The following is a 143,730-nucleotide window of genomic DNA, read 5'->3' on the forward strand; positions in this document are numbered from 1 at the left end:
GTGTGCACATTGCATTTCAAGGAGTGAAAGGTTTCACAAGGAAAACAACAGACCGCACACCAAGTAAAGCAAGAGTAAGGTGCAACACAAAGTCTATTTTCTGCTTTAAATTCCGTTTACTGCTTATCAATGTATGATAGCCTTCATGATTACTAAACTCAGTTACTGCCCAAACTGTTGCTCTGATACAATTCCTCCATTCTCTCCAGCAAGAGACAACATCTCCTTGTGCTCTCCCGCGGTGGTACCCTGCTGAGCACCCTAGTCCCGTGCAGCCCTTTCTCTGCCCACTTTAGGCCCTGCAGACTATCAGTCATAGCAACTCCTACGAATTACAGCAATGATGATAGTTGATCGTTATCAGCGTACTGCAACGCAGTCGCTGGATTCAGTACAAGTAATGCCCGCTAGGCCCCTGCCAAAGACGATGCCGAAAGCCCGGCGGTGCTGCCGGCAGCTCACGTCAGGCCGTGCCGGTGGGATAACGCGGGCTCTTTGGGCAGTTCTCGGGAGCGGCCACCCCGGGACACCGCCCCGTCTCTCGCACTACAGCTCCCAGCGTGCACCTCACCCCCGCCCCGGGCCCTCCAGCGCTCGGGTGCCGCAGAGCCTGCCGGGACTTGTAGTCCGCAGGGCCGGGCGGGCGCTCGGCTTGCGCGGCTCCCGCCTGCCGGGCCGGGGCCAGCCGGGCCGGGGCCAGCCGTGCTCCCTCGGCGGCAGCGGGGCCGGGCAGGTTGGCGTCCAAGCCGACACAGCCCGTGCCGCGTCCGGCTCCGCTCGCCGCCTCCCCGCCCGCCTCCCGTCAGGGGCTCCCCGCTCCTCCCCGCCCAGGAGGCGGGAGCCCGCCGCACAGCGGGAAGCGAGCGGGGCAGAGCGGCCGCGCTGCCCGGCGGAGCACCATGTTGGAGTCCATCCGTGTCACCGGTGAGTACCGCCCCGGCCGCTCCCGCGCGGCCCCCTGAGGCGGGGCGGGGCGGGAGGGGCCGCGGCCGCGGCCGGGGCGTTACCGGCGCGGCGAGGGGCTTGCGGCGGCCGGAGGAGGGGCGAGAGGGGGCTGCTTCCCCCGCGACCCCTCAGGCGCTGCCGACAGCTGCTCCTTCCCGGGACAAAGTCACCCGCGAGGGGGTTCCGTGCGCCTACCCGCTCCGTGGGGACGAGGCGAAGGTGCTTCGCACCTCCTTGTTCTGAGGAGAGACGGCGAAGCAGAGGGGATGACCACGGCCGCGGGTGTGTGCCAGGGAGCCCTGTCCCTTCCCCAGCGTCGGGCGGGCACCCGCCTGCCTTTCAGGGGAGCGAGGGCAGAAGATGCAAGTAGGGATGCTAATAAAACTAATTATATACAGTGTCTTTCACTCCTCGCCGTGTTTTCAGAGAGGCTGACAAGTCTTTGTAGTATGCATGCATAAAAGCCTGTGTTATGCCTATATAACAGGAACGTGGAAAAGTGTTTTGGTACCACACAAAACGACTATCTTCAGTGCTGTGTCTATGTGGTGTGTAGGAAACCCCACAATACAGTTACTGCCGCTGCAAACCACATTTTTCACTCAGATGCTTTCCGTGTTTAAGTCTGGCATGTCACGTCTCATTAACTTCAGCTGCCTCAAGCCAATGTTACTTTATCATGAGGAAGTCTTATCTAGAAAGTACACGGTGGAGACGTCCTGGTATGTCCCCTTGTGCAATCGTGTTACAACCATAACGAAGATTCTTAACAGCTACTCTTTCTCTGTGTAATTTATATGCCGTTCCATCTGTGCATGCAGTAGGGTGTTACTCCTGGTAGTGGGAGTAGAAATAAAGTTCAAGGAATCTGACAGAGCATCCCTCAAGATGTACAACAGCAACTGTAACCTTAAAGGGCTGAGATTTCCTAAAAGGAGAGATAGTCATTTGGGGTCCATACCCCTCTGCCAAATATTCCTGAACATACCCGTGCTGCAGCAAAGCGAGCTTCGATGGGAGTCTCATCCTCTGCAGATCTGTCTGTAAATCAGTGCGCTGTGATTATATCCTGTTAAATCAATGGGAGTTTGGTACTTGATTTCATTAGGGCCAAGTCTTCCCCTTTACTGATTATCACTGTGCTCATCTAATGTAATTTGCAGAACCTTAATTTGGAGTCAGTTACATAATACCATATTTCAGTGTCGAAACTTGCATGCAAGAAACTACTTGCAAGTCAGTTCATATTTGTTTTTTTTTTTTTTAAGGTAGAAAGACTGTATCTTAAATGTCATTGCAGTTTTTAAGAAGAAAAACCAAACTGCACAGTCAAAAATCATGCCAATGAGTCCTGTGCATGCTGGATGTGTCAGAGGTATTTACAAACACTGGCAGTTAATGAATCACACGTACCAATTGGCTCATAGTTGAATCTTGGTTTTGGAGCTCAGAATTAAAGTTGAATGATAGATAAAACTGTTATAAGAGGAAAGTAAATAGGTGAGTATTTCAGGGGGGCAAAATAAAGTCTTTGGTTCAATGTCAAAGTTCCCAACATGATACAGGCTGTAGTTAATAACCAACAGGCCATGAAAATAGAAAATAGCTTGGCCCTAGTCTTTTTACAGGAACTCACTGACTAATTCTACAGCTAAAGCACTTTCAGCATATATGGACAGAGCTTCCAGTGCTGCCAAGTTCAAGTTGCCTGACACGTACTGCTTAACACTTGAGTGTTTCTAAACCTTAAAGGTGTTTATAGTGGTGAGGAAATATACTCCAGCACTCTGGTCAGATTCTGTTGCCCCACAAACATAAGCCTGCTGTGTTTGAGAGGCAGTGGACCGTTACAGATTCATACACAACACTCTCTGTTGCCTGTTTTTTTGCAGAATGTTCTTTCTACAGCCCTCTGCACTCACAAAATACAATACAGGTGGTTGTTAATCTATTCATATTATCTGCACACTGAAGAGAAATACTTATTTGTGATCTACATTTGCAAAGTGTTTCAAAGGAGGAAACTCCCTTGTCACCTCCCTATATTCTCTTCTCTCACTTTCAAACTTCACTGTTTTCTTACTGCTTGTAGACACATCAGATAATTTATTTGCATTTCTATACATTTGAAAATTCAAGTCAAACTAGTGGAAATGGTGTCTGATTTTGAACAAAAAGAAATTCAAGTGTATTCTAACACAATAATGGTGAACTGAGGACTGAAAAAGCAGTGGCTCAGACTTTTACATTGCTAGGACAGGAAGAAAAAAGACCTTTGCTGAACATCTGACAAATCATACCTGCAGTCTGGAAAGCATTTGTCTGTTGTACACATATATGTTCTGAAGGACAGCTGCTTGCACAAAAGCTCTCTACTTTTTCAGAGCATGGCTAGTTGAACAGGGAGATCTGTGCCCACAAATATCTATTTTTAACCTCATTGTACCTGTGGAGCAGCTATTTAAGCAGCTGCTTGGATTGTAGCTGCCCAGTAGCCTCGAGGAAGGGTTTTTTTTAGATTAATGTTTACAGATAGGTGAAGGGTGGGTGTCAGGAGGATGGAGCCAGGCTGTTTTCAATGATGGCCAATGATAGGACAAGGGGCAATGGGTACAAGTTGGAACATGAGAGGCTCCAAAGAAACATAAGGAAAAACTTCACTGTTCAGGTGATGGAGCACTGGAAGGGGCTGCCCAGATGCGTTGTGGAGTCTCCTTCTCTGGAGACATCCCAAACCCACCTAGACAAGTTCCTGTGTGACCTACTCTAGGTGGTCCTGCTCTGGCAGGGAGCTGGACTGGATGATCTTTCAAGGTCCCTTCCAAGGTCCCTTTCAAGGTCCCTTACGATTCTGTGATTCTATGATTTACAGCTGTGAGTTCATCACAACAACTGTTACAAATGAAATAAAGGTACCAAAGAAGAAACTTTAAAACTGACTGTTTTTCACCACGATTCTGATGTCTCAAATATTACTTTCCTGTTTATTTTATAAAATAAATGATGCTCACAGAACCAATCCAAAAATTTAGAACAACTGCAGCATTATCTAATATAATCTTTCAGATCTGCTGGATTATCTGTTGATTCTACGTTTCCAGCAGAAACATGCACCAAACAGTATCCTTCTTTAGTTGGAGGGAAAATAAGGACAGCCACGCTTAGTTTGGCAGCTGAAAAATCACTTTGCTACGAGATGGCACTTATAAAGTAACTACAGAATTGGCAACAGCTATTTTTGCTATCAGCAATGGGCACATGAAACCTGCCAGTGAGTGTTCAGCCCTCGACTAACATTTGTGACACTTGGAGGTTCAGAAATCATCCAGATATAAATTATTATTCCACTGTGCTACTTAGCTCTGAAAGCTTAACATCATGAGGCTTTGGTATTGGATCAATGCAAAAACTTGGGAGGGGGTTGAGGTCATTTTGAGTTAATTTGAATTGTCTCTCTGTTTTGTTTTCCTTTTCTGTTTATCACTTCTTAGATACAGGGTGTGGTATTAACTCTGAGAACTGAGCAGCAGGGAAGGTGGTTACCACTGCTAGTGTTAGGTTATTCTCTCCTCTGCATCCTAAGAAGTAGCCACGTAATTCCAGCTTCATTTTTGTCTACGCAAGCAAAGTCACACACTCAGAAATTTAATGTTTCTGTGTTCAGGTGTTCCGGAAACTTTGCTTTTCATTGACTCTTCTTAAAAGTAAGGATTCTCCTACTTTAATGCTCGGCACAGGCCTCAAATGAATCTCAGATACTTGCCAAGAAATGTGTTGAGAGCGGTTGTCCTATTCTATTGTCCAAAAAAGGGGTCTCATTTTGTGCTAGTTGTTTTGATAGTTTTCCTTGTGATGGGCACTTAGGTTTCCCACCACGACAGCTCATGTAAAGCAAGGTAAGCGGTGTAGGCAGGTTGTCATGGATGTGCTGAGAATGATCTGACAGAATTCAAACAGGAACGCCAGGGTGTATATTCCTGCACCAGGCCTAGAAAGAGGTTTCACAAACTTACTGTGAAACAGAACTGAGCTTGCAGGAGACAGGCATGCTTTAGTGGATAAGAATAATCTAATGTCTCTGTCTCTCTCCTTCCCATGGAAGAAACATCCAGGTTGCTGATTTCCCATGGTATGTTCATGCAAATAGGACCTCTATGGTTTTTGCTTGTTGGAACAGCATCTTCATGGGAAATGAGGACCAAGGATTTGACGTGGAATCAGCAGAGGCCCGACAGCATGATATACGTTGTCATGGTGCTTATGTTGGGAGCAAAACCTACTTTTACAGCAAAAAGAAAGCTGAAATTGAACTAGTATCATTTCCCCCCACCCCCCTTGCAGGCATTTAATGCTCTCTTGATAATGTTCCGTTCAGAGTATAATTACTGCATGTAAAGTAATTACAGCTGAGCTATGTATAACTGTGGGCTGAAGCTCAAATCCCTTCTGCAGGATTTAATCAAGCTCTGGCCATATCCCTTGTCCTGTGAGTCCTTTCATTTCAGATGCAGAAGTAGGAAGCGTTTCCCTGTGGCAGGATTTATTTCTGCCCTTACTTTTGGCTCACTTAATGTTCTAGGATGAACTGTCTGGGGAGAGAAAGGGATGGTTAGAACCAGTGAAGAGAGGTCAGTTCTCTCTAACAAGCTAGCACAGATGTTAAATACACTTAATCCTCAATGACTTTTCCATGCAGCTGCTCTGCACCAGAGACCTGTGTCCCCTGAAGGCTAAGGGGTCAGAGCAAGAAAGGAGGGTTCATCAAAGGAACCTTATACTTACATTCATTTACAGTGTTTCTTGAAGCCAACTGTTCTTGTAGGGCAAAAAAAGTGATATAAATGCACAATTCTCCCCTGGGTCTTGAAGTCAGGATTAACTTGATGTGAATGGGATGAAGCTGGAACACAAAAAGTTCCACTTAAATATAAGAAAAAACTCTTTCACTGTTGAGGTGAGGGAGCCCTGGCACAGGCTGCCCAGAGGGGTTGTGGAGGCTCCTTCCTTGGAGGTCTTCAACACCTGCCTGGACATGTTCCTATGTGACTTGATCTAGGTGAACCTGCTTCTGCAGGGGAGTTGGATGAACTGCTGAAGAGCAGCTCTACAGAGATAGACCTGGGAGTCCTGATTGATAATAAGCTAACCATGAGCCAGCAATGTGCCCTCGTGGCCAAGAAGGCCAATGGCATCCTGGGTTGCATCGAGAAGTGTGTGGCCAGCAGGTCAAGGGAGGTTCTTCTCTCTCTCTACTCTGCTCTGGTGAGGCCTCATCTGGAGTCCTGTGTCCAGTTCTGGGCTCCTCAGCTCAAGAGGGACAGGGAACTGCTGGACAGAGTCCAGCGCAGGGCCACCAAGATGATCAGGGGACTGGAACAGCTTTCATATGAGGAAAGGCTGCGGGAACTGGGGCTGTTTAGTCTGGAGAAGAGGAGACTGAGGGGGGATCTTATTAACATTTACAAATATCTAAAGGGTGGGTGTCAGGAGGTCGGGACATCCCTTTTTTCTATAGTAGCTAGCAACAGGACAAGGGGTAATGGGATGAAGCTGGAACACAAAAAGTTCCACTTAAATATAAGAAAAAACTCTTTCACTGTTGAGGTGAGGGAGCCCTGGCACAGGCTGCCCAGGGAGGGTGTGGAGGCTCCTTCCTTGGAGGTCTTCAAGACCCGCCTGGACACGTTCCTATGTGACTTGATCTAGGTGACCCTGCTTCTGCAGGGGGGTTGGACTAGATGATCTCTGAAGATCCCTTCCAACCCCTACCATTCTGTGATTCTATGATCTCTGAAGGTCCCTTCCAACCTCTACCATTCTATGAGTCTGTGATTGCAGTTGAGTCCCAAGTTTCATTTTTGTTTCAGTTTTGAGTCCTTGAGATTAGTATTGCTTTGTGAAACAACCAAATTTTAACTCAGCTTTTTCTTCTCCACCCCCATCCAGAAAAACTTCACTGGCCTAAGACAGAGCTTTCCAAGAAGTCAGTCCTGAGTCCGGAAGAGCATAAGCTGAACGCCAGCAATGAGAACAACCCCCAGCACCCACCTTCTGGGATCCTTAAGGACATTTTCACCACTGGAACCAGTAGCTACAATGTCCTTCTGCAAAGCAAAGAGGAGAAAAAACACCACTCCCAAAAGCAGTCGTCAGCTCACCACAAGAAGCACAGAAGAACCGCCAAGTGCTCCGTCAGCCTGCGAGGCCCCGAGCCCCGCAGGCTCCAGGCGCCGCTGCCTCTGCTCAGCAGCGGGTGGTACTGCTCCAGCAGACAGCCGCCGCTGCTGCTCACCGCGCCACTGCCTGCCAGCAGGAAGCTCACCAACAGCGGCTCGGCTGCGGGGAGCGGCGCGGGACTGCCGCCTCGACCCAGGAGCAGAACTAAGAGGCATTTTAATCTACCAAAGCCTAAGCCGTCCCAGTCCTCAAAAATCCACGGGAGAGAAGGCGATGCCTCCAGCCGCAAGCTCTGTTTATTGACTGCCATCAAACCTTCCAATGTGGAGAAAGAGAAGATGAAATTCTTCCAGTCGGATTTCACATACAACCCTCAGTTTGAATACGCAAACCCTGCTCTGCCAAACGTGTTAGCTAAGCACAGCCACGCCTCTGACAGATTTCTTAAGCAGGTATAGTTACTTTTTTACCTCCTTTTGTGCTATTTTTTCCTTCACCCATGTCGTGGTTTAGGCCCAGCAGGGGACAAAAGACCACAATCGGCCTCAGGTACCGAAGAGGCTGAGAATTGCCAAAGGGCAGGGAGAGCTTAATTGCCTTAAAGTGCAGGACAAAACAGACCAGGCCGCTCGGCTTGGGGAAGAAAACAGAAAATAATGCAACATCAACTAAAACATAACCTTAAACCCCAAAACATAACCAAAATAAAACAACCCAGTGTAGTACAACAACGAAGAGTCCGACCAGCCCTTTCAGAACACCTTCTTGCCACACCTCCCCTCTTCCCGGGCTCAGAGCCCTGATCCCAGGGTTTTTACCTCCTCCCCCCCTGAACGGCCCAGGGACACAGGGAGTGAGTGTTTCAGTTAGTCTGTTCCCGATAGCTTCTGCTGTTTGTCCCTCCTCAGGACAGTTGTGCTCCGCACCCGTCCTCCCTGCAAGTCCATGGGGTACCTCACACACACAGCAGCTCCTCTGTGCCTCTCGTGTGGGGCTGCTCTGGGCCCGCAGGCTCCAGCACGGCCTGTGCCATGGCCGTCTCCCCACACAGTCCCTCGCCCGTCTGGGCTCACTCACATGGAGCTGCTGGTAACTCTCGGTCCTGCCATGGCCCTGCATGGGTTGCAGGGGTACAGCTGCATTCTCGCCATGGCTTGCAGAGGGGTCTCTGGTCTATTGCTTCTCCTTCCTTCCTCCTTCTCTGACTGTAGGGTCCGTGTGGTCGCCTCTCTCTTGTATCACTCTTACACCTCCTGCCAGTACTTCAAATTCCCGTCCCTAAATAGTGATGGCAGAGGCGCCCATTGGCCCAGCTGGGCTGGAGGTGGGTGTGAACCCAGGAGCCGGGGGAAGAGTCCACAAACTCTTTACCAGGTCTTCACTGTAACCCGCTCCCCCTGTTACCAAGCAAAAGCTGCTCCTTGCTAAACCAGGACAACCCATCAAGGTGGTATTTGGCTTTGTTTGTAGAGAGGTGTTTCTCCTTTTCAACCTCCCCTACTGTTTAAAAAGTGCAAAGGTGAGAATACACAGTGGAAAAGAAAGATCTTTGGATTTAACAATGAAAGCCTTCCTAGTACTTACAGAATTCTATAGGATGAAGGCACAGTTCCTTATAAATGGGTTTACATGAAACAGAATTTAAGGCAAGACAGCTCTTTAGGCAATGAAACAGAGTCCAATACAGGAAAAATACAATGCCTAAATAGGCTTTAATAGGGGAAAAACACCAGTGTAGAAATCCTGCCAACCCTCTTGGTGACACAGGGACTGGGAGGGGATAGCAATTATTTGAGATCATGGTTATTAGATAAGTGTATGTTGATGTTCCTTGTTTTAATCAACTTTGCTAGGATATTTGCATATACATTAGGCTCAATCAAGCAGCAAACAAATTCCAGAGGGTGGTAAAATTTTAAAAGACCTTCCTTCCTTCCTATATGCAGACATACCAGTAACACAGCTGCAGACATTCCCATCCTGTGTGACTATCCTGGCTTCCTACCTGTCTGAGAGTTACCAAAGAACAACAAAAATCCTGCTTTCGAGTTTGACCTGAGTGACAAAACACAGTGTTTTTCTGTATAGTAAGAGAACCGGTCCTCTTCCCACTTTTGCTGTTTTAAAAGTGGTTTATTAAGGATCTTATTTAAGGTTGACAAGGTTTTCTACATAGAGCATCTCCTGGTTCAAGTGATACTCAACTTGGAAGAGAACCTGTCATTCCATAAGTTTCTTTTCTTTGTTAAAACTCCTCCAGATTCCTAGTAAAAAGGACAGATGAATTAAAGTACTGTGGATTCTAATAACTGACCTTTGACTCATGAAAGAGACTGACTTTTTGGGCTTTGTCCAAACCCAAGAACACGTGTAGGTTTATAACCCATTGAGTCATTCTATTGTAAGGCTTGGTCTGCAGATTTTAAAATCTCAGTAGGCAAGTTTTCATTAAGATTTTATATTCTTTATGAGGACAGCTGTTCTGTTCTTAAAATCAGCTTCCATACTTCTAAACAACCAACAGAGTGACACCAAAGAAAACCACTCCTTGACTAGTGCATTTTCAAAGCTTTCCTTTGATTTTTCTATAGCAATATTAGCAACTTAATCATAGATTACAGCAAGTCAGCATTAACTGATTTGCCAAACTGAATTTAATACAAATTGCACCTTTCAGTATGAGATGGCAGAGCCTTAGAAATGATTTTATGCATTATGATTTATGGAACAGGCCTATCATTGATTTACCCTTCTGATACAAAAAAAATCACCCACTCCTAAATAATCACTATTTAAATAATGAATGATTCCTCAATGTTATGCTGATATGTGACTCTACCTTTTTTCCTTTACCTGCAAAGCACGAGAAAACAAAGGCTTTATAACTACTTTAGAAAAAGCAGTGATGGATTTGATACTCAATGAAGTATGATATTAGTGAAACTAAACAAGGAGAATGTAAATTGTTTCATTAGGATTTTGCTTAAGTTACATAGCAAGTTTTTTAAGTTTTCTTAGCAAGAAAAGCATTTCTTCCAAGTTCACCTCCTGAAAATACTTGAACAACAGCATCTTACGCTTCCTAGAAATGACCAGCAATGTGCCCTTGTGGCCAAGAAGGCCAATGGCATCCTGGGGTATGTTATCAGGGGGGTGGGCAGTAGGTTGAGAGAGGTTCTCCTCCTCCTCTACTCTGCCCCCGTGAGACTGCACCTGGACTGTTGTGTCCAGTTCTGGGCCCCTCAGTTCAAGAAGTACAGGGAGCTGCTGGAGAGAGTTCAGCACAGGGCCACATTGATGGAGTGGAGCATCTTCCTCATGACAAAAGGCTGAGGGAGCTGGGGCTCTTCAGCTTGGAGGAGACAGAGGAGTGACCTCATTAATGTTTACAGATAGGTAAAGGGTGGGTGTCAGGAGGATGGAGCCAGGCTGTTCTCAGTGATGGTCAACGACAGGACAAGGGGCAACAGGTATAAGCTGGAACAGAAGAGTTCCTGTGTGACCTACTTTAGGAGGTCTTGCTCTGGCAGGGGGTTTAGACTGAATGATCTTTTGAGGTTCCTTCCAACCCTTAACATTCTGTGATGCTGTGACCCAAAAAGCAGCTTTAACACAGCTCCAAGCCCAGCAGGTGGCACACTCTCTTTTTTAATCTACAACCAGCACCAGAAACGTTCATCTCCACACAAATTTGAATTTCCCTCCGTGCAAATTTGCTCTCCAGAAAAAGCAACGTTAATCAAAGTTGAATGTTAATCAAATCAGCAAATACTGGGTGAGCATTTACTTTTCCACTGTGCTATTTTTTTTACTTCTCAGAGGAAACACAGAGGTAGCTTATGGGAAGTTCAGGAAGCATGGCTTCAGTTGCAACTGAAGTACTCACAGCTTCAAGATTCAGGTCTGTGAAAAACAGAGCGCTGTGTGTAGCCATCCTTTTTCCTGCTACAAGGATACAGTCAGTTTAGGGGTTTGAAACATTTTTGGCTTTCATTTGTTGCTGCTCTTATTTTAGGAAGCTTTGCTTTCTGTGAACAGAAATGGAATGACTCCTGATTCATTCATTCTGTAAAAGGTGCTTAGAGCAACTTAACATTTACTTGCTCTTCTGTGACTAGTATCTCTCTGAAACCACCTTTTTACTCATAGAGCTCACCAAGTTTATAGAAAGCTTTTAGGATACTTTGGTGAAATGGGCTCAAAACCTGACATTTCACAATTGTAAAGGATTTTTAATCACTTCAAAAATACTTTTACCCACAGCTGTGCATAGCCTGCTAGGACATTAAACAGACTGTATTTTCTTATTGCTCTTTCTGCTTTTGTGCATGTCTGTGGAATTGGTTAATTGCTGGAAGATGAATCACGCTCTTCCCAGTTTGTTTCTTCATCTAAAGGCAAAAAGCACTATGGATTTGTAAACCCCTAGCACAGCAGAGCTGCAGTGGGGAACACCAGCTTGGGAGCACCAACTTCTCCCCCAGGCCTCTGGTCAGATGAAAGATTTAAAGTCTTGGGCACAGCCCAGCACTTTTATTGACTGACACTTCACAGACTAAACATTTTTGAGTTAGCAATACATTCAAAAATTGTGTTTTATTGCCTCTCTTCTCATATTTTGTTCTGTTTCTTTGTTTCCCTCTTTCTACTTTATCTTCTTTTCTTCATAGCAAGGTTCACACAGTATGTGCCTTCAGAGAACTTGAGAATAAAAAAATGGAGTGGAGACTTGCAGGCAGGAAACCTATTTTTATAGACATATATATATATATTTATAAAAGGAGTTATCCCTCTTGTGAAAGGGTTGTACCTCTTTTTCCCTCACTGTGCTCAAAAATTACAGCAGTTTTGAGTTAATTAATAAATCAGTTGTGCCACATTGCACAAGTGTTTGTATTAGAATCATAGAATCATCATAGAATGGTAGGGGTTGGAAGGGACCTTTAGAGATCATCTAATCCAACCCCCCTGCAGAAGCAGGTTCACCTAGATCAGGTTGCATAGCAACATGTCCAGGCAGGTCTTGAAGACCTCCAAGGAAGGAGCCTCCACAACCCCTCTGGGCAGCCTGTGCCAGGGCTCCCTCACCTCAACAGGGAAATAGTTTTGTCTTACGTTTAAGTTGAACTTTGTGTTCCAGCTTCATTCCATCACCCCTAGTCCTGTTACTAGCTACACACCTATTACACACCTTTTAAGTCATTATTACAAGTAGCCTACAATTAGCTGATTTGTCAGATGTTGGAAAAACAGGTGGAACTGGAAGGCTAAAAAACATGACATTTAACACTGAGTAATCCTTTCCAATGCCCAACAGCTTAGATATGTTGAAGATGCAAGACTGTGTCATTGGCTGGGAAGAACACTTGTAAAACTCCTCATTCTTCACTAGTAACAAATTCCATCCTAAACTTACAGGTAAAGTGTGTTCCTTCATACATAACACAAAACATATCAGGCCAGCCAAGTTGCATAAGTTCTCAGTACCCTACACAAACTACCCTCTTCCACTTAGAGAAGACTGTAGATCCCTTCTGGTATCACTACAATAGGAGCATAGGTTTATTTCAGGACATGGCCTGATGCAAAAACCAAGTAAGTATTAAGTTTTAATTCCTTACAAAGTATTTGAAAAGTTTTTCATTACAAATATTTCTGCTTGCTGTAAAGGACTTAAACATACTCATTATCACACTGAGAACAAGGATGCAAAAGAAAAGCCACTCTAAACATTGAATAAAGCCCAAAATACTCCAGCCTGAGTAGTCTAACCTCCACAATATGCTCTTACCCCTGTTCCTTCTTTCCACTTGACCCAAGAAAGGAGGGCAGCCACCATTTTATAACTACTGATTAGACTGAGAAGTTCCATCTGGTATATCTTAGTGTTACCTAAAGATGCACCTGGGAAGGTGCACCTGCAACCCTTTTGTATCAGAGCTGCTTCTGAATATAGGACTATTGCACTCTTAGATCACTGAGCCCACTTTCAAACATGGTTGCCTCAAGCAATTAATGATGATGTCTTATCAGCACGTATAACTGCACTAACTCTCAAGTAACTAAGCTGTGTTGCTGCACACGGGTCACTTGGGATTCAGAGACTTACTTGGCTGTTAATAATTTGTTTTAAAAAGCTGACACTGCCACCACCTAAAGCCATCAATTAAACAGCACCTTGTCTTGCTCTTGTTATCACTTCTGTGTCATTAGTTTCTTGAGCATCAGCAGCATTTTCTGTGCAAGGGACTCTCATGGGACTGCTGCTTCTTTAGCCACTCTTCAGTAGCAATAAGAGGGATTAAACCAGACCTTTTAAATAGTAATGAAAAGAACAGGAAGTACTGCTCCTAACCAGTAACAAGATGCACCCACACAGTCCTTCTTTTCTTACATTTTTTTAACCTATGGCTGAAGAGTTTACAGTTTGGCCTTAGGAACTGTGGCAATACCAGTACCTTGCTTTCTGCTGGCCCACAGGCTGGAAAATCAGCTCACAGTTGGATGCTGGAATGGGCAAGAGCTGGCACGCTGGTCTGGATTTCCCCCTTTCCCAGCAAGTTCTTACAACACTTGACTTTGAGTCAGGTCTCCTCAGAGACAGGTGCAGAACCCCAAGTGATGGGCTCCCTGTTGCATTCAGTGCCAGGGATCAAAAAAACATCCCCAACCTTTCCCACCCAGCTGGAGCGGTTGTGGCAAGGAGTGTCCAAAGCAGCAGCACCCCTGGGAACGTGGTTCATCTCAGTGCTGGGGTGATCTCCCCAGAGATTTGTGTGCTGCTGGCAACATATATATGTGTGTGTGGGTGTGGGTGGGTGTGTGGTAGTGGTGCACCCTTGTTAGTAATAAGCGAATATGTGTTCAGCAATGAGAAGGCCCAAGCTTAATAACTTTCTCAATATGCATGTGTTCAGACTTGCAACATCTGTTCGGAGGTGTCTGAATTGCCAGGATATAAGTAACTTGGCTTGGCACATAAGGTAGAGGAAGCACCCTTCATTGTCCTACCCTTCTGTATCTCACACTTCCCTATGAAGCTGTAAACTATGCACCAGGTTGATGTGGGAGAGGCCAGAGTGGGTCTGTGCTTTTTCAGGGGATATATCTCTGAAATTTGCTATTAGAGAATCCCAGAATGATGAGGGTTGGATGGGATCTCTAGAGCTCATCCAGCCCAACCCCCTGCCAAAGCACGTTCTCCTCCATCAGGTCACTCAGAAACGCATCCAGGCAGGTTTGGAAACCTCCAGAGGAGACTCCACACCCTCCTGGGCAGCCTGTGCCAGGCTCCCTCACCTCAACACCAAACAAGTTTCTCCTCATGTTCAAGTGGAACTTCATGTGTTCCAGCAGCAAATTGATGTAGCCTTGTTCCCACTTCTGCTGGGGACCTTTGGCTGTGGCCACATGTGACCTGAGAGTGATGCTGGTTCACCTAAGGCAAAACTGTGCCTGGGGGCCTACCAACCATCCAGCCCAATGGATGGACCCCTCCCAGCACTTAAGCCAAGTTCCTGGTCTTGTTTGACTTAGTAGTAGAGAGATATAGCCTCAGTGCTGGATACTTTCTGCAAGGTGTCATAAAAATCCTTCAAAAAGAAAGGACCAAAGCCTGGTGGCTTTTGAAAACAACATCCATCCCTGCATCAGTCCCTGCAGTAAATCGCTTTTAGGGAATTTTAAGCCAAACCTTTCTGCCCACAGAATCTACCATGTTTTAAATCACATCACTGAAAAGTTTTGAGGGGAACTGCCATTCTGTACAACCATATATTTGAACATCCAAAGACCTGTCTCAGAAAGTGAGGGTTCAGGGAACATGGCGTAGCGTAGCTGCTCCAGGGATTGGGGTTCTCTGGCAAGGAAGAGATGGAGAGAAAGGGAAGAGGTTCAGGAGATTAAACATGGTGATGCTGGGCAGTAAGTCTCTTTCATAGAATCATAGAAGCACAGAATCATTATGGATGGAAAAGGCTTTTAAGATCACTGAATCCAACCCCTCACCTCACAGAGCCAGGCCCAGCACTAAACTAACCCACATCCCTCAGCACCTCACCTCTGCATCTTTTGAATATCTCCAGGGATGGTGACTCCACCACCTCCCTGAGCAGCTCATTCCAATGCTTAACAACCTTCTCCATGAAACAGTTCTTCCTAATGTCCAATCTAAACCTCCCCTGGTGCAACTTGAGCCCATTTCCTCATGTTCTGTCATTCGCTACTATAGAGACCCACCCCCACCTCACTACAACTGCACGTTCAAAGGAACTCAAGCATCCAGAAATTTAAGTGGGTACTTAATAAGACTTAATTGTAATTTAATACCAACAAGTTGTGAAGACAAAATTTCATGCCAGAAGATTAATTCAGAGATGATTGCATTTAGGGTGAGCAAATAAAGTTAATTAATTGTTCAGAGAAACCAGATACAGCAAAAAAAACTAGTCGGTAATGTAAGTATCTAAGGATCTGGCTCCTTGCTTATTATCATGAATTCCTCAGGGTGTTGGCTGAGAATAAACTTCCTGGGGCAGGGGACTGGAATTTTTGAAGCTGCTGCTCTACCCAAGGATTTAGTGTAAGGCAGGAAAACGCCTCAGCATATGCAGACACTGAAAAGCTGATAAAGCAGCCAATGTTTCTAGAAGTTAAAAATTCACATGCAATTTTAAAAGAAGGTGGGGAAAAAATCCTTTGGGAAGATACACAAGCTATTAAACAAGAACTACATTTTGATTTATTCTTTACATCTAGCCCAGAATCCTAAATTTTGCCAGAAGTAATTGCCATCAGTCTCCAGACACATTAGGCCTGGCACGAAGGGTTCATGTATATTCCTTCCTTTAATACTTAGGCTCTAACCTTGCTTCGTTTCTCTGAGGTCATTTTTAAATGACAAGTCATGTCAGAGCTTGATTGTTCACAAGATAAAAGAGTATTATTTACTGACATAGAAAGACCTCTCTAATCTCTTTTTGTACCCTTTTAGGCCCTGCCACACCCAGGCATTTGTACAAGGCGTTTGTACAACACCTAATGTATGGGGAAGGTACCAAAATGCCATTTATCTCGTAGGTCACTGTTACAGATGTGTTGTTGTCCCCACTCTTATTTCTAAGCAGTAAGTTAATGGGAGTAACAGCAAATATAACAGCAGTGGGTCAGCCAAAGGATGCCAGAGCTACCCACTTGGCACCTGGTGAGGGTGCATCCTCTATTTTTAGTCTTGAGAGACATGACTTGTTTTCAAGTTGCAGAAGGACGTTGCAGTGTTCACTGCAGCAGCCCCATCACCTCTCGCCTTGAGGAGCAGTAGCATTTGTTTTCTCTGCAAACCCTCAAGATAAAGGTCTGTGAGGTTCTCCTGGGGGTAGTGGGGTTGCCTGAGACACTCCATGGAGCTGTGCTGCTGGGTGAGCTCACTGCAGTGTTGTAACAGATAGAGGCAAAGCGGTGATGCAGGTGGTGGCACAACATTCCTCTTTTTACAACACCTCTCTTCAGCCATCCTGGCGCCTGATCTTGTACAGAAAACTTGAAAAAGAAGAGATAACGTGTTCCTCCTTGCTGCTTTTCTTCATACCATCTGCTTCTTATCCTACCTTCAGTAAGGGCAGGGGCACAGCTGCCTAAATGGGAACAAGCCAAATGTCCCCTCAATGGGTCCAGTGCAAGTCCCCTGACAAGCCTGAAATTAGTGTGGTGGTAGTGAGCTTTGGCCACACAGGAGGCAGTGAGAGGAGACAGGGCTCCAGGAACAGCACTGGGTGGCTTTATGGTGCTCCCATTTCTAACAGAGTCATTCTCATGAGGCCACACACACTGATTTGTGGCCACGTTCTGTGAGAAAACTCCACGGAGAAGGAACTGGGAGTCCTGATGGACAACAAATTAAACATGAGCCAGCAATGTGCCCTCATGGCCAAGAAGGCCAATGGCATCCTGGGATGCATCAAGAAGAGTGTGGCCAGCAGGTCAAGGGAGGTTCTTCTCCCCCTCTACTCTGCCCTGTTAAGGCCTCATCTGGAGTCCTGTGTCCAGTTCTGGGCTCCCCAGCTCAAAAGGGACAGGGAAGTGCTGGAGAGAGTCCAGCACAGGGCCACCAAGATGATCAGGGGACTGGAGCATCTTCCTTGTGAGGAAAGGCTGTTGGAACTGGGACTGTTCAGCTTGGAGAAGGCTGAAGGAGGATCTTATCAACACTTAAAAAATACCTAAAGGGGTGATATCAAGAGATTGGGGCCAGTCTGTTTTCTGTGGTGCCCAGTGACAGGACAAGGGGTAACAGGCACAAGCTGGAACTCAAAAAGTTCCACTGGAACATGAGGAGAAACTTCTTTGGTGAGGTGAGGGAGCCCTGGCACAGGCTGCCCAGGGAGAGTGTGGAGACTTCTTCTCTGGAGGTTTCTTAACCCTCCTCAACGTGTTCCCGTGTGACCTGATGGAGGTGAACCTACTTTAGCAGGGAGTTGGACTCTAAGAGGTCCCTTCCATCCCCCACCATTGTAGGATTCTGTGCTTCTGTCTCACGCTGATATATTTGGGTCTAAGATGAGTTGATGCTTTTTTCAGTACTTTGACATTAACATTTGTCTGAAGATGGTATAAAGTGATTACACAGTGTGTCATCCTCTAGCTAAGGACTGCAGCTAGATAATGACTCTCAATGAATTGAAGAAAAATAGAGAGATTGAGAGGGAGAGAAGGAATAGACATTCCAGAGGGAGAGAAAGAATACACGTGCCGGTCTGACTGCTTTCATGTTTGCTCTGCTTTTGTGTTTTGTAGTCCATCAACATTATGGAGAGGACATTGCAGAAATATGGAAGCTACGAGAAGTTTGAGCAGGCCACTGGAGGCAGCTTGCTGACCAAAAGCCGCATCTGGAACCACGTCAGGAAGTACATGGTGAAAGAAGGCTGCCTGGGGGAGGTAAGGCATGCACTGGATCAGGGAAGAAACACTTCTGTAGGTCTTAGAAATGGCCTGTGGGACCATAGGGAAGGCTTTTCCTCCATACAAGAATATTCCTTACATCATCTTTTTCTCATGGCTGTGCCCAATTTAATTTGTGAACAATTGAAAGGATGCAAATCCCTTGTGAATGTTTCAGCTCCCTCTCCGAGCCGGTTTCCTGAGTCATAGATGCCTGCTCTTGAAATTCACCTCTTTTGGGAGTACCCAAGAACGACACCCTTCCTTCCCTCCTTTTTTCAGCTCCTTGGATACTAGCACATTTCCATTTATTCATCAGTTCTGCCATCCCTTCTCTTGTATCATATTATTTACACCAAATGAAAGAGCTAAGAAAAGGCCAAGAAAAATAAGCAAGCAGCCCAAGAGACTGATTTATAAGCAACACAAATGAAAGTGACTTGAGTGAATAAAATTGTCAGAAAGAGGTTGGCCTGCTCACTTGGTTTGAGTGCTGGTTTTTCCTTTCTTTGACCATCTCATTTTTGAGAGCCCTGTGCAAAAGGCTATTATTTCCTACATTTTAAAGTCTGAGTTGCATAGGATTTGCCTGTAAGGAAATTGAATGCATAAAAGGTGAATTATTCTAAATAAAAGCAATCCAAGACTTGGATGAGATCCTTTGCAATGAGAAAGAGTCTGGAATGGGAGATCAAGAGACAAAAATCAGTTTCCCAGACATTAGGTTTAATTAGTAAACAATGTTTTAAGGAGAAATGGTTAAACTCATCACAGCTTTCTGTGGGACTACCATTTGACACCAGGCTCTGCCTGTGTTTCTGAGAGTGAGGTTATAAGACTACAATTTAAAGCAGGAAGATAAAAAGAAGTATTTTTGGTCTTTGCTGTGATTTAACTCCCTTTGCATTCATTTTTGTCTCTGTCTTCACGGAAGTGGGATTCTATGCCCTCATTAAACATCCCATATCCTTCTGAATTAAATGCTTTACCTTTTCTGCAAAACTAGGGTTAGTACATCACGCTTAGAGTGGTCTAAAATAGGTTGAAAGGGTGTTAATAAGGCTATGTGGTACCCAGGCTTTAAACCTCAATCCTTTGGCGTTCAGCAGTCTTGTCTGCATCTTAAATATTTGAGTTTTATGGGACTGATTGTTTGCTGTTGAACTTGAAGCTGAATGGTGGGGTTTGAGTACAGGGAAGTGTCATGTTAACGCTTTTGATCCCTGGGCCCTTTTGTGGTATATATAAAAAGTGATGTCTCGTATAGGTCCTCTCCCTTATACCCTTCTGTGCAGTCCTGTTTCTTTAGGCATTACATGAAGAATGAAAGGAGTTTAGTTTTCATCTAACAGAGTTCCCCTTCTCCCTCCCAGTCACTGGTTTTAAAAGTCTTTTTCAACTCCAATAACAAGATATATCAATGTGCATGAACTTCTGTCTCTGGCAGTTTTTGTTTTGATTACCAATTTGCCAAACAGAAAACAGGGAAACAAAACATTACATTCTTCTATAAACCAAACCAAACCAAACCAGACCAGACCAAGCCAGACCAAGCCAAACCAGTACCACATATTGGCATTGGTTTCAAGATATTTCGAGCCTGCATCATGGGTCAGGAAACAGATACACAATGCTTCCCCCTTTCATTCATGTGGCTTTAGAATGCCAACTAAAAGGTTTCAGGCAGTTGGGTAGATAGGTACCTAGTTGCTTTATGTGTCCTCACCTAGTACTTTTCAGTTCTCAGTAACACAAAATTAGCCACAGTTCAATAATTGGAATTTTCTCTAATTTACTGTGTACATTGTTCCTGCCCCCTGAATCTAGGCAGTGTTACTGGATTATGTTTGTCCACTGAGGTTTTGTCAGCCCCACAGCTGAGCTGCCAGCATAGCTCAGTGGGGTCAGAAGTGGCTCTCACTGGTGATTGCTGGGAAGAGTTGTGAAGGGCAAAGGACCAGAGAGCAACGAAGTAATGGAAGGGCTAAAGGAAAAAGCAGGAAGAGGAATGAGAAGAGAGCTCTTTGCTACCTGAACTCTCTCATCTTCAGATTGTGGTCCATCTCACGGAGGACCTGCTATCTCGAGCCTCCATGACGGTGGTGAACGGCCGCCCCACTCTCACTATCAACGTCTCCACGGCACGGGAGCACTGGCTGGAAGGGATGCTGAGACATGAGATTGGTATGAGCATGCCATCAGTTCTTGGGGCACAGGGGAGTACCTGTGCGAGTTCTTTCTCATGTTGCAGTGCTGGGCCAGGCACTGTAAGTATATGGAAGAAGGGAATGTCCCTGCCTAAAGAACCTGTGCTATAGGTGTGGGGTTGCCTTGATTTGGCATTACACAGGGCTGGCCCAGCACCATGGGAAATTTCTACAAACTTTTCAGGGAATCTGTTTTAATTGAGCACATCAAGGCTGGATAAACTGGTCTAGTGCCTGAATTTCAATGAAAAATAAGCCCTGCAGTTGCTTTGAGCCACTGCTGTAAGGTGACATAGCCTCTTCCAAGGCTGCAGTAGGGCTGTTTCAGAGAGACCCCACAAATGTTGCCCTTCAGGAGCCAACATTTCACAGAATCAAAGAGTCATTTCATTTGGAAAAGACCATTTCTGCCACCTTACTTTGATTCTCCTTCCTCCTGTTCACTACAACAAGGCAGGGGGTAATGGGAAGAAGCTGGAACACAAAAAGTTCCACTTAAACACAAGGAAAAACTTGTTGGGTGTTGAGATGAGGGAGCCCTGGCACAGGCTGCCCAGGGAGGGTGTGGAGGCTCCTTCTCTGGAGGTTTCCAAACTCTCCTGGACACATTCCTGCGTGACCTGATCAGGGGAACCTGCTTTAGCAGGGGGGTTGGACTGGATGAGCTCTAGAGGTCCCTTCCAGCTCCCACCATTCTGTGATGCTGTGATACAACGCCTAACCTACCGTAGGGACATTCCATGTGTAAGACACCGAGGGAAATTCTTTTCCATGTGTTTGGCAACACAAGTCCTGCTGACATTCCTGTCCCTTAGGCATTTGGGGAGTCCCACTTGCATCAGTGGGTGAATAAATGCAACTTGTATCTACTTCTGAAAAAATCCTCTGTTGCTTACAAGGCTAAAGATGTCACTTTTCCCAGTGCCCAGTCCTACCAGTTCAGAGTTCTGAAACAGGCAGCTCCTTCCTTATTTGACCTTTTTTTTCCCCCTCATAGTCATTAGATGCTACTGTTCCAAGTCCTGTCTCCCTATCTTTTTCCAGGAACTCATTACTTTCGGGGCTTTAACAACAGCAGCCAGCCTTGGTGCAACTGGAACGGGCGCAGGAAACACGGGCTAAAACCCATCAACCCTACAGAAGAGGGGCTGGCGAGCATCCACAGTGTCCTGTTCCGCAAAGACCCTTTCCTTTGGAGAGCTGCCCTCCTCTACTACACGGTGTATCAGGCCAGCCAGATGTCCTTCAGTCAGCTTTTCCAGGACCTGGGCAGATTTGTCAAGGACCCCAACACCAGGTGGGATTACTGCGTACGAGCCAAGAGAGGCTGGACTGACACGTCACAGCCAGGTGGGTTCCCCGTGTGGTTTCTCTCTCTCTCTCCTTGTCACACGGCCAAAAAAAGGGGGAAGAAGTGGGACCCTGCACTTTCTGGATTTCAGCTATTGAAAACAAGGCTGGAAGTGCACATCTGTGAGAGCTTCAAACTGAACCAGTGTTGTAGTGGTGCAAGCAATATTCATTCAAAGATGTAGAGAATCTAGGTAATGCACATGCAGAGACATACACAGGCAACACAGTACAACCCACAGAGCTGACACAAAGCCACCCTTCCTTTGCTGGCTACTTCCTTACATGCTGCTTGTGCCCGTGTGATCACCCAGGGCCCAATTGTTTCACTTGCAGCACATGTTTCTGATAATTGGCAAGAGCTTGCCAGCTGCATGAACTTGTCCCTACCATCTTTCTTCAGGCTGGCTGGTCCAAGCCACATTTGTGCCTACAAACCAGTAATGGGGTTTGGGGTTTTTTTTTGGGTTGAAAGTGGTAATGTAAATGTCAAAACAGTGAAAATGTCCCTGCTCACAGTTTGACCACCTTTCATGTTTCTTACAAGCGATGTAACATTGCTGTGAGTATCTGCAGGCACCATCTCTGTCTGATTTCTCTCTCTGGCTGATGGGTTTAGCCTTCTAGTAAGTTTTTAGGAAGGTTTATCAAAGTGGGGGATATAAATATCTGGGGGGGGGGGGTTGTTAAACTAAAATTGTTCTGCTCATAATGGTTCCTTAGAATATGCCTTGAACAAACCCTGACAGAGTGCAGTGGCTCTCAATTCCTTTCAGGCTGTTTCAATAAGGACCAGGTGTACTTGGATGGCATCCTCCGAATCCTGAGATACAGGGAGTCCATTGATTTCCACCTCCTGACAGCCCTTGGGAAGGTGAGTGGGCTCATTTGTTATCAAAAGGTAGAGTTTTCTCACTTGAGCAAGCCTGCCTGCACAGAGCTGTAAGTCACCACACTCCTGTTTGCTTTGACCTCAAAATCCCTCTTCTGTACAGCACCTTGTATTACACCAGGGCAAGCCACAAACATTTTGAGGCCCTGAAAATTCCTACCAGCTTTTCCTCATTCCTCACTCAGCAGATGAAGATTTTCTTACCCTGTTTCTCAGGCTTTTCCTTCCTTCTCTGCCTTTACAGGGCACTGCCTGACCTGCAGCCCAGCTGACTGCCGTGGGCAAGCCAGGTGCTAGATAATGTGGTGGGCAGAGGAGGAAACAAAATTAACCATTCCATGCTGATGCATCCCCTCCTGCCACAAAGAGGCTTTCATCTCAAACTTCTGATGTTCTTCCAAAAAATCAGGTGCCCCCCCTCCTCCCCCAGAACACACAGCACTTCTGTGTTCACAGAACCTGTTTTCATAGAATCACAGAATCTCAAGGGCTGGAAGGGACCTCGAAAGATCATCCAGTGCAACCCCCTGCCAGAGCAGGACCACCTAGAGTAGGGCACACAGGAAATTATCCAGGTGGGTTTGGAATGTCCCCTGAGAAGGAGACTCCACAACCCATCTGGGCACTACCTCCCTGGACAGCCTGGGACAGTGTCTGTCAACCCTCTCAGGGAAAAAGTTCTTCCTCATCTCCACTCAAAACGCCCTCTGGTGCAACTGGAGCCCATTTCCTCTTGTCCCATTGGTCATTACTGGGGAGAAGAGGCTGACCCCCACCTCACTACAACCTCATCAGGTAGTTGCAGAGAGTGATCGTGTCTCCCCTCTTTCCAGCCCCTCTGCCCCAAGCCTGTAGCATTGCATTTTGAAACATTTCAGGAAAGAATGGGATGTGGAAAGCACCACAAAAGATTCACTTACTGATGGCAAGTATGAAGGAGAAACAGAATGCAGCAGGCATTGGGTGCAGGTCAGCACAGCATCACCCCCAGGGGCTGAGAAAGCAAAAGCAGCAAAATGCCACCTACTGTTGTGTTTCCCAAGAACCTGAACAGATTACAAAGAGCCTAAGTAAGCCTATTTCAGCCTGAGCCTGTTTTACCTAGTACAAGGATTTGAATTCCATGTGGTCAGGAAGACAAGCTGTTGCCCCAGGAGGATGAGATCATGGGTTTGATCTCTGGATGTCAGTTTTTTAGGACTGGGGAAATACAGCCCATCCAAACCATACCTCGGGTCACAGCTACTTGTTTTTCAGTTGCAGCAGTAACAGAAACCTCTGTCCATAAAAAAAAAGAGTAGGAAAAGGTCATTTTCTTCCCTCTGTTTGGGAGGAAACGAGGCAGAACCTCAAGCTGGGCCCAGGGGGAGGGTCAGTATTTAACCTCATTTGGTGCTCTGTCCAATTGCCTCTACAGAGCAGGTTTAGCAAGCTGGGTGACCCCATCCTGTTTCAGACAGCCCTTCCCTGCCCCTTACACTCTCCTGGGTCACTCCTGCTCACTTTAATCCCTCCCAAACAGCAACTCTCCCCCGTGGAGAGGGCAGCCTGTTTCCAGGTACCCATGACACAGTGCCTGGTGCCCAGCTCCCGAGAGGCAGCGCGGGGCTGAGAGGTCGGCAGGAGCAGGCTGTGCCACAGAGCCACCTGGCACAGGCCTGCTGTGAGGAAATGGCCTGTGCCAGCTGGGCAGCACAGGCAGGCTCCTGGGTTTGGCCAGCACACACACCCCTGGCTGCAGGGGGCTCAGAATACACAGCTTGGAGGCAAAGTGGCAGCCACCTGAAGTTCCTCGTGCTGGCCAGCTGCCTGATGAGTCCTGCTCTGTGCTTGCAGCTCCTGAAGCTATGCACAGACAAAGCATTCTTCCTTTCTGGACCATCACTCATAGCTCCTTCAGCTGTCAGGAGCTCAAGACTTGAAGTCCTAGCTTGTAGAATCATATGACTATGCCTGGAGAAAAATCTCAGCTTTCATGAGAAAAAGAAAGGTCGTAGGGCCTGTAGGAGTGTCACACCTTTACCCAGAGGCTCTGGTGCCAAACCCAGTCTCCACCCTGCTGCTGAATGGGGAAAGAAAGAAAACAAAACTGGGATGCTTAAGGGTTGCCCTCTCTGTAGTTAGTTCCTAGAGGTGCATTTCAATTTAGCTTTGCATAAGCACGTTTGGTAGCAAACCTGAAAACATCAGAGATCAGGTGAGCTGGTGCCATGCCTCCCCCAAAGCCATGCCTCCCACCAAAAAGCTGGGCCTTCCCCACAATCCCTTTCTAGTTTCTCAGTCTTTGGCACAGCAGGTTTTTCCTCTCAATCTTTCCACCTCTTGCAGAGAGGGACCTGAGAGTGTTGGGTGACAGCATCTGAACATGAGCCAGCAGTGTGCCCAGGTGGTCAGGAAGGCCAATGGCATCCTGGCCTGGATCAGGAATAGCATTGTCAGCAGGAGCTGGGAGGTGATCATTGCCCTGTACTTGGCTTTGGTGAGGCCACACCTTGAGTACTGTGTCCAGTTTTGGGCCCCTCTCTACAAGGACATGGAGGTGCTGGAGAGGATCCATAGGTACCTACCAAGCTGGTAAAGGATTTGGAGCACGTCTCATACAAGGAACAACTGAGGGATCTGGGGCTGCTTAGCCTAGAGAAAAGAAGGCTCAAGGGAGATCTTCTCGCTCTCTACAGCTACCTGAAAGGAAGTTGTAGTGAGCTGGGGGTTGGTCTGCTCTCCCTAGTAACAAGCAATAGAACAAGAGGAAACAGCCTCAAGTTGCACCAAGGAAGGTTCAGGCTGGATGTGAGGAGGAATTTCTTTCCTGCCAGGGTTGTCAGGCATTGGAACAGCTGCCCAGGGAGGTGCTGGAGTCACTGGCCCTGGAGGGGTTTGAGATGGGTGGATGTTGCCCTGAGGGAAATGGTCTAGTGGTTGACAGGGCTGGGACAAAGGCTGCACTCCTTGAGCTTAAAGGTCTCTTCCAGCTGAAACGATTCTGTGATTCTATGATTCTCTTTGAGAAGAGACCCCAAGAGTCACGTGTGCTCCATCCTTTCCTCCTGTTCCTGCAGCTGCTGTAGGCCCTTCTCCCTTGGGTTCCTGCAAGTCCCTTCAGTGCCTGACTCAAAAGCAGCAGCAGGAAGCACAGAGGCATTTGCTAAGATGACAATTTCTTGCTGTTTTCCGCCGAGGCAACGCAATTACTGGGGTTTTCAGGGGATTCTTACAAGCTTTTAAATCAGCCTGCTCCAGAATCTTTTCTCACCTAAAAGAGGGAGTTTAGAGGAGCAGCAGAGAAGCAGCAGGACCATAGGGCACGATGAACCCCTGTCCTCCTCCCTTACAGATCTCGTACGAGGACGTGGAGCGCCTGAAGGGATTCGCCGTGGTGGAGAACGTGAGGGTCCCACACTTCCTGCAGGATCACGCTCGCTACATGGAGCACTTGCAGAAGATCATGGAAGTCAATGAGCTGACTGACCAGGAGCTCCAGGATCTCATAAATTAACAGTTACCAGCCCTCTAGTCACTTCCTCTGGCAGGGTGCAGAGCTGGACTGGCCAGAGCTTGCAAAGATGGACATGAGAGGGGTGAGGTGGGAGGGAAGGGTGGCCCAGAGGCTACAGAATTTGGAAGAAAAGCCCCTTTATGTTCCTTTTCCCTTTGTGATGGTGTATAGTGCTCTTTTTTTAAAGGGTTTGTGTAAAATTTGGCTTGTGAATTCCTTTGCAGGGGTCTGTCCCCTCATCTACCCTGTTTTATATGCTAGGTACAGTGCTTGGCATCCTCTTCTGTAACATCCTGCCTCCTCCCACCCGGCTTCAGAGGCACAGGAAAGGAGAAGAGGGAGGAATTCCCACTATCTTTTGTGCTGTCTTGCCTTCTCCCACCTGAGTTTAGAGCCAGAGGAAAGGAGAAAGAAAGAGGAATCCCTCCTCCCTCAGTTCACTCGTGTTTGTCGTGTATCTGGTCAGAGCTTTCAGGGTCGGCAGCCCCAGCACTGCTGTGGGTGCTGCTGCGTCACCACCTGGGAAACAACAGACATTGACAACCCCTGTGCACAGAAGCAGGTCTTTGTGCCACAGGATCAAAGCTTTGTAATGCCACACAAAGCTTTGGGTTTGGTTTATGCTGGGAGATAACAGCATTTAAAACAGAGACACAAAATTAGGTATTGCTGTTCTCATGACTGTAAGGAGGTAGCAAAGTTATCCCCCTGTATCCCTTCAAAAGGTGCCACTGTTCCCCATCTGTCCAGTACATCTCTCAGGAGGCTGAGTTCTGCTCACAGAGGCTCCAGATAACTTTTTGGGCAGTACCTCCATGCTACAGCCACCTTGAGCTTGCTGAGCTCATTGAGGAAACAAGATGTGAGCGAGGGGAAGAGACTAACAGGTGCCCTGTTCCGTGTTCTGGCAGAAGTGCTGCACCCCTCTGAAGCAACCTGACCTCTGTGTTATCTGCTGGTGCTTTGGCCAGGACCGTGAAGAGAAAGCAGCTCCCTGCAAAGCAGTGGTAAGTGGGCAGCTTCAGTGGACCACCAGGACTTACTACATCAGCTACATCCTCTGATTCCAGAGCGTTACAGAGGCAAATGGAGCTTTGCACCTACAAGCATCCTGACAAAGAGGTTTGTCTTGTTCTAGTAGTTGGCATTTCACCAGAGCTCCTCCGAACTCCTGGGAAGGAGCTCTGGTAGGAGAGGCTGGGCAGGAGCCCTGGACAGGGCTGCTGCCATTTCTTCCCTTTCTTCCTTGGCCCACTGGCATTGGGTCAGATGAGCAGCTGGTCCCTTACAAGGACCCAAGCCCCAGCAGCCCTTCCCTCCCTGCTTACCCTCTTCCTTAATGAACCAGATGGAACAACCCTCCCAGCCTGTTTCACACCCAGGATGTTACCAGCCCTGACAGCAAAGTCTTGAGGAGACATTTTCTGATCCCTAGGAAAACCCAAGAGGAAAAGCTCTCAGTTGGAGAAGGTGGCTGGAAGTTCCTTTGGACAATCCCATGGAAGCAGCTGCCTTTCACATGGCATCAGGGCTGCGTTTGCAGCGGCTGCCAGAAAGAAAATGCATTGAAAGAGCATAAATGTGCTAAACTGAGAGGTTTTTTTTCCAAGGCAGACACCAAGAACTGCTCTCAGCAGCCTTTATTTTGTACTGTCAGTGTTGTTGATGAGCTGAAAGCCTTTCAGCCTCTGTGTGCTGAAATAAAAGCCCTCTTTTCCCCTTTGGTGTAGTTTGCTCACTGGTGACTTTACCTGCCCGGGTCACACACTCACGTGCTCCAGGCTGTGGCTCCTTGGCCTGAAGCAGCCAGGAAGCCACACACAGCTGAGGTCGAGCCAAAGAGCTGGAGCAAATCAAGCAGAGACTTTGAGCCACTCCGTTGGAAGAACCCGTCTCACTTTGCAGACCCAGGGCAAGTCCTCTAGGAGAGGGACAGTTTTGAACTGATTGGCTTTTCCTTACCGAAGGGCTCGCTGCCTTCCTTCAGTGACTTTTAGCAAGTCAAATCCTCCTCCTTCTCCCCCGGCTCTAATACCTTAGACTGCTGTGTGTACATAACGTGTCTGTGACGGGTGGCTTTGCCACACACCAGCACGGCTCCAGCCCTTCCTCCCACAGCCAGCTTGGCTCTGTCACTACACTGTGGCCTGAGATCCCAGGCCCTTTTGCTTTCCTGGGAGACCTGCAGACTGTTTTCCTCAAAGCACCAGGTGCCACTGAGCTGTCCTTCGTTAGTGTAGCAGCAGGTTTGCCCTGTGCGAGGCTGAAGTTGGCAGCAGCCACTGTTGATGCTGTAGAGAGAGAGGGAGCTGTCACCTTCTGGTTTTGGTACCAGATTTGTCCTTCCTCCCTTGTCAGGGTGTTTCCAGTTGTGAAGTGGAGCTTTTGTAAATTCTCCCAATTCCTTTGTGCCCCCACTGTGAAGAGGCTGGTACCAAGTGGAGCTCACATCACCACACGGTTCCTTGGTGCTGGGGACGTGGCCCTGACCTTCCCCAGCAGCTGCCTCAGCCGCTTTGCTGTGTCTCCATGTCTCACCACTCCTGCATTGTTCCTCTACAGAAACTCAGTCAATGCTGGGAAAGTCTGCTCCTTTCAGCAAACTCATTTCAAAAGCCATTTTATATGACTTTTACAAATAAAGACGAATGACAGATGGACAGAGGTGGGGGACTGAGGTCATAGAATTGTAACAGCTGGAAAAGGCCTTTAATATCAAGTCCAACCCCTCACCTCACACTGCCAAGGCCACCACTAGCCCATGTCCCTTAGCACCTCATCTGTGTCTTTTGACTATCTCCAGGGATGGGGACTCTACCACCTCCCTGGGCAGCCCATTCCAATGCTTAACAACCCTCTCAGTGAAAAAGTTCTTCCTCATCTCCAACCTAAACCTCCCCTGGTGCAACTTGAGCCCATTTCCTCCTGTCCTATCATTCATTACTAGGGAGAAGAAAATGACCCCCACCTCACTAGAACCTCCTGTCAGGTAGTTGCAGAGAGTGCTCATGTCTCCTCTCGGTCTCCTCCAGGCTAAACACCCTCAGCTCCCTCAGCTACTCCCCATCAGACTTGTGCTCCAGACCCTTCGTTGCCTGTCTCTGGACACACTCCAGCACCTCAATGTCCCCCTTGTAGTGAGGGGCCCAGAACTGGACACAGCACTTGAGGTGTGGCCTCACCAGTACCAAATACAGAGGGACAATGACTGCCACCAGGGTGCCCAGGTGGCCAAGAATGCCATCCTGGCTTGTACCAGAAACAGTGTGACCAGCAGTGATGGAAGGGACCTCAAGTCCAACCTCCTGCTAAAGCAGGTTCCCCTCCATCAGGTCACACAGGAACGTGTCCAGGCAGGTCTTGAAAACCTCCAGAGAAGGAGCCTCCACACCCTCCCTGGGCAGCCTGTGCCAGAGCTCCCTCACCTCAACACCAAAGAAGTTTTTCCCCGTGTAGGACTCCTGCAGCTCCGAATCCCTTCTCCAGCACTTGAGTGCCAGGCCCTGCGAGCGGTGCCAGGAGCACCAGGGGTCTCTGATGCTCCCCTCTGCCTGGGGAGGAGGGCAGGAAACCATCTATGCTGGAAACCAGGATGAGAGCCAGACAACAGATGAGTCAGGATGGAAGTACAGAGAGGTTTTGTCTAAGGTAAGAGAAAGCCCAAGGAAACAGCTAGAACAGCTGGGGGCTGTTCTAAGGAATGGTTCATTTTGAAGTGACCTAATAATATATTAGTGCCACATGAAGAAGTTCTTTGAGCTCTTTCCAGTATGCAGCTTAAAATGAGATTGGGTGTCTTTAATATACAGAGAGGAAAAGGTCTTTTGGCTTTGTTGAACAACTATGGACTTTACACAACTGAAAGTCTGTGTTAGACTTTCATTTCAGTTGGAAAAGACCTTTATAAGATCCACTCCAACTACTCACCTCACGCTGCCAAGGCCACCACTAACCCACATCCCTCAGCTCCACAGCTTTACAATAGCTCCAGGATGGGGACTGCCCCAGCTCCCTGGGCAGCCTGGGACAGGGGCTGACAACTCTCAGGGAAAACATTCTTCCCCAGCTCCAATCTAAACCTCCCCTGGCACAACTGGAGCCCATTCCCTTCCATCCTATCACTCGTTACTTGGGAGAAGAGACCAACCCCCACCTCACTACAGCCTCCTGTCAGATAGTTGCAGAGAGTGTTCATGTCTCCCCTCAGCCTCCTCTTCTCTAAACACCCCCATCTCCCTCGGCACTCCTCACCAGATTTGTGCTCCAGACCCTTCCCCAGCTTCGTTGCCCAACTCTAGACAAGCTCCAGCATCTTGATGTCTTTCTGAAGATCTCCACCAGCCTTTGCTGCTGTGCACAGGTGAGCTGAATCACCTTTCAGGAAGGACTACACTTCAGGAAGCATAAACCTGGACCAAATCAGTCCATTGGTGACAGGACATAGGAAACAGGAGCCAGCCTCACAAACCTTGTGCCCCTGAGGGGAGCCCAGACTGTGCCTGGTGCAGAGCCTTGTGCCAGGGGCTTTGCAAGAAGGGCTGTTTCTGTGGCACCTCCCTTGGTGCTGCTGGGGCCATGCAGCTACAGAAGGCTGCTGGGCCTTCTATCAAGAGACATCTGTACCTAGGGCTGCTGCATCAAGATGTATCAGCATCCTGAAATGGAACTGCTGCTGGGGTTTGCTCCTGCAGTGGAAGGAGGAAGCCAGACACTGCTGCAGCTTCTGGTCCATCATAACCCAGCCAATACTCTGGGGAACTCCAGAACCCATCAGGCTCACAAGCACCCCACCACACTCCAAGGACGTCACACACAACAAGCAAAAGCAGCTTTTTAAACCCAGTGAAACCCCCAAGAAGGTCAGGCCCTGCTGCTTCCCAGCAGGCAGCAACCAGGCACTTACCTCAGACTGATGCTTCAGGCCAGGCGAGCTCCACCAGCAGGTACTGCCCTCCTCCTCCCTCCAACCCTGCAGGACAAACCTTACTCCACAGCCTCTTTCTCTTCATCAAATCATCAGCCTCATTAACCTTCTCTACACTCACACAGGGGTCAGGAAAGCAGCCCACCCTAACAGGCAACTCATCATCACCCAAAGCAGGGGGCTGCTCCCTGCAGACCTCTCCCTGCACAGGTGCTTCTCCAGGCTTTGCTGTCTCTGCATTCCTTTACACCTGCAGCAGATTAAATGGGATCTGGCCCCTTCAAGTCTTATATTTACAGCTATAAAATCATTTCAGCCTATTTATGTCAGGGCAACACCACCAAACACTACTTGGTATAAGAGGGGGAGAGTGTTCTAGGGCATTTTACTGCTGCTCACCTCATGTGATATTTGAGTCTAAGGCATCCTCACCTGTACTTTGCAGCAGTCCAGGCACAGTGGCTTGGGGATCTGTTTAAGCCAAACTGGGGAAATTTAAGTGGAAAATTAAGGCCAAAGCAGCAGCAAAGATTCCAGAACAAAAGCTGGAGCTGATCTTCTTTAGTGGCCAGGGAGGAGGGCTGCACCTCCCCTCCTCAACAGGGAGCACGGAGCAAAGGAAGGCACGTGTTTGGTCTGATGCTCTGCACTCTCAGTCATTCACTAACCCCTTGGAGTATCAGCGCCACCTCCCCTGGTCTGAGAGTCACACCCAGACCGTTCCACCTTCCTCCAGGTTTAGTTTTGTGTGGAGTCAGCAGAGCTGTTTGAAATGTTCAGCTGTGTGCTTGCATGGGAACTCAGTTGCTGCTGCCTGAAATGAGACAGTATTTCACCAAGATAAAGGCTACAAGAACATGGCACCGTTTTGCTCTAAACCCCTCAGGTCCAACATCTCCTTTGGCATGGTGCTGCTGTCAGGGGCAGTTTTTCCCTCCACAGCCCAATGAATCATGCCAGAGAGCTTTCCCTTCCACTCAGCAGTGTCAGGGACAGAGGAACAAGGGCTTCTTCTATGAGATGCCCATCAGGAAGGAAAGCTAAAGGGCACTGGAGAAGTGGACCAAGTTCTGCAAGGGACAAGTTTCCAGCTCCTGAAGGCTTGTGTGCAGCCCGGTGCTGAATGCTGCACGCCAAACAGAGAGCCAAAGCCAAGCACCAGGGAGGCCTTCTGGGGCAAAATGCACCCTGGCAGGGGCATGAGGAGAGAGGAAGGGAAGGACGAGAAGCACCCACATCACCAGGGGGCTGTGGAGGGACAGGGCCTCTCCAGGAAACAACACTCAGGCCCCGCTTGAGGCCACGCAGGGACCATTTTCGGCGGCTGCTGCAAGGGCTCAACAGCATTTGTGACTTGCCAAGGACTTCCACGGTGTCTCTCTTTTTGGGGCCTCACCTACTCCATCGGTTTACAAGGAAACAAAGGAAAATGACTTCATCAACACTTACAAATGGCTACAGGGTGGGTGTCAGGAGGATGGGGCCACCCTTTTTTCGATGGTGCCCAGTGACAGAACCGGGGTTAATGGACATAAGCTGGAACACAAAGAGTTCCACTTGAACATGAGGAGAAACTTCTTTGGTGTTGAGATGAGGGAGCCCTGGCACAGGCTGCCCAGGGAGGGTGTGGAGGCTCCTTCTCTGGAGGTTTCCAAACCTGCCTGGATGCGTTCCTATGTGACCTGAGCTAGGTGGGACCTGCTTTAGCAGGGAGTTGGACCAGGTGATCTCTAAAGGGTCCCTTCCAACCCCACCATTCTGGGACTCCATGACTCTCTATAAACAGCCATCCCTTCCCCGCCAGGCTCGCAGCAGAGCCGCGTTTCAGCCAAGATCCTGCACAGTATTAAAAGTGGGCTTTATTTTCTGTACAATTCCCTCCCAATCTCCAGCCCTGGAAACGTCCATCCCGTCCCCAGATGTCTCCCCTGCCTCCGTCAGGCACCGCAGGAGCGTCCAGGAGGGGCAGAGGGCCAGCAGAAGGCAGCGCTGCCACTCCGCAGGCGCGGGGAGCGCAGCAGGCAGAGGCCTGGGAGCGGCGGCCGCGGCTCCCGTCACCGCTCGTTCCTGGCGTGGGAGTCGCTGCGTTCCACCATCACCCCGTTGCCGTTCCGCGGCGCCTCCTTCCTGCTCCAGTCCTTCTCCAGGTAAAACTCGGCGAGCACGGGGCAGTGGTCCGAAGCCACCCCGCCCCACGACCAGTTGTCGGGGATCCAGGGGTTGGTGAGACCCTCGCGCACCACAGCCCAGTGGCCTGCGTGGAAAGAGAAGGAGCGGGGACGAGGTCAGCCCCACTCTGCCCGCGGCTGAGGGGACGTGGCCTCACCAACAACGCTTCTCTACCTGTGAAAACCTTCTTCAAGCTCCGACTGATCCAGATGTTGTCCAGCGACTTGGAGCCTTGGGGGTTCTTGGTGCTGATGTTGGTGAAGGTGCCGGAAGGGACCAGGTGATGGAACTTCTCCTTCCTCAGGATGTCGTGGTCGCTGCTGTCCGGGGCCTGGTTGAAGTCTCCCAGGATGATCACGTCTCTTTCTCCTAGGAAACAAGAGAAGCAGAAATGAATGGGAGAGATGGATGTCTGCCCCTTCGGTGCCAGGAGCAGGGAGGATAAATGGGAGGAGGAAAATACAAATGCTGGATTGACTCCTGAAAGCAATGCTGTTCAAAGCCTTTTTTCCATGGCTCTTTACTCACAGCCGTTATCTTCCTGGTAACAGGAAGCACTTTTTCCCTGAGAGGGTTGTGAGCCCCTGTGCCAGGCTGCCCAGGGAGGTGGGGGAGCCTCCATCCCTGGAGGGAGCCCAAAGCTGTGTAGCTGAGGTGCTGAGGGCCATGGGTTAGTGGTGGGCTCAGCAGAGTGAGGGGAGGGCTGGGACTCCATGAGCTTAAAGGTCTTTTCCAAGTGAAATGATTCTGTGAGTCTAACACAAACCAGCCTGCAGACATTTCCTGCTGTTAAACCTCACCTCACTCGTGCTGGCACCCCTGACTTGTGAGTCACCAAAGGCAACAAACCCAAAGACAAGCAGCTCTGGTCTCTGAGGTTTTGGGAAGTCTTTGTAAGGTTATTTCCCCCTCTCCTTTTTCTGCACTAAACACATCCTGGCATCAACCCTGCCTGACACTGTTTCTTTGTGGATTTGCTTTAAGAGTTGAGGATCCTCTTGTGAGGCTCCCAGGAAGACACAACCTCATACACTCAGCTGTATACCCAAGTCCCAAAAGTGCAGTGCTAGTTCTACCCCTCAGCACTTAAGAAATCCCAAGGAGCAGCCTGCAAGCCCAATGGCAGAGGATGAGCTCACCAGAACACAGCCACTCCCTGTCCACAGCAGCTCTCCTCTGCCTGGCTGAGTGAGGCAACACTGCTCAACTGGGGATGTCTTGTGTTCTGGCTGGGGCTGGATTTGCAGAGACGCAAAGGGGATAACTCAAAAATGCTCGTCAGAAACATCCTGTCTTTGTGTGAATAGAAAATGAGCTCGGTTCTGTTTTATTCCCAACCCTAATGAAGTGAGAAAAAGAAACTCTGGACCCTAATCTTGTGTCCACAGTATGTGCTCTCCCTGCTCCCCAGCTGCTGATGGAGACATCCCTGCTGTGCCCTGGATTGTAGTCACAGACCCCTTACAGTTGGAAAAGACCTTTAAGACCATCAAGTCCAACCCCTCACCTCACAGAGCCAGGCCCAGCACTAAACTAACCCATGTCCCTCAGCACCTCATCTGTGTGTCCTTTGAATATCTGCAGGGGTGGTGACTCCACCACCTCCCTGGGCAGCCCATTCCAATGATTAATAACCCTCCCAGGGAAAAAGCTCTTCCTAATGTCCAATCTAAACCTCCCTTGGTGCAAACAACAAGAAGTGTGCTGCTGGACCTTGTGCTGACAAATAAAAGTCTGTTTGGGGATGTGAAGGCTGGAGGCAACCTTGGCTGCAGTAACCATGAGATAGTGGAGTTCAAGAAGGAGCAGGACACCGAGCAGGATTGTGACCCCGGACTTCAGGTGAGCTGACTTTGGCCTCTTCAAAGATCTGCTTGGAGGGTTCTCATGGGATAGGATCCTAGATGGTAGAAGTGCCCAAGAGAGCTGGTTCATCTTCAAGCACCAAGATCTGTGTGTCCTCACAAGTATAAAATCAGGAAAAGGAGGCAAAAGGCCTGCATGGCTGAAAAAAGAACTACTGGAACTACTCAAGGAGAAGAGAGAAATCTGTGCAAGGTGGAAAAAGGGCCTGGTTGCTTGGGAAGGTATGGGAACATCACCAGAGTATGCAGGGACAAAACTAGGAAGGCCAAAGCTCTTTTGGAGTTAAACCTGGCAAAGGGAGTAAAGGAAAACAAGAAGGGCTTTTACAAATACATCATCAGCACAAGGAAGATTAGGGAGAACATGAACCCTCTGCTGAACACGGAAGGCGCCTGGTGACAGAGGCTGCAGAGAAGGAACTACTGAGTGACTGGATGATCTTTAGAGGTCCCTTCCAACCCCTACCGTTCTGTGACTCTGTGATTCTGAATGCATCGCCAAAAATTATGCCCAAGCCGACCTCAGAGAGCTGAGCGAGCCTTTGTCTCTCAGAAGGCTTTTCCCTCCCCGGGCCCGAAGCGTGGGAGCAGCCGGGGCTCTCCCTTCAGAGGATCAGCCTCCTCGGGCTGTGCCGCTGCTGTGCCGGAGGCAGCCAGGAGAGGGGGCGCAGGCTCAACAACGAATCAACAGGGACCCTGCCAGCGTACGACTTACAAACCCCTTCAAAGCACGCTGCATGCTGAGATGCAGAGGGGCGATGAAAAGACAGTGGAGCTGTTTGTGGTGTCTGTGCCCTTTGCAAGCCGCAAATCACATTGGAAGTTGAATCACATTGGAGGGTTGTTTGTCTATAAAATGTTTGTGACTGTGGCCTTCCCACCTTTAAAAGCAAAACACAACTCCAAATCAGAACCTGAGCTATTTCAAGCTGCATCAGAACCCGAAAGAAAACCCACTGCTTGCCTAATGGGATGACAGTGCCTGCTGGGAGGCAGCAGAGTTTGCAGCTCTGCATGCACCTTGTTGCAAACACCCAAGATCTCTCACTTGGCAGGATCAGGGAGCCTGAGATGCCACTGCACAGTCTCAGTCCTTCAGGGGCTAATGCTTGCTTCATGGCCCAGGTAGCACTCAGCCCCTTCCATGCTTTCAGCTCAGCCAGAGAAGTGGGGAAAGGCCATTACAGAAACCTCTGGAGCACATCCTTGGGGGCTGGTGTTAAAAGATGACAGAGAGGCAGGGACCCTGACAGCAGTATCTTGATCCCACACAAGGTATGTTCCATTCTGTTTAGCAAACCCTCAAGCCTAATGCTCTTACATGAAAAAAAACTATGAAAGAACATACTTATGAGTGAAAATCTGAACTGACTGCTCTGTTCTGGACACTTTAGAAAGAGCAGAGGCTGAATGACCCAGCACCTGGACATGTGCTAGGCAGGAGGTGAGGAGCCAGCCTGTGGCACATCCAGGGAGAGAACTGCTCTGTTCTTCATCCAGTTCAACTTTTGCATGCAGAGTAAGTTGTCAGACAGAACAGGCTGGGCCATGTCAAAGAAGCTGAAATCCAACTTGCCATCAGAGAGGGAAAGGACTGCTTCTGGTCCCCTCTGACAGGTGCTACTGGGGCTCCCCATGACAGGGCAGCCCTGTGCTAAGCAGGAAAAGCAGGGCAACATCAATTGCTGAGATACCCACCAACTCCATCTCCCCTGGTCCTGGCTTGCCCTCAGCCCTGTCTGCCTCCCCAGATCCCCACAGCAGCAGGAAGGAAAGGGGCAAACCTGCCTGGATCTGCACCCCTGAGCCCCTCAGCTGAGGCAGGGAGCATGAGCTGCAGCTCTCAGAGCTCTCACGGATCAGCCCCAAGGGCTCTTGGACAAACTCAGCAACGGTTCCAGAAGAATTGATGCCCCTGCCCATAATGAGAGATGTCAACAGCAAAACCTGCAGTCACGGTGTTACAGCTACAATCAGATTGGGGAGGAGGGGAGGAAGGAAAATTTAGACAATGCTACTGGTGCTGTGCTGTGATTTTCCTCTTTTGGAGGAAAGATGAGTTTGAGGCTGGCAGGACTTGTTCCTCCTCCTCTTCCTCAGGACTGGGCATCCCCTGGATGAGTTCCCATGTGACCTGCTCTAGGTGGCCCTGCTCTGGCAGGGGAGTTGGACTGGATGATCTGTCAAGGTCCCTTCCAGCCCTTAAGGTTCTGTGATTCTGTGATCCTCAGCTGATGCAATCCAGTCCTCTTCTTCATCCTCCTCCAGCAGGTTACATTAGGAAGTGCTCCCTCACCAACCCAGCCTTTGCTGCAGAGGTCCCTCCCACAGACTCTGCTGTCCCAGGGGGACCCAGAGGCTCTGCCTGGTGGGACGTGATGGCAGACAGCCCTTGGCACAAAGCCACGTCTCCCACTGCCCCTCAGGGCTGCTCCCACACCGTGGCACTGAGGCCCACAACAACCCTGCTCCTTGGGTGAGGAGAAAGGCCAGTCTGTCTGCAAACACCCTGCAGGGACTTTCAGCAGTGCCTGTGTGTGGCTCTGGGCCAGCAAAGCAAAGCTCTGCCTAACTCAGCCCTGTGCCAATGCAGCCTGCTGAGGGACTCTCAGTGCCTGCAGAAGTCTGCAGTGCTGACATCTGCCTTCCTGCAGGAACTGGGAAACCCTCCTGTGCTCTGTAGCAGTCCAAAGAGACACCTGCAGGACACCTGCCCTGACTTGCCCATGCCCACAGTGAGTCACTTCAACAGACCTTTAAACCCCTAAATCCTTCCTGGAGAGAGTGAGAAGCAGATGATGACAAAGATGTGATGGTACATCAGCCGCTAAGAAGCTTCCTACCTGCTCTCAGAGGTCTTCCAAGCCCAATGCATGGGTAACCCATGGGGTATGTCCAAGCTGGGTGGGAGGAGAAGATTAAGCCAACAGCCTGGTCCCCAGGTCCAAGCACCACCAGCACATCTAGAACAGCACGTGTGTGCTGCCCACAGTCACCACACTCAAGATAAACTGGTGGAGCTCTTGAGAGAAGGCAAAACGGCTACTGCAAAGAGTTAGCTACGAGTGGCCAGCAGCCACCAAGTCTCTCCAGTGCTGCTGAAGGGAAAGAGGGGCAAAAAAGAAACCAGGGCCCACTGGTGTGATGGGAGAAACAGGGAGACACTAGTGCTCTGCAGTACAGGAGGCTGTGAAGAGTGACCAAATCTCAGATGCTCATGTGCCTCTATATACAAATGAAGGATGACAGAGTAGGTGTCTGCTGGCCAAAAGGGAGCAGAAACTCAAATTTACTGCAGTACCCACAGTCCAACCAGCTCCTGTTACTCATCTTTTATGGATGAGATTGGAGGAGATTGAAGGATGGCAGTGACTTTAAGCACAACATTCATTCTGGCAGCGTAATCCAGTACTTCAAAGGAACGCATGTGCACTACCGTTTGTTTAGGAAGCAAGAGCTGCATCCCACAAGTTTGGAGGAATGGGAGTATTTTCTTTTGTGAAAGGCTAAGCCAAGAAGAAGTATGCTCCAGTAACAGCTGCCTCCCCTATGAAAACACAAACGTGTCATAAAGAGAAGCCCTAACGCTGAGAGTCTCCGTTTAGACGCAGCGGAAACGAAGAGCTGCACGTTTCTCTGCCTCTCAGTTCGGCCTCTGGGGATTAAAACAAAGGAACCTTTTGTTTACTTTCCTCCTTTCCAATTTCAAGGTAGGTGGATAAATACTTAAACCAGTAGCACTTAAAAATAGCTCTGGCTGCTCCTTGCAGCTCCAACAGAAACACAACAGGACACGCATAAAGCCTGCAAATACCTCTTGTGTTACACAAGAGGGATATTAATGCTCCCAAGTGACCAACCTTGCTAAACTTGGTCAACAACCTTGTAACCCTTTTGCATCTTTGTTAAGCAGTAACCAAAGGGCTCCATTTCTCTGTTTGTCTAAGGAGATCTGCAACACTTAGAATGTGAAACGTGCTGTTGTGCTTCCCGGAAAACCGAACTGAATTTGCCAGCTTCAACGCAAGGAGCTGGCTGTTAACGTTGCACAAGCTCAGGTCTAAAGTCTAGTGTCCTTCATGCTGGTGTAAAAGCAGAGCAATTTATCTGAAAGCAATGAAATTATCCTTCCTGCGACACCCAGGTAGCAAAGCAGGATTTGGGCTCTTTTCTGCTTGGCAGCCCATCTCCTGATTCGCACCGGCTTTCCCAACACGCTTCCAGCTGTCCAAAAAAGTAAATACATGGAATCTATTGCTTTGGGAGAAAACAAACCCCATTAAAAATGGAAAGAAAAAAGCCATTGGGAACTGGGGCTGTTTAGTCTGGAGGAGACTGTGGGGGGAGCTCATTAATAGTTACAAATATCTCAATGGTGGGTGTCAGGAGGTTGGGGCAGCAGTTTTTTCAATGGCATCTAGCAAAAGGACAGGGGGTAATGGGATAAAACTAGAATACAAAAAGATACCATCTGTGAGAAGCTGACCTCACAGGTGCTCAGTGCTGCCCTTTCCCTACAGAAGAAAGCACCATATTTGCCAACCTCCATGTAGGAGAAGTTTTGAGAGTTGTTAGTTTCTCATGTTTCCATTCACTAGCGGAGTTTTCTTCACGTACCTCATGAGATGGACTCACTTTGCAGAAGGACAAGGGGTAATGGGATGAAGCTGGAACACAAAAAGTTCCATTGAAACATAAGGAAAAACTCTTTCCCTGTTGAGGTGAGGGAGCCCTGGCACAGGCTGCACAGGGAGGGTGTGGAGGCTTCTTCCTTGGAGATCTTCAAGACCCACCTGGACATGTTCCTGTGTGACCTGATCTAGGTGACCCTGCTTCTGCAGGAGGGTTGGACTGGATGATCTCTAAAGGTCCCTTCCAACCCCTACCATTCTATGATCCTATCATTAAGCTTTGTTCTCATACCAAGTAGATGTTGCTTCTACAAAGGACTTAAAATAAGGCATTAGCCTGGGTGTCTCGTCTTCTTGGTTTCTTTGGCTGAACTTGCACTTCACACTGGCATAAAATCAGGAGGAGCTTCCTTTGAAAGGAATGGTGTCAAAGCCAGCAGCATCCTCCACGCTGTCTATGTTATTTAGGAAAGACAATGAGGAAGGGGCAAAGCACATTTGCCACGCCTGATGCAAACACAAACAGCGGTAACAGCAGCTGCCAGGCCAATGAGATCTGTGAGACTCACACTGAGATGGATCACACTCTGGTTCTTTTGCAATTCCTTTGGATCAGATAAAGCTGTCCAGCTGGCAGCAGCCCATGTGCCCTACCTTTCAGAGTCTCCTGCAAAGTGTGAGCGAAGGCCGCCAGTTTGTGGCTGTCGTGGTTCTTGCTGGCACTGTCCCCCGGTGAAGGCGACAAGGCCAGGTGGAGGTTAACCAGTGTGAGGTCATTCATCCCAACCTGTGGCAGAGAGGAGGAGGGGGCAGAATCAGTGCCATTACAGACAGGGCATGAGGAGTCCCAAAGCAGAACCACGTGCCCTGCTGCCAGGGATCTGGTAGCGAGCGGAACTCGCTTGGCTCTGTGCGTGGTGCGTCTCAGCTGTACTCGGCTTTGGGAGGAAGGAGGGGAAGGTGTTTCGCAGCTCTGTTTGCAAGAACATGACACCCTTGCAGTTCTGGGGACACCACCACTGTTGCAGAAAGAAGCTGTCTGCTTATGAAAATCAGTTTATGCAAAACCAGTTGTTAATGAGCTGCAAATAATGTCATGGCCATTACACGGGCTAATTACGACTCTCCTGGGATTAGTGGTGGCCTGTCGCTGAAATTAAGAAACTTAATGTACCTTGAAAGGGGCTGTTGGCTCCCTGCCATCTTCTGCTTACCTTCTGGGACTCCCTTTGTCATGTGGCATGAGCAATACCTACTCCTAATAGTGCCCTGCTCACATTGTTTATTAGTTCTCAATGGTTTTTAATATAATCATTTCATGAATGTTTCTCTCTTAAGCGTCACCAGAGGTGCCAAGTGCCCCAAACTGCATCTCTGCATCACAGCCTGTGCAGAGAAGGGGGCTGCTGTATGACAAGAGTTTCCAGAATGCATCATGCTCTTTTAGAGGGGTTCAGCCAGGTGAAAAAGCTTTATAATGGAAATTCTGCAGTGTGCCAGTGACATGTGAGGGATCAGCCCGAGTCTCTCAGGAGCCTTCTAGAGATATACAGCTCTCCATTCTGCCTACACTTGCCCCTCTCCACACACAGTTCATGGCACTGAAAAGAGTCACAGGCCTGCAGCTGGCTGCTGCTGGATATGTCCCTCATCCTTGCTGTGTCCACTTGGTAAAAGCAGAACAAGGAGACTAGTGACTTCTGGCACTCTCTCAGCGGCCGTGGATGCTACCGAAGATCCGCTGACCCTCACATGCCCAAATGCTCCCTTGTAGCAAGGCTTGCACCCCCAGGAGCAAGGGAAAAGACTGACTGGCCATCTGCCAGACCCTTAAAGCCCCCATATGGACAAGCCTCATGGCCTCAACCATGAGACAGTGCTGAAGTGATGAGATGGGTTAGAGCCTAGTGCAAATTATTATGTGGTAGAAGAGTGTATGTCCTTCCAGCTTCTTATCCCAATTCTGTAATAAAGGCTCAAGAGCACTTACCTTGAAATGTGCAAGGTAGGGGTGAGGGTACGAGTGCTTCCCGTTGCCATTCGTCTGGGCACTCTCCTGAGATGAAGCATCTTTCAGTTCGATGCCAGCTGTTGAATCCCAGAGGAAGCCAGAATATTCAACTCCCTGGAATCAACAAAAAACCCAAACAACAAAAAAAGAGTGAACAGCTAGTGGTAAGAAGCTAAAAACCAATCATTCTGCCTCAATCCAACCCCCCCGATGAAATCTTCACTCGTGACTTTCAGTGCCATTGTTTCTCTTGGCAGTGGTGTACATCACTCAGAGGAAACCAAGAGTTGTCTGTCCAACCCTGAGCTCAGTGCCTCATCATCTCACTGGGTGACTGTGAGGCTTGCAGTGGTGATGCTGAACACAGCTGTTCCTGCTCCGCACGCCAGGCACCAGCTCACACATTTCTGTCGCTGGCAACCTAAAAAGATCCAGCTCCTCGAGTCTCTTGGCATGAAATCTGGTCTAGACCTCTCAGCTCTCTCTCATCTTCTCTCTTTTCCAGCTCAAATAGTTCATACTCTCTGCTCCTTTCAGCTCTGGTGCTATCATCCTGCGTGGGGGTTTTAAATTACTTTGGAACATAAGACTGCATCAAGAAGAGTGTGGGCAGCAGGTCGAGGGAGGCCCTGCTCCCCCCCTCTACCCTGTCCTGGTGAGGCCTCATCTGGAGTCCTGTGGCCAGTTCTGGGGTTCTGAGTTCAAAAGAGACAAGGAACTACTGGAGAGAGTCCAGTGGAGGGTCACCAAGTTGATGAGGGGACTGGAACGTATCTCTGACGAGGAAAGGCTGTTAGACCCGGGTCTGTTCAGCCCAGAGAAGGCTGAGGGAGGACCTTATGAATGCTTATGAATACCTAAAGGGTGAGTGTCGAGAGGATGGGGCCAGTTTGTTTTCTGTGGTGCCCAGGGACAGGACAAAAGGTAACAGGCAGAAGCTGGAACCCAAGAAGTTCCATGGGAACATGAGGAGAAACCTCTTTGGTGTTCAGGTGAGGGAGCCCTGGCACAGGCTGCTCCTTCTCTGGAGGTTTCCAAACCTGGACACATTCCTGTATAATCTGATCAAGTGGAACCACTCACTACATGTCAGGTTTTAGTTCCTCTTTCTACCCCACAACAACATCCAATAACAACTGCAGCATGAGGACGACCCCATCCAGCATCACCAAGCTCAAGCCCAAGGAGGACCTTACTGTAAAACTTATAAGTGCCCTTAAAAGAAAAAGAAGAGAGTTTTTCCTTGGGAGAGATTGCTTTGGGGCACCATTAGTGGTGTCTGGCCCAATGTTGCACTACCTTGGATACTGTCACGGGTAGCAGGTGCAGCTATAAGCAAAGTAGCTCAGTGCAGTACATATAACTATCCCCATGGCAGAAGATGCTGCAGGGAAAAGCACAGTGCAGCACGGTGCAGATTCCAGACAGAGGGCACAGCATTTAAGCACCTGTGCAGAGCACTGTGGGTTAGAGGTGAGATAAGCTGCTCTTCTAGATGAGGATGGCAGGCTGCAGAGCCCCTCTGCAGGGTCTTCACTAGAAAATGAGGAAAACAGGGAGCCCTTCCAAATGCCAGACGGTGCTGCACTAGGGAACAAGCTCAGCTGACTGGCACAAAACAAATTCAGAAATACTGCAGCCTGACAGGGACAAATCCAAGGACTCTGTCCTACTGTGTACCCTTTCTTCTGCATTTCTCTACTGTTTTTATCCACCATGCCACCAATCACAGAATGTTAAGGGCTGGAAGGGACCTCTAAAGATCATCCAGTCCAACTCCCCTGCCAGAGCAGGACCACCTAGAGTAGGTCACACAGGAACTCATCCAGGTGGGTTTGAATGTCTCCAGAGAAGGAGACTCAACAACCCATCCGGGCAGCCCCTTCCAGTGCTCCCTCACTTGAACAGTGAAGAAGTTTTTCCTGTGTTTCTTTGGAACCTCTTCTGTTCCAGCGTGTACCCGTCGCCCCTTGTCCTATCATTGGCCATCACTGAGAACAGCCTGGCTCCATCCTCCTGACATTCATCCTTTATGTATTTGTAAACATTAATGAGGTCACCCCTCAGTCTCTAAGCTAAAGAGCCCCAGCTCCCTCAGCCTTTCATCAGATGGGAGATACTCCACTCCATCATCTTTGTGGCCCTGTCCTGAGCTCTCTCCAGCAGTTTCCTTCTTGAACTGAGGGGCCCAGAGCTGGACACAATATTCCAGCTGCAGTCTCACGAGGGCAGAAGAGAGGAGGAGGAGAACACATACCTTCCTCCTTACAAGTCTGACACAGGCTAAGGAAAACAATTCTCCCAAAAAATGAGCCACACAGTTGAACTGAAAGCTACAGCAACAGTCAGCTTAAAATGCAAGAGATGTGAGCCTCGCCAACAAGGATTTGCAAAACGTTTTGCCTTGAACATTCAAAATATGTCCTTGGTTAGAAGGGGAAAAAGGAAAAAAAAAAAAAGAGAAGTGCAAAGCCAAAGTTCAGACCTGGGGGATTAATGTACCTTGTGTAGCTGGCCTGAGGGTTTTTCGGAAACAACACCCTTCCAACATCCTCTAGGGCCCTTCCACTTGCGGATGTTTGGCAGCGTCGGCTGGTTCAGCTCCACACAAAACTGGGGAGAGAGGAAAGGGAAGGAAATTACAAAAAAATAATAAAAAAGAGATCAGCTTTGTAGTCTTTTTAAAAAAAAAACCCAACCCTGCAAACTGAAGCATGCAGCGAGGCCACGGCGAGAGACACGGCACAGCACAGGCTGTGCTCTCCGCCTCCCCGCAGGCCGCCAAGGAGGTGGTCTGGGCCCCAGCCCAGGCTGCCTCACCCCCCCAGCTGGATGTTATTCACAGATACATGAAAAATTAAAATAACTCAGTGCAAATGCTGCAAGTAGAACGTTTGGGTGGGTTTTTTTCCCCCTCCAAAGCTACTTGTTTGACTGGAAAAGGGTTTTCTCTGTGCTTCTCGATGGCAGGAAGGCCCTGCAGCCTCCACTTCAGCGCCAAGGCTGCTGGCACGACACAAGAGGAAGGGTAGAGGCCAAGCTCAATGGCTTTTGGGGTGAAGGCTCCTCTGACATCACACCAGGGACACATGCCTGAGTCTCTGTGCATGAAGGGATTGGCTGTGTGCCTGCAGATGTTCTACTTGTCACTGGAGAAACTGTGTTTAAACGCAGAGGATTTCACAGTCAAAGAGTATCCTCAGACAAAATCTTGTATCCAGGAGGTCCCTCCAAACCAAGCAGCAACTTAAGGAAGAAGGATTTTCAAGGTAATCAATAACCTCTTGTCAACAGTGACTCTTTGCAGGGGAACATGCCACACATAGTTCAAAGAGCCAGAGTGATAAACTGCATGGATACAAGTGTGTCCTATGTGGGTATCAGCAAAAGGATGAGATGGTTTTCTTGTGTTTCTTTTGCCTTTCGATTCAAAACCAAAAATCAAACCCTGCTCTTTCACTAACTTGCCCTGGAGGCTGAAGCTGTACGAATTGACTTCTCAGAGATTCGTAATGGTTGGAAAAGGCCTTTAAGATCAAGTCCAACCCCTCACCTCACACTGCCAAGGCCACCACTAACCCATGTCCCTCAGCACCTCATTTGTGTCTTTTGAATATCTCCAGGGATGTTGACTCCACCACCTCCCTGGGCAGCCTAACAACCCTCTCTGTGAAAATGTTCTTCCTCATCTCCAATTTAAACCTTCCCTGGTGCAACTTAAGGCCATTTCCACTTGTCCCATCTTTCCTTAATGGGGATAAGAGACCGACTCCCACCTCACTACAACTTCCTTTGAGGTAGCTGAAGAGAGTGATCATATCTCCTCAGTCTTCTCTTCCCTGTGCTAAATAACCACAGCTCCCTCAGCTGCTCCTCATACGACTTGTTCAGATACATGCAAAACAGCAACACTTTTTTTTTTTGGCATCAGAAGAGTGAGAGTCATTTTGGCTGCACACCCAAAGCAAAAGTGCTCAGCACATCATTTACGTGTTGTGTGCAATGCAGAGATTGGCCAGGGATTCTTAGGGAAGACATCACATTCACACACAGTGTTCCTGCTCGTTCTACACCTTAGAGCAGTGCTGGGGCTGGGCTGCTTCATGGCACCAGGAGGCAACACAGGGTATCTGCATGGCCTGGGAACTGACCTCTGCTCTCAGCTCTCCGCCCAGGCACTGCCCTAATCATAGAACCATTTCAGCTGGAAGAGACCTGTAAGATCATCAAGTCCAGCCTTTGTCCCAGCCCTATAAACCATTAGACCATTTCCTACAACATCCACCTGGCTCTGAAACCCCTCCAGGGACAGTGACTCCAGCACCTCCCTGGGCAGCTGTTCCAATGCCTGACAACCCTTTCAGGAAAGAAAGTCCTCCTGAGATCCAGCCTGAACCTCCCCTGGCACAACTTCTGGCTGTTTCCTCCTGTTCTATTGCTTGTTACTAGGGAGAACAGACTGACCTCCACCTTGCTACAGCCTCCTTTCAGGTAGTTGTAGAGAACAGCAGCCGTCACTCGTTCCTGGTGTCTTTCTGATGATTTTAAACAGTATGAATTTGGTGAATGAGTTTTGTGACAGTTAAATAACTTGAACCAGCTAAAAAAAACCCAGCATGGTTGAAATTAGGAGTTGGACTGTAACCTCACACAAGAGTTAACTTATCTCTGGGTTGCAGCTGCCTAGAAAGTGCAGCCAGCACAAAGCATATGACAGGGCTGAATAAATCTTACAGAAACTATCACTTTATTAAAAAGAACATCTGCAGTCAACCAGTTTCAATATTTTGTGTCCTCCAAATGGAAGACTTTTTTTTTTTAAGGCCTTGATTTAACCTTGCTCAAACCAAGAGATGACAAATACCGTTACACATCGTGTTCAGAAAAATGCCATCAGCTCGGTCTGGGTGCACTTGCAGCAATGGAGAATTTGGCATGCAGCAGCTGAGTTGAATATGTGCTCGTTTTCCAGGGCTTCCAGGCACACAGATTGTGAAGCTTAGGCCATGGATTTTGGTGGTTTTTTTCTGGTGTGAGAAAGGCATTTCTCAAATCATGTTTTTCTGCCCACAAAACCCAACGTCAAACCACATGATGCTTTCTCTCATACAGAAAAAATATACAGACAAGCTTCTAGCCCACCTTGGGAAGGAAAAAAAAATGCCTTTCCTCCTTTGCAAAACTAAGTTAGAACCACACCAATCCCTTTGAGGAGTTCTTCAAGTGGGAAGGAAAGAGTGAATTTAAACTCTCAGTCAATCAGAACAAGTTTGGCTTTTTCCCCCAAATCCTCCTAAGGAAAAAAGTTCTACTTCTTTATTTTCTCTCGAGCCTCTCAGGCTGCAAGTTTCTTAAAATTCAATGAGCTGCTTTATTGAATCCTGCAAGCAGCGAGTCAAAACTCTCTCACATACCATAATGCCAAGAGCACTAGGGCTTCTTGACAAGGATGGCCCTGCGTCTCTCCTGCAGCTGGGTGCTGCTTTCTGGGGGACAGGCAGTGCTACCAGGGAGCAGTAACATGCAGCACCAGGCTCCAGGCATGCTCTAGGCAAAAAGCAGCCCATGCCCCTGAAAGGTCAAACTCCTTGTGCCAGGTACCTGCCCATTTGGTGTGCAAGGCACCAACACCCTGGGAATGAGGACAAGTCCTGTGTCCTTTGCTTATCATCAAAACATCCTTTTGCCATGAAGGGAGGACCCAGAGATGTAATTGCTCTTTGTCCACCCTGATAAGGAGTTGGTGTCTGGAGTCAGCCTCTCCAGAAGCAGAGACAGGCACAGGAATGAGCCTATGGCTGACACTGGAAAAGAACAGCAGGCAGTTGGAAGAAGCTGGAGAAATGCACAGTTGAGGAGGGATCAGAGAGGGGAAGGCAATGGGTCTTGGACTAATTTGGGAGAAAGGAGAAGAATATATGTTGGAGATCAGAGAGGAGTTACAGACTCCCCAGGGCACTCCAAGCACTGCCAGCAAGAGCCCTTAATCCATTCATTAAGTGGAATTTCTGCCAGTGTAGCAGCTCTGCACACTAGGAGAGCTGCCAGCGAGCATCCTGCAGTGGCTGAGGAGCACATCTCACCACCTCTTGTCCAGGATGCCCTGGTTAATCTTTGCTTTCTTTTGGGGTGCTGTTTGTGCAACCAGTCCCATAACATGCACAGCAGGGTCACCTTTCCCTGATGACAACACCACTCTGTACTGAACATCTTTGCTTCTCAAGTGTTACTCCTGTAATAACAGCCCTGGGGACCACACTGAGTCAGTGTCCACCCTTGAGGTGAGCATCTTCTGCTCAAAAAGAGGAAACTAAATGTGATCCAAGAAAACAATGTCTTAGAGCTTAATAAATTACACATCCTTATTAGCCAGAGGTTCCTCTGCGGAGGAACCTCTTGCTTCAGACATGGAGTCAGAGCAGAGGCTGCAAGGAGGGCAAGGAGAGAAGGAGCTTCCAGGGTGAGCCTGGTGTTATGGCAGTAATCAGTGCCTGAACTTTAGAAAGGTGCTCAAATCAATCAACTGCTCGTTTTTGTTAATCACCACAGAAGCCTTCAGGCCAAAAGGGCACTGCAGCAAAGGTAAGCAACATCTCTGCTTCATCAAAGCAAAGGTGATTTTGATTCGTCTTGAACAAGACAGCTAGGGAATAAATACTCCATTGCTAAATGTCACACGTACACAGTTCCTTTCTTTTCAACAGACACTAGAGGGAGCAGCTTTAATAAGTACCAGAGATGCATATGAAACTTCTATCAATTCTTTATCATTTCAGCGATATTCAAGTGTCATATTTAGTGAAGATTTGACCCAAAAGAGGCCTGGAGTTAAATGTGGGAGCTGGCAGTAGTTGACAAGGACACTCTTGACCACTAAAAAATATTGCACGGTATTGTAAAAGCTAAAAAACCACACCCATGGAATTAAATGCACATTATCCTTTCCTTATTCATCTCAGTGGACTGTAATTTCCAACTGAAAAAGCACTCTCAAATACCTGTAATCCTGACCTAATCTGCCACATACAATTTGTGCAACCCAAACGAAGCCAGACCTAGAAAGCTGGGAGCAGAAACGTTACAAATGTTGATATTGGCACATTTGGTTTTCAGGTAAAGCACCTTGATGTCACAATGATGCTCCAGAAGAGAGGTGTTTAGTTAGACCACATTTGTGAGGAGGGAGAGGCAAAGTTAAGGAGTGAACACATTTGTGGGTGTTGTGTTTTAGTGAACTGGCTATTGAGGTAGGAGTAAGGAAAGGTCAAAGGCTTCAGGAGCATTGTTCTGGTGCAGTCACACGTGGCAGTGCAAGGCCAGTCAAGAGGGGATGCTCCAGACACTTCTGCAGCTGAGTGACACTGCATCCACTTCCCACAGGCAAGAGCAGCCAAGGAAGGGGACAGAGAGGAGCATCGGGCCTTTCAGTGGCATCTGGAGTCTCCCATCACCAAATGCAACACCAGGGAAGGAAGTGTTATGATGGCTAAAGCCCGAAACAGGGACTAAAGGTTGGATCCTGTTTCCCACTGAGGACAGCGTTGTCTCGGGCCTTCAGTGCTTGTTTGCCTTCCCCGTAAGTATATACCTTTCCTGTCTGCAGAAGTAGCCAAAAATCACACACATAAGAAACAAGAGCATTCAGTGGAGTGAGGGATGTGCTCACAAGCTGTTCAGAAGAACCATATAAACAACACGAGGGGAAGTGTGGCCCTGTGTTAAGACACCATTTTTCATGTGCCCATTCCACTAGTCCCTTCTAGGAAAGCTTCATTAAAGACTGCATAATAATTTTTGCTTGTGTTGTTCAAGTATTGATATTACATAAAGGCAAATAAGGCTTAGCAGGCAAATGGGGGTCTGATAGATAATCAGGAGTCTTTCCAAAGGAGAACAATCCCCCTCCAGGGAATCTCTTTCAGAGGGATAAAGAACTGCTGGGGAGAGTCCAGCACATGGCCACCAAGAAGATCAGGGGACTGAAGCATCTTTCTTACGAGGAAAGGCTGCGGGAACTGGGGCTGCTAAGTCTGGAGAAGAGGAGATTGAGGGTGGATCTCATTAATATTTACAAATGACTCAGCGGTGGGTGTCAGGAGGTTGAGGCATCACTTTTTTTGAGACAGGACAAGGGGTAATAGAAAAGCTGGAACACAAAAAGTTTCATTTAAGGAAAAATTCTTTCCCTGTTGAGGTGAGGGAGCCCTGGCACAGGCTGCCCAGGGAGGGTGTGGAAGCTCCTTCCTTAGAGGTCTTCAAAACCCTCCTGGACACGTTCCTGAGTGTCTTGATCTAGTGGATCTGCTTTGGCAGGGGGGTTGGACTGGATGATCATAGAATCATAGAGTGATAGGGTTGGAAGGGACCTTTAGAGATATCTAAGTCCAACCCCCCTGCAGAAGCACGTTCACCTAGATCAGGTCGCATGGGAACGTGTCCAGGCAAGTCTTGGAGACCTCCAAGGAAGGAGCCTCCACACTCTCACTGGGCAGCCTGTGCCAGGGCTCATCTCATCTCAACAGGAAAATCTGTGAAATCAATCATCTCTAAAGGTCCCTTCCAACTCCTACTATTCTGTAATTCTGTGATATCTATGTATCTGTGTTGGAAAGTTTTCTACTTCTCCCTCTTGCCCATCATTGCAGAGTTATGTTCAGTTCAGTTAGAGCTGAAGAAGTAATGAAAAAAATTACAAAGTTGAGGAGAAAAACTCAAGGATGAAAAGAAAAAAAAAAGCCAAGGATCCAATCCACTGAAAGTGCAGCAGTCACAGAATTACCCCTGGAAAGCCCCTTCTGCCACACTAGCAGGTCCTGCTTGCACCAGGTCATTGAGACCTGGGGCAATACCTTCCCATCTTCTACGTGCTGGTTTTCGATTCCTAGAGCTAACCCAAACCATCCAGATTGATGGCCAGATAAATCCTTGCCATCCTCCACGTTCCTCACAAAAATTATCTAACACATCCTTCAAAGTGCTCTGTGAACAGCAAAACTAGGGGCAGAGCCTTCCACAGCAGCACCAAATTCTCAACCAGTGTCTGTCTTCAGAAATAATGCAGCACCCCCGGGCACAGTCAGTCATCACCTCCACGTGCCTTTGAACATGATGCACATGCATTTGTTATAATGTGCATACATGTTGGGGTCCCATGTCCTGGTCCATCTGAATGCACCTACAGCTTTTTCATGGACTCTTTTTTCGCCATGGAAAACGTGCTGCTTCTGCCTCTTAAAGAGCATCCCAGTAATTCAGACAAGCACTCACAGAAGAAAGGTTTCCTTCCTGAGGATCAGATTCTCACTCAGCTCCTAAAAAGAGTGCACCATGTTATGGACCAGAGAGCAAACATTTATGCTACCCCAGGCTGGTCACCTGGCAGCCATGTGGTGACCCAAATTCGTGGCTTGGCTGCAAAGACCACTTCTAAGCTTAACACTTAAAGAAGGAAACCACTGGGACTGAGCTCCTCAGAGGAGACAGCATGAAGAAAGCTCAAGTTTTCAAACTCAGCTTTACACAGACTAGAAACTAAGTCACCTCCTGCCTGCTTCAGCCAGGGGTAATCCTGGGTCTGCAGAGAGGCTCTGCAGAGCATCACCCATATGAAGAGCATAAAAGCAAAGCATTTAGGCCACTCATCATTTAGGCCTTCCTGGGGTTAGTCGGCAGCTAAATGTCACTCAGCTGGACTGGAAAGTTGTTCACAGGGAAGGCATTGTTTCCTGCATGGGGTATGTGAGCCCCTTCATGAGCTTGGCCCTGCTTTGAACCAGCCCGTGGAAGTGAATCCAGGCGGATGCATGCCCTTCTCCTGCCACTGCTGTGTTCCTCACCCATTGTACTTCACCAAGGTGTGGGAAATCGTTACTCTGATAAGCTTCACGTTATCTCAATTATCAGAAGCGTGGCATGATTTGTTTCCATAGACAAACCTGTTTGAATCACATCAGATCTGAGGTTTTCAGTGGGGTTGTGCAGGCTCAGCTGGGGAGTGGCAGGAGAGTTTGCACTCTCGAGTTATTTGCTTTCCTTTTCGAGTAGTTATTTTGGAAAGAATTAGCAGTGAATTTCTACACTGCCCTCCTAGATGAATTACAGTTCACTCCCGTCACCCATCTGGTTGATTCTTTGTAATATCTAAGAGGAAATGACTTTCTTTATCTTTGAATATATGATTAAAAAAAACGATTGCAGCCCATAAAACCAGTTCTCTGCTTGCCTTTCATCATAGTGTTCCTGGAGTGACAATGCAGGTCGTTCACTGGCGTGTTCTCCTACCTTCATCCTGCACAAAAGTGATTATTTATATGAACAACAGCTTTTTATAGATTTTCAAAAGGAAGAGGAGGAAATCTTTGGTGTAGAGCTGAGAGACAACAACCACCAACAAAAGAGCCAATGCAACATCTCCCCTAACACATTTTAAGTGCTCGGGACACTGTTGAAGAATTATGGGATGCTCATCTACCTACTGTCAAAACAGGGTAGATACCATCTGTGAGAAGCTGATCTCAAAGGTGCTCAGTGCTGCCCTTTCCCTACAGAAGAAAGCACCATATTTGCCAACCTCCATGTAGGAGAAGTTTTGAGAGTTGTTAGTTTCTCATGTTTCCATTCACTAGCGGAGTTTTCTTCATGTACTTCATGAGAGAGACTCACTTTGCAGAAGGACAAGGGGTAATGGGATGAAGCTGAAACACAAAAAGTTCCACTTAAACATAAGAAAAAACTCTTTCACTGTGAGGTGAGGGAGCCCTGGCACAGGCTGCCCAGGGAGGGTGTGGAGGCTCCTTCCTTGGAGGTCCTCAAGACTCACCTGGACATGTTCCTGTGTGACCTGATCTAGGTGGGACCTGCTTCTGCAGGAGGGTTTGTACTAGATGATCTCTAAAGGTCCCTTCCAACCCTACCATTCTATGATAAGACATTCCCTGACTACTTTTCACACCCTTAAGGGTATTTCTTTTTCCTTTTTGAACATAATACAGGAACTAAGGTTGTCAAGGATGGCCACAAAGTTTTGCACTTGATTCTTGAAGCCCTTCCAAGAGAGTGTTTTATTCCGTGTAAGTAGGCAATATGATCATTAACAGCAAGAATGGCACACTAAGGGAATGGATGTGATACAAAGAGCACCAAAGGAACCCCTCATGACTATTAGGGTAGCTTCTACATCCAGGTGCTTTACAAGAGATGAGTGGTGGAGTTCCAACACATGCTAGATCCTCATAAAGCAGTCTGCTCAACTGGTTAGCTCTGCTAAAATCATAGCCACCCCATGACTGAATTATTTACTTAATAAAGCACTCAGGTGCTTTATTTACTATATTATTTACTTAATTGTTATATTATTGCTATATTATTTACTTAATAAAGCACTCTTTGACAAGACTTTTTCCCATCTCATTACTTCCAAAGGAGGAAGATAAGTTTCATTTTGCTGCTACTTCTGCCACCAGAAGCAGAGCTCTCCAAGAACAAAGATGTATGTTTAGGGAAGGTATCACTGGGATTATTAGAGCAATACAGCATCAGCTATTTTAGAAGTACTACTATCAGTGTCTTACTACAGCTACTGCTTCAAGCTGTGACCAAACACAATGAGGTCCAAGTCTTGCCCAAAGGGAGCTACTGCATGTTTAGCCAGAGCACACATACTTCGTTTTGACCCTTTAAGGGCCACAGACAGTGCAGCAGATATTCAGAGACATACCCTGTGTGCTCATTTGGACTAGATCAGGCAACCAGGAGTCAGTGGCTTCCTAGAAATCCCTCTTCTTTTCTTTTCTTGTTTTGTTTAATCCCTGGGACAATTCTTTCCTCATGAAACACGAAACTCAGGAATTGATTGCATTGATACTGCTATGACTACACTCTTACTCACCCAGTAGGTACCAGGAGGATAAAATCAGTTTATCAGAACCTAGCCCTAATATGGAAAGCAAATAGAAAATCATCCTATGAAACATGAGGCCCAGAACTGGTAAGAAATAGTTTCTTGTTCACCAATTAAAGAAAAAAGAACAACCCACAAACAAATCAAACCGATTTGCCAAGATCTAAGTCTCCTTACCTGCATGTTGCTTCAGCCAGAGGAAAAGAAGAGGGGAAGGAAAAATGTGCTAAACAAAAGAAAAACAAGCAAAACTGAAAGGGGACAGGGAGATCATAGTTTTTAACGTTATTAATCCAAAAAAAGCTGCTTAAGCACAGAAGATGTCTTTGCCTCTTCACTCCCATGATAAAAATGTACTCATTTCCAGGGGTGTTAGCAAGCGAGTTGGGAGTTTTTGTGGAATTGTTATTCAATCAGTTGTGCCCTTCTGGCACATTCGTGGTGGTAACAACAGACTGGAGTGTGCTGATGTGCAGTGTAAGGAGGGATAAAAGCAGTGTGTTCAGAAGACTGCTGTGGCACAACTCAAAAGGCACAGCCCTCATTATTACAAGGTCACAGCTTAACCACCTCTACAGAGCCTGGCATCAGAGATAGTTACATCACAGGGCATTTTACTTCAGTCCATTTCTTTCCTACTGTTATTATTACCATTTTCCCCAAGTGATTTACATCTCTGCTTAGAGCAAGCATTCTTTCCCATGGTAAGAACACAAAAACAAGGAAGAGAAAAACATATAATATGACTCACAACCATTGCCAGCCTCAAATATTTATTCTTCCTCCAGGCATTGATTATGCCACTGTACAGAGAACACTGTGCCACCTTCTGTAAAGTCATTTACATTTGTCTCACATCCTATTCCATTTTTCCTTCCTTTGGATGTTTATTATGAGGAGGAGGAGCATCTCTTCCAGGCTGCTAACATTAGGACATGCCATCTCACTTTTTATGAAAGCATTCTCATACACTTCTTGTATTCATTATCATACCTCTAGCCCTTAAAGAGTCCAATTTGACAATGACTCATCTTTTTTTAATAGGTTTGCATGAGTAATGGATGGTTTTCTGTTTTGCTCACCTCCACAGAGTTTACAGGTCTGTCCTCCAGCCCTGACCAACGTTCTGCTCTAATAGGTACAACGGACTCAGGCTCCCCGTAGAGCACGTGCACGTGAACTACCAAAAATGATTTGGGCTGACATTAAAAAAAACTCTTGCTGCTACATCAATCTATTAAAAAGAAGAAAAACCCAACAACCCACTTCTCCCCAAAATTGCTGGGGAACTGTAATTCTGGTCCTGTTGCGTGAACTTGCTTTGCCTTCTGCCATCTACTAGAAGAAAGTCTGGAAAAAGGACTAAGGATCGGTATCGCTTTTACCACCCACAAGCACACATCAGCATTTATAAATACTTTTCTGTTTGTTTCTACTTGTTCTGGAAGTGTAGAGAATTATTTTACTAATGGTTAAGTCTGACATCTGTTCAGGGACAAGACTGGATGCCTCACACAACCATGCCAAGCCAGTCTAGTAACCACTCTCCACACCACCACTTCTCTGAGAGGCACGGCCAAGCTCTAGGAGAGAAGAGGGCACCTCCTAAAGGACAGCATTTTAAGAGCAACCTTTGATCCAGCCAAGATCAAATATGTCAGAGATACTGCTGGATGAGAGCTTGTGCTTCTAGTGCTGCTGACTACTCAATGATAGTTTGCAGTAGAGAGTAGAGGAAAGACAAAGTAGTCACAGATAGCCATAGAGAGCTACTGAAATCATTATGGAGCTGGCCAGAGCCATGAGGTCCATCAATACATTTCCTTAAACTTCTAGCCATCTAGATCCATCCTAGAGGACAGAAAGGAGGAAAAGTGAAAGGCCAGACACAAACTGTGTGTAGCTGCAGGCTTCCTAGGTCAGTTTAGTGGATGAGATAACCCTGAAGAAGCCTCCCATATTGGAAGAATCACAGAATCACTGGGCAGCCCGTTTCAGTGCTCCCTCACCTGAACACTGAAGAAGTTTTTCCTTATGTTTCTTTGGAACCTCTTCTGTTCCAAAAATGGCTCCTTCACAGTAAAAGCTATACTTCTCTTCACCCTGAGATTTCTTCAATCTTCAACCCAAGGGCTAAAGTCTAAAAAAACCAGACTTTGCACCCCTGAGTCAGATAAACAAGCAAGATATGAGAAAGAGATAGGGCAAAATATAAGAAAGAGGAGCAAAAGGGTAAGTAATAGTAAGTAACAGGGAATAAGAATGACAGTCAAATCAGCTGGACAGTTTGGAATAATCTCCTTTGAGTGGTTAATCACTGACTCCATAGTGGCCTTGAAGAAACAAACAGGGCAGAAGGATGTAGCTTCAGATGATGAATTATGTAGAAGTCCATCCCATGGTTGAACTAGGCAAAGGAGACAGTAAGAGACTTGACTCTACTTCTCCTCTTTACAAGTGGGGCCCTGAAACATGATGCAGCAACAGGGCTGGAAGAGACCAATCAAAGTCTCTGCACCTGAGTTAGCAGCCAAGTCTACATCTTCTTTGAAAACGAGACTGCTGTTTCCTCATCTGACTTTAGAGGACATCCAAACATACTGAAGTTCCAAAGGGGTCAACTTCTTTCTGGAAAGGACGGTCTTAAGAACAGGCAGTAAGCATATCTCATTTACAGCAACTAATTCATTTGTTGCCAACTGGCTGATAATCTTTTTTAACCAACAGCTATGAAGCAAAGCAAGATTGCAAGATGAGGCTCACACTGTACAGCAGGATTATGGTATGTATTCAGTCCTGAAGTAACTGCATTTCTGGTTTACACATCTGCTGCTGTAAAAAATAAACCATCACATCAAAGAGAAAGGATTGTCTTGGCATTACAAGAGTGCTTGGGACTCAGGAGACTGAGGTTCACTTCCCAGGTCTGTTTGGAGTTGGTCACCTTAGGTGACTTTGCCAAAATTGTGTGATTTCCTTGTAATTCCATAAATCAAAGGTAATAATTCTTCCCTACCCCTCTGGGACTGCTCCTTCACCTCACTCTCCAAGAAACTGAACAGCAGCAGCAGTGCAGGACATTTTGGTTGCACGAGCAACAGATAAATTCCAGCTGATCCAACCTGAGTAGCTGCAGAGCTCAGGCAGCAGTGGTGTGACCCTTATTCTCCAAGGGTGAAGTATCAGCAGCCCTTCCCTGCTCTTCAATCAGGAGCCTTCAATGGCAGCTCCCATGCCAGAGCTGGCTTCTCCGCAGGGAATAACACTCGCCTGCAAGGGCAGCATGGACTGCATGACCAGCCACTTGGTGCTTTCACTGAGGAAATGGTGACAGGTCAGATAAAAGGCCTTGAGTGACCAGCTGCTCCATGGCAAGCCATATTATGGCTCATTTCCAACTGCCCTAGCAAACACACACACACAGAGGGATATTTATATCCATGCAAGCAAGCAGGGATGTGTCTGTGCTTACCCCAGCAAACAGGAATCAGCGCCTCTCTTTCGAGCTCCCAGGGATAACCTTTCACAAGTAAACAACCTGCTCTGCTCCGAGAGGGATTTTATAAAGAACAGAGATTACAATGGGCTTAATCATGATTAAACACTGATCTGGCTCAATCTAGTCAAAAGCAGACAAAAGATAAATAAAAACCACCAGCAGATGCATTTCATACTGGAAATTCTGGAACCTCAATTGACGTCACACATTTTATGTCCAGATAATATCTCGAGGAAACAGTATACTGGAGCAAGAAAACAAAGGCAAATCTCTAGTTAAAATTCTCCATGTGCTGTGTAGAAGGAAGAAGGCTACAGCAGGGAATGCACAGCGTGGCAGCTCAGCATTTTCCAGACCTGTTTTTGGCTGTAGCTGAAATGGCATTGTTAGAGGGATGCTACTGGAAAGAAAGAAGCGCTCCCTTTTGTCCTCATCTCCTTGGTCTCACCCTGTAAAAGTGGGCAACATTAGTCCCTGCACTTCCCCTCAGCCAACAGCTGCTTCTGATTGATGACAGGCAGGTTCCTTTTCATTTACCACAATGATGCCACCTTCTCAGTGTCACCCCAGCTGTGGTTCATCGATTCCTCAGGCACAGTATGAACATTCTGCATGATAGGAAGTTTGCATCTCCCAGATACAAACATCTGGTCGTTCCCATGAGTGAAGAAACCCAGGAAACACACTCCACACCATGGAAGACAACTCCAGCCATCAGTAATGCTGATGGAAGTGGAAAAAGTAAATAAATGAGCACAGGACTGCTTGCTTGCAGTGCTAAGCTTTCCATGTTATTCAACAGGTTAAAGATCATAGAATGGTAGGGTTGGAAGGGACCTTTAGAGATCATCCAGTCCAACCCCCCTGCAGAAGCAGGTTCACCTAGATCATGTTGCATAGGAACGTGTCCAAGCAGGTCTTGAAGACCTCCAAGGAAGGAGACTCCACAACCCCTCAATGTTCTCTTCAAGGAAAGAGAAGGCACTCTTCATGTAAGGGGAAGTATGTGAGGAACAAAAAAGGTATCTACCTGCAGGAGAAGGCTGATGACAGTTTTCACATTCTGTCATCTCAACCTTCATGTCCACGCTGGTAGAAATGCCCAGGGGATGACCACATAACACCTGGCCAGCAGACAGAAGAGATTTATACTAAGATGGCTAGAAGCTACGTAGCTGCCTGTCTGGGAGCCTAGCAAACGTATCCTGTGCTTCACAGCTACAGGACCTCCACTTCCAAACACCAACTGAAAGACTGGTGTCAATCCCTTTTGATTTGTGACCTCCGAAACTTCTCCAGTGAAGGTGAAAATCCCCATACAGACAACATAAGCCTACTGATAATTACTTTGTTCTTCTCACTGACCATTTGGACGTAGCTCACAGTGCATAAGTTCACCACCACTGGCACAGACAGATCTTGAGAGTGAACCTGATGCTACTCATCCTGATGATTTTCGAGCTGCAAGTCATCGTCAACTTTGAGAATATCAACCCTGAAAAAAATGTCAATCCTTGCCTCGACTCCTCCTGAGCTTCAGCCCACCCAGGCTCTCTCTCACACCAGCCTAGATCTGTTCCAACTTCAAGCAGAGCAATCACTGCTTTGCAGATGGAAGTACATGTTCTAGATGGGAAGTCAACAAACAGCTCTGCCTGTGGAGTCAGGTGGACAGCCCTTCCTCATCCAGAGGAACAGCAGATGCACTTGCTTAAGAATACACAAATAGGAAAATAGTGGGTTATTGTTGCTTGTTCCCAATGCAGGCTGATCTTATAAAAGGCTGTCAGGGGGTTACTGAACATAATGTTGTGACCAGATTATTTAAGTTTCCTCAATAATCTACCTCTAAAAGAGCTCAAAAGCCTGTGTTAACACCTCAAAGGCACAGGGGAAAACATTTGACAGAATATATTCTTACACTATGGATAACTCTTCCTGCACATCCTACTGGCATCAAGCACCATTTTTGCAATCATTTTGTTGTACTTGCTGACTATGGAAGAGGAATACAGATCTAAATGCTAAAGCAGCAACCAATGTGAAATGTCACCTGGCTAGGCAGTTCAACCTGCTAATCATCTAGTTATTTCATAGAACCATAGAATGGTAGGGGTTGGAAGGGACCTTCAGAGATTATCTAGTCCAATCCCCCTGCAGAAGCAGGGTCACCTAGATCAGGTCGCATAGGAACATGTCCAGGAGGGTCTTGATCTCCAAGGAAGGAGCCTCCACAGCCCCTCTGGGCAGCCTGTGCCAGGGCTCCCTCACCTCAACAGTGAAAGAGTTTTTTCTTATGTTTAAGTGGAACTTTTTGTGTTCCAGCTTCATCCCATTACCCCTTGTCCTGTTGCTGGCTACTATAGAAAAAAGGGATGTCCCAACCTCCTGACACTCACCCTTTAGATATCATTGGATCATAGAATGGTAGGGGTTGGAAGGGACCTTTAGAGATCATCCAGTCCAACACTCCTGCAGAATCAGGTCCACCTAGATCAGGTCACACAGGAACGTGTCCAGGAGGGTTTGAAGACCTCTAAGGGAAGAGCCTCCACACCCTCCCTGGGCAGCCTGTGCCAGGGCTCCCTCACCTGAACAGGGAAATAGATTTTTCTTATGTTTAAATGGAACTTTTTGTGAACCCAGTGCATTCCTTAGAGCAGGGGTTTTTTTTCCCTTCCCCAAATAAATACAATTAACACATGCCAAGTAGAATTCTTCATCTGCAATTAAAGACTTTCCAAAATTAGACAAAGAAAGTACTCAAAAGCACATTGGGGCAAGAGTGTCCCTGGGGACCTCTCCCAGAGCTGTGCTTCTAGAAGAGGAAGAGATGCTTCATACAGGTCACAGTGCAAACAAACCTGCATGCCTAAGATAGTTCTTTCTAAAGCCTGAGCGGCCCTGAACCGTTGCAGGGACAAGGCTGTCCTGCCAGCCTTCCCTTGGCATCAGTTCATTACTGTCCCCAGCAAACAGCAGCAGCAAAGGCATGTCAGCTATGCAGTCCCACAGCAGCCAGGGAGAGCCCAGTGAGGACACTGGGGCAAAGCAAACAGATGGATCTGAAGGTTCAAGGTAAGACAAAATACAGGTAAGCATACGCTTAGTTTTAAGCTGCTGGTGAGACCACTCACGTGGAGTACCTACTGGAACAGGTATGATGGGCTTTGGCCAAAACAAACAAAAACAAGCCTGTTTCTGACCCAGAATTTTCTCCAGGTGAAGACTCTTGTTCTTTTCTACATGACCTGGTCCTGTTTCACCAAGAGCAATTATGATTTTCTCGTTCCTCTTAATCACAGCAAGTGTGGTGCTGGGGTTCAGCTCCAAAAGGAGCATCCCCTTCTGCAGTGCCTACCAGCGCCCATGGCACCTCACAGAAACAAACCAGCTGAGGAGCAGCATCCAAGGGGCAGACAAGCTTGTTCCAAGCCAGGAATGAGCTGCAGTTAAATCCAGCCCATCATCCCTTCTGTCTCAGCAGCTCCAGGCACAAATGCAGCCAAGAGTGGTAGGTCTTTGCTTAAAGAGTCATTTTGGCTAGTGTTCTTTAGCTTGGAGAAGAGGACACTGAGAAGTGACCTCATTAATGTTTACAAATACATAAAGGGTGGTGTCAGGAGGATGGAACCAGGCTGTTCTCCATCATGTCCAATGACAGGACAAGGGGCAACAGGTACAAGCTGGAACAGAAGAGGTTCCTAAGAAACATAAGGAAAAACTTCTTCAGTTTGAGGGTGATGGAGCACTGGAAGGGGCTGCTCAGATGAGTTGTTGAGTCTCCTTCTCTGGAGACATTCAAAACCCATCTGGACGAGTTCCTGTGTGACCTACTCTAGGTAGTCCTGCTCTGGCAGGGGTATTGCACTGGATGATCTTTCAAGGTCCCTTCCAACCCTTGAGTTTCCATGATTAACTTCCAATGTGATTTGATTTAACGCAGGTAGTGTGCAGCAGGAGAACTAATGTGTGTCTTTCTGAGGGCACTCCTGTTCACCAGCATGCTTTTATTCACTGTGGGTATCCACACAATTGTCAAAAATACACAGCAACATTTTCAAAGCTAAGCATTGCAGTTTAGAAATAAGAAGGTTCAAGACCATCTACAACATGTAAAACAAAGAATTTTTGGGTTATCACATCCATAGCCACCTTAAAGAAAAATCTTCTTCAAAACCCACAAAAATCAATCTTGCAATGAACATGAAACCATTATCATTTAATAACGTTCTGTATTCCTGCAGTATATTGCAGATAAACAACGATATTTGAATACAAAGCTCAGCACATGTTCTCAAAACCTGACTCCGCGAGCAGGTGGGACAAGGGATTTTGCTCTAGTCTTACTTTTTTTCCCCATCCTCTTGTATTTAAAAAATAAAGACTAAATTTCTTTGAACTTACATAATTCCATCCTGTTATTTTCCAGAGGGCCAAATTGGCCTTTTAAATTCTTTAAGCTTGGCATTGTATGAAAGCAGATATCAAATATTCAGAGAGCTCAATTTAGAAAGATCATTTTTCTGAGGCTGGAGCTCTGCAGGAAGCTCTTCAGAAGGCTCAGACAGTGCCTCTAACAGCCATTCCCAGCAGGCTAAGGTCACTCACCCTTGCCAGACCATGTTTTAGGAGGCATTGGGCCAAAGGGAGTTGCAGGCCTGACAGAGAGGTGAGAAGTGTACAGCGTGTGAGGTGCCAGAGAAGCCCGGACTGCTATCAACAAGGACAGTTTGTGAATATTAACCTTTTTTGCACAAGAAGTAGCTGTGAACAACGTCTTCTTCACATGCAAAAAACCCCAGTATCACCTGCCTGGTTCCCTGTTGCTGCCTTTTAATACAGTTCACCTCTTTGAGTCAAAATCAGAGTCTGCCAAAGCCAATGAAGAAGTGCCCCTATCCAAGTAACTGGGATGTACATAGGACCTCTGTGAAAGGCATCACCAGACAGGGGCAAAGTACAAAGCTGAAGCACCTGCAGACATTCATCTTTGCAGTTCAAATCATCTGCTCATCCCAGGTGTTCTCAAAGAACTGATTTGGGAAAGGTAACATGGGCAGGCTAGAGGCATTGCTTCCCCCAAGCTCATGGTAAAACCAGAAGTCACCAAAAGCATGAGGCTGGCTTGGAGAAAACATCACCCATCTGACTTCACATACTACGTAGCTACAAAGATGTTCTATTTGATGCTGCATGGTTTTCCATAAAGTTAGGAAGCCCAGCTAACATAGAGAGATTTAAAAGCTTAAATATGTTATGACAGCAGTATTAGATGTATTTTTAAATACCTTTTCCAGCGCTTCTCTATCGACCAGCTCCTGCACAGCCAAAAGCTTTATACTGTAAGGAAAAACACAGAGAAAAAAAATGTAATGAATCACTCCACTGCAAGCATTCCAGGTACACAAGTAACAGCAGAGCTGAGACACTCTCTTTTTTATCTTCATCCAGTCACAGAATGGTAGGGGTTGGAAGGGATCATCTAGTCCAATCCCCTTGCCAAAGCAGGTCAGTTCGCACAGGAACACGTCCAGGCAGGTCTTGAAGACCTCCAAGGAAGGAGCCTCCACACCCTCCCTGGGCTGCCTGTGCCAGGGCTCCCTCACCTCAGCAGGGGAAGAGTTTTTTCCTTATGTTTAAATGGAACTTTTTGTGCTCCAGCTTCCTCCCATTGCCCTTTGTCCTGTCACTATCTTCTCACTTCACAAAAGAGATTGTAGAGGTACAGTCAGAAAAAGTGCTCAGGATATAATAAAACAAAGCAAGAGAGAAGCAGTGTTAATTTGTTTGCTTTGAATAAGATGTCTCACATAGGTTTCCTGGTTTTTTTCAGATACAAATGTATCTGAATTCAGCTTACAGAGAAACTGCATTAATGATTCCATTTTTAATACCTTAAATTACACTGAAGGATTTTTTGAATGACAAACACAGAGACGACTAACACTTCTATTACTTTCAGTCAACTTTGTTCTTCAGTATCAACAGATTTCTCTGAGTCCCATAACAGCTACTCCCAGAGATTTACAATATTGCATATGAGGTACAGCAACTAGGACAGCCCAGCTCAAGAAATTTGAGGGAGATGAAGGAAATGTGTGTAATTGTTTGAAAGTAGGGTAGAGAGGTAATCAGTAATTATTATTCTTGTAATGCCATTTGCTAATCAAAACCAAGTTTCTTCACCTACTGAATCTTCTGTAAGTTTACTCCTAGGGGCTAAATCCTGCACACTGAATGTTGTTTACTTCAACAAGATTATGAGAGTTAACTAGGCAGGATTTTGTCCTATAAAACAGGTAAATTCACAGTTAAATTGAGGTATATAGAAGAACCTTGTACAATATCTGTATTGTCAGTTTAATGAGTAACTAGAAATTATCTATCCTCCTTCAACTTCAGTTACTTGCACATGTCCCCATGTAGCGCAAAAGCTCAATCCTTTCAGGTAAAGATCTTGTTGCATCCCCACCAAGCTGCAGTGCTCACAGGACAGGTATGGACCAGAAAAGCATTGGCAAAGCACTGTCAGCAGGTGGAAGGAGATGATCCTTCCCCTCCACCCAGCACTGGTGAGGCCACAACTCAACCTCCCCATCCCTGAGCATTCCCCATCAATGATCCACAGCAGCTGCCCTGACCAGAGAGTGGAAGGGACAACACATCCACTTATGGAGATGGGCATCTACTCAGGGCAGCACCGTTAACAATTCAGCCCACCTCAACTTGAGCTCCCTACAGCTTTGTGCTTAATCAAAGCTAACAATTCAGTTTGCTATGTCATCAGTGAAATGCAGGAGGTACCTCACTTCCCCTGAGCAGTTCAACCCAACTGTCCTGGCAACATCCCCTGTGTCCCCTCACAGGGCAGAAGCTGCTGGCACGCTTCCAGAATGCTGGCAGGCTTTTTTACTCATGGAGTAAGCCACTGTTGCAACTCTGACTGCTTACCCTTAGTTCAAGAAGAATAGGGAGAGAGTTCAGCACAGAGCCACCAAGATGATGGGGTTGAACATCTCCCATATGATGGAAGGCTGAGGGAGCTGGGGCTCTTTAGCTTGGAGAAGAGGAGATTGAGGGGTGACCTCATTAATGTTTACAAATACAGAAAGGATAGCTGTCAGGAGGATGGAGCCAGGCTGTTCTCAGTGATGGCCAATGATAGAACAAGGGGCAACGGGTACAAGCTGGAACAGAAGAGGTTCCCAAGAAATACAAGGAAGAATTTCTTCACTGTCCAGGTGAGGGAACACAGGAACAGGCTGCCCAGATGGGTTGTGGAGTCTCCTTCTCTGGAGACATTCCAAACCCACCTGGATGAGTTCCTGTGTGACCTACTCTAGGTGGTCCTGCTCTGGCAGGGGGGTTGGACTGGATGATCTTTTGAGGTCCCTTCCAGCCCTTGAGATTCTTAAAGCACCTTCCTTATCCAATCTTAAAACCAGCTGCTGGATATATCCTTGAACTCCAGAGGATGATTTCCTCTACCCAGGGATACAAAAACATTTGCATGGCAGCGGAAGAATCAAATTACGCATATAAATATTGTTTAAATGACTCACATCACTCTGTATGCAGACACAGCAAAGAGTCAGTATAGTTACAAGCTTGTACTCAGGACTCTGCAAAGAGTCAATACAGAAGTCTGCCAAAGGTATACATAGCAAGTTTTACTACCCTTTGAACATCTCAGAGCATTGTTGCATAATTCTTGAACACTCACTGCCATATGTTAATTCTGTACAGCCACACTGTAACAGCAGCTGGCAAAACACAGCTTCAGTCCTGTCCTTCCCCTGTGTTACAATGCTCTCCACTACACTTATTCACAGCCTAAGTCCTGAACATGAAATGTGCTTTCACTTGAATGTACTTCTGGTTTTCAGATGTCTTCAAAGCATCATAAAAAGCCTATATCCAATGAATTATAAAATAGCCCCAGACCACACATTTCCAGTCTTTGGAGGCTGTTATTACTAAGATAGAGAAGGTGGAGATGGTTCAGAAAACATGATGGGATAATCAGGAAAAAGGCATTCCATTAAAGCCCAACAGCAGCAGGGGCACATGAATTTCTGTGTGGTGTGCACACTGGGCTGCACACAAGCATTCATCTGAACTAAAAGGTATTTAGGGAAAGTTCAAAGCAAATACAAGGTATTTTTTTACCATCATTTTCCTTGAAATTCAGCCAGGCCACAAAACAAAGATGGCTTGGGCACTGGGCAAAGAAGGCACTTCCATTTAGAAAACACTGCAATGTTGTGTCCAACCCTGAATTTGAATGCACCTAGGCTGATGCACCTTGGAAAACAAAGTCCAATAACATAAGCAGTAGCAACACAATCACAGTCTAGGGCTCGCCTCTTACTTTTGGATTGACCTGACTGTTGCATTGCACTTTGAAAAACACAGGATGGGTGAGAGGGAAGTTGCTCAAAACCCATCTGGAGGCACCCCAGGATGCTCACAGCCAGCTGGGATGCTGCAAACATTGCTTCAAGTCTGTGTGTACATAGTAAAATGGAACATTTTGCTAGTCCTTTCTGCAAGCTGTACAACAATGTGAGGTTCATTATGCAAATTCCTTTTGAAGCCTTTGAACAAGGAACAAGAGGGGTGTTGTTTACTTTATCTCATTATGTTTGCAGAGATGCTACAGTCCCTTTCAGAGGTGAAGAACCTATTCAAGACATTCTCATCTTGCAGAGACTACATATGCAGAGCTAGAAGCAAACCTGAATTCAACATTGCTACATGATTGGCAGCAACACTGGTTTGACTCTCCGTGAGAAAAAGATTTCCCTCTGCTGTTATAAATTTACAGAGATCAATGTTTGCCCTGTACTTTGCTCTTTTCTCCTCAGGTGACACCAGGCTCTTTTTTTTTTTTTCTGGCTCATAAGGAATCAGCAAATACAGCCAGCTGCAAGATGTTTCTATGCTTGAAGAATCGTCATCGGTGCTGTGTCTGTCCATTGGATTCATATAATCACAGAATGGTAGGGGTTGGAAGGGACCTTTAGAGATCATCCAGTCCAACTCCCCTGCTGAAGTAGGTCAATGTAGATCAGGTCACACCACTGACCATTCAGACCACTACCTGGAAAATTGCTCTTCATAGGCAGTTATTTATTGCTATTTCTTCCAGCAATTCCAAACAACATTAGCACGTGCTATTTTATGCAATGTCTGCTTGGAAATGCAGCTTCTTTCAAGGTTGCTGTTTTGGGGGTTTGATGCTTTGAAAAGAAATCAGGCTGCTTATTGAGGCACTACATCAAGCAATCCCACAAACATTGAAAGCAGCTCATAACTACACATGCTGTTTGTAGCTTATGTGTTTGCCAAGGACTTCAGAGCAGATCAGAATGTAATTAATAACTGAGAGAAAAAGAGGGATAAAAATCTGTAAAGAAGCAGAAATGCAAAGAGCTACCAAAAGCCAGTGCTAGTTACCAAAAGCCCAAGTTCTTGCTGTCTACAATACACCACTCAAGTACGCTGTTTATATATCATCATCAGTTCTTGCATCCTCCCCTACAGCATGCAAACATTAACTCATGAGTAAAGTCACAGAGAAATCATAGCTCCTAAATATGGGGGTTTTCTTTGGTTCCTGGAGCATCTGCTCTAATCCAGCAGCTTTAAAATATACTGGTAAGAAACTGTATCGACTTGATGAAAATGACCCCACTTGTATCTGAAACCCTATTAAAAACACTGACTCTGCTTACTTACGTGACCTATTGAAACAAAGCTATTGAAATTAATATCCTGGCACCCTGGGCACACTCAAAAATACTCAAAAACAGGCAGTGATCAGGATGAAGGACTCTCCTCCAGCCACAAACATATGCAAACATGATGTGCTGTCAAGGAAACGCGACTCCCTCTTTTTCTGGCCGCGGGTGACGCACGGCATTCTCCTCTAAGGGAATTCCTTTTGGTTTCCAGAAGATTAGTCATAGTACTGAGCAAATGCCTATAGCTTCTGCTCCTCAGGGTAGCGTTGCAATCCTTCCCTCGGTGTCTTCTTACTTAAACACGTGACATTAGATTCCTGTCTCTAATCCCGTGTACCCAAGAATAATTTAAGCCTTTTTAGCAAACTTTTGCAACGCTGCAAACTTGGTGACATATCCCTTGCTGGCTGCTGCACTCTCATTCACCATAAACCATCAGCATCTGCATCATAATCTGCACTGAGTTTCACTCTCCAGATTGAGCCTGCATGCCCACAATATCCCATTTCCTTTTGCAACAGGGGATGTCAAGACCTTCCTAAGAACCACCACAATCTTCTGCCTGCAAACCAGCAAGGATGCATCAAGAAGAGTGTGGCCAGCAGGTCAAGGGAGGTTCTTCTCCCCTTCTACTCTGCCCTGGTGAGGCCTCATCTGGCGTCCTGTGTCCAGTTCTGGGCTCCTCAGCTCAAGAGGGACAGGGAACTGCTGGAGAGAGTCCAGTGCAGGGGCACCAAGATGATCAGGGGACTGGAACATCTTTCATACGAGGAAAGGCTGCAGGAACTGGGGCTGTTTAGTCTGGAGGAGAGGAGACTGAGGGGGGATGTCATCAATATTTACAAATATCTAAAAGGTGGGTGTCAGGAGGTTGGGACATCCCTTTTTTCTATTTTATCTAGCAGCAGGACAAGGGGTAACGGGATGAAGCTGGAACACAAAAAGTTCCATTTAAACATTAGAACAAACTATTTCACTGTGAGGTGAGGGAGCCCTGGCACAGGCTGCCCAGAGGGGTTGTGGAGGCTCCTTCCTTGGAGGTCTTCAAGACCTGCCCAGACATGATCCGGTGTGACATGATCTAGGTGAACCTGCTTCTGCAGGGGGGTTGGACTAGATAATCTCTAAACATCCCTTCCAACTCCTGCAGTTCTATGATTCTATGAAACCTATGGCTCTGTAGCAAGGCGAACAGGATAGAGAGAAACCACCACACAGGGTAGATCTGAGATCCACCCATGCAAAGTGTACCTGAGGTCTTCACCCACGGAAGAGAGGCTGCTTCCTCCACAACCATCTTAAAGAGTGTTCTACTATAGAGGTAGAGAGGATTTAGGATTACAGACAGTTCTGGACCATTCCTGCACAGGACTAGAATTGCAGCCACTACAGGCACAGGTCACTTGACTGTCACTGTAGAGGGAGAAGGTCTCCAGAACAGAGTCTTACATCAACTAGCACAGTGACCTGCATCTGCTGAGCTGACCAAGAATGGAGCTCTGAATGGAATTCAGTGCAGAACCTGGTAATTTTGAGCAAAAGGGAAGGAAGAGGAAGTGAGTGAAGTGTGAAACATTAAGTCCAGCGATGGGAGAGTCAGCAAAGCATTTAAGCAAACGCTTGGCCTCATGACGGCACCCTACAGAAGCTGCTCGGTGTTGTGATCGAGGGTGGCTGCAAAGGTAGAGCTACTAGTGCATAGTCAATCTTCAGGTGTGCCAGTACAGTTAGATTTACTACCACTTGGCTTTTTCTTCCTGGCAGCCAGTCTCCCTCCTCAGCCTGCAAGGGCAGAGCTCCTCAGCCAGACAGTGCTGCTTGTCTCCTACCTGCAGGTCTGTAGGGCACGTGGCTTATTCCTGTCATCACAGACCTGGGGTTGTCATCCAGCAGCAATGTGAACTCAGGATTGGTCTCAATTTGCTTTGCAAGCTCACACATCTTTGCTTAGGATCCATGTTTTTCCAAAACCCTCAAGCTTTCTACTAGTCAGTGCATAAGCCCAACTAAAGTCAACAGCAAGAAATGTCATTTGACTTCATTTTCTGTCCCCTTCTTCAGTGTACAGCTGCACAGAATCATGCTTCAGCTTGGCTCCCAGATATTATGATGTCTGTGTGAAAACCAGTCAACCCAAACCATTATTCTGAACATCACTAAATCATTCCCTACTCTTTCCCTTTCAGTCCATAAGGTTTTCCTCTTTGTTCTTGACATGAGATGCCATAACCATGTTATGGCCCACGGTGAAGTTTCATGGGGAACTTCCATATCCAAGAGTAGAGCATGGCTGCAGGTAACAGAAGTGGCTTGACAACAGACTCATGTTGGGGTTAGTTAATGAAATGAACAAGGCAGACCCTTGAGTCATCAACTTTGTATGCTTAAATTGTATTATGTATGCAGACTGACCACAGTCATAAAACAGTTCTGCTCTAAGGTGATAGGCATGAAACACGAGAGTTGCAATTAAAAAAGAACCCAAAAAGAATGTAGCTGAACTACATTAATGGCCCTTGGTGTCTGGGTCCCTGTCAGCTGCCTGCTCTCCCCATAGCTGACCTCAGTCCCCAGCCCTCCTGCTGAAAAGGCACATTCCTTTTCATCACCATTCACATCACAGCCCACATCCCCTATTTTCCCTTCAGTCTTTGTCAGATGACAGGGGGAAGTAGCCATTGTGGGTACACATTCACTGCAAGAGCTGTGGTAGGTTCCCACTGCAGTCAGCTATTAACAGTCTGAGGATAAGGGCTGTGATTAATTGTTTTCTAATTGTTTTAAGTGTGAACAGAAACTTAGGCACCAAGCACATGTGTATGTGTGTGTGTGTCCGTGTTACTGTGCAAGAATGGCAGGCTCCCACGATCTAAATGGGGTGCCCTTACAGGGAAGGAGTAACCTTTAAGATGTTCATCAATACATGCACTGTAAAAAACCATCTTTTTGCTGGCATATCTCCTTTAGAAAGTTGCCTTTCCCCTTCAAGACCCTGTTCACTCAAACCCCAGTAAAAAACAAAAGCAGACAGAAGAAAGAAAAAAGCACACTTAATGACTTTCAGACTCATAAACTTCCCCCCCCGCCCCCCATCTACCCCTATGAAGTCTGACAAGGAAATAAAATTGGTTTCTCCTTTTCCACTAAAAGCATCTGCCTCTTCTCAATCGCTCCTTAAATGGAAGGGAAAAAAAAACCAATCACATCCACTGCCACATTTTAATGGCTGCTGGAAGTCACCAGAGAGCTTATAAAGTAAGCTGACGGGCTCGGATGGAGAAACCATGCCATATTGCTTTGGGACTAGCTGCCAGCTAATGACACCACAAAATCATTTGGAAGATTCTCAGAGAAAAACAGATGCACAGTAGGAATTAGGCTGAAACCAGAGTGCTGCATTTCCTTTAAAAACAGAATATATATTTATATTCACTTTTTACTTACATTTACTTTTTCTATTGATATCTATGTTATAGCACAGTGTTTCTAGAAACACATTATATATATGTATAATTATATACATCTGCTGTTTAATTTTATATACATTCTTAATATTTAACACAATTCATGTATGTAAATATATTTAGGGCTACTTTTTTGCAGTTTTCTAGTTCAGATTAAAACAGCCATCCCTTGATGTTTAGTCATCATTAATCTGCCTGCTGAATGGTTTGAAACCAAGCAGCAGATCAAGGCACCACAGCTGGGAAGGGAACCAGGAGTAAATGGAAGGAGCAGAGAAGTTGAAATCCATCAAGCAAATGGGCAACACGACACAGGCTGGACAAACACTGTTCCCTCGATGTTTGCATTCAATTATGTGAGTGATTGAAGTATTTGTCATAGGGAGAAAGGAAAGTGTAATGAAACTAAAAGAGGGAAAATATGAATTATGGATGGTTACTACTGAGAATTGAAGGGGGGAAACAGCAGCATTACCCAAGCTAACAGGCAACTGAAATGGTTTACTCTCTGCTTTTTCCATTTCAGCAGTTCCCTGGGTCCAGGGATGCTCCTTCAATGCTCTCTCTCAGAACACCAAGGAGAGAGACGTGTCTTTGCTACACGTATGGCAAAGCCATTCTCTTGCAGGACCTACAAACTTTGGGTTTGGTTTACCTTCAGCTGATGCTGTGGTTTCACAGCACAGCTCTGTTGTAGCAGGAACAGAATGGTGATTCCTTAAACCCAGGACAATGCATATTCCCAATGTATAAGTACAAAACCAAAAAGGGAGGTTGCAAGGGCAGCAGAGTTCTTTCTAGCACTCCTAAAGGGAGTAAGACCTGCTCACAAAATGACCCAAACCACAACCAGCAACAGAAAGCATATGAATCCTATGTATAATGAGACCTAGAAGCTGCCTTCATCTTCTCCTTGGAATATCCATTCCAAACTGTCTCCAAAGGGATGAAACCCATGCTGCTGTGCATACAGACAGTTCCTACATTATTAAGCAGAGCAGGTTGTGAACAGTAGAATTAAGAGAGAAGCTGTCAAAACTCCCAGATTCCGCTAAAGAAATGTCAGGTTTTTTCTTGTTCATCTACCCAGAAAAGACGATTCCCGAGCTGTGAGGCAAAGATGTTCAAGAGGACACTTCAAATCCTGGGAGTTTCTATCACAGAGGGGATTAAAAGCAGCAGAGAAGTATTCCATTTACCTTCTCCTGCATATAAAGCATCATGTCTCAGGCCTAATTCTTTACTTCTCTCTTTTTTCAGGGCAGAAGCAAGGAGACTGGACATCATCTACTCATTGCCACTTGCATAAAATCATTTTTTGAAGAATAAAAACTTTTAAGCCAGATGAAGTCACAGAAGGGGCATTATTTTGGGTCCACCTAGTGTGCACATCAATACTCTCAATCATAGACATTTCACAGACATTTGCTAACCCATCTCAGTGTGGGGTGCAGAGTACTGAAGACATGAGCCCTGAGCTAACTGTGCTTTTCAGAAACACTTTGCCAAGTTACAGTCGATCCCCTACACCTTTTCTCTAGCTGCCCTCTTATTTTTCTTTCCTATCCTTCTCCAACTCTGTCTCTGCAAACTGCTGCAAGGCCATGAGAGTGGCAGCAGTCAGAAAAGGAAGAGTCTTGGAAGACTTCCAAGGCCCTCAGAAGAAATGTTGCTTCTTAAGAGCTGGGGTACATTGCTCTTGGTTGGACAGAATCAAAGCTGATTCCTGAGAGGCAAAGGTTAATCAGACAAATGGCTCAAAAGGATCAATCTGTTCTACCTCATTATTTGTTGATTTTAAAGGAAATAATAAATAGAGTTTAAAATTGACTAGGCAGCTGAAAATAACCCCCAAATTCCCAAACACGAGATGAAACCACAGAAAGCCTGAGACTGCCAGTAACATAATGATTACAGAGGAGTAGCCTAATGAACAAAGCAGCAGCAAATCAAATACCTATATGATATTGAACACAGCAATCCTGTTTGCACATACCTAGTAAGAGAAAACAAGTGCAGGCAGTGGCAACAGAGCTTAACTTCCACAATCGTTCAAAACTCAGGGTGACAATCCAGGAGGCTTCTCTGTCACCACTTCCACCTACTCCTTCACTGATTAGTCCTGTGTCAAACACTTCAGTACACAAGCAGCAGAGGAGAGTACTGCAAGGGTAAGGGCAAAATAATCTGATGACAGTTATATTTACTCCCTCCAAAAAACCACACAAGTTGTTTCAACTCACTTCTGACAAAGAACAAAGCAGAACCAGCTGCCTGTATTTAAAAAAAAAAGAGGGGAGCAGGCTTTTAGTTTAATTTATATTGTGATAAAATGCATTTTCCTTCTTCCATATCACATTTCTTGGGATGCTTAGTTAAAAGTAATACTGTTTCCCTTCAGAACAGTTCACCTTACTTGCAGTGGTTTTGAAACAGGGGGCAATGCTCTGTATGTTGACAGCCTTGTGATTTTTTTTTGCTTTCCACTTTTTCAAAGGATGCCTGTTTCCCCACAATTCTGCAGGAAGAGAGAGGTTCACAAAGAGCCGTGTGTTTGTGGCAACATTGATTTCTTCTGAGTCATTAAAACTGGACGTGGGCAACTTATTTCACTTGCACTGAATTATTCAAGTCTGTCCAACAAGGGAGAGGACCAAGACTGAAAAATAAAAATTTAGAAGCTCATAAAAAATCAAAGGTGACTTAGAGCTTCCAAATATAGGCATTATGTTATAGTGTAAGAGGCCTCTGACATTTGGCTCTTTTTCTGGATTTTCTGAATCATTGCCTGCTGGGTTAGAGCGTCTTAGTTCCAGAAATGGCACCTTCTCCAATCCAATCCTGCCCCACTGCAGCAATGGAAAAACTGAATAGTCTTTAATTAAATCAGAGGGGCATGTTTGGGAAAGGGCATCACTACATTATCATTCTGACACGAAGAACAAAGCTAACAAGAAAATGATAGGGCCTTCAGAGCAAAGCAATTCATAGGATCACAGAATCATAGAGGTTGGAAGGCACCTTTAAAGATGATCTAGTCCAACCCTCAAATAGGGACTCTACTTGAAGAACTTAACTCTGTGTCTCTGCAAAACAGACCTGAACTTGGGAAGCAAGAAAATGTGATTTGAAATGGTTTGCTTCCCTTTCTCCATCAGGTATGTGAACCTTATGCTATCAAGCTCTCGTGTGAAAGCTCCTCATGTCCCCTTATTCACTCTCAGAAACTTCATGCAATATTTCCTTGACATGTAAGCACACTCTCCTCTGAGAAGTGGGTTTGTCCACTTAACCTTACCAAAGAATACAGGGGAAGCCTGTTTTGTTAAATACAAGCCAAAGAGCAACACTACAGTTTGGTGGCAGGAGAATCACAATTAGCTGGTGACATCTGAGCGCTGGTAAAATTTAGCCTGGAATTATGCAAAGAGTACTGAAGCTTCCTGGCTGAATCTGGACACAGAACCTGAAAATCTTATGCTCTTAACAAAGAGCTTGACCCTCAAAAGTTGGCTCCTACTCTGAAGAGGCTGGCAGAGTGCCACTGCAATTGTGCATTTCATACGAGCATCTTCTGCAGCAGACTTTATGCCAAAGTGGAATTGTTTAAAAGGTGGAGAAGGCTGAACACTGGGGATTAAAACAGGGGAATGTACACAGGATGTGCTCAGAGAGACTCTGAAATCACTGAGGAGAGGCACTGTGATGAGGGGAAAGAGCACTACAGAAATCAAGAGTAGTGCTTTGGTCAAGTGTACTTTACAGATCTTTCAAGAGCAGCTTATGTTGTGTTACAAATTCAGAGACATTTCAAAAGGAAGGATAACATGAAGTGCATCATTATAACAGGTATTGAATAAAGCAGCAGCTGTATTAGTGGACAGTCCATGTGTTTATAAGGACTTCCCACAGCATGGCTAAAAGCTGGCCCAACCACGTTTCTAGAGTGAAGCTCAAGAAGCTGCTGACAAGACCTTGATGCTACAGTGCCCTGCAAGAGCAAGGGGCAGGAGTCAAAGGACAAAGGACTTTGCCAAGGTGACTGAGGCTTTGGGGGCCAAGGGGAAAAAAAAGGGGGCTTTGACAAAATATCACTCCTGCATTACTACTCCAGCAAAAATCTCCTGTGGTGATGCACAGGCCCAGCCTAACGCTAACGAGTTTTCATGTCAACAGAGCTGAGTGTGTCCCTCAGCACAACCATCTACTGAATCACAAACAAGACTGGCAGCAGGATCCACTGGCAACAACCAGGTTGTTCTCTTCATGGCATCTGTACCACACAGTGAAGGAAAGGCCACAGCAGATGATGCTTCCTCTAAACTGTCACTTGTGTCACTTAGAGATTACAGAGAACAGAACGTGATATGCAAGCTTTGAAGGAACATCAACATCCACCCATTCTCCTAAAACTGAAGTCAATTGCACATTCCAAACTGTGAAGTAAAGAAATGGAAAACTGAAAAGAAACAGGCCCCAGGAAGCAAAAGCAGAAACTCTTGAGTTTCACGTACCAGGGAGGTCGGCGCGACTCAGCCTGGCATGCACTTGAGCCTGCCGTGGCCAGAAACACCCCTAAAGACAACCCAGTAGGGCTACTCACAAGTGGAGTTCATGTCAAGCCATAAATAATTTTGTTTGTACTGATGCTGCACTCTTAGGTCACCAGAAACAAAGACTGGAAAATAAGAATCAGCCAGTAACTGAGGTCACATCTGCAAGTGCTCAGAGAAGCACAAAGTAGATCAGAAAACCACCTGCCAGGTCAGGGTAAGAAGTTAAAAGCCTCCTTTCCAAGAGCTAAATACAAAAGTATCCTAGAAGCTTTGTCTACAACATCACATGATACTGCATTAGAATAGGGAATTTAGCTTATGAGGCATTCACAGTGTTATTTATAGAACTTTAACCCAAATAGCAAACCAGAGGGTCTTTCTATCACTCCAGGTGTTAATTACTTCGATAATGACTTTGAAGTGTGATGGGGGCTACACAAAGCTTAAGCCAAAAGCCACAACCTCATATAGCCTTTGCTCTGAGTATCAGAGAAACAGGGAAAGGTTTTGATTTAAACCTCCAGGGGATGCATCACATAGCTGCAACTCTAATCCAGGAGAGAATGTAATCCTTCCTCAATTCTCAAAGTCAGAAAATCTGGCTGAGTCGGCACTCTCCCAGACAACTGCTGTCCGCAAACCAGCTCAGTCTGCTGGCAGAGTTTTTCCAGCAGAGCTGTCCTAAAACAGAAGGGGCAGACTATTCAAAAATAATGTTTTCAACATAAACATCTAGCAGAACAGACAACAGTCTATTTGCATTGGCTGCTACTGTTCACTTTTTTCTACTGCATTCCAGAAAATTCAGAGAGGCTGTGCGTGGTAGAGAGAAGAACCCTCCATCAACCAAATCCTGTGATTCCAGGAGTACTACAGAACCACAGACACTGGTTAAGAGAGACCATCTGATTCAACAACCACCTCGACATAGGCTTATCATGAGGTCAGCTGTGGCTTCACCCAGCTGAGTCTTGAAAACCACCAAAAGACTAAAACTCCACAGCCTCGAGACAACCTCTTCCAGTGCTGCACCAACTTCTGAGTAAAGAAACTTCTTCTAATATCTGTTCTGAAGATCCTGAACCAGCTGATTGCCCACTTATACTGAAGCAAGGGATCATTTTATCTGCAGTGCAAGTTTACGTTCTTCCTTTTGTACTTTCATAAGGCTTCTGTTGCCTCAGACGAGTTTCTCCAGGATCTTCTGGATGGAAGGGCTACCATCTGCCACAGAAGCCACTCCCACAAATTATGTACTGTTATAGAGCATAACAACTTATTACCTATCATAAAGGATAATTACCCTCTGTAGCAAATACATACTACCATAACAGTCTTTGTTGACATAAAAGTAAGTTTATCTGACTAAACACACAGGTCAAGTGATGCCTTGTGTCTCCAGCCCCAACAACAGCTTGTGCCGGATTCTTCAGAGGACAGAGCAAGACACAGTAAAGACAGCAAAAGGCTTCTCTGCTTTTCCCCTCACTCTCCTTCAACATAATGTGATGTCACCACTGTCCATATAAGCATCTCATTTGTTGGTTTCCAAGCTTTCTGGGCTGCAAGCTGCTGTCAAAATTGAAGCTGCTTTCCACAGAGGATTACACGCTGTTGTGAAGCATTTGACCAAAAGATACCACAGAGGGGATGTCTGACCAACTACAAAGCCACAGTCACGTCAGTCACACCTCAGGAATGGGGCTGGCAGAGGGCAACTAATCCTTCACTTGAGTTTCTGCCGAGCTCCTAACCAGTGTGGCATTTTCTGGCATGGCCTTATTGATGTGCCATGTTAAAATCTCTCTGGAAGCAAGATCTGTAGAAGGTTTTTCCCTTGTTCTAATATGCACTTAGAAAATAGCACAGCTGAGTTATTTTACATTCACTCATCACAGAAGCCTTTTTGTTCTAATATCTCTGGCCTTTGAGATCAGAATGAATCTCGTCAGTTAAGGAATCTCATTAAAATGATTCATTTCTCCTACAGAAAAGGAGAAGTTTCTATCATAGAAGAGATCACTGAAAGTTTTGAATTGTGGGATACTTACATGTGGAGTAACAAGTTTCAAATCAAGGGTGTGTACATACACAGACAGTTGTTAGCAATAACTGTTACAAAAGCAGGTTAACCACCTTTCAGACAAGGTCTGCAAAAATCCCTTGTACAACAGCACACTCAGTAAATGCTTCCCTGCATTTGAGGACTGTACACAGGAGCAAGGCAGCTCGCAGTTTCTCCTTGGTTGCAAGGAAAAGTGATACACCACGGAAGCTCAAGAAGACTGCCAGCAAATTGGAGCCTCCCAAACCTCCAGGTGAATGAATGGTCAGAGCAGCCATGAAGACAGGACCCCATGTCATTTCTACAATTCCTGCATGTTCAAGGGCATCAGTCATGACTTTCCCTCTTCTTTATAACAAATACAACCAAACAGAACCCCAGTGTGCTGTGGTGTCTGTTTCCAAGTGCTCCAATGTGACAAGGAATAGTGCAGCGTGGCTGCACAACAGAAAGCAGGGTTATGTGCCGAAACACAGCCACACTGCCCAGGCACCTGATCCCAGTGCAAGCACCACTATTGTGCCAGCCACATCCATCCCCTCAGCCAGCCACGTGCCAGAGCTCTGTCTCCCCTGATGGGCAGCAGTGCTGACCAGAAGCCAGAGGTGACCACCTGGTAGAACCTCTGCCTGTGCCAAGCCCTCACCACACTACAGCTCTCCTGCCTGTGTACTTTAAAGTTGGGCTCTTCACACACTTTATGGAGGTGACACGTGGAGCTGGCCCCAGGGTGTACAGCCAGGGCACAGTCTGGGTTTCTCTTGCAACTTCAGTCACTGCTCCCATTCAGCACCTGTTTAAGTGAAGCCAGTTTACTTGGCAGACAAGGAGCTCCCAGATTAACCTGGATTAGATCCGGGTGCTGAGAGAGCAGCTAATAGAAGGATCTCAGAAACACGTGCTGCTTAAGTGGTGATAAGAACCTGCCTGAAGCTGTGGGGAAGTGACACCACTCATCCAACACACTATCAGGGATGGAGATGGGACAGAGCCTTCTCCACTTAGGCCACAGGTTGGAAAAGACCTTTAAGATAGTCAAGTCCATAAAACCACTTCACTTCTTAATACCTCTGTAAGACATTTTACAGTGCATGAAAGCAGATGTATTATATAGGTGCTAATTATATAGTATAAAAGGCTTCCACTTCAGAGTTAAAGAAAGCATTAATGCATTATTCAGTACTTCAGTACTTACTCTTTGCTACTTGAATCATTGCTCTGATTTTTGTAGCACACCCTCCCATTTTTCCCCCTTTTTTTCCTCATTCTTTTCATTTAGCCAAATGGTTCCTAGCTGCAACTTGGATTACAATTTGCAAACCCTGGTTTGTGAAGGATTAATTATGGTGGTGGAGGCAGAGGAAAAACCTGACTAGTCCTAATTTAGGAGAATAGGACAGCAATGGGAAGTGACATGGTCTTCTCAGCAAGACTCAGCAGAAGTTTTAGGCTGGCTCTTTCTCAAAATGTGTCACATAAACACTCAACCACTGAACAGCTACAGCTTAGTCTCAAAAGGCTGTCTGCTATTTTAAACAAATTGAAACAAATACAAATTCAAACTAAAATCTGAGCACCTAAGGAATCATAGAGGCTGGGAGGATGGAAAAGGGCATCAATTCCATTGCACAGCTCTCACTAAACACAGATGCCTGCAACCTGCTACCACTATTGCAGCACACAGCCATCACGCAGCTACAGAACTAGTTACTACAGAAAGTTATAGAAATGACTATTACACAAATTGTAGAGTGCTTCATCTATGGAGGACTTTCCTTTAGCCAGCCTCCTAGCATTTACTAAGATCTAACGCAAGGTTTAAGGCCCAAAGCAAGGAGGACTTGCCATATCTGCTTCACCAGATGCGTACAGGGGACAATAAACATGATGCTGATGCATCAGCTCAGTCACCAAGGGTTTTCTTTTAGAGAGGACACAGGTAAACTCAAAAAATCCTTCTAATATTAAAAGGCTATGGGCTTCTTGAGAATTTAAAGAAAAAAAGTTTCTAAAGCCTTTCAAAGACCAGTGATTCTTAAACACATGATTCTCGGCATCTTATTTGTGCTACAGAGAATGAGTAAAGCAAAGATTTAAGGTTCTTTGCCTGCGAGTGGCTGCAGCCTGCCATGAACCGTGGGCAGCGTGAACTCCCTGAACTGAAGTAACCCTGCACAGGCAGGGATCCAGCCAGACATCTTAGGGGTTACTAGGATTCATGTTGAATGAGCAGAAACACTGACACTCCCTTTCTTGCTAATAAAAATTGCCAAAGGCAGATGTCACCGCGTGCTTCAGTTCAGCCGGATGTTACGTGGTTGAGATTGCATTGCCACACCATTTGCTAAGAGGAAGTTCTCTTATCTCCCTTGGTTGGGCAAAAAAAAAAACCCAAACCATCTCTTTTCAGCTTTAAAGGGAAAAGAGAAAAATAGCACCCACTACACAGCCTCTGTACTAGTGTTAAGAGAGAGAAAAAAAACTTCCCGACGTTATGCAAGTCCTAGCAGTGTAATAAAGGTTAATAGAGTTTATTGACCTTCTAATAACTATAGCATAACTCCAGCATTTTTTCACAGCCCATATGTATCAAAAAGGCAATTTCATTTGTTTCCTTATTTATTCCTCCAAGACTAAACTCCAGGCCTCTGCCTCCAAGCCTTCCAGAGCCAATCAGCAATTCCCCTCGCCATCAGCCCTGGCGATGAGCAGAGGTTTGATACAGCACACGTAAGAGTACAGGAGCTCAGCACCACGTTAAGCCCTCTGGTGGGACTCATTTTGGTTAGCAATCCAGGTAGCCAGAATAAGCAGCAAGAAGGAAAAGCCTTCACGCCTTCTCCTGATGAAGTGGAGTCCACAGAGCAGCAACTCAGAAGGTGCTTGACCCCCTTTGCCAGGCTGGCTGCTCTCACACAGTACCAGCCAGGTATCTGAGGTCTCCAGAATATGACAGCAGCATTGTCCTACCACAGACCAGCCTACAGCCCTTTGGATGCTCACCAATATTTTCTTAGTTTAAGCAACCAAATATTATTCAAATGCTAACTCTGCTATGGCATATAAGTACAGGTTGATAAAGAAAGCTATCCCTTCCCCTATGCCTCAAGCCCCAATAATCAGGGAAAAGACTAGCCATGTCACAGATGATGAAAAGAAAAAAGGTATGGCAGCATTCACCAGCACTTCACTGAAGAAAAAAGCTAAGCACAAGATTGGAATTTGGCATGTCACTCTCAATAAGGTCACTGTGAAGCAGCAGCATCCACAAGGGAATGAGCTCAAGGAAAGAAAAACAGAGCCCAAATGGAGTGGAGGGGGATGATGGGGCTCTGGGTGACAGCATAGAGCAAAGCCAATCTCTTGTCAAGTCTCCGGGGTGCTCAGGGAGGCAATGCAGGGTAAACTCCCCTGGCCATGCAGGAACCTGGCCCACCCCACCTGGGATAGTGCTGCTCGTGGGAATGACCAGTAGAGGCACAGGAGGATGAGGAAAGCCCCGTGGAGGGAGAAGGCTACAAACAAGAAGAGGTGGCAGTCATGCCTTCCTCTTTTAGGACAGCATGAGGAGGAGATGACAAAATTCATAATGCCTCATGACACAACCACACAGAAAAATGCTAAGGACAGCTTTCCCAGAAAAGCAGGGTAGAAGAAGGGAGAGCAGTGAACAGGAAAAAAAGAGGATGAGCAATCACTGGGGCAGATCCTCAGCAAAGATACTCTCCCCTTCACTGCAAAGGGATGGCTGGGTGGCAGGGTCTTCTCTTCCCATGGTCTCAAAGAGCAGAGTGGGGATCACTACAAAACATCCCACCCTCCCTCCATCAGAAGTGTGACAGACCATGCAGGAGCAGATACAGGCAGCTATCAGTGAATACCTTCTGCCTAAACGAAGTATTGGATACCTGTTGCTACTTTAGGAAAGACAAAGACAACTGGGGAAAAAAAAATCCTGCTACCCACGTGAACACACGGTAATGATGGTGGGATTTCTGCTCAGTCATAAAACACACAAATAAATGCACACTACCCTGCCACAAAGCAGCAACACCAGAGCTGGGGAGACGGTGTCTTCTGATGAGTAAGCAGGGCTGATGCGTGCCTGCGCAGATGCAAAGGCAGCATGCAAATGGGGTAAGACGGTAAGACTACGAGGTGAGACAACCCTTTGTTGAGATCAGCTCCCTCTTGGCAGGAAAACACTGCCATTACAAATTAGTCAACATTGCCACCTCACCACCGGCTCCACACTGAAGAAGTCTCTCATGTGGCAGGCAAACTATCTGATTTCCTAAGCCAGTAGAGCCAGGGTGTTGGGCTTCTGCCTTCCTCTCTCCCCCCACCCCCATCCCAAAACACAGTCACTCTCTGAAACACTCTTTCAAGAAGGGGAACACCCATTGTGTCTAGAGGATGGGAGAGGCGAAAGGGATGTGGGTTAGCTGGAGGAGGTACAGCAGCCATGCCCTTCAGGTCGTGCCCCAGAGCTCCCAGCAGGCAGCAGCAGATCTTGTGTATCACGTGGAACCTGGCTGTGAAGCATCATACCCATCTCTCATTTTACTTTCCTTTCCCCAGGGCAGAACACAACCTTTTTCACAGGATACAGCTCTGAGGGATGAATGTAAAAGGTATGAGATTACATATCACCAAATTTATAAGTGTAGCTCTGAGTTAAACCTGTTATTTTTTTTGAGAGACTATCTCCACAATTTTTGAACAGGCAATGCTTGAAGGTCAGGGCCTGATCCTGCCAAGGGGACTCCCACACCTATATACCATCAATTTAGGGATCCTATTTGAGCTGGCTGGTGCTCATGGGTTAAAGCTGCTTACAGGTTCTTCTAATTAGCAGGAGACACCCTGAAGAAAAACCAAGCTACCAAACTGCACACATGAGCATCTCTAGCACATCTCTGAGCACCTCAGACCACAGCCTTAATTCTGTTCCAGGTTCCCTCTCCTCTGATCAACTCCTTCAGCTCTCCTAATACTGACAACAGAAGGTATGGCAGAGTGATCAGAAGCACAGCCAGGGGTACCAGAAGTTTTCACTTCACCTGAGCTCCTGATCCGCTGGAAGGCAAGAAAAGGTAAAATTACATATCTGGAACAAATTTTCTTTTCATCCTTTATTTGCTCTGTCTCCTTAGGCCTGCAAGTGCTTCAATAGTTGTGCAAAGTCTTCTGGAGCAGCACCTTGAGTTACCAAGTGGGTTGACCTCAAGGCCATCACCTTATAAAGGACACAATCTGAGCCTCCAAGGTCAAATCCCTGCACTGAAAGATGTCCTTGTAAAGACATTTGAATGTATTTATATATTCATTACCTTGTTCTCTCTCTCTCCTTGTACATGGGATGGGGGGGGGAAAAAAAAGGCTGGTTCAGTAGAAAGTACCCTCCTCCTTGTCCTATTAACCTGCTTTTATTTCCCCTGGCTACCTGCACACAAAAAGAAACAGCAAATCAGTAGCAAATCACCCCCTGAGCGACTGCAAGCAGGGTGGAGGGGGAGATGTCGTTTCTCCCTGCTGAAACTTGGGACCCCTGCTGCCCTCAACATTTGTGCTTCTCGATGGCAGGCCAGCAAGCTGCTCAATGGAGCCCTGCCACGATCCAGCCTGGCTAGCTAAGCATCCTCTCTAGCACACCAGAGCCAAGCACTCGTACCACCATCACGCCATAGAGCCGCCCTCCGCCTTGGCTCATCGCCGACTTAGGGTTAAGTTATTCCCATGAACTGCTGCTTGTGTTCCCCCGTGGAAAGCCAACAAGGGAACATGCTATAGCCTCCCAAAACACCATCCCCTCTGAGGAGGAGGGGATTAGGAGAGAACAATGTCGAAGTGTCTTCAGTGAGCTGGAAGCAATCCCAGCTTCCAGATGCACAATGACATGCAGGAAGGAGTTCTGAAAGCTTCCCAGTCACACAGTACCCCTGTGTGCCAGGCTTGGAGATGTCTGGACATAAGAATGGCCTTTAAAGCATAAGGATACAAGAGGACTGCAGAGCCCTGCACACAGAGTGGCCCTGGCAAAGGGGAGAATGGTGGCTTGGACTTAGCTGTTTTTTTTTTCCCTGGCTTTGGGTGCTAATTGTGTAGTCCAGATCCTTAACCTTATTTAGGTCAGAGGCTTCAACACAAAACACAGTCTCAGAAACGCCAGTCTTCCGTGGGAATGGGAAAGCCTGCTTATCCACACCCAGAGCTCTCCAAATACTGCAGCCCAAGTACAATCATCTGTTAGTGAGGGATGACAGGAGGAGATGGTGCTTGCAGTGCTGCAAAATTATGCCTTGTGCAGCTTCATGCACGATTCACAAGTTTCATAACAAGCTCCAAGGTGGGTTAAACAGCTCTAAAGAAACTACGGGCAGGGCACGAAACGGGGTTGTGTGGATGCTCAGGAAGAGCTCCCCATCGGCTCACCCTGAAGCCCTGCCAGCCACTGCAATGCCAGGCCTTCCTCTGGGCTTCCTCAGCCTAAACAGGTGATGACACCTCAAAACCAGCAGAGAAACGGTGTAAGTAGCAACAGGAGCACCCTGGGAGCAGGAGTGAGAACATGGCACGCTGAGCCCCAGTGACTTTTTTATTAGATTCAATATTGGACATAAAGTCACATAAAAAAAGGGTTCCAGTGATTCACTTCCATGCTCCTTATGCACCTGCAGGCCTACAGAGTCCATGGAGCAGAAATTACAGCCCCTCACAACTGATCTCATTCCCATTTCTTGATTATTCTGAGGCTAAAGTAATCATTGCTCCACAGAAAGCATTTCAGATTATTTGATGAGCTGTGTCTTCAAACAGGTTTTGTTACCGTGACTGCCTCCTAAAGCTGTGCCATCGGAACAATCAATAAAAACAATAAACCAAACTATTTAATACCTCTAGGCAATAATACAGGACTACAATATCAAACTTGTCACTCACTGCATCTACAAGGCAAAACATTAAGATGGAAAACAGCATGTAATAATAGAGTCACAGGGAAACACGCAGAAGCGTTTGACTGGATGCAGCATCCAGGGGGATGGAAACAAGGAATAAGCAAACTGTCCAGAATTTAACCACCAACTCATTGGGAACAAACTTTGGGATTTGGTAATGTTTCCAGGAGCATTCCACTTTGAGGAGCAAACCTGAGAGGTGAAGGTTCAGCAAAGCACAGGGAGGAATAAAAAACAAAGCAAGAACCTTTGTGCTTCCTTTGGATGGTAGACTCAAGCTATTGTATGACCCTTGCTCCCCAATAACATGGAATTGCCTTGTAGTAGATAAATACATGCACAAAGTTTATGGGTACCATTTGGTTGAGTACTTAGGTTATAACAACCCTGGGAACATCTCATGAGCAGGAAAAAATAAATAAAAAGAATCTCCCCAAACCCAGAATGACAATGTAATCATCTGGCAAAGCTCTGCTGTAGAAGTACTGAAGTTCTACTTACATTCTTAGTGGAAAAATACACTTACCTACCAAGATAGTACCTACACTTCACGCTGAGCTGCCTGTGGACTCCAATCAATCTTCCAAAACGTGCCAATAAGTACTTTAAAAACCAGGGCACAAGGAGTCTTGCATGGACAACTTAGGCTTTCTCCTACGAGTACCATGGTTTAGCCAAGTCAAGCTGTACCCAGGCACTGAAGACAAACGACACCGCCATGACAGAGCTGATAGTCCTCCAGTACTTTCTATTTTTAAAAGCTATTCTGAACAGCAGGCCCTGGTGAAGAGCTGCTAGACAAAAAGATTCTTCTGATATAAATTCATCAGTCTCTCCAGATGAGAGCTGACGTCTCCAGACACTATCTTTAGGAAGATAAGATGCATATGGAAGAGGAATCGTAAACTGTTGGTGCAGCAAGCACCCGTACAGCATAATCAGATAGGCTCAACTGAAGACGGGGAAAAAAATTGTTGAGCACTTGTGCTGCTGAGCTCCTAACGTACATACAGAGTCATTTTAAGCAACTGCTCTCGCAAGCTAAAAATAATTCCACATCCAACCCATCAGGAAGTTAACAAGGTATTTTTCAGCAGAGCTTTAAGTACCTCTGAGGAACAGAAATCAAAAACATTGTGGGTTTTTTTTCCTTTAAAGCAATAATACAGGAGCCTTCTCTGCAAGAATTCATAACACTCCCTGAAATAAACTGCAAGGCCGCAATTTTCAAGCAGCTTTCACCAAAAACTTGAGACGCCTTAAAAAGTACTGATTTTCAAACTGCCTGGCAAGAGACTTCAGTGGAGGAGAAAGAAAGCTGCAGCATATCTTGGAACAACAAGACAGAATGATCTGAGGAGAAAGATCACAAGTGATCCAAAAAAACTGAAGTCCTTGGCTTCATGGGTGGAAGATGATACGCTTCAATCCCCATGGTGGGAAAAGCAAAGGCTTGATCAAGAAGCACCTGTAATAACTGGAGGGAAGCACTCCTGGTGTGGCAAGACAACTTAAAAGCCAAGAAAAGCCAGTTGAAAAAGCTTGAGGTTTAGTAGGACTGGAAAGAGAACAAGGAAGGGGGGGTCATGTTCAGGTAGTGACAGCAAGATTTGAAAGTCCAGTCAAAGACAGAGGCAGGTTAATGAGATAGCTTCCTTTCAACTTAAGGACAATCAATATCCAGCTTCTTACTTTTACTTTCTTTTTGCCAAAGTCAAGTGCACTGCTGGGCAATATAGAGGACCACCATCACCCTTGCACACAGCTTCTCAAAAAGGCTGCTGTACTCTCCACACACACAAAGTCAAAAATGGATGGAGAAGCAATTCAAACCATGGCCAAGTCCAAGTGGTCTTGGTTTGAAAAAGAAACGGGAACCATCTCACATTTAGAGGTGGCTTTTGCTTGTGCAGCACAACCTTCATCTGCCAGCAACACTTCCAGAATTTTTACTGCTAACAGCTCTGTGTGGAAATTGTCCAAATATCTATTAAATGCACAAGCTGCTGACTGAGGACTGTTCAATCCCTGAACCTTTCTGTTGTTCTTTAAGCCATAGCTTCCTTTTCTGTCGTGCTGCTTTGCACCAGAGAACTCAGAAGCAATTAAAACGGTTGTGAGGTTTGGGGTTTTTTTCTTTGGTACCCAAAGGGTTATCTTTACCAAGATACCCCTCTGAAACATGTTAGAAATAAAGCTGAGCTATCTGCCAGCAGTATCAACTCCTTTGCCCTCACCCATGCTGTGTTTTTAGGAAGGTGGCCAGTGCAGAGGATGGTGAGCAATGCTGGTAGCAAAGTCTCCATTGATCATGAAAAGGGAGTATAAACACAGAGAGAGATAAGGGAAGGAGCTGTACAAAGGACTAGCAGGAAGATACAGATAGATAGCCAAAAATGGCACTACCATTGCTGCCAAAACCCTAGGTAAACTTGGGCTTGTCAGTATAAAGATTGCAAGGGGTAGTCATGTACCACTGAGGCATTTTCCTGCTGGTAACATTTATTTTAACACTTAATTTGGCAGCAGCATGGTGCAGATCTGTTGCAGACACAGTGTACTTCCCCTTCCATGTATTGTGGTGCTGGGATGTGCCTCGCCACCATCAGCCTCACACGCCACGAGAGGGGAACAGCTCCAAGCCTTCCCTAAGGTGGTCCTCACACAAGTGGGCCATCACTGCCTCCAGTGGAAGGGCCACATCTGCCTGTGTTAGCTTAGGATGGTATTACCACTGGAAAATTGCTGCAAATGCAAACTGGTTTAAAACCAGTAAGAAGAGTCCTTCTGAGCTAAGACTATCCTACCTGACAAGGGTTCACGCTTTGCCATGTTTTTGGAGGAACAAAACAAGACGAGCAAGACAGTCATTTTATGTGCCATGAGTAGCAGGTTTGACAGCACACCTATGGAAATGATCTCACACGTATAAAAGCAGCAAACTTGCCTATTTTACAACTCATCCTTCAAATACCAAATTAAGAGTTGCTTGTGCCACAACACCTTGCAACTCAGTGGCATTGAGCTGGACCCACCCTTGACTTTATTTGCTTAAATAGAATAAACAACCAAACACAAAGTTCCTAAGTTACCATCCAGTGCATATCCACAGCTTCCAGTTGGGCAGAAAGCCTTTATGCCAGCAAAGCCTGGGTGAGAGAGGGAGGGGCTGAGAGAGGGAGTGAGGGCACTGACCGGCAATTACCCTGTGGCCAGGCTGAAGTGAGCCCTCAGCAGCCAGCAGGCAAGCGCCTGGTCCTCTGCACCCACAGACAAACGGATGAGGAAGGAGAGAGGGAAAACGGAGCTATAAATATAAAGGAGTTGAAGGATAAGTCTGCAAGCAAAAGCAACAGCCTCTTCATGCTGCAGCTGAGAGAGGCTTACGCTGTCCTCCCGCTTGGCTAAGCGAAGGGCACGGCGGTGTCGCAGGCCTGGCTGTGTGTCAGGAGCGCGAGGGATTTAGGGCAGGAAGGCAAAAGCCTTGTTGATCAATTAGCTGTTCAGTAACCCATTACAAACCCGTTCAGCTGTGAACGGCTTGGACAGCTGTCGGAGCTAAATTTGCACAGGAGCTCGAGCCCGTTACCTGAAACGTCTGTAAAAACACAGCAAAAAATAGCCACGCAGAAGGAAAAGGAGATTTTCCAGTTCCTCCTCCTGATCTGTAGCCATAAACCTACTGTAGCCATAAAACTGCTCCCAGGAATAGCTTTGCCCTGGAGGATATGCCCCACCAAGAGCTGGAGGGCGTTACTGTGCCACTCTGTGACAGACACGAACGGGACAGGCAGCCAGCCTGCAACCGACACGAGGCTCCCTTCCAGACAGGAGGTGCCAGGCAGTGGCAGACACAGGGACACCAACCCGCTCTGCACAAGCTGCTGCATTTATTCCCTGCACTTAGTAACCAGAGTATCCCTAGCCATCTTTAGCAGAGATGACAATCTAATCCCAAATGTGTGTTTTTTTCCATAGGAACTAGATTTATTTTAATTATAGCTTTATAGGCGGTTCAGCTTCTGGAACATGCACACACGTGGGGCACAAGCAGGGTCAATGTATTCCTCTTACTCACTGGCCTCTAAACCACAGGCAATGAAAATAACAGCTCAGCGCTGCTGCCTGCACAAACCCCTGAAGCAGGGATGGAAAGGTCAGCAGCGCTGCTCCTCCCCGACGGTGACCGAGCTGTTTAAACCACTCGTGCCATTTCCAAATGCCACACGCCTTGACTGGGATGTGGATACGCTGCATATGCCAAGGGTGAGATGAAATGGTTTCAGAAAACATCCTTTTTCACCACAGCTACATATTCCCCTCGTTGTTCATCTGCTGTTGACAATGCCCACGCTGCTCTCAGCACCTTACAGGGCATTTCAGAACCAACCGTGAATCACTCAGGCCCAAGAGGAGGGAAGGAGAGTAGACTGAAGCCTGGGGTGAAACACATCCACACCTCCAACATCACAGGGGAGCTTTTGGGTAGGTTTTACTTTCCCCCTCAGCAAAGCTTTACTGAAAGGGTTGTCAGGCATTGGAACAGGCTGCCCAGTCACAGTCCCTTGAAATGTTTCAGAGATGGGTGGATGTTGCACTTAGGGAAATGGTCTAGTGGTTGACAGGGCTAGGACAAAGGCTGGATTTGATCTTAAAGATCTCTTCCAGCTGAAATGATCCTATAGAGCTGCCATGCACTTTTATTCCCCTATAAACTGGTGAGGATTGCCAGCTATTATTCAAATAAAGACAAGTCCCTCATGTAAAATAATAATGAAAAGAAAAAAAAGCAGCCTTGCAAATTGAAAAGCTACTGAGTTCCTCTTTTCAAGCCCTCATTAATAATGTGCCACAGTTCTTGTCTCCCTCACCACACTATATAATGGTGTTGAGGAATAACTGCTGTGTATTGTAATTATTTCAGTGAGGACACGGTGCCTCTGGCTGCCAGCTCACACCTGCATCACAACAAATAACAATGCAACTTAAAAATAAGCTACATGCACACTGCAATCTGTGTCCTATCAACTTCTCTCTGCTCATCCAGCCAAGCCTTGAAATCATTATTTGGGCAAGACTCCCAGAGAAAGGCTAATTAGAGACTGAAGAAGCAGGGTCCTCCTAACAGCGCAGCTGTAGGGAACACGCTGAAGCCCAATCCTGTCAAGAAGAGTGCAGCTAAATCTGTAAAATCAGATTCTGGCTTAAATGTCTCTGTTTAACACAGCTGGAGACCCATGTTCACAGTGAGCCAGAGCAGCACTTGGTTGCAGAGACAGTGTTTTCCTCTAATTAAGGGGGACTGACAGAGCTTCTGCTTGCACCTCAGGAACCTGAAGTATTTAATTCCCATGTTTGTGGTCCCTTGGTCTTTCTTTCCAGGTAAAAACGGTAACAGCGACGTATTTTGTCTTCAGGAAGGGTCCTATTGCTCATTTTAAAGCCAAAGCTAGAAACCCACTCTTTCTGCAGCTCTGCCAGGAGCTTCCAAGCCTCAGAAAAAAACCAAATCAGAGCCTTAAAGGTTACTGTTTACAGGATGGAGCCCTCTGCATAGATACCTAGCCTGCCTTCTAAACTCACATGGCAGAAGCTTTTTGAAAAGTCTGTCAGGATGAGGTTATAGTCCTGTGGCCTCTGCTCCTGACTCAGGAGTAGGCAGTATAGCATCACCTACTAATTTGCCAATTTATTGCCATAAATCAGTCAACCCCTTTCATCTTTGCTATGTGACCCTGCAGGAGCAAATTGGCAACTTTGGCTTACCAAAATACCTCTGATCTGCAACATGAATCCAGTGACATGAAATAAGTGTGCAGGACAGCCCCACAGGCATGAGCTGAAACTATGCAGCCATTAAGTGCTGCCAGATGTATCAGGTACACATGCTGGGAGGAAAAAAATGCTACGTGAACAAACGTTTTCCACACTGATCCATTCCATTTTAGTCAGGCTTTATGGCATGAACAACAATGGCAGGATATGATTATAACCTTAAGAAAGAAAAAGAAAGGCTTATTTTATAATCAATGAACTGGCTTTTAACTATACTGTGTTTCCAGTCTCATTCTCAACTTTAAAGCAGATAAAAATGGGTGGTTAGATACAACCTCTCAGATGTTCAAGGAACATGCTGAGTTCAAAGTCAACAAGATGCCCAGATGTCCTTTTAAAAGAGAAAAATCCCTAGGAAAGTTACTGAGGGGTGATTTGAATGGCCCTTCCTACATTCCTGTGTCGTGGCACTGCTCTGGCAGGGGGGCTGGACTAGATAATCTTTCAAGGTCCCTTCTAGCCCTTGAGATTCTGTGATTCTGATTCTGTGGCTGAAGGTGGAAAGCTGTGAAGGCTGCAGCAAACCCACCAGATCCACATCTGTTGAGAGACCAAGCAGGATCAGACAGCTCAGTGCATACACCTCCAAGATCTCTTGTGGAGCACGTGGCTTCAGATGCCTTCTCCAAGAGCCTGGGCACAGGGATGGTGTATACCCTTCTTCATGATCTTGCTATAAGTCTACCCACTTCTTCTGATCTCTCCTGTAAGGACCCCAGAGTGGCAAAGTATCTTGAGCAAGTGACCCAGCTCCTACAGAAGGAACAGGCAATGCCCATACAGAATCACAGAAATCTTAAGGGTTGGAAGGGACCTCAAAAGCTCATCCAGTGCAACCTCCCTGCCAGAGCAGGACCACATAGAGTAGGTCACACAGGAACTCGTCCAAGTGGGTTTGGAATGTCCCCAGAGAAGGAGACTCCACAACCCATCTTGGCAGCCCCTTCCAGTGCTGCATCCATATGAAGCAGAAGTTTGGAAATGGAATGAAATTAATTCATTCATTTACTTGACATCACCTGTTTCCCTGCAGGGCTGGAATCCCTATCCAAGATGGGAGCAGTAGAGCAGAGGAGATCTAAGGCCCAGAGAGATGGTCAAGCTTTTTTGGCACTAAACTACACAGTTTCCATGGGATTTGATGCAGGCAAAGGAATGGGCCAAATCCTGAACAGTAGAGTTTCATTTCACTGGAAAATGGTGTAACTCAGAGTCTGAGCCGAGAAGATTTTGCTGCTTTCCCCTGTTAGATGGTACTCAAAAGGCAGTTTCGGTCTCCCACTAGTTTATATATCATTGATCTCACATAGATGGAGGCAAAAACCCCAATAAAACAGCCAGCCCCCAAAACCCCAAACACAATAGCTCCTCCATCACTACATCTTTTTGGCCTGCAAGACATTAGAAAGCGCAAATTAACGGTGGCTTTACATGCATCTGTCTGTCTATTGCTCATAAAAATCCCTTTGTGAAGCGCACATAGAGGATATCATCTAACAACTCCCTTTTTCTCAACTTTTTCCTGAAGTTGCAGGAGGCAGGATTTCCTCCCTATTACATAAGGAGAAGAGGGTGTATTTGTTCTTTTGCCATTTAAGACTTATTAGCACGGTCAGGTTACTTGAGCCAGGCCCTCTTTCCTGATCTTTTCTTGCAGAGGAATTATTCTTGGCAAGGCTCCAACCTCAGTATTAACCCAACAGACAGAAAACATGTGGCTGTAGAGAGAGAAATAAAACAAGACACACCACAGGGCTTTGCTGGGCCACCGAGAGCTGCAGCAATGCAACTGAAATAACCAATACAAGCTGGTGCTGAGCCTCCAAGGCATGCTAATACAACCATCATCACTACTACAATCCACTACTACATCATCTCTTTGATGGGATGCAATCCTTTTCTGTTGTCCTGCTGGGAAACATGGCTACAAGCCAGCAGGCAAGCTACCACACCATAACCCTTCCCAAAAAAAGCATCAAGTCCCAGTAGCAAATAGTTGTCCCTACTAATGACCTCACCTCTCAGCTCAGATTAAGAGACTGGAGAGGAAAACAAAACCCTCACATTGTTATTTAATGAATAGGAGCAATGGGAAAGTGGTTGTCCTGCCTTCACCACCTGAATGAGATGGCTTTTTCCTCAATTCTTACTAGAAAGAGGCTTCTCCAGAGGGTAGTTCAGAAGCCTGCTTGGTTTTTAGGTGATGTGAGGATGCTCTTAGGGTAGCTGCTCCCCTGAAACACCTCCCTGGGGTAGGTAGGACTAGGAAGAAGATATTCTGAGCACGGTGGCACAATGAAGGTCACTCAGAGACTGCCTGTCCACTCACTGCCTCACAGGAGGCAATTTTGGGCTGAGGTTTATCTACCTATCCCCTATCAGGAACACAAGTTTGCGTTTCTACGCCATAGAAATTGAGGTTAACTTCTTACCTTTGAGAGACTCTATGCTTTTACCTAATCAGTTACAAAGCTGAGTGAGGAAGAGGCACTGACATGTTCCTAAAGGGTAAACTTAATTGCTGTCCAATCAACTAAGCCAAAAAGAGGAAAAAAAAATGAATAAACTCATCAGTGACAGGCACAAACTTATATTGGCACTTGTATTCATTATTCTACAGACATGTAAGAAAGACATTTTTTACAGTGAGAACAGTCAATCACTGGAACAACCTCCCCAGGGTTGCAGAAGTGCCCCCACTGCTCAAGGTTTTCAAAATGTGACTGGACAGAGTGCTTGGATCATCTCATCTAGGCTCCTTTTCCCACCAAAGCTTGGACAAAAGGATTTTTTGAGGTCTCTTCCAGCCTGGGTGTTTGTCTAGTTCTGCGATTTTTGACACAAGTATTAAGGCTTTATTACTTATCCATACTGCATCTAGGAGATGTAACCACACCAAGAGGCTGACCAAAGCAAGCAGCAAAGAGCTGGAAGGAAAACAGAGCTGGGCTCCATGGACCAGAGTCTCAACCTTGGTACTGCACCATTGTCTTCTTCTACACACTCCCCTCTTCCCCCTGCTCTTTTTTTTAAAAAGGAGTGCCAGTTCTGGCTTTCAGATCCTCTGTCAATTTTCATTTACTCAACTGCAAAGTGTGCCTACGAGAAAAAGAAGTCTTCACAAAAGTTACAGCTCAGCATTATGCAGTGTAACAAAAAACAGGTGGAAAAGGTCTGCTGCAAACCATGGGGAAGGTGCAGAACTGACCACTGTCCTCAGCTACCAGCAAACTTTCAAGCCCTTCCCTTCAGACCTGGAGCATGTGACAGCTCTGAGGTACCTCAGTGGAGCATCCCCATCTCTAGCTGGAGCTGCTTCTGCAGGGAGGTTGGACTAGATGATCTCTAAAGGTCCCTTCCAACCCTACCATTCTGTGATTCTATGATGTCTTCTGGGGATACTTATCATCCCCATGAAAACACTTGCTGCCTTTGCCCTGAATTTGCTCACCCTTTCAATCATGCTACCCTAACCCTACATTTTTCTTCTTTTTTTTTTTTTCTTGTGAGAAGAATCTTGTGAGAAGAAATCTGAAGTTTCTTCATCCCCCTGAGAATGGGGAAGACCTACAGGTCAGCTGGAGAGGATGACTTGCATCCCCAGAGACAGGCTGGCTCTGGACACCCTGTCAACAAATCCCAGATCTGCCAAACCATGCCTGCAAGAAATATCACAGGTTTGGGCAAATTCACCTCACATTTGATACTTCAAGCCGATCATACATCACACTCGCCTCCATGTTCATCATGTTAATCTCTTCTAAAATTACCCTCCAGTTCTCTGAATGAAAACACCTCGTTCCTCCACTCCAACCACTGTGGTAAACATAGATCCTTGTAATATGAGAGAGTGAGGACCTTGCTGTATTTCATTATTTTTGTACTGCAGCGATGAATTTCAAAACAGCTTAGCAGTAGTAGTCATGCTTACTGATTTGATATACATTCCCTTTGCTGCTCTTCAAAATTTAGCACTTCTGGGCATGAGTGTGAAGGCTTTGGGTTGTTATTTTCCCTCCCCCCTTCATCAGATTACTCTACATGATGACATTTTCTTGCTTTTTGTTTGTTTTGAATGAAGGCACAGCCCTCTTTCCTTCCTGCACAACTATTCGCTCAGTGCAATGGCTATGCAGGGCTGAAGACAGGAGGACCTTCATCTTCTAGCCTCACCTAGAAACGAGCAGTAATTTTCCCTGTGGTTAATGCCTGAAAGAACAAGCCTGAGGAGTCTCAAAGCTACTTGCTGTGAACTGGTCATGAAAAAGAAAAACCAAAACCAACCCCAAAACCCAAACTCCAAAGCAAACCCTAAATCAGCCTTTCAATTGGCATGAGAGTCCGCGAGATCTCAAATTAAGATTCTTTACTGCCCTTTACACAGTTTTAATACAGACTTCTTGACCTGCTGTGCTTTATTCCTGGACTTAAAGAGCTAGGTGAGGCAGGTTCTCCAACAGGAGTACTGCACCAAGGCAGTACTCCAGCTCCTAGACCACCGTGGACTACAAGAGTCCAGGAGCACACCTTATGTACCTGATGGTGGCTGTGCACAAAACACATCAGCCAGCAGGTCATGGGAGATTCTTCTCCCTCTCTACTCTGCCCTGGTGAGGCCTCATCTGGAGTCCTGTGTCCAGTTCTGGGCTCCTCAGCTCAAGGGGGACAGGGAACTGCTGGAGAGAGTCCAGCACAGGGCCACCGAGATGATCGGGGACTGGAGCATCTTTCATATGAGGAAAGGCTGCGGGAACTGGGGCTGTTTAGTCTGGAGAAGGGGAGACTGAGGGGAGATCTTATTAACATTTATAAATATCTAAAGGGTGGGTGTCAGGAGGTTGGGACATCCCTTTTTTCTATAGTAGCTAACAACAGGACAAGGCGTAATGGGATGAAGCTGGAACACAAAAAGTTCCACTTAAATATAAGAAAAAACTCTTTCCCTGTTGAGGTGAGGGAGCCCTGGCACAGGCTGCCCAGAGGGGTTTTGGAGTCTCCTTCCTGGGAGGTCTTCAAGACCCACCTGGACATGTTCCTATGTGACCTCATCTAGGTGAACCTGCTTCTGCAGGGGGGTTGGACTAGATGATCTCTAAAGGTCTCTTCCAGCCCCTACCATTCTATGATTCTATGTGGCCATCAGCACAGCTCATGAGAGCATCTCCCTACTGTCAAGCTAACTAAGCTTCAGGTCCACCAGCTTGGGTCAGAGCTGGAGACTTCAGCAACACATGTGGGACATCCTTTGAGAGCCTCAAAAACATCATCTGAAGCTGATATACCTGGGCAAAGATTAGTTTGAAAGGCATTTTATCAGTTCCCAGGGGGACAGGACCAGAGCCAGGAGGGAGACTACAGAGTTCACACACAGAAAGAAGGCAGTTTCTGATCTCAGCTGAAGCCTCAGTCTTTTTACAGCTGCAAAGCTCCTCTGACCTCAGCAATGCTAGCACAAGCAAGAGGAAATTCCTCCCCGAGGTGCTGAGTATGACTTTTCCCAATGTATACTTTTTCCTCCTGCATTGTGTTGATTTTTTTCTGTTCCCACCTTTATCTTCCCAGGAAAGCTTTGCAGGCTTGTCTGTGGACACACATTACTTTCATTTCTTTCCAGCTTCTCACATTATCATGACTAGAATCAAGTACAGAAAACAATTGCATCGTACTCCCCCTGGGTGATTGATGGCACATAGGCGTGCAATAAAACGGAACAAAAACAAGCACTTAGATCAGGCTCCTCTTAAACTTCAAAGTATCAGAGAGACCTTTCACACCACCTAGTACAACCGAATACCTGGGTGGAAACAAAGTACTATGTCATTTCAGAGCAAAAATAAACTGCTAGGGCTGTACTCTGCATACACAGTGGCAGGTTTATTTTGCAAAGTCCCTTTCTCTGCCTAGCTTTTTCAATAGGTGGACTGTTTTGTTTGGTTTGGGTGTCTGTGGTTCCCCCCACCCCGCCAAAGTGCTAAAGATACAGAAGTGAGAGACAGTTATCAGTTAACTGGATGAGGTCCTTGAAAAAAAAACCACACACACGTTATGTATTTATGTAAATAAATAAAAATAAATCAAAGTTACTTTTCTTCCAAAATTGGATTATTAGAATAATCCTGAGACTAGTGATAATCAGAGATGCTTCTTTCTCCTCAGCAGGTCTGTCCACCTCTGTCCCCTATCCCTTCATCCTAAGGTCTGCTCCAGCTAACCAACTGCTCAAGAGAGGAAGGAGAGCAGTGGCAAAAGGGGAAGCACTGGACAGCTGAACTAGTAGAGCAGTCAAGGAATACGGAAAGATGTGAGGCTGAAGGCATCAGCGTAAAATCTGAATAGCCCTGCTGGGCTGTCATCTCCATTTTGGCTATCAAACAGCGATGGCTGCCAGGTGACAGGTCCCAAGCAGTGCACAGCAGAGGTATCCTTGACCACAAATACTGTACTGCAGCACAGGACACCACGTCGCTGTCACCATCTCTCTCGCGTGCCTGACCTCTGCGACAACGAGAGCCATTATTCAGCATATTACTGTGAAAGGACAGAGCTCTCACCACTGTCAGAGATAACAGTTCATCAGCACTTCCCCTCCCCACAACATCCTTTTTACAGAAGTCCGAGAGTCTCCTGACTCTATTCATTTCCAGCTGGAAGTTTGCATCGAAGGCAGAGAGGAGTTTCCCCAATGCCATAAACTAAATGCCAGAACAGCTGCAACAGATTTCAACCACAGAGAGGGAAGAGTGAGAGTTATTTCAAAATCCTTATTGCATTCCTATATTTCTGCATCAAGCAGAAAGTTTACCAAGAGAGACATCCTCAACACTGTTGCCTGAATACCAAAAAAGAATTACATTTAAAGATGCAGCTCTCAGCTTCTCAGCCACGAACAGCAGAAGCACCATCCCACTGAACCGCACCACAAACAGACCTTGCTCCGTGCCCACCAGCTCAGGGGGCCTGCCTGGCACAGGGACAGCACAGCTTCCCCAGGCAGCTGCCCCACATTACATACCCTCAAGGATGAACAGTCCCTCCAGCTCAGCAGATGCCTCATGACTGTTCAGTAACGAGCTCTCTCACCCTTGTGGGATGAGCTGTGGCATTCCACGCTTGTTACATAGCCCAAACCACCCTTACTGTGCCTTTTTGATATGAGGACCAGATCTGAGGAAAAGCAGACTACATCCTTAATGGTGACGTTAAGGAGGTCACCACCCAAACAACACTTGGTGGAGAAAAAGCCACCGGCAGGTCTCAGCTTGGCAGCTACGAGAGAGGCGTACGTAGTGCTACATCCTGTCTCCCAAAGCAGCAGTAAGATGCTCTGGGAAACACTTTAAGAAGCAGGGTACATGCAGAACTGCCCTACCCCTCCTATTCCCACCCAGCCTCTGGCAGAACAGGCAGTCCTGTGATTTGTTCAAAGGCACTTGATGGAGAAACAATCCTTGATCAACCATTATCAGGCTAATCGTGACCGCCTGTAACAGCTCAGTCATCCCTGTGCACACACGTACTTCCAGGGCTCCGTGCAGTAAGTGGGAAACCTTTAATAACCCTGGGAAGGAGCAGGTGCCACCAGGATCACAAAAGGACTCAAAAGCGCCCAAACAGTATTAACCTACACTCTTGCCTGGAGCTGGGCCCACAGGTCACAGGCTGCCTCTTACCTGTTCTCCAGCAGCGTCATGCAGACGACCTCCCGCACGCCTGGGTTGTTGGCTTTCTCAATGGAGCAGCCTTGCAGGTTCCAGGTAGCCACTCTCAGGACAGGTCTGCCATCTCTCACTCCCCCAAACATCTCCACAGAAGGGCGAGTGGATATCATCTGCGTTGGACCCCCAGGAGGAAAGTCCAAGTCCTCGCTCTGGAGGCTCAGAGAAGTGGGGCTGGGGTGAGGCTTGGCAGTGAAGTTGAGGCCACCATTGGTGTTCGTCGAAGGGGGCCGGGACCGCTCTGCAAAAATCTGATGCCTGATTTTGTCCAGAAAGGAGGAATTAATGCAGTCCATCCTCACCAGGTCCTCGATACTTTTGAAGGGCCCGTGCTCTTTACGGTAGTCCACGATGCTGTTGGCGATCTTCTCGGTGACGCCGCGGATGCTCATGAGCTGGGCTGGGGTGGCTGTGTTAATGTTGATCTTGGTGGCAGAGAGGTGGTGCTCGGAGGCCAGGTCCTTGCGCAGGGAGCTGGGCGAGTGCTGCGCCGAGCTGCCCTTGCTGCTCACGCAGATCTCGAACTTCACCTGCTCCAGCTTAGCCGCCCCCACCCCGCTCACCAGCGCCAGGTCCTCCACTTTCTTGAAGCCACCGATGTACTCCCGGTACTCCACGATGTTCTGGGCCACCACCCGGGTGACCCCGGGGAGGGTCATCAGCTCCTCCTCCGTGGCCGTGTTGATGTTGAGCCTCTCCTGGTTGACGAGGATGTTGCTGAAGTTGCACGCCGCGCTGAACTTGCGGTTGTGGCACAGGTCCGCCGGGTCGCGGGGGATGGAGCGGTGGCAGCCCAGGCTGCCCCCCATCTCACCGCCGCCGCGCCGGGCCGCCGCCGGAGCCGGGGGAGCGGGCGAGGAGCTCAGCCGGGGCCGCTCGCCCGCGACTCATGGACTCCCCGAGCCAGGGGACGACGGACCGCGGCTGCTGCAGGGCACCCTGCGGACAGACCACACCAGACACGCCCGGTCAGGCGGACCCCGGCTTCCCCGATGAGGGTACCCCGCTCCCTTCCTCCTCCTCCTTCGCCTCCCCGCTCTCCTCCGGCGGGCACCGGCGTTCCCCGGGCGCCGGAGGTACCACAGCAGACGCTGCCCGATCAGCCGCGCCGCCTCCCGCCTGCCTTCCAGCCCTTACGGCGAATCCTGCCACTGCCCCGCGCCCCGGGAGTAGTAGCTCGGCGGGAGCTCCCGCCCCCTCGGCCGGGCGAGGCGGAGCCGGGACCCACCGCCACCGCCTCCCGGGGCGGCACCCGCGCCGCGCCCGCCCCCGCCCGGCGGCGGCGGGAACCGGCCGGGCCTGAGGGGAAGGAGTGGCCGGGCCTGAGGGGAAGGAGTGGCCGACCCGGCGGGACTCGCCCCTCTGGAGCGCGGCCGTGGCTCCCTGCCGAGGATGAGGAGAGGTAGCCTCCCTCCCCGCACGGGCACTCACCCCTGAAAGGTGGGGGGATCGGGCTCGCAGGGCCCTGGGGAACCCAAACCGGCCCCGCTGCTGTCACCTTGCCCTGGAGGGCAGGCTTTTCCCTTCCTCCAGGTGCCAGGGACGCTGGGGGCTCAGGTGCTCAGGCGCTCTCTGCAGCATTCCCATCCCTGAAGTTCCTTGGGCTCGCCTCTCCACAGCTGGCAGGGCATAAGTGTTTTTGAGACCTCATGAAAGCCTCATCAGTCATCTCCACTGGGGGTATTTTTGCCGTTGCAGGCACTTTGCTCTCATACATCTGGGTATAGGCTGCTTGGGGGTTTTTTCCTTAAAACAAAAGTATCTCAAACAGTCGTGAGAGCACTCAACAGACTCCCTGCAGAATGACACTTCGGGATGTATTAGACCTGCATACTTAGTCTGCCTCAGCCAATGGTCCCTGGTCTACTGCATGCCTAGCCTTTCCCTGACACACAGTACTGCCATTCTGCACCAAAGTTCTAGTTGTGTATCACCCTGAGCTGACTTGGACAAGAGTCGTTGCTGCCCAGGGAGCTGCAGCAGCCCACCACAGTCCGTCCTGGTAAAGCTGCTGAAGTATTTACCCGTCTTCTACTGCATCGAGTCCCATGCTGCACTGTCTGCAGTGCTGTCTGTAGCCAAATCAGCTCATTTGAAACTAGCTTCACTGTGCCCACACAGGAGTGACTGCAATGTCAATGAATCCAGAACTTAATCGGTGGGTGTAATTGAAAGGAAGGGGGAGGAAAGCCAAAAGAAAGAGCGACGTATGCTTGCAGATGCTGGCTACACACCCTGATGCTCGTGGGATACATACATTTCTTTTAGCCGGGCGGAATAAGGTGCGTGTCTACTTTCAAAAGCCATGGTTATCCCTCTAATGAAAATTAAACAACTTATAGATGTATATTTCATGACAAATTAATGCAAACCATTTGGGCTCACTTCAGACAAAAAGGCTGAATTTGTTGAGCTTCTCTTGGGGAAGAAGAACGCGAGGTGCAGAAGGGAGCGCAGGCTGCACTGGGCTTTCCAACTGCACAGGGACGCTGCTGCTTTAACGTTTATTTTGCACTAGCTGTTCTGCTGCGGATCACACATTTCTCCTCCATCCTCCTGAGCAGGAGAGTTAGCAAATTATTACAGGAATGGGTACTGGCTGCATTATGGTATTGGCTCTCTGCTGACCGATGGAGTGGAGAAAATGCTTGCTTAGGTGATTAAATGCTTCCACATCTACTGGAAAGTGCTCTGTGCGCTGCGATAACAGCAGCCAATGCAGCAGAAGTCATGCTGGGCCTAATCCTGCTGGGACAACACCAGCACAGAGCTGGAAACAATTAACCACTGAAATGAGTATTCTTTGTGAGACGGTATTATTACAGTAATGGCTCCACAAGCTGTTATCTCAATGGAGAACATCCTCTTCTGCTTTCTACAGCAGGTTGTTTTGAATTGATCCAGGCTCATTAAATACGTTTGGAAGCTAAAAAGCACCAAAATCCATCTAAGGCATCGTTTACATTGCAGGCAGCACTAGGTTTCAGAGAGAAGGCAGGAGCATCTCCAGAGACAAAATAATGTCCCTCTCGTTCCAGCACTTCCTGTTGTCAGCATCTACTCCACATTTTTGGGATCTGCAGCACCAAAGGAACTTGAAAGACTGGATGCAGCTCTGGCAGCAGAGTTCAGAGGGATGCAATGAGTGTCCAGTTGCCTAATCCAGGGTATGACCCACGCTAACATGAGGTGCAGAGGTTAGAAGGAGGATTATCACTCCATTAAAGCCCTTTACCCTTTTATTTTTGTGGTTATCTCAATGAAAATGACAGTTACAGGGAGGTTACTGAACTGTGAGTCAACTTTTGACACATCTCACTTCTTTGTGGAAGTGCCAAAAGATGTGAGAAGGTACAGGTTTGGTCTGTAGTTTAAAAGGTTAAAAGTCAGCTGGCTTGACCTAAGAGTTAGGCAATGCATTAACACGAGAAAGCTAAAAACGGGGTGCAGTCAGGGAACGATTGAAAAAACGATGGCGAAATTATTGACAGGCTGTGTAGGCGGCAGAGAGTAAATCTTGTGAAATCCAGGTTGATGGTAGATTTTCTCTTCGATCCGATCCCAAGCTGAGGATATTTAAGTTGATTCAAGAAGCAATTGATCGTGGTGTCTGCTGGTGTTTGCTAGCTGGCATGCAGCCTCCTGGGGCTGCTCGCCACCTCATGTGGCAAGTGGCCACCAATCCGACATTCCTGGATCTCCGTCAGCCCCAACAGGTTGGAGGGCTCCATGGGTGGCTTCTTCCTCAGGATCTGCAGCTGGCTGCCTACCGAGCAGCTGGCTGCCTGCCAGGCCTGGCTTTAAAACCTCTCGGGGAAGGCAAAATCGAGTTTGCCATTCCGAGGGGAGGCAAATCTGGAGAGGGTCTCACAGGGCCAGGCAGGCTTCAGCAGTGAGAAGGGAGGACACCTGCAAAAGCCCTTGGGAGCAGCCATCACCCATCACCTTCCACTTCAAGGAGAAACTTCCTTACTGTTGAGGTGAGAGTGCACTGCCACAGGCTGCCCAGGGAGGGTGTGGAGGCTCCTCCTCTTGAGGTTTCCAAACCCACCTGGACACGTTCTTGTGTGACTTGATCTGTGTGGACCTGCTTTAGCAGGGGAGCTGGACTAGATGATCTTTAGAGAGCCCTTTCAGCCCCTTCCATTCTGTGACCACACAGAGTGTTTTCATGTGTCACTGGATAATGTTCCGAAGCAAGCAGCTAGGGAACAACACTTTTATCACTACCCAGCAGCCATTTGTTGGACTTGAACTTGCTTTGCCTCTTAGAGCCCTCCTGGGCTGAACAACACCCCGTTTCCCCATAGCAGCTAGTGGAACAGGTTCCTGGGCACCTGAGTGACACTGGGATAAGCAGCTGACCACACGAGAAATGCAAGAGGAGAGCAATGTCATCTGCTTGCCAGTTCTGGAGGTCTCAAGCTCCTCTTCCCCACAGGAATTGTTCAAAAGGGAAAGAACAAAACTACAGTTTAATTTGTTTTTTCCATAGGAAGGAGGTTCTGCAGCACTTAAACCCTTTAAATGCAATGTCTAAGGAGGATATTGAATTGCCTGAACCCATAACGACGGAGTGGGTGCAGATACTGCTGAGCAATGCCTTTTGGCTTAATTCATGCAGCAAAGAATCAGCCTAGAGGCTGCTACGTTTTGAAGGTGTAACTTCTCAGCATTTGTAGACGTCCTTAAAAGAAAAAAACTATTGATCTATTTTTATATTTTCCAAAATGCACCATTTACATTGCAGACACTCTAAACAAATAAACACTCTGTTTCGTAAGGAGGGCTAGAAGGAGTCAGGAGATGTTGCTCAACAGAATACCACAGAATTTGCCTTCAGTCTCCAGGCAGCAACTGCAATCCCTACCAGCCCACCATGTGACAGCAGCACCTCTTCCAGCTCTCTCTGACACGGCCTTTGGGAGCAGAGAGCTTGACTCTGAGGAAGAGTCACTCTCCTAAGGGACTATGCTTTCAGACCTGCTGCACTGGGCTCTTAACGGGCAAGGACTCAAAAAGGCAGCTGATTAACTGCAGTGCCTATATTTTTTATCTAAAGGAGCTATTAAAATAATTATTTTCCTTCTGAGAAGACATCTTCAGTAAGGCTTGTAACAGATGCCCGAGGCAGAAGACAGGCAGTGTTTTTATGAAGACGAGTAATAACAAGTAGGAGGTAGCAATTTCATGGGCGGTGGGATGTACAAAGTCTGGTTTCTGATGGCTCTTTCCTCTGATGGTTTTCTGATGTACAATAATAATTATAATAATAATGCTGAGTATCCATTAGTCTCTTAGTGGGGTCACTGATTTGAATGCCTCTGTTCTACGTGGCCATCACTTTTTGTGGCACTTGTAGGAACTGTGTATTTTTGAGGCATTTAACCTCTGACAAATTTGCTCGAAATTAGCCCACAGGCTAATAAAATCCCTGGGGAGGGGATGATGAGCAGAGTAGCAGTGCACACAGTCACATGAGCTTTTGCTTAGGAATCCAGTGTCTATGATGTGAGCTCTTTTTCCTGTGAGGCATTTTATATGGCTGCCAAACTTGTTGCAAAAAGATTAAGTGATGTCACCGGTGCCAGGCTGCCAAGTTACGAGTGTCACATCCTACAGACAAATACAGTCAGAAGGGTGAGCAGAAATGACTCATACCTTGATCAAGGCTTCATTTTGGTTGGCCTTGGGTCGGAAACCCAGACCTCTCCCTCCCACAGGAGATCCCAACCACTGGCCCACGGTTATCTCTCATCAGTGCATGGTGGGAGAGCTCATTCTGGAGAGAAATGAGAGGAACCCACACTGGAGAAAATGTTCTGCAGCAGAGCTTGGGATGTGGTTTCCAGTTTCCTTAAGAGAATAGGGGAATTTGACTCTCATCCCCCACATCTGAGGTGGCACTGAATTACTCAGATATCCCTTGGGTCACAGGCTGGAAAGGAATTTAAAGATTTAATCCTTCCTTCACCTCAGGCAGAGTTATTGAGACTGCTCTTACAGAAGCTTCCCTGCTCCAGGCCTCCAGTGGTGGCATCTCATAGAATCACAGAATCTCAAGTCCAACGCCCTGCCAGAGCAGGTCCACCTAGAGTAGGTCACACAGGAACTTGTCCAGGTGGGTTTGCATGTCTCCAGAGAAGGAGACTCCACAACTCATTTGGGCAGCCCTTTCCAGTGCTCCCTCACCTGAACACTGAAGAAGCTTTTTCCTTATGTTTCTTTGGAACCTCTTCTGTTCCAGCTTGTACCACAGGATATAGTAGACCTCTGCCACAACTAATGTTTTCTTTGAGGCCTAATCTGGCAAGCCTCTAGTAAAAATGGCCACAAATCACTACTTTGTGAATTTGGCAGGGAGCAGAGTCAGAATTTGTGACTTGTGAGTGAGGTATCTAACCAAGCTTGCCGTGGTTCCACCCAGAAACAAGCATCAAGTGGATTTTTGTGAAAAAGATATAGGCCATGAGATTTGAGGCACCAAACAAGAGCCCATGTGCTGGAAAGGGATGTTCAGCATAGAGTTCAGCACTCCACATAGGGCTTTGGTTATCAGCACTTGGACATCCAGCCCTTCAAACATTGCCTCTCATAGACTCCTGCCTTTCAGATGTCTTTAGGTGGTGTCTCTTGGTGGCAGATAGAGATTTAAAAGGCGAGCAAGTCAGCTCGCTAATTTACAGGGAACCACGGGCTTCACGGGGGTGTGTTTCCTTCTTTATTGTCTGGCATTATTTGTCATTTATACCTTACTTATATTACCTTCTACTACATGAAGAGTTAAATCAAATTCATTTTCTTGTTAAGACAGTTTAAGGAAACATTTAAAGAAAGACCCAGTTCATGTTTACTTTCTACTTTTCAAAGAGTTCAGTGTACGGCAGGCAACATGTGCATAGAGCTTTTTAACTCACAGTGGTTCTGCAGTTGTTGCAGCAGCCAATGCAATTCTGCCCACACTTACTTAAAACTTCTGCTGTTGGGAGGGTTTACTCTTGGGATTTTTGGTATAAAGACTTCAGAGCTCAGTCTCTGCTTCTCATTCGCATGAACAGTTGTGATTCAGGCTTTGAAATTATTCAGAGACAAAACCTGGACTTTAGTTCTCCTGATTTTCTCAGATGTAAGGAGAAGTCAGTCAGGTTTCTGTGTTGTTGACTTGTGCTAAGATTCACTCATTTCCTGTCTTTGCCTCTTCATGTGTAAACTTCTGTTAAGAAGAAAATAAAATACAAAGCAGAGTCAAATTTTCCCATAGCTCCAGATTCTCAGAGGAGATCTGCAGAGCACAGAGCCTCAGCATAAAGCCAGAGCTCTGTGGAGGATCAGGGCATTGGTTAATGAAACAGTAAATGTTTTGTTCAGGACTTTTCACACTAAACACAGCATCTTGTGTAAAGGAGCATCTCCTCACTACTCTCTTGAGAAAATCTCTCTCTCACATTTCCAGTCCTTAAGCATCAGCAATTGAAATGGTTTCATGACCTCAGCCATTCCCAGCAGACTTGAACTTCTCTGAGGAACCTCCCTGACCAGTAACACCTAGCTGCCTAGTTATTGCAATATCTTCTGTGAAGGTTTGATCCAATTCCCATGAAGAAAGAGGGAAGATGCCCAGAAGGACTCAAAAGGGTGTTCTGCTGGTCTGTGGCAGTGTGCAGGCCTGCACTGCTGATGGAATCCACTTCTCCAGCTGAAAGTCAGGTTTGTTCAGAGGAAAACATAAAGAAGGCAAGAGAACAGGACAGTATAAAGGTCTTCCTCTAGAACCAGGTCATGTAGGGTGGCTGCTTGGAAGCCAGGCGAGCTCACATCAGCAGTGCCTGGGGAATGGGCAGCAGAGCACCTGAGCAATGCTGAGCCAGTGGAGGACAAGAAAGTTCCTGAGCGCCTGGAGATGAACAGCACTGAGCTATTGAAACCCAAAAATGGAAGACCCATTAAACCCAGCTTTGAAAAACCTTAGCACAAATACAGATTTTAAGTTCTTAGAAGATAATTAAGTGCTCAAAAAGCCCACCAGCTTGGCTTTACCAAACTCACTTTTGTTTGCTTGAGGGATAGCACAGAAACAACCAATTTATGACAGAGTAGAAGAGGGTATACTTACAAAGCTTGTAGGTGGCACCGAGATGGAGGGTCTGCAAGGACTTGGGAGAGTGGGATCAAAATTCCAAATAGACTTCACAGATCAGAGCAACACTCCAAAATTGACAAGATGAGGTTTGGCAGAAACCTGAGGGAGGAGAAATCCACAGCACCGGTTCAAACTGAGGAATAACTGAGCCACAAATAGGGCAGGAAAGGCTAAACAACGTAAACAGGAGTCAGCAGAGTGAACCATTAGGTAGAGACCAAAGGCTGTTTCTAGCTGATCTCATGAATCCTAACAACATTATTAGGAAGATAGCTATGCAATGACACAATTACAGTCAAGAACGTGATGCTTAGAGCCACCATACAAAAGTATTCATGAACTACTGTCTGATGTTGTACAAACTGCAAAAACCAAACAGTTTCCCCCAAACAAAACCTTAAAGAAAGTCTAGAACCCAGTCCTTGCTTCTGCAGAGTACTATATACTCTGATAAACAGCCTAATTGGAATCACAGGGACTATGAAGTACTGTTGGACAGGAAGAGAGCTTGCATAGCCTGGGGTAAGGAGTTTGCTGCCTAAATAAGGACTTAAATTACATCAGATGATGAGGTGTTCTTTATACTGTAAGTGACGTTATGTCTGAGGTCACATCCACAGCTCCAAACCTTGTTCTAGCCAAGTATCCTCTGCTTTGGAGGGGCTTTGCCAAAGTTTGAAGAGCCATGAAGAAAAATAGCTGTCACCCTCTTACCCAAGCTTTTGCATTATGTCAGCAGCATGGGTTCCCTATGCTCTGCAGGATATTAATTTCCATTCACCTGGTGTATTCATTAGAGTGACTCAACATGAAAACAACACAGCAGATCTTGGTTGGCTGAAATGTCTTTACAAACGTTGTTCTCAAGATTGTGGGACTTCTGCTTTTCATTTAATGGATTCTCACCCTTTGCTGTGGTTCAGGAACAGCTCCCAGCAGCTCCTGCTTCAAAAATGATCTCACTAACATATCCCGAAATCAGGCTTTAATTGTTCTCCCAGGTGTCCCGAGGCATGCAGTTGATTAATGCTGATTTCACACTGCAGGTAGCCATGTCACACAAACACAACCCCTTGCCAGACAGTACACGATCCACATTCTTCCTATGTTAGTCATGTCTACCTTTAACCTATGCAATGGGACACGGGGTGCTCCTCCCATGACTCTGGAGATGCTCTTGTCTCCTGAGGCTGCAAAGTCCCTGTCACCTACCAAGTGATGTCAGGGGATGCTGATACCTCACCAGTGTGACTCCTGAAACAGGACAGAAAGCAGATGGGACATTCAGCAGAGGCAATAAGCTTCGAAGAATGTTTGGATGAATGACTCATTTAAGCTGACTAAGGCCTCATCCCAAAGCTGCCAGTTGCTGAATCTGACTGTTTCTCATGTGCATACACATGCAGGCTGTGGCGGTCAAGCGCCTCTGGGAAGACAAACATTGCTCCCTCCGAATATATACACGCCATACTGCCAACCCAAAGTGGGTGTGAACTCAGTCCACACCTAATAGGAAGTTTAGGAAGAGCTTTTAAACTGAGAAGGTTGTTAAGGATTGAAACAGGCTGCCCAAGGAAGTGGTGGAGTCCCCATCCCTAGAGATATTGAAAAGATGCGTAGTTGAGGTGCTGAGGGACATGGTTTAGTGGTGGCCTTGGCAGTGTGAGTGCTTGGATTTGATCTTAAAGGTCTTTTCCAATTGAAACAAAATTATTCTAATACAGGGCTGCCTGCACAGGGACCTTTGTGCCTGGGGCTTCTGAGTGTCAGGTGCCCTGTTTGGATATGTCAATTCCCTGACCTCCAGCACTCCTAGACAAAGTCATCAAGCTGCCCACTGTTCATCTCTCAGACCATTAGATTTGCCAGGTAGCAGTTATCCAAACTAAGCAAGCAGTTGCTATTGTGTGCACTATCACCTTCAGGCTGCACAAGGATGGAGAGACTGATTTTCAGCACACCAAGGCATCAATCATACTATTCATTTCTTTATCCTTGCAGGTTTTTCCATAAGTCAGTAGGGTTTTGGAAAGACAAGTTGAAAAAGATCCTGGAATGGTCTTCATTTATTTTAGAGAACTTCAATATAGTCTTTATCTCTCAGGCCAACAGGGGTTTGCAGGTTTCTGATGGCTGCTGGCCCAGCTCTGCAAGGGCTTTGAGCCTGAGCCTGACACTGCCTGCTGCTCATGAGGGTCTGCCATCTGCACTGCCCTCCTTGAATCCAGCTTCCTCTAGCAAGTGATTACAACTCGCTGGGGATTGCCCAGTATGAGGAAGGGCATCAGCAGTGGCCCTCACAGTGTGTTGGAAATAGGCAGCAAGGCACACTAGCAGTTGGCAGGGACACTAAATTGCATTCACATCAATTGATCTTGATACCATCTGGTTCTGCAAGGGCTGATTCTGCCAAAGACAAACACTTGAGGGTTTTCACCATCTTTGCAGTGGGTTTAGAAGGAAGTTTCACTCTATCTGTATTCCTTTCTCTTTGCTGCTTGTAGATAAGGTGACACAGATTTGCAGATTCTCTTTGGGATTTAAGCTGGTAATTGTTGAAGGCACAATGATGACTCTGTATCACAAGAGAAACATTGCCAGAGAATAAGTCCCTCAAATCATGGAAGGCACTGTATTTTCTCCTTCATTAAGCTCCAAATTTCATTTGGTTTTGCCAGGCAGAGGCTCTGGCAGGTGTAATGTGGGGTGCACTGCCCAGCAGAAACATTCCACCAATTTACTACAGGATCATAAGCCCAAGTAAATACTCAGAGCCATGTTCTCCAAGGTGTTTGCAAGTCCCCCAGCAGTGCCAGGGGCACTAGGATTACAGGAAGGGTTGGAGATTCCCAGGAGATCAGGCCAGGTGTGGTAGATGAAAATGTAAAGGCAAGATAAGAATTGGTGTTACCTTAATCAAGTGTGGACATCCCCTCCTCCCCCTGCTAGAAAAAACAAACCCAAACCATTAAAATACAACACCTGGTTATATCAAGGTGAAAATACACCTCTCTCCTATGCTTCAGGAGTTTCTCACTGCACGCCCTGGGTCACATTTTTAAATCAAAAGGTTCACACAGAATCACAGGATCTTAAGGGTTGGAAGAGACCTCAAAAGATCATCTAGTCCAAACCCTCTGCCAGAGCAGGATCACCTAGAGTAGGTCACACAGGAACTCATCCAGGTGGGGCTTGAATGTCTGCAGAGAAGGAGACTCCACAACCCATTTGGGCAGCCCGTTCCAGTTCAAAAAGGTTGTATTGAGTAGTTGACTTTCCAGAATTAACACATTCAATTGAAAAAGTCAGGTGTGATATTGATTTTAAATGTTGAATTAAACTTTAAAAAGAAAATATAGATGTATATCTTAGCAGAATGGAGCATCTCAACAGAATTTCCTTCATTAGAAAAGGACCTCTGGCTAAAAGTTCGGGACATTTGTGATGTCAAATTCCAAATTCACTATTACAAATAAAATAAACCCCCCCCAAACTTTCAAGGACTTATATTTTTTTTCCAAAAGGTTTGAAAAGTTTGTAGTATTTGACTGATCCATGTTGCTAAAGGAACCAGCTCTAAAGGGGTTCACCACCTCACTATACTGTGCCATTTTGTAGGGTCAGATATTTAATGCTCATACTATTTAACCTTTGGATAAAAGACAGGGGCTGCCCACAGATATCCAACACTCTCCATGCTGTTGTCTAAGCTGCCTGTGGCTTCACTTAACACCTCCCTGACTCCTTTGAAGCCATGGCAGAGGCTCATAGTTAGGCCCACTGAGAAGCATTTAAGATCCAAGAGAAAATTATCCAGGAGAAGCTGTTTTCCTTGCTCCCCACCTTCCATGCCACCTACTTGCCTTTCCCTTGGCATCCACTCCTGCTCTTCAGAGCTCTTCATGACTTGGAGCTATAGCAGTGGCAGAGGAGCAGCAGCAAAGGCTGAGCTGGGTGAGGAAGCGTAGGGTGACATAAAGGTTTCTCTTGGCACCCCATCATTCTGGCAGTTTTATCTTCTCTTCACAGCTCTGCTCATAAGGCTCTGCCAGCCCTCTGTGATGGGTTTCTTGTTCTCTCTGTCAATCAAGAGACCTTTGCCCATGCCTCTGAAGCAGCAAAGCTGTGTTACGATTCAGAGATAAAAGGGATGCAAAAGGAGAAAATCTCTCTCTCCTAACCATGGCCTAGTTCATGTTAACAACACTAAAAAAACCTGACTGGAATAATATCAAACTCTTGAAATCTATTCCATTTCATCAGAAAACTCTGAGCAATCTTGGCCTCCAGCCCTGATATCCCCATGAGAGTGATGCTGCTCTGGGACAAGGGTCCACTGAATCCCAGTACTCTCTGTCCTTGGAGATACTTAGAACTCGACTGTAAGTGGTACTGAGCAACTTTGAGCAGGAGGTCACACTAGATGATCTCCCAACCTAAATTATTCGTGCAGCTTTGTAGAAGATGATGCTCTTGGGTTTGTTGCCTTGGTAAATAGGAGCTGGGGGAGAATTTGGTGAGCTGCAGAGAGCACAGCTACGAGAGGGAGGGAATAGAGGATGGGTAGTATGGCAGTGATACCTTCATATCCACTCTTGGCAGACCCATGGGGATAACCATCCCACTTCAAACTGATGAAGTAGCTTACAGTTGTGTTATTTTTGATAGTTAAAGATATCTGATCTAAACTGGTCAAACAAAACAACCATCCAAGCAAAAACTCCTCATCCATCTGCTCTCAGATAATTAAGGGGCTTTTTTCAGATCCTGTAGGAATGGAGATAGTGGTTTGTTAACACCGTACAAGTAAATCTATGAGTCCAGAGTCAAAGCTCTGTTGAAATAGTCCAACAGAGACTCCCCTGAGAGAGAGATACCTTCTCTGGGGAAAGAGAAACAAGGCAACCTTCAGCCAGCAAGAGCTTTTATTCTGCTGTCACTCTACATGATATATGGGGTTAATTTTGAGAGAGAGAAAAAAAAAAATCTGTGTGCCTTTTTTTTAATGCCAAATCAGGAGAAGTTTGATGACTTCAGAACAATGGAAGCAAAGAGAACTCAAGGGAATTATTAATCTTGTAAATGGAATTTGATTTTCTAATGCAAAGAGCAGGCATTAATTACAGAAAATGGAAACAATGGAACACTTCCTTACTAAAAAGCTGGAGGGTTTTTTTGGTTGCTATGATTACTATATGAAGGGGATGTGTGTACTTAAGAGTCCTAGCAATTATAATGGGGTTTAACTTCAGCCAACCACTTTGTTAAAGTTACCATAATTGACAATCAGAATGTTTTCCCTTAGCTTACTCTAGCCAAGCTTTCAGGTTTAAAATGTCTACAGTTTATTCCATAACTACACTCTTCTGAACTTTCACATCATAGGCTGGAGATACACATACAGGTTCCTGGCATCACTTTTAGAAACAGAGGTTCCAAAACTTAAGGAAAGTGAAGGGAAAGAAGTAACCTCCCACACTCCTGAGGAACTGAGCATGAAAAAAAATGCATACAACTTTTGTCAGAGGCTGCAGTCAAATTAGCATTTAATCACATTAACATTTAATGCTTAAAAATGTCAGGAAAGGACTTGGAGGGGGGAAAAATAAATCAGAACTCAAAACACACGGACGAGATGTACACAAGTTTAAATGCCTGATGTGGATTCCCAATGAAGACCCATCTCAATTTTTCTTGCCTCATGCCATGCTGTAGACAAAAAATTGATGTGTTTGATCTTAAAAAGCCCCCATCTCCAGCTTTCTTAACTACTTGAAGCTAATACAATTTAACTGCTGCTTCCACTTAATTTTGTTCCCTGGAATGTTGTTTGGCAATGACAATCAGGATGGGGATAAACCAGATCACGTTCTTCTGAGGTCTCAGGACTGTCAAGTATGCTCCACTTAACCTTAGCACTTGTCTGAGGAGGAGCTTCAATCTTGTGGGGAGCAGATGCACTCAAAGCTGACGTAGCAGCTAATGCTGTGCCTGCACAACGCAGAGTGACTCTAGAGAGCTGCTGCTCCCCTTCAGCACTCTGTTACTTGAGCCTTGTACCTTCAGGAGACCTGCCAGACTGAAAAGAGACTTGATATATAGTCAGTGCATCCAACTGAGAGGATACAGAAGCTGATATGTGGACAGTCCCTGCTAATGGAAGAAGTCCTATGCTGTCATCCTTTTAATGCCGAGACTTCTCGAAGCAGCAGCTGTACAGAAGACTCTGGTCTTGTTTCTCTCTTACACAGAGGCCAGATGGATTCTATTTCAAAGCTCTTCTTCAGGGCTTTTTTAAAAATTTTAAATTATTATCATTATCCCCTCAAATCTCAGTGGGGACACCTGCAAAGTACAAGCTGTACAGTCCTAGAAGGTCCAGTAAAAGCCTGTGCCTTTGTGTTGCATGAGGAATGATACTCCAGTGAGATCACCTTGCCGACAACTCATAGCAAAGAGAAATTACACATAGAAGACATCATTCATAAAACATATTCCTTTTAATGAAGACATGAGACACTCAAAGCTTTGTCTCTTCAATTCTGGGCCCAGCCTACTGCCTCTGTAATGAGGTCCCCAGCCTTGGAGGAACAGAAATGCCTCAGCATCTCTCTGCTAGAGAGATTTCAAGTTTTCAGTCTCTTCACTCAGGAAATTATTTGGCAATAGTGGATAATAATAAACCAAACATGAGGAGACATGTTTTTCTGAGTGGGGCTAAGGGCTATATGGCCTTAATGAGTCTTTTGACCATACAGAAAGGCCCAAGAATGATCTCTCAGACTGTGGCAAGGGGGATTTCAGAGATGAATCCCTGAAAATGGCAGAGGGGTTAATATAACATCACATAAAGCATTTCATCTCCCCTCCTTTCTCCTAACAGCAAGGTTCAGACCTACTACATGTCTTCTGTACTTCCAGGGTAGGACATGCAGGGAAGAAACTCTTTGGGAAAGTACCAGTGAAGGTATTTCCCTAGAGCCTTCAAGCAAGCCTAGGTCACAGATCAAGAAGCTCAGAGGTACTTGCTCTGCCACACGTTAAAAGGAGCGTGTCTGAAAAATGTAAAACTTAACAGTGTAGGATTAGAAGTCATCTGCTGGAGTCTTTTTCCCAGTCTTTCTAATCACAGTGCCTCGGGAGCATCACAGAAATCCTTCCTCAGAGGAAGGATTAATCTCTTTTTGCAACTGAAAAACATTAGGAATAAAATCAGATGCCTGAAATCACAGGGCCTGATCTGTCCCAGGCTTTCCCCTCACCCCTGGAACTACTCCATCACATATGCAACATACAGACAATCCTGGAAAGTCAAGCCAGACAGGACAGAAAATTGGGAAAGCAATTTTGTTTTGAAAAATCTCATCCCAAAACTGCATTTATCCTGCATGAGTCAAAGCAAATATGGCCTTCCTTCAGTTCCCTCTCCTGCCAGCTCCCCAGTTTTCCAAGGCAATACCCATAGACTGGGATTTCTGTATAGACATGAAAAATTTCTGTACTGTAATAGCTGTGGGCATGGATATGTATGGCTCTTGAATTATTGCTCATCATGGATTTATTTCTGAACTGTGAAATCTTGGCCACCTGACTCTTAGATTAATATATTAACGAGATAAAACTATATACTGTAAGGCTTCTTAGATAAAAAGCTTAGCTATGCAAGGGTTCCCTATTATCCTTTCTATCCTTCAGTATGTCAGAGTGACTGGTAGTATCTAACTCATCAGCTAAACCCCTATTCAACGCTGAATGCTCAACAGATAGGATAATATTTGGTTTGGAGTTTAGATGAGGTGACACGCAGCAGAACGGAGCGCAGACACTGGGAAACGGTCCCCCACGGGGTGATAAACGACAGAGTACAACTGAGTAATGCAGAGACAATTGAAAAAAGGAATATACCCCTGGAAACTGGCATCCTGGAACCTCATGACTGAGTAGCCAAGCAACCAAGTGAATGCCAACGTCCCCGGCTATGTCTGTGCAGCATGCTGCTCACAGCTAACCGTACTGCAGAGCGTGGTGGGGAGCAGTACAGAGGAGAGGAGAACTTTGGGCTAGTTCTGTGCAGAAAAATAACACTGCCACAGAACTAAAGGGACTCTCTATACACCAACCTTCCTGTGCCATTATCTGTGAAGTTACTGAAGATCATGCAATGCAGCTGAATAAGCTGGAAGAACTTGTCTTAGATGAGACATCATGCAGTAAAGCTTTCCAGCAGCTGCTCATCTTGCAGCATGTGCATAGTCCCACTAACTTTACTGCCTTATTGGTCTTGTGTTTCTTTTGCTGGAAGAAGCCTTCTTCAGATATTTTCCACTTGCCTGGCCTTTAAGACCTCAGCAACATGATCTATTGAGTTACAGGAGCTGAGACTTTCACCCCTGTACTTTAGGCCAAGCAGTGCATGCAACAGTTGTTGGGCTTGACCTCTGGGAGAGATGATCCGTGGTGCAGCTTCAAGAGGCAGCAAGAACCGGGGGGCAAATGGATTAAAAAATAATAATGATGATGACAGAGCAAGGAAAATGTCAAATCTCCTCCTAGATTAGACCTGTGGCGTGGAAGAGACATTTGGCCAAATCAGTTTCAGAAACACAAAGAGCTAAGATAGGCCTGACTCCAAGTTTCATATCCGTTACCACGGCATTGTAGATGCTGTCACAGTTAAGACTATAAGTTATCATACCCAGGCACTGAAATTAGTCATAAGCCAGAGCACTATAATTCATCCTGTCAAAGCTATTTTTGTTCATTTGGAGCTGTTTTTACAGACTGAAATAATTGGACAACAGGTATGACAAGTCTTTAATGTGATGTTATCTTCACCGAGCCAGAGACTTTGTTGTAGGAGAGGAATGAAAAAACAGGGCTCCGCCAAACAACACAGCATGGAGAAATCTTGCCTACCCTTTGGAAATCAGGCCACATTTTTCTTTCTCTGAAGCTAACACCAGTCCTACTAAAGCTGCCTCATTGTAAGACTCTAGAGCTGTAGTGATGTTTCATGCTGGCAGTTCCCTAGAATCCAGTTATAAACAGAAAATCCGAGTGACAGAGGGGAAGAAAGAGAAGGAGAAAAGAAAATAGGAGCAGCAGTAGAAGAAAAGACCTATTTCTAATCTAAACATTCACCTTTTAGCAAGCTTCTGCCTTGGGCAGGTGGCCCCTGTTTCCAGATTTCCCTTCTCAATTCTACTTGCAGACCTGACCAACCACAGCTGCGCATCCTCAGAGCACACGGGGCATTCGGTGTCAGCATAATGGAGCACATTCATCCCTTCACCTTATCACCAAAGGAGAACTTACATAACAGCACACACAGTTCATCTTTACTGAGCCAAGCAACACCCTATAAGAACAAGGACTTGTCTGTACTTCATCATTATTACTATGCTTCAGTAGGAACTTTTTCATAGTGCTTCTCACCTTGCAGACAGAGTGATGTCTTGTATTGCTCTCGTCATGGAAATCATTTACATCGAGGTTGGTCTCACTGAAGAAGCAGCTCTAGCAGAGAAATTAAGCTAGAGTGCTATAGCCAAAAGACTACAAACTCTGCTGCTTCCCAGCAAAGCAGCACCTACCTAGACCTAAGACAACCAAAACAAAATGAAACATTTACCTCCTCCTGGCTTCAGGCTGGTCTGTGCTAAAAAAGCCTTTGCAAATCATTCCCAGCTTCACTCTCAGAGGCTCTGCTCAAAAGCAGCTGACAGCTGAGGCTTAAAAACCACGTTGATTAAAGATGGCCTGTGAGTTAAAAAACCTGATGCTTGAAAAAGGCAGCAAGTAGCTAGCATCTCAAGTCATTAGGAGATGTTTTCCTCATAGTGCCTAATGAGCTGGCACAGCTTCGCTTTCAGTGGGAGCTCCTCATCTTGCTGAGGCTGCCTGACAAGATTCCCAGAGCACAGGCTACCTCTTTGTCATCCTGTCTGGGGTGTTTATCCCTGGCTAGCAATAATAAAGGCTGCTATCATATGAATAAGACAAAAAAACCCCAAAATGACACTGTACTACTGACACCAGCAGAGCTCGTTGTCTTGTGGCAAACAAGGCAACAATAATTGTTCCAGTCCTGATGGGGAATCACCCAAATGCCAAAGCAGGTAGCTGCCCTTTCTCTTCTGACATAATAGCTAGCCTCTGGGAAGGAATAAGTTACTGAACCACTTAACACCTCATTAGGAGTTAAAACTATATATTCAGCATCTCTAAGTAGACTTTTAAAGCAGCTTGAGTATTTAATAGCAAACTGTGATGGTACACAGCACCATTTCCTTAAGGGAAGTGTTTCCCTTTAAATGACTTCAAATCCCAGGCAAATCATTTTTTCCATTGTCTCTGTTTAGCTGGCCTGGTTTGAGTTGTATAGTCTGTCCATATTTATAAATAACCCACTCTGTTTACCAAATATTTTAAGTGTTTTCAGGAAAGGGAAGGAAGAGGAAAACTCTGGGAGTATTGCAATTGCCCATTTTCCCTCGTTAGCCTAGTAATTATTTCACTGTAATTTAATTGTTTCTTGTACTCAGTTAAAGATAAGAAGACTGCAGTGGCAATAATAGCTTAAGAAGTTCCTTTTCTTTCCCTTTTTGTATTTTTCTCCAAGGCTGTTCATCCCTGCCTCTGCATCCCTCCTCCCTCCCAGTTATGATGTACAGGGGGCTTGCTGCTGTGCGTTGAATCAGAGCTAAAAATACTTGTCTGTCTTTTTTTGTAGGTGCTGGTTGTTTTTAAACCCACACCAGCTGGCATTTGCATGGTGGGTACATTGTGAAAGCTCAATAAGATTTGCTTTATTTTATTCAAGTTAATAAAATCTGCAAACATGGTGTGACCTATTACTGGAAACTAAGATACTTTGGTACCCAAATCCAGCACGACTCAAGGCTGCGTCAAAGCAAATGCTTTGAACTGTACCTCAGCCTTTGATGTGCTTTGCTGTAGCAATGGAAGTAGGAGGCAGAAATGTAAAATCATAGAATCATCGTTTTGCTTGGAAAAGACCTTTAAGATCATCGAGTCCAAACCCTCACCTCACATTGCCAAGCCCATCACTAAACCATATCCCTCATCACCTCAGCTACGTGGCTTTGCAATTTCTCCAGAGATGGGGACTCCACCACTTCTCCTGTCCTATCACTCGTTACCTGGCCAAAGAGACCCACCCTTGCCTCACTACAACCTTCAAGTAGCTGTAGAGTGATCGTGTCTCCCCTCAGCCTCCTCTTCTCCAGACTAAACACTCCCAGCTCCCTCAGTTGCTACCCGTCAGACGTGTGCTCCAGACCCTTCCCCAGCTTCCTTGCCCATCTCTGGACACACTCCAGCCCCTCAATGTCCCTCTTGTAGTGAGGGGCCCAGAGCTGGACACAATATTTTAGGTGCAGCCTCACCAGCACTGAGTACAAGGGGACAATCACTGCCCTGGTCCTGCTGGTCACCCTATTTCTGGTAAAAGCCAGGATGACATTGGTCTTCTTGGCCACCTGGGCACACTGCTGGTTCTTATTCAGCCAGTGTTGACCAAAACTCCAAGATCCTTTTCCACCACACAGCTCTCCAGCCACTCTGCCTTGTGTGCAAACATGTTCCTATCAGTCATGAATGACACAAAAGTTTGGAGTTTCTGGATGGGACCATCTTCCTTGTCTCTGTGTGAGAGACAACCCAGGCTGCTCCTCAGAGGTGCAGTGTTTCAGACTGGACAACACTTGCCATCTTCAAGTGATGGGTTTGTGGTGACCAGAAGTACAACCACAATGACACCTCTGAAGGAGAGGGCGCAGAGTTCTTCACTGTGGCTTCTCCGCTGCGGCTCTGCCGTCCTCTCCTACAAACCCAACACTTCAGCTCTGTTATAAAAACACTGTTGTCATTCACAAAAGAGTGGTTTTCTGTCACCCACAGCATTCTCCAGCTTGAGAGGGTGTCATTTGTTCACCATTCAGCTTCGCTGGCAAGTTGGATCATCTCCAAAGACTGTCAGCTGGTTCATTTGCTATGGAAGGTTCTCCTTTCTCTGATGGATCCAAGAACAGATTTGGGTTGAAGAAATGTGGCTTTATCCTGCTACTAGGAAGAAGTGGAGGGGGAGTGCTGAAATACAGCTCCTCCTCCTCCTCCTTTTTATAAAAAACAAAGTCTCAGTCTGAAAGTGGTTGATGCAATTTCCTCAGCCAGGATGTGTTGGACCAGCCTGGTTTAGAATTGTGTCTTAGCCCAATTGTAAGCCTAAAATGATTAATCCATCCACAGCTTGACCCAGAACTGTATTTCAGAGCTGAAGGAGCCATCCTGGGGAAGGAATTGAATATTCCTCCTTCTGATGTGTACTCCCACTCACACCTGGGTCAGAGCAACAGCACTGAGTTGCCATGCCAAAAATCTTGCTTTTTCAACCAAATGGCAGCCACCATCTTTCCTCTGCCTGATGTTCAAGGCCAAGGTACATTTGGCAAGGTTCAATGACCTCTGTGTGTGCCTGAGCCCACTGCAACAGCCAGGTGCTGAGATTTAACCTGCGAGGGGTGATGCACTGGAGCAAATGGAGCATCAGGGTCCACAGATCACCTCCAAAACAGGGAAAATAGCTCTGGCTTTACCCAGACTTGCTGCCTGCAAGGAGCTGCAAACTTAACTTGAGTTTCTCAAAATCTCCATGTGTTTATTGTATTCATCAGCGTGGCCCTTCTCAGAGAAGCCAGGATGTTTTGGGAACTGTGCAAGCAAGGGAAACATCCTATCTGATCGCACTGATATCTCTCAGATGGGAACAAAGTGCATTTTGGTGGCACATCAACACTTTCTGATTTGCCTTTCCTCTCATAAACACTCCAGGTACAAAGGGGGAAGAAGACAAGAGGGAAAAGGGAAATTAGGGAAAAAGCTCTGAAAACACCAGGAGGCCTTTCCATCTCCCACGAGTAAATAAGAACTGGTTACAATAATCAGCCTCAGTGCCAAATCTTACATTAGTCTCCCTCTCCCCAGAGGCTTTTCTGGGGGGTTATTTTTAATTCCCATCACTGTTATGAATGGGTAACTCATGTCCTCACAAGCAGTGTTCTCAGCCTCACCAAGAGGGCATGAGGGAAGCAGAACCCAGAAGAGGAAGAGGGGATGGTGGGTTCTGCCGAGCCTGGCTTAAACCAACAGCAGAGACATACAAAAAGGGAAGGGAATGCCTCTTTAAGAGAATAGTCAGAAACTACCAGGACCCTCTGAGACAGTTTCAGCCCTAACTCTGTCCATTTGCATCCAGCACCAAGGTCTGTTCCGTCCAGTGCAGTGTCTTACTGCTGCAATACGAAGCCCTCCTCAGTGCTGTGGATTTCCTTAAGGGAAAGGCTGGATGTTTTCAGCATATTGCAATTGTCCTTTGACAGGGCTTTTCCAGAAGGAATTCTCTCCCAGCATCAGGAATGGGAATGGCTTCTCTGGCAGGAGAACAAGAGGGGCAAGCTCCTGCTGCTGTCCCTGGAAGGGGCAGTCAGTGCCCTTCAGCTCCTCTCCTGCAGCTCCTCGCCTTGGCAACGACGAAGGAAATTACTCTTCATGTTCTGAACCTGCAAACCTCAACTTAGTTTGCAGACTTTCCTTCATGCTTGGTTGCAAGCACTGAGGCCTGGCATGAGGAAGAGAAAGTAGCTCCAATGGCAGCAGCCCATGTCTTTGAAGCAGGAAGAGCAGCTTTTCCCTATCTATCACCAATGGCTTTCTGAGTGACCTTGTCATCCAGCAGTGTGAAAACCATTAAGACCTGGCTGACTGAACTCCAGTTCTCTTCTCAGTTCCACAAGTGTATCCCTTCTCCAGCAGGAACCTGTGGCATTTGCAGCACATCCAGGAACATTGGAAAGCAGCAGGATTATTCCTGTAAGGATGGATGAACTTGTCTGACCTCATTTCAGATCCCCTCAGGTATGATGGGCTGGAAGGTTTGGCTCAGATTTGTGCATTTCTAGATGTGGAATAAAAAGAAAGGTAAACAGAGAAAAGCATGCAGGGGAAAATGGTACTCAACCTATGAAGAGAACAATATAGAAATGATTATGGTGTTAGAAGCTGAGAGGGTAAACAGTCTTACAAACCCCCAATAGCCTGTGCCGTGTGGAAAACATATTGGGGAGGTTATTTCATTCTGGGATTGTCATCTGTCCTCTAGCTAGAAGAAGGACACTTCCAGTTTAGTTTAATGGACCTCCACAGAAACCTTAAAAAGTAACATTTTGATAGTTAGGTAGGTTTGCAAACCTCTTCAAAAAGTATGTTACGTTGTTCATAAAGCCCCGTGTTCCTCAATATCTGCTTACTGTACCAGGATTTGGGGACACTGCAGCAGGTCAAACCATGCTGTCACCATTGAAAACTTACTCCTGCTTTTTTTTTTTTCATATCATTGTTTTGATCAATCTGCTTGAAACTGTTCCCCAGCCACCTCTGCAGTCCTGGGCCAGCTTGCTTCCCCTCAGTGTCCTGAGTCAGGGCAATGCTGGCTGTTAACCCGATCTCCCCAGTAAGGAATGATGGGGCCAGAGGAAATGGGCTCAAGTTGCACCAGGGGAGGTTTAAATTGGAGATGAGGAAGAGATTTTTCACTGAGAGGGTTGTTATGGATTGGAATGAGCTGCCCAGAGAGGTGGTGGTGTCCTCATCCCTAGAGAGATTTAAAAGAAGCATAGATGAGGTCCTGAGGGATGTGGTTTAGTGGTGGCCTTGGCAGTGTGAGGTGAGTGGTTGGACTCGATGATCTTAAAGGTCTTTTCCAACCAAAATGATTCTATGACTATCAAGTCACAGGTACCTCCTGGGCAGTTCTTCACCCTCACAGCAGGATGCAAAATTCAGTAAGGTCGAAAACTGAGCTATGGGGAAGTGAAACCACTTTCCTAAAGATACACAGCTGGTCAGTGATAGAGCTGGATGTCAGATCGCAGGCTTTTCCAGTCCAGGCCAGTGCTTTCTGCTCTGAAATGGAACTTGCTTCAGAACCATCCCCATGCATCCCTCTGCTTGGGACTCTGCATTGTGGACCCTGCAGAAACACAGCCCTTCCCATATCACACCAACCCCAGAGCCAGACAGAAACCACAGAGCTGCTTCTCTCTCCCAAAGCCACAATTTAACCTGGCATGAAAACTCTCACATCCACTGGTGCAGAAAACTGCTACTTTAAGTTTCTGGGTGGTGGGATAGCACCAGCTATGTAGGCAGCCAGCTCCTGTTACGGGAGATGCTCCGTGGCTGTAGCAGGATGCACCACTTGAGACTGCTTGGTGGCTCTTGGCAAGGCTACAACAGTAGGCTTTAGTGCTTCCCCAAAGCTCCTGCTGTGAGGACTGAAGCTGAGGAGAAGGAACCTGCTCGTTCTGTTCAAAGGAATCCATTACATTCCCTTTTTAAAAGGTCTTTGGGTGTAACTCAGCTTTACCTGTAAACATGGGTTTACAGACTTGGTGAATGTTTTATGATTTCTATTAGTCATCTGTATTTTTAGAAGCATAGGCTGTACAAAAGAAAAAGTGAAGTGGTTTTGCTTCAGTTCTGCCATTCCACAGACCTTCTTCTCCAAAAAGGGTTTTATAAGAGCCTTGTATGTCTGATCAAAGAAACTGGAGGGAAGTTAAAAGAGAGATCAGTCTGGTCTCTAACATTTCCCTGAAATAAAGATCTACCTGGGCAGATGGCAGTGTGCAAAGTTTCGTTAGGCAGGTAGGAAATTCTCCTCTCCAGATGCCCTCTCAGCACTGACTGTCCTAAATACCTCCCTTTTCACTCAGTTAATTTCCCCGGGGCTTACCCTTTTCCTAGATAAAAACATACCTTTTAATTTTAAGCCATACATTTGTGCTCCATTAGATTGAAAGTCCTACTTGCTTTTCTAATGACCCACAGTGCTCTGGGTGGCTAAATGTGTCCTCTTGCAGCCTTATGCTTGGCCCCAAGGGCTCCTAAGTCTGCTCCAGCCCCAGGACCACAGGCTGCTTTCTTTCTCCATGAGCACAATGGCCAGCAGCTCCTACAAAGAGCCCAAGAAGGCAGCCTGCCTCTGGCTACAGGTTCTGAGGGGCTACAGGTGTTGGGTTATGAGTTGAGGAGCTCAGTAAGGATCTCAGGACCAAGACTAGGGTCTCTGGGGACAGGATGATCCCTTAGCACAGCTCTTTCCATCACCTGTCAGCTGGATTTTGGTGATGATAAACTCTGAGCAAAAGGATGAGCTGTAGCTGTCAGCATTTGGATCAGCTGTGGGCCCAAAAAGCACAAGCAGCATTAAGGGTGGAGGCTGAGGGTACAGTGTCCTCCCATGCAAGCCCTGGAGGTGGCCTGTGTTTGAGCTCACTTCAATGTCCTCAGCACCAGAAACTTTCACTTCATATTAAATAAAATCAACCCAGCGTTATCTGTGGCTGGCAGCTGGATGGGTTTGGGACTGGTTCTGCACCTCATGTGCCACAACAGCAGTGGGGAAGCAGGGGGGCATGAAAGCAGGAGCAGAGGCTGTCACTGAGCAGGGCCATGGGTGTGCTCCCAAGTTTTGGCCAAAGCAGTTGATTGTTTTCATCGTCCACATCCTACTCAAATACAGTTTATCGTGCTTTAGAAGTCCATTTGCTGTTTGGTTTGTTTGGGTTTTTATGAGGAGGATCTTTTTGCAGCTGGTGATCTGGTAGATGGGAGTTACAAACTGATTTCCCCTCCCACCCCAGAGCCACTCTTTCGTAGTTAGGGTTTGGCTGCTCAGAGGTCTTGGGCTCCCATATCCCAATGCTCATGGTCATCTCAGGCATGGCTGGTGTCACAAGATCATCACAGACCTGGCCCCATGAGCAGCACCTCAACCTGCCAGACTGACATCTCTCCAAAAACACATATTGCTCCTTTTCTTGTTAGCATTTTGCCTGTTGGACTATTAAAGTATGTCAGGAGCCACTCTGAGAACAGAAAACTTGCTTTCCAAGAGGGGGGAAAAAAAACCCCAGTGCCACCAAAGTTGTCCTAAATTTAATTCATCACAGATGTGAGAATGGGCTCGGCACAGAACTGTGTCAGCAGCAACACTGCTGGTGTCCCTTCTCCAGAGGCAAAAGAGGCTTTCCCCAGCAATTCATGGTGAGGGGCAGGGGAGGGAAGGTGGACACCTTTGGGAGCACGTGGCTGTACATTATCGGTACACCCTGTGAATTTTCAGCCGGCCCCTGGCTCATAAATGCCATTTTGGAGCTGCTGCACTTTGTGCCCTGGCTGTTCATAAGCACGATGCCACCACAGACAGGCTGGAACCCATTAGGTCTTTTTTTTCCTCCCCTGTATATTATAATTACTTACAGCTGGTGGGAGTGCACATACTCTGATTTCCAAATATAGAAAGCCAAGTAGCTTCCACCTCACTCCTGCTTTTCCACAGCTTGTTTTATACCTTCCAGACCCACATTCTTCTTTGAGATTTACACGAGTTTCTGGACCCAACTGAAAGCCCCAGGAGGCTCATGTTGGAAAGTCACCACTTTTTAAGCTCAGCATGTGTAAGGTGAAAGGCTCAAGCCAATGCTGGTTATTCCACTGGAGTGGTCCTGTTCCTTTTGTTTGGCGGTGGGAGCCCAGTGAAAGTGACTGGAAGGGAAAATGTTTAACACATGAATAAAGGGTTGTAAATCTTTGCTGGATTTGCCCTATCTGGCAGATTCTCTCCCTTTTTTTTTTTAACTCTTTACAGCTTATACAGTGCTTTAAAGAGAAGTTGCTCTGCAAACCATGGCATTGCAACTGGTTGTAAGAGCCCGTAGACAGACCTTAACCTCATGGTGCAGCATGAAGGGATCAAAGACAGCCCGGAGATACAGGCAGGTTTACATTTCCAGCCACACAGCTCTCCCTCCCGCAGCTCCAAGGACCAGACTCAGAACTGTGCCAAAAAGTGGAAAGCCCACCACCACTGATGTCTTTGCAGTCCTTTCTCCACGGAACAACACTGAGTGACCTCCCGAGGAGGGGGTGGGAGTAATTTGGTTATTGATATCAACACTATGGGACCATCTCCACAGCTCTGGTTGCATTTTTCAACTCTCTCCGTGCTCTCCTTTGTACATTTTTCTAGTCATAAGAGATCCAGGGCACGAAAGCCACTCTTCTTTTGTTTGTTTTGCTTTTAATCTCCTCACGCACCCACAAACTAGATTTTACACGTTTCCTTGCATCTGACAGAAGCTACACAATATCCTTGTGCTTAATGAGGTGTCTGAATACTGCTTTCCTGTCAGAGCTGAAATATATCTGCTGCCTTCTCTGAGCTCAAGTTTACTCCCATAATTTGTGCCAAAAAATAATCCATTTTCAAGCCATTGAGGTTGGCTGGTCAAAGCCATGGGGTCAGTCCTTCCAGCCTCTGCCAAGGAAAAGTTAGTCCGATAACAGAGTTTCTCTATGTTCTTCTTTTCATCATAGTTTCACTCTAAAACATTTTGTGTGTCAGCTTTGAATTAACAAAAAACCCCCAAACAAACTGAAAGGCAGCCTCATGGGGGACTGCAGCAAAGGCTCAAGCTCCCTGGGAAAGTTTTGCCACATATTAAATGTTTAATTGCATGGATAAATGTTGTACCAGTGTAACTGTGGAAGAATACTTATTCTATGTGTTTTAGAGCAGCCCAGTTATGGTTTATCTTAACCCCCTGACAAGAGAACACAGAAATGAGCAGTCTCAATTACACACCAAATGCAGGGATCTGTGTGAGCATGCACATCGCTTCCTCCCAAAAATAAGACCTGAGGAATGGTCCAGGAAGAAACTGCTCCTGCTACGAGGCTGAAATCTCTGAAGAATCTTCTCTCTGAATCTGTCCACTGAAGTATTTTGGTGTACGCTGGATGCACCCCACACCCACAGCCCCTATGTACCACATGGGACCTCATGTCCTCCCTGGCATGAGAGTCAGGTGGGACTGGAAAACCCTGCAACACTTGTCCCAAGGTTGTATTTTCCAGACACGTGATGACCATTTTTATGCCTGTGGGGCTGTCCTTACTCTTACCTTTCTTTCAGTGTCTCGGGAAGCTGCACGATGGAAGTGGGAAGCATCCAGCTGAGCTGGGGCTGCTGCATTGGCCTCTCTAAAAGCATCTAGAGGGCCTCAGTCAAAATTCATTGCCTTGTTCTGCTTCAAAGGAGAAAACATGGGAGAAACCACCTTCTGTTCCCAATTCCTGCATCTGCTCCATGACCTTAGCAAAGGCACTTTCACCTTTTACTGCCTTCATGTCCACATCTGCAAAGATAAATGGCTCAGAAATGTTTGGCATGTGAACAAGGAGTGCCATAGGAAACTCACACATCAGGGAGGCACTGGTGAGATCAGTCAGCAAATGAAGGCTGAACAAGAAGGATCTGTCTCTGCAGGACTGTAATGTTTTGCAGCATTGCCATCTTATTTTTCTTTTCTTCCTACATTTTCTCTCCCAACTGCTTGTGCAGCAGGGAAATTTGCAGCCCTCCCCCAGGCCACCCCTCTCCCTGCCTTTCCCAGAGAGAGATTACAGGTCTCCAGCAGCAGCATGATGCTACAGCAGGCTGGATTCTCGTGTTTCACTCTGTGCCTGTGTGACCTTTAAAAACATAACCCAGCAGTGATGGGAAACAGGTAAAGGAGAAACACGTCCAACCCAAAGCACAGGTTTTCATAGCAGCACAGCCTCAGTGGGGCACGTGTGTTGGTTTGGTGACCAAGCGTGGAAGTGCCACCAAGAACAGCTGTGCTGTGTGCCTGGGGCTGGAGAGACACCTCACTGCAGATCCTAAGGGTGGATAAACACCCTCCCTCCCTTCCCTGTCATGTGTGTCACTCGTCAGATCTGCCTTGACTGACAGCCTGTTATAAAAGAGGATCAGCAGCAGGTAAAGTGACATCAGTCAGAAATTATTGAGCAGGAACAGGGAACGGTCAATCAGGTTCAGAAGTAGAGCCAGCCTTGGGACCTGGATTTACAGTTAATAACATCACAGAATCACAGAATCTCAAGGGCTGGAAGGGACCTTGAAAGATCACCCAGTCCAACCCCCCTGCCAGAGCAGGACCACCTAGAGTAGGTCACACAGGAACTTGTCCAGGTGGGTTTGGAATGTCTCTAGAGAAGGAGACTCCACAACTCATCTGAGCAGCCCCTTCCAGTGCTCCAGTGAAGTTCCAGTGAAGAAGTTTTTCCTTGGAACCTCTTACATTCTAACGCCACCTACTATTAATCACCTTGCTGCAAAGGAGAGGTTTTAGCAGAGAAAATCCCCACCTTGCAGGACTTTCATCTGGTGGCTTCTCCACGGTGGAAAAAAATAGGAGGGAAGTGTGAGAGAGATAATTAGCAGTATTAACTCCTGCTATAATCAATTAGAATGAGCAACAACTGTTGCATTCATTTAAAACAACACCTTTTAGGGAAGAAACTTAACTGAAAGCCTGACTAAGGAGGAAAACCAGAAGGATTAGCAGACTTGATGCTTCTGGTGTCCTTTAAGACTCACTCAGGGAACTGAGATAGAGCCAAGTGTCCCAATGCACAACTCCCTACTTCAGTTGAAGGTATAATGCTTTCGAGCAGCCACTTTTTTTCTGCAAGTGGAAGATCCTCAGGCTTTAAGAGAAGCTGTCCTTTAATCACAGCCTTCTGGTTTTCTCTCTTCACCAGTGGGTGCTATGAGAGTTAATTTGGGAAAGTATCTGTCTGGACAGTGCTCAAGTTGCAATGGGCAGAGCAGCTGGGTACTGACTGGCTACTTCATTCCAAAGCACCAGAGGAAAAGGGTGTTAAGGAATTAATTCCATTTTGCTCTGGCTCAGTACCTACCCATTTAACCAGAAACGCTGAAGATGTTTAAATGGAACAAGAACAACATTTTGCACTTACCAAAAAACCCTGTTTCACATCACGTGCACAATTTAGGGAGAAAACACACCTTGAGTGTCTTTTCACAAATTGTTTGGGGGGGGTTGATTTTGAAAGGAGATGTTTTTGAGAAGGAAGATGTTCTGTGGAACATTCACAGGATCTGAAACTGAATCCAGCAGTGGGACTGATACAAAGCCCTTGGAAAGGGCTTGCCAAATATGCGTTTCCTATTGTATTTTCGGTTTATTGCTAGCACATTTTGGGAATGGAAGGCAAACAAGTCCCACAGTTGTATTTGACAAACAGTACTTGTGAGGTGTAGATTAACAATGCCTGTCTCTGGGATCTGCACCCCTCTTATGCCATTTTATCATGCAGGGGCAGCGTGGCTTGTGCAATGCTGGCAATGAAATGTTAAGACGCACCCAGTGGAAAATTGACCTGTCTCATCTTTCAGCTTTGGCTCGGGATTAGATGCAGGCAGAAAATAATTTTCCTGACAGAGGCAGTCTGGAGAGCAAAGCTCAGCCCCTGACAGCAGAAGAAAGCTCTCAGAAATCTGTTGAGCCACATGAGCTACGCAGACCATTTGCTCTTTTTTTCCCTGATTGTTAAGTGATGGTGACGGGTCTAAAAGAAAAAGCAGCAGATCTTCATGCAAAGCCTTGTCAAACTATGTTGCCTCTTGATGCCTAACAACCATCAGTTCACAAGGGTTCAAGGAGTGGCTAGAGAGCCCAGAGGACAGAGCAGTTGAGAGCTGTGAACTACAGAGAAGATGTCTGTGCATACCCCATCCTTCCTCACTGATGGGCACCGTACTGGCAGGCAGCTGCCAGCCTGGGAACAGGAGGAGTTCTAGGGGACAGCAAGCTAACCATGAGCCAGCAATGTGCATTCATGGCCAAGAAGGCCAATGGCATCCTGGGGTGTATTAGAAGGGCTGTGGTTAGTAGGTCAAGGGAGGTTCTCCTCCCCTTCTGCTCTGCCCTCGTGAGGCTTCATCTGGACTCCTGTGTCCAGTTCTGGGCTCCCCAGCTCAAGAGGGACAGGGAACTGCTGGAGAGAGTCCAGCACAGGGCCACCAAGATGATCAGGGGATTGGAACATCTTTCATACGAGGAAAGGCTGCGGGAACTGAGGCTGTTTAGGCTGGAGAAGAGGAGACTGAGGGGGGATCTTATCAATTCTTATAAATACCTTAAGGGTAGGTGTCGAGAGGATGGGACCAAGTGACTGGACAAGGGATAATGGGCACAGGCTGCCCAGGGAGGGTGTGGAAGCTCCTTCTCTGGAGGTTTCCAAACCTGTTCCTGTGTGACCTGACTGAAAGAAATCTACTTTAGCAGGGGATTAGCCTAAATGATCTCTAGAGGTCCCTTCCAACCCCTACCATGGTGGGATTCTTTGAGGGCAAGGCAAGCTCATTACCAAATGCACAGAGCAAGACACAAATGGCAAAACGGATGCCAAAGCTGTGTGCAGATCAGCCCTGAGCTTATCAGGGAGACAAGATCTGCCAGGTAGCTGTGGCTCTGGGGCCATTCAGGCCATAGTGACACTGACTGAAAAGGCATTTGATTGAATTTTACCTTGATGACCTGATTACTTGGCTGCAGCCCAGCTTTTGAAGTCTCATCAGCCTTTCTCGAGCCAGAAGGGAAATGCTGACCCATGGCTAAAAAATGCAAAAACGGGGCGGGGGACAGATTGTTTTGGACTGGTATTAAAAAAACCCAAATTAATATATAGTAGTATATAGGCAGTAGAAGAGTCCTGAGCTACTGGATTAAAGTGGCATGGGGGCTTTCATATTTAATTGAAGTGCTTCCACATTATCTCATTGACAGTCAGGCGGGTGCTGGGTCAGGACTGCCCTGTGACTTCCAGGTTAATTTCAAAATACAAATATAGCCAACAAAGCAAAACCAATTCAAATCCTAGTGCATACTCTACTGCAGATGAAACCTGTGCCCTGGGACAGGCTTCTTGCTCTGTGTAGGGTTATGGTGTGGGGCATCCCCTGAGCACCAGCCCCTGCTTCAGGCACTGCTGTGATACTATTTGCTCAAAACTAAGAATCCAAATGAATAGTCCAGAATGTGGCACTTAATGAAAATCTATGGAAAAGCCTTGCCATTTCCTATTACTCTCCACACACTGGGATTAAACTTCTCTGGGGGTTCACTACTCTCTGCAGGTTGCATTTCCTATACCAACATGATTTTACCCCTAGATAAATCCTCGGAGGTGTGAGCCATCTTTTCCTTCTGCTTGCTGAGGGCTTGGCACTGTTCTGACATCCCACTGTGACAAATCTAATACGTAATAAGCCTTTGCTTTTTTTTTGGTAGTAATTTAGTAGTGGCTTGGGAGCTTTCTCTGATCCTGTGAAAAGCGCTCAAATCCCTCTGAGTTCCCTGCCCTTTGATTACAAATAGATGTCTGCTCCTGTGCAGCACGTCCCTCCCTTCCATGAAGGATGCCTTGGCTCCTACTGCTGGGATGTCTCTGCAGAATACATGCCTCACAATAGTATTGGGGCCCTTTGTTCCATCTGTTTCTGACACAACTTCTTGTCAGCTAACACTAGAGTAGCAAAAAGTATGTTCAGCCTAGTTTAAAAAAAACAACAAACCAAAACAATGGTTTCTATTTCTCTAGTCCCTGGGGGTGCTCAGGTGAAGAACATGTGCTGCCAGAGAACAGGCTTCAGCGGGGAACATCAAACTGCCCAGCTAATGTCCCAAATGAGTCCCTCGCTCAGAGTGTTTCACACAAGTAGAGCCCTCATCTTCAGAGTGTCCAGAGATAAAGAGATGCAAGCATTGGGTTTCTTTCTCCCTACACACTTTGCTCCACTTACCTACATTGCCTTTTGTGTCCTGATTTTTGCAAGAGTGATAGAGGGTAGAAATGAGAAGCTATTTAGAGAACACTGGATCTGTTGTGCTGGAGTTATAGACGGTAGCGATATGAGCACTGACAAGTACCCATTTCAGAAGTCATTTGTTGTCAGATGATGTGTGTGTATATAGATACAGTTTGCTCATGTCATTTATAAGCTCTTAAGAGTCATTTATCTCTGTGTGTCTGTAGGTGTGTCTATATATAGTTCTCTACATGTATCTGTCTGTTGGCACCTCCACTAGCCTCCTTGTAAAAGCAGCTCCAAGGTCTCCACTTCTTCATCCTCCCACTTACATCTCCTTCCTTTTCACTTCTCCTATCTGCCTTTATCCCCTTAGTTTCTCCCTTGCCCTCCATCCCTATGTCCATCATACACCATAACCTCCAAAGCAGCTCCCTGCACCTGTGGCAGAGACACAAGGAAGGGATAATAAAGAGATTGCCTCCTGCCTGCTCACCACTGGGGTGAAGCACAGGCTCTCCTGCCTGGTTTGGAAATTCTAAGGAAAACTTTGTTATAGTGTTCTTGTTCAACATTTTGTTACTGATTTTTCCCCTTGTGCACCAAGCATGTGTTCTCAGAAAAGCCAACAAAAGCAGAGTAGACAAACGTGGACTTTCTAAGCCAAGCCAAAAGTACGGCTGAGGCAAAGAAACCCTCAAACCTAACAACAATATAAGAAATGGACAAAAGCTGGAGTGCAAAAATTCCACTTGAGCACAAGGAAAAACTACTTTGGTGTTGAGGTGATGGAGCCCTGGCACAGGCTGCCCAGGGAGGGTGTGGAGTCTCCTTCTCCGGAGGTTTCCAAACCCATCTGGACACATTCGTGTGTGACCTGATTGAGGGGAACCTGCTTTAGCAGAAGGTTGAGTTGGATGATCTCTAGAGGCCCCTTCCAATCCCCACCTCTCTGTGACTCTGTGAATAGTTTTTGATTGGTTTGAGGGGTTTTGTTTGATTGGTTTTTTTCCATCACGATCACTTTGAGATGCCTTCCACCATTTTTAACACAAAAGCACAGATCACCCTGCGTGGGTGAACTAAACAGAAAGAACACATCTATTATTGGCAGGCAGCTTTGACTACAACCGGAGTAAAACTTGCATTCTCTTCTTAAGATCTCCCAAAACAGACACCAAGGGTGCAGATAGGGGAGGGGGCAGTGAAACAGCTCTGAAGCTGCTCACAAATGACTCACTTGCTGTTGAATTTTCCCCTCTCCTCCTACACCAGCCGTGGTGGGGACATGGAATCTCCCCTTTTGCCACTGCTTCCCTGTGAACTTCTTCAGGTGCCCCAAAAGCCACATCCCTGGGAGAAGCAGCATGTGTAGGAGGGCAACTTCAGTCTCTACTTCTGAAACTAAACCTTGGCAAGATTTAAAGATAGCAGGTCTCTGCTGGCATAGTGCAGCGGGAGCCAGCTGTGTGCTGGGATGAAGTCCTGGCACTTGATGGTAACAGATATCAGTAAGCCTTCCCAGCAGCTCGCTGCGGGGACTGGCACAGCTCAGCAGGGCAGGGGAGGAAAGATCTGCCTCCCTGCTATAATTAGCAAGGAATTCAGCATGGTAGGAGTGGGTCGATGGATCAAAGCAGCTGATGACCCCTCAACTACAAGCTGTTCAGAGGTTTTATTTCAGTCTCCCAGATTGGGTATCCCTGCCACAAGGACTGAGATTTGGTCTGGGCCAACCCAGATGGAGTCAGCCCAGTTTTGATGTACATATGGAGGTGGGTTCTGGTTTGGTTTCCTCTGCAGGTAACTGAGTCACACATGCCAAAGCATCCCACCAGCACATCCAGCACTCACATCCTAACACACAACTGCTCTGCATCACAGGGTGAGCAAGGTGAAGAGGAGCAGCCCAGGGCTCTTGGGCTTGCACTTCTGTGCTGGCGGAAAACGAGAGCACAAAGACAGCAGCCCTAGCTCCATCCTGTTGCTAACAGGCAGCATGGGCAGATAACGCTGCCTGCACCACAATTAAGCAGAAGACACAAATCTACCCTCTCCTAGATGCTGGTCCCTCAGTCTCCCCGTCTTCTAGAGAGAACAGGTCTCATTGGGGTGGTCGTCTAGATGCATGAGACCAGATGGACACCACTGGTGCAGAGATGGGGATTGCTGCAGACCACCACAAACTGGAAATGGGAGAAGAAAAAAGAAAAGGCAGACAAATTGCACACTGCCCTGCAAACCTAGAACTTGATACTGACTTTTAGCAGGGAGGAGTCACAGCTCTGCATAGCCTCACGTCTTAGGTGACAAATGGACTCTTTCATCAGAGTTTATGGGGTTGCTTGATCTTTGGGGAAGCCACAGGGGATTTTCTTCCCTTCTTCCTTATCTGTATGGAATGGCCTTTAATTAAGTCTGCAATGACATTAAGAAATAAAGCAGGCTGAATTTGCCATGAGGGTAGAGCCTCCTGGAGCCAGCCGTGTTACTGTCAGTATTCTCTTTCATGCTTTTCGTGGCCACCTTACGAAACACACACAGCAACAAATAGGTGTTTTGACTGGAAACAGATTTCACCAAGGAAACATTCCCCAATTTTAGCACCCATTTGACCCAGGACAAAACCAGTAGAAGCTGTGGCTCCCCCACCAGCCACGGCGAGAAGCAAAGCCGGAACAAATTCTCGTGGGGGTTTGCATAGCTGAGGCCCCAGATGGCCACTGCCATCCCTGTGCTATTAATAAGGCCTGATTTGGAATGAACCATCATTTTGCAAGCCACCAGTCTATTTATTAGCTTTATTATCGTTACTGCCAGCTGCAAGGTGTTTCAGATGCCTCACATGTCACAGATGTAGCCTGACCAAGAGACGTGATGGTGGTGATGAGCTGATCTCCCTGAGCAGCCTTAACACTTTGAAAACTGATGGCACCTGTCTGCCTGCTTGGCTTTTTACAGTAATGACCTGCAGCAGCTATTTTTCACTGCTAGTAGCAGAAGAGACTGTGCTGTTCAAGTTATCTGGGTTAGTCCCCTCAGGTATTGTCGCTTCCTTCCCTTCCTGGCACACATTCTGCAAACAGAGTTTGATAACTCAGAGTGGCAGAGCTGTTCCCAGCTGAGGCAAGGCTTTAGCATACTTGTTGCTTTTTATAGATCAACCTCTTGCAAAATAATGTGTTCTGCATGTTGAAGAATAAAACCACATCAAAAACAAAAAAGGAGGAAAGCAGGGAGGATGATGAGGCAGCATCAGCCCAATATAGTACCCCAAGGGGATCCCACTTGCAAGTTGTCCTGAAACTTTTACTCCTTCAACTTTCTGCCACATGAAAAGGCAGCGATGGGTTGGCAGATTTTTTTGTTTTCTGCTGTGTGCTGCATGATTTTGATTAAATAGAAACACAGTCATTCACTTCTAGACCCAATTAGGTGTCTTTTGGCCCGTCTGCCTCTTAGTCCTCTTCATCAGGATTAGGAGGACAAAGACAAAGACAGGACAATAAGCTTTGGTTGGACAAAACAGACAAATTTTTCTCCTGTCATGATTCTGCACAGTGAGGGGTGTAATGGAGGATGGGCAAAAGCTCTTGCCAGGTAAGATGGCCCAGCAGCCACAGGAAGGCATGCACCAGGGCACAATGCTCCCCACAGCTCCTCTGCTCCAGGCACCCCACTGCAAAATTTAGCTACAGAAAGCAAAGCAACTCCCATGCACCCACCTCTTCATCCTAAAAGCCACCCACCTATGAATTGTACAGCATCTATGAAGCCTTTTGTGGTTTGGGGGTGAAGCCAAAAAGCAGACTTAGAATGGAAACTCAACCACAGCCTTCGGCATAGTTTGGCAGCTCTAATCCCATAATAAACCCAAAGCACATGTGAGTCGACTAAACAGTGTGGTGAATTTGCTATTCCTGTCCACAGTATTTTTAGCAACCAGAGTCATTTTTAGCCTGTATTGGTTCTGTTGGGGTTTTTTTCTCCCCCCTCCTTTGAGATGTTGTCAGAGCACGGGCGTTGCTCACAGCGCGAGCAGCAGTCAGTCAGTCAGTCAGACATTTCAAAGCAAGGAATGCTCAGCAGATTCCTGGCATGCCATAAAAATGCAAAGAAAAAAAATAAAGGAAAACCATTACCCATGGGAAACATTTCTCCATCAGATGTATCGTGGGGCCACGGTGAGGAAATCAGTGGAAGAAGAAGGGAAAAAGTCAGCGTTTGTGTTTTGCAGACAGCTTAAGGGAAAGGAATCCTAAACCTTGAGCAACTGTTTGGTTTTGCACTGTGGCAAGAAAAGAAAAAATGTTTATTTCCTTAACACGGGGGTGATTACAATACAATCTGCATTTTTGTTTAAAAATACTTCTCGTGCTGTGTGGGCTGCAGAGTAAACAGGATGCACCCAAATGTCAGCCCAGCCGCACGCTCTGCCCTGGCAGGCGCACGCAGGGACCCAGCACTCGCACCCCAACCCGACCTGCTTCCCCAAAACAGAGCCTGCTCGCCCTCACAGAGCCAGCTCTGATCTTTCAGTTGCCTGATTTCAGTTTGCCAGGCATGGAGGGGCACGTGGGGAGGAGTGACTCGCTGGTTGCAGTTAGTGAGACCTCAGACAAAAGTTGGGAGATGCACAGCCAGAGCTGAGCAGAGTGGGAGAGGGTCCCCAGTGGGGATCCCAAACCTCAGCTCCTGAGTTACCTCCCCTTCCTATGCCATCAGATTAAACCCATCAGTTACTGGTACCTGGTTGCCTGTGCAGAGTTAGCTGACACAGGGCTGGTTGGCTCCTTAGGTGACTCATCACCAGAAATGTCAGGCAGAGGCCAAGACATTTGTCTTTGTCTGCTATTCATATCAGTACAAACTGAAGAAACAGCTAGGGACTATTTTGTTAATTTTTCTCCATAAAACCAAAAAGCCAGGAACCCCAGAAGCCCCTCAGGCACAAGGGCCATCTCTGCCAGCCTCTAGTCAACAGTTAACACACTGATAGTTTCCCAGAATCAAGTAAATAGAAATTAACACGGGGAAATGCTGCTAGGGGTGGATCCAACCCTTTCTGTTTGCATCAAAAGTTGCCTACATTTAATCCCCTTTGAAGACAGATATGTGTGATCTATGAGAAGCCTCTGCTATCACACAATCAATTCAACAGGCAGCCTGTGGCAAGGCCACTATCCCTTAGGTGACACTGGTATCTGGCCTGCAAGAGCTAACATTTTCCTTACCGTGCCCATGACACACATTCTACAACACATCTTGCATAGTGTGAGCTTCTTCCCTGTAAAAGCTACTGCAACAGGGCTTCAGTAATCATAGAATCATAGGATGGTAGGGGTTGGAAGTGACCTTTAGATATCATCTAGTCCAACCCCCCCTGCAGAAGCAGGTTCACCTAGATCTAGGTCACATAGGAACATGTCCAGGTGGATCTTGACAACCTGCAGAGAAGGAGCCTCCACACCCTCCCTGGGCAGCCTGTGCCAGGGCTCTGTAAGAAAAAATGTTCTCTCTTCTGCATTTTTCTGAGCCCTGATCCAACACAGCACTTGAGCATGAGGTTGCCTGTTGGGACACCTCTGATCACACCGACTGCAGCAGCCTCCCTGCAGAGACTCTGGGTTCCCAAAAGATCTCTAATCAGATTTCTTAGAAGTAAATGTTTCTTGGAGCGCACTTTGACATTAGACACACCTTTGACATTGGCTTGGGCCAATGAATATGCTCAAGTGCTTCAACACTCCCAAGACCTTATTCAGCACACAAGCTACACACAGGTTAAAGACCTCCAAATCTTTTCCAGCATCCCAAAGGTCTGGCAAGAACAGCTCTGGGGGGTGCAACCACATTGAACTGAATCACTCATTATCCCACAAGCTCATGTGCCCATAGGGATTCTTAAAAACTCCAATGAACAAACTTTACGTCTCCAGGGATGGTGTCCAACCAAGCTAAAGCTGGGAAAAGTGTTTGGGGAAGCACATTTCACTTAATAGTCATCTCTTCACAAAACAAGATTCCCACAAGACCAGCTGGGGTTTTGTGGAGAAGCCATTTGCCGTTACCTGGGCGTTGGGAAAATATTTGTCAGCACAGCATGTCTACAAGGGCTGGGGATGAAACTAATTGCTTAGAAAATTACATCACAAAACAAAATAAAAACATTTGTTTCGACTCAGTGAGCATAAACTGCCTCTTGAATGAGTGATCTTCTATTTTGTTTGCTTCTTTCTGGTTAATGAATGACCAAATAGGCTTGTTTTTCAATATGCAGCCATCAAACTGAAATCATACATGTAAACGTTATGGTCACTTGATCCAAACCTTTGCTCTCCTTATTTCAGCCCAGAAATCAACGAGGAATGTAAGGCTACCACTGATTTGCTGCTGCAAATCCCTTGCAAAATAGGTTTGTCACAGAGATATTCTTGGTGGCTCTCCTCTCAAAAACTGCCTTATACTCCAGTGGTGAGTATCTGCATTAACAGATCTGTTCCACTGTCTGCAGCTTGGTTCTGGGTACAAAGGTGGTCTGTGACACACATAGGCACCTCCTAAAACACAGCATGCATGGAAGGAAGGAGAAAACCCATAAGGAAACAGCTAAAACATGCACAAATCTTTAAGTGCAGGTGGGGCCCAGATCACAAGTGAGGACTGAGAGCCCTCTTGCCTTGTCCATGCTGCCAGGGATCACGAAAGGGCAATCACAGACACTAATGACCCTGTGCTGGGGGCACAAATTTGACTGTTGATGCCTTTTCCAAATGAAGAGTGTTGCAATGTCCGACTGTTCCTGAAATCACCAGTAAAACACACTTCTCCCAGTGGTCAAGATGTGTTTTTTCCTAATAATTCCAAGGTGGAGCAGGCTACCCAGATGGGTTGTGGAGTCTCCTTCTCTGGAGGCATTCAGAACCCACCTGGATGAGTTCCTTTGTGATCTGCTCTAGGTGGTCCTGCTCTGGCAGGGGGCTTGGACTGGATGATGCTTCAAGGTCCCTTGAAGATGCTGTGATGCTGTGTGCACAAGTGTCCCATGTAGATGTAGATGCCCCATCATCAATGGGAAGAGATCTATTTGCTCCAGTAAGTTCTGAGTAAATGTTAAGAAAAACCAGCTGGGATGGCTAGGATAATTCAAGTGGGTTGGCAACTTGCACTTGCACTTCTACTGACAGACTTTGGCTGAGCTGGCAGGTGCTAGAAACATAAGATAAGGAGAAAGCAGTGGCAGGCAGAAACAGTTGGCCAAGCACAGAGTTTACTGCTAAGAAACAAAGTAGGGTAGTCCTAAACACATGAAAACCCCAATTCCCTTCAATTTAGCTTTCATTGAGAGCACAGTACACAACCCAGTGTCACCAGTGCAGAAGCAAGGCTGCGTTTCTCCTGCTTAACCCAGCTTGGAGCACACCTATACATGGCTTGGGAGTTTCAGTATGTCAGACTTTTGAGTTGAGGCCATCCAAACCTGCGAAATGCAAAGGAAACACTGAGGATCTGGACACCAATGCAACATACATTGCCTGAAATCTGTGCTGTCTGGCAGGCAGTGTCCTGGCAGTGAGGGCTTAGTCACCATGGCCACTTTGGGTGGGTAAAAGCTCATCACCCCAGCATTTCTGACCCACCCACCCTAGAAAGAGCTGAGCATTTACTGCTGCCTGCAAAAACACCTCATGTTTTCAGGCAAAGGATGGGCTGCCTCATGACTATGAATGCTTGGAGCTGGCAAGGCGGCGCAGCCGAAGAAGAAGCTGGCAGCTAACTCTTGAGAAATCAGGCTGCCTTTTTGCCACCTCCCCTCCCACTCTTTCCCTGCACCAGATGTCGACTGGGACGTACTGCAATGCCTGCCATCCTCCCAGCTCCCTGCCTGCTGGCTCACGGCATCGCCTGCCAAGCCTTTCGCCTGCCTGCTGGCATTACCTGCCAGCCGGTCCGCTCCAGCACAGCCACACACCCAGTGCATGCTCAAAAGGCATCTATGCTCACACCTCGCCATCCTCCTCCTCCTCCTTCTCTGGTATATGTTGCAGAGATGCCTTTCCCATTTGCAAAGAGTGCATTAAAAGCAGGCCCAATGAAAATGAAGGCAGAGGAGCTAGAGCAGCCAGGGAATGTCATTTCTGATGAAATAAAGCCCAGTAAAACTGTCTTTCAAGTGAGCAGCACATCCCCTTTGTCCTTTCTTCTCTAGACATGGCATTGTTGGGTTTTTTGTTTCCAACAGAAATGCCATGTTGAAGACCATCTCTCTCTACTACTACTTGAAAGAAGGTTGTAGTGAGGTGAGGGTCGGTCTCTTCTCCCCAGTAATGAATGGCAGGACAAGAGGAAACAGGCTCTATTCATGCCAGAAGGGGTTTAGACTGGAGATGAGGAAGAACTTTTTCACCAAGAGCATTGTTAAGCACTGTCCCAGGCTGCACAGGGAGGTGGTGGAGTGCCCATCCCTGGAGCTATTGCAAAGCCATATAGCTGAGGTGCTGAGGGACGTGGGTTAGAGCTGGGCTTGGCAGTGTGAGGGGAGGGCCTGGACTCAATGAGCTTAAAGGTCTTTTCCAACTGAAATGATTCCATGATGCCTGTCCCATGTGAAAGCAAGCATGTCCAACCACAGCACAGGGCAATCCACTACTGTGATAGCTCAATGTTTGCTGGGGAGATTATGGCCATGGAGCAAACCCTCCGTGCCCTTCTGGACACAGAGAGCCTCAGCAGTGGTTCTGTTCAGCCCCATCAGCTGTGCAGCATCCAGGGTCTTAAAGAGAGGAAACTAGAAATTGTGCCCAACTCTGGAGAGACAAGGGAAGACTACAACCTGAGGCCAATGGCATTCTGCCCACAGAGAGTGCAAAAAGAGCCCTAAAAGGCAGAGCAAGGGGGAAAAGTCCATCTCAGCTCAGCCAAGATGGAAGTTAAGCCAAGAAGCCTCTCAGCATGTTGTCAATGTTTCCTGCTTGCTCTGGATACTGCTTGAAGTCCAAGCCTGGGTGGCAATACAGGCTGAAGAAATAACTCCTCCCTCACTGCTGCCTATAAACAAAACACCCCTGCACTTCACAAACAATTTTCAGAGTTATCTACTGCCACACAACCAATCTCCACCTCCAGCTTCTTTGTTCTTTCTTGCCATACAGGTTTTCCTGCACATCAGCAGCACCAGAAGGAGCCACATGGCTCTGCTCTGTGCCACGGCCTCTGCTGCAATGGATTACCATCAGCCAAGGGCATCTCCTGAATATATGGAGGCTGAGTTTAGCCTAGGAGACCTCAGCAATGGCTTAATTATTCTTGTTAGAGACTGTATTTAGTCATTCTTATTAACTGTTATAATGTGATAAGACAAAAATAGAGTAGAGCATGATTTTGAGCAGGAATCATGTTCAGGAGGAACGTGTCTCCATCAACTAAAGAGAAGACCCAGGTATGCTTCATGCCTGAAATCCACCTGCAACAAAACCATTTGCCTGGGAAATGTTTGCAAGGGATTCATAGAGTCACAGAATAGTTGGGATGAGATCTCTAGAGCTCATCCACACCGACTCCCTGCTAAAGCAGGTTTCCCTCCATCAGGTCACACAGGAACACGTTCAGGTGTGTTTGGAAACCTCTAGAGAAGGAGGTTCCACACCCTCCCTGGGCAGCCTGTGCCAGGGCTCACTCACCTAACACCAAAGAAGTTTTTCCTTGTGTTTAAGTGGAGCACTTTTATGTTCCAGCCTATGTCCCTTACCCCCAATCCTGTCGCTGGACACTACAGAAAAGAGTGTCTCCTCATCCTCCCAACACCCACGGTTTAGGTACTTGGAAGTGTTGATGATATCCCCACTTAGTCTCCTCTTCTCCAGACTAAACAGCCCCAGTTCCCGCAAACCTTTCCTCATAAGGAAGATGCTCCATTCCCCTGATCATCTTGGTGGCCCTGCACTGGACTCTCTCCAGCACTTCCCTGTCCCTCTTGAGCTGAGGAGCCCAGAACTGGACACAGGACTCCACAGGTAGATTTGCTCACACATATAAGGTGTCAAGATCTGCCAGCCACAAAGCTCATCAGGGCCATCACGTTGAAGAAATACCATACCCTATGTGGTCACAAGAAGTCCAAATCCCTCACAGGGTAAAAAGAACAAGATAGGGAGGGAGGGCTTTGTGAGGTGGCCCCTCCTGCCCAACACAAGCCTGGTTCCCACCTTGCAGGGACACAGCCCAGAAAAACCCTTCATTGCTCACCTCTTCTTTTTTGCCCAGAACAAGGTGTTGCATGGGAGAGGCAAGTTGGGCAAGGACGTGAGACTGAATGGGTCACATCTGATTCCCCCCACCTCCACCCCTCCTTGCAGCAGCTGATGGAGGAGAGCAAAAGGAGAAAGTGGGAGAAGCAGAGGGGCCACAGGGGCTGGCGAGGATTTGGAGCAGTCACCGTGCCTGCTGTCAGCCATCACAGCTTGGCCTTCCCTTTCCAAAGGGAGCAGTGACTTCGGACCATGCCATTTTGGGATGTGCCCAGCACACACCCTGCAAAAAAATCAAAGTCTCAGGGGTGCTTAATGTCTTGAGAAAGGCTACAGGCAGCTGCCCAAAAGGGAAAACTGCAGCTTTCTCCTTTTTCTTCCTTCAGCCTTGCTCCTGGCTACCCAGCAAGATCAGGCAGGGAGCAGATGCACAGGAAAAGGGCAAATGTTTGGGAAAACATGTGTAAAAATAGCTGCAGCAAGCATTTTGCAGTGCAGAGAGTACAGCTATGTGAAGAAGACATTTCAGTGCCAGCAAAGAAACTCAGGCAATCCTGTAACTTAAGCAGCATCAGTCCCCTGCCCCACTCTGCTCCTCTCACAACAGGCAACAGCTGCTTTTCTTTAGAGCAGCAACCAAAGGGGCCCAACAGGCAGAGATGCAGGGTAGATGAGTTTAGTGGCGTTTGAGCACCAGCCTTCCTGCCAGCTTCTGCTTCCCCAGCTGTGAAACATGCCTCTGCTCTTTGCAGTGTCTCCAACTTACACCATGCAGCTGGTAAGCATGGAGGACAATCATAGCAGCAGTGATAGCACAGGTGGGTCTTCCTTGCAAGGCTCTGGTGCTTTCCTAACCTGCTGCTCAGGCAGGGTAGCACGTGGTTTTGAAAGAAAGACTCCTGAAGCCCAGGGTCACTAACCCTCATGGTAACACAGGCAAACCTGGCTTCCCTCACAGCTTTGTTCAGCTTAGAAGGGCCTTTGCTTCTCCATATCGCATTTCAAGATGCAGCATGTCACCACTACTGTCCCAGTCCTTCGGGGAGCCCGAGCTCTGCCAGCTGCTCTCAGAGGAAACCCTCCAGCACACAGAGCCAGTGGCCACCCTTGCCAGCTCTGGCTGTCCCCCTGCTTTTGGTTATGCCACTCACACATTACCTTCTGCAGGGCTGTGCTTTCCCTGCACAAATGCTAAGTAATCATCTGGCCAGTCATCAAATGGCACAATTTCTCTCCTGAACAGCTTGTTTATCATCTGCAGCTGACCACTGACTCCACTCCAGACCGAGGGCAATAACCTCCTGGGTTACTGCAAGTGTTCCCATTCCCTTTCCTGCTCTTTGAACCATGCAGCTGGGCACTGATAGTTCTACTCATGAAGGGACGTCACAATCCTCACCTAAGAAACATCTGATTCCTCTTCCTAAATTGCATCATAGTTTGGCTTTGCCATATGATTACACACAGGAAAGTCCGAGGGACTTGACAGCAGCTTGTTTTACCACCACTGCTTCAGAGGAGGTGGTGAGGAGGGCAGGTGGGAGCAGAAGCAACAGTTTTCCCTCAGCAGAGTAAGTCTGGTGGTGCTCACCTGTAAACTCCACATAAGCAAACTGTCCTCAGGCTCCATCAGAGTCCTGCCAGCACATCACCCTATATGTCACCCTACACTCCCTGCCAGGACCATCTGTGGTGCATGAGTGTCCCTGCATGGGGCTGGAGGTGGACAGATGCACCCCAGCTCCCTTTCTTCTCCTAGAGGGGTTTCTAGAAGTTCCCAAGCTAGATTTTGATTGGAATCATAGAATGGTAGGGTTGGAAGTGATGGGAAAGAGTCAGCAAAGGAGAGTGAAAGGATTGAACAAGATTTATCATGGCAAAGCCAAGGCAGGGGGCAAAGGGTTCTGCAGGACTCAGGATGAGGGAAAGAGGAGGGAGAAAAGAGAAAACCTCAGAGCAAGCAATGAAATGATAAATGGAGCATAAAAGATAATTGAGAAGAAAGACTAGCCTGTGGCTCCTAATCCAGCCACAGTTTTCAAAGCAAGATCATGAGTCACCAGCCCCATCAGGGCTGGAACAGAAACCCCACATGAAAGAGCATAGACTTCTTTTTTCTCCTTAGCAAGCCAAGGGCTCCTGGTTGGGAGGCTGGGGGTGTGGAGCCAGGCTCTGCAGGTGCATGGCCATGGTACAGAGGCTGCACAAAGGCTGCCAGGCAGCACCACTCACCTACATGAAGGGATGCTCTGGGGAAGACAGGCCTCTCCAGCCAGTTTAGGGCTAGTAAATACACTGCTGGGCAACATGCCAAGCTGGGGTTGTGCTCTGCATTTCAGTGTTTCATCCATGCTAGGAAAAATCTGGGGCTTTTTCTTGGGGATTTTATTGAGGTGAGTGTTCACGTTCTTGCCTTCTTCCCACTGCAAGACACAGCACAGTCTGACCTCCCACCCAGCCACTGCTCTGGGCCCTTTCTACAGCCCCCAGTCACACTGGAGGTTCTGGCTCTGCTGTTGGTAGCATGGAGAGCTGTGTGTGCTCCCCAGCAATGTTGTGCCTGTCCCACAAGAGACATCACCACCCCCTAAATTCCTCTTTGCCCATCATGGGCACCTCACAAACACTTTCAAAGGGGCAAAGGTGCCCCCATGCAGCTTCTGCTGTGTTTTTAGCACATCTGTGAGGAAGCTGTGCCTGGTTTTGTGCTGCTTTATGTAGAAAGCCAAAAACCAGCCAAGGCATAACACTGCAGACAGTCTACAGCCCTGGCAAAGAGACACTGGCACTGTGCTGTTTCATGAACCCAAAAAGGAGACAAACTGCAAGCGAAAGGTGTTGATTGTCTGGGAGGGGTTTAAGAGCTTTGGGGGCTTTGTTTCTCCTCTGCCACAAACAGCAGGCTCTGTGGAGAGGACAGGTGGGCAGTGCTGCCTGCCACAGTGCAAAGCAGAAATGTGGGCTCCCTCAACAGCAAAGAGGCAGCTCCAGGTTTCAGGCAGCCTGGGCTGCCAGGGTGCTCGCCTGTAGGGATGCACGGGGGAGTGTAGGCGTCTGAGAAAGCAGCCACCGCAGGGAAATGAAACCTGAGAGATGTACCAAAGGTATTTTTGGGAAGCAGAACGTCCCCTCGGCATGCAAATCAGCTGAGCAGCCCAGCAATGGTTGAGGCAGACAGGCTTTCTCTTCTCAGCCACAGAGTGTAACCCCCACACTGGGCTCTGCAGCGGAGCTGTAATGCACAGGAGATGCCAAACCAGCGAGGTGCAATGGGCCATCAAAGCTGGGGGTTCACCACCCTGCATAGCCTGCAAGCCTCAGCAGCCCCAACTCTTATTTTAAGCCCAGAACTGGACTGGATATTACACTGGTCATTAGGAAGAATTGTTTCATCAAGAGGGTTGTTAATCATTGGAATGGGCTGCCCAGGGAGGTGGTGGAACCACCAGCCCTGGAGATACTCAAAAGACACACAGATGAGGCCCTCAGGGACATGCTTTAGTGTTGGGCTTGACAATGTGGTCTTAAAAGTATTTTCTAACAAAAACAATTCTATGACTCTCTCACCTTGCCTCCTGGGGGTCTTTGCTCCAGGTGCTGCAGAGAGAAACTCTATCCCAACCAGCTCCATGCCATACCTCTGGGGCCAAGGTGTTCCCTTGCTGCTTTCTGGCTAAAGGTATCCCCTCCTGGTACAGAAATCCCCTCACCTTTCTGAGGTGATAACTGGAAATCACTCCTGACCTCCAGCAGCTGGAACTTTATCCCCAGCAGCTGCCAGTTGTGGGGTAAGGTTATATAGGGACCTGAAGCTCCCCTCACTCCTTCTGCACAACCTTCAAGGAGAGAAAAGGGAGCAGTACTTACTCCCTTTCTTTAAAATGCTTTGGGATCATCATGTGGGAAGCTGCTACTGATTTGAGAACAAGGGACTTTGAAAGCCCCCATGCCAAGGTTGAGTTTCCTCCTGACCCAATGGGTAGTGAAAGGAGCTGCTCTCAAGCCTGCTCAGGGAGACTGTGATCAAACATTGCCTCAACTGCTGTACACAGAGAAACTCTGTTGTCTCCCTTCCATCCTCCCTTAGGAGCAATAATAGCAGAACAAGCCCCGCTACCCCCACTCAAGTCTTGTCTGGGCGAGAACTGCAGTCTTTCCCCATCTGCCCTGCTCACCAGCTCCTGACACCCTGTTGCCTGTCTCACAGGCGAGCTGCAGGCTTGGGGTTTTGTG

General features: G+C 46.8%; 2 protein-coding genes across 2 annotated transcripts; one reads left to right on the forward strand and one right to left on the reverse strand.

Moving 5' to 3' along the window:
• Positions 1–700: 700 nt before the first annotated feature.
• MATCAP2 (microtubule associated tyrosine carboxypeptidase 2) lies at positions 701–26,205 on the forward strand. The gene is made up of 7 exons (XM_061996635.1): positions 701–924; positions 6,892–7,574; positions 17,914–18,057; positions 20,112–20,244; positions 21,312–21,617; positions 22,394–22,491; positions 25,844–26,205. The coding sequence occupies exons 1-7, from the start codon at positions 900–902 to the stop codon at positions 26,003–26,005; spliced, it is 1,551 nt and encodes a 516-aa protein (XP_061852619.1). The 5' UTR covers positions 701–899; the 3' UTR covers positions 26,006–26,205.
• Positions 26,206–32,792: 6,587 nt separating this feature from the next.
• On the reverse strand, positions 32,793–98,470 carry EEPD1 (endonuclease/exonuclease/phosphatase family domain containing 1). Its single transcript, XM_061996911.1, has 7 exons — positions 97,302–98,470; positions 62,295–62,346; positions 44,108–44,218; positions 41,585–41,719; positions 40,249–40,381; positions 33,273–33,467; positions 32,793–33,183 (listed from the first exon to the last, which is right to left on the reverse strand). The coding sequence occupies exons 1-7, from the start codon at positions 98,153–98,155 to the stop codon at positions 32,984–32,986; spliced, it is 1,680 nt and encodes a 559-aa protein (XP_061852895.1). The 5' UTR covers positions 98,156–98,470; the 3' UTR covers positions 32,793–32,983.
• Positions 98,471–143,730: the final 45,260 nt, after the last annotated feature.

The sequence above is a fragment of the Colius striatus genome, chromosome 5 (genome assembly GCF_028858725.1).
Source record: "Colius striatus isolate bColStr4 chromosome 5, bColStr4.1.hap1, whole genome shotgun sequence".
Lineage (NCBI taxonomy): Eukaryota > Metazoa > Chordata > Aves > Coliiformes > Coliidae > Colius > Colius striatus.

Coding starts and splice junctions, on each gene's coding strand:
- EEPD1 (XM_061996911.1), bottom strand. CDS start 98,155: ATGGGGGGCAGCCTGGGCTGCCACCGCTCCATCCCCCGCGACCCGGCG. Junction 44,219..62,294: donor ATAGAGAAGCGCTGGAAAAG/GTATTTAAAAAT, acceptor CTCTCTCCCCAG/TTTTGTGTGGAGCTGAACCA. Junction 41,720..44,107: donor CCTCAGGCCAGCTACACAAG/GTACATTAATCC, acceptor TGTTGATTCCAG/GGAGTTGAATATTCTGGCTT.
- MATCAP2 (XM_061996635.1), top strand. CDS start 900: ATGTTGGAGTCCATCCGTGTCACCG. Junction 925..6,891: donor GGAGTCCATCCGTGTCACCG/GTGAGTACCGCC, acceptor ACCCCCATCCAG/AAAAACTTCACTGGCCTAAG. Junction 22,492..25,843: donor TCCTGACAGCCCTTGGGAAG/GTGAGTGGGCTC, acceptor CCTCCCTTACAG/ATCTCGTACGAGGACGTGGA.